Genomic DNA, 144,179 nt, shown 5'->3' on the forward strand with positions numbered 1-144,179 from the left:
TTGTGGGAAAAAAAGGATGTCAAATTTGTTTAGGTACAGCGTCGCACGACCGCGCAATTGTCCGTTAAAGTCACGCAGTGTCGAATCGCAAAATAGACCCTGGTCAGGAAGGGGGTAAAATCTTCCGGGGCTTAAGTCGTTAAAAATGGCTCGCATTTACAATTGTTTTACAATTGTCGGTTATTGAAAATATTAAGAAAAAAAAAAACGGCATAGAAATGGCCAGAAACACTGGCAAAATTCAAGAGACCATGCTATCACCTTTTCAGAGTGGTCCAAGAGCAACAATGAAGGACAGATAGAGGCAGAGACCCTAAACGTTTCCACAACAACAGAGGAACAAGGAGAACCCAGTAATAAACATTTAATTCAGGACATTGGGAGACGGATGAGCTGAACCTTTTGGCCAGCGGGCAATCTTTCTGCTGCCTTTTGTTTTGACAAGGTTCAATTTTTTCAATAAATATCTAAGAGTCGGTTCACACTGAGGCGACACGACTCCTTACTACTTCGGGGGCGACTTGTGCATTCCCATGCACCAAGACTTCGGAGCGACTTGCAGGGACTTCACATAATGGAAGTCTATGCAAGTCACTCCGAGGTCGCCCCGAAGTAGTACAGGACCCTTTTTCTAAGTCGGAGAAACTTGTGCCGTTCCTATTAGAGCGGGTCCTGTAGCGGTCAATGGACCGCGAGGGAGTGCGACTTGTCAGGCTGACAAGTCGCCTGACAAATCGCGCTAGTGTGAACCGACTCTAAAGTTTGAGCAGAGATTCAAACTAGAATAAAACAGAAAAAAGTGTAGCGCTAATCATAAATTAATTAGCCGATCATAAATTATAATTAGCTAATCATAAAAAAACTATTGATAAATACATAAACCAAAAGTGAAAATTTAAATCAAATGTCATAAAAAAACGTGCAAATGACTTGTATAAATATATTGTTGAAGCAAAGGAAAAGTCCCAAAAAGTGATTATAAAGGTTCAAAACCATAGGTGAATGGTGAATAGTCCAAATAAATTCTTCAAATCCAACACCACCAGGGAAGTGCAGGTAAAAGGACACCACAAAGTGCAACTGATGGAAGGCAGCTTACCAGAACACTATGGTCATTCAAATTAATGAAATGACCTCGCCAAGCTTTAGAATCAGTATGATGTACTCCAGCCCAAACAGGGAAAGCAGGCAGTGAAAAGAAAGCTCCGGTCTCCACAGTAGGTATGTTCATTAGTGGTCACATATGCATGGAGATTTATGATAAAAGAACATAGCGTAATACTGTAAGGTGCAATGAAAACATTTATTTCTGAAAACTACTCACAATGACAGGCGAAATACAGGCACATTAAACATGGAAGCTGCAGTCGGTCCAATTGCGGCATCCCGCGTGTTCCAAGCAGCGCAGTAACAACAAAGCCGGCATAGATGGGGGCGTGTGTACGTAGCCTCTGGTGCCGCCGACGCGTTTTGTCATCAAATGACGTCGTCTGGGCCACGCCTTGTGTATGCAGCTTTTCCCGTTAGATTATTTTGTTTAGCGCAAAAATTTCCTATATTTTTTATTCTAGCTAAAATGACATGTCAATAACTCTGATGTGCACAATAACCTCCCCCACTCATTCTCTGTCCATATTTAAGACTACCTCAATATCACTGGGACACTCCTTGTTCCCTGAATCTTACATTAAAATGATTAAAGTGGTTGTAAAAACTCAAGGTTTTTCTTTTAATGCATTCTATGCATGAAGGTACAAAACCTTCTGTGTGCTGCAGCCCCCCAGACTGCCTTAATACTTTCCTGAGCCCCATCTCAATCCAGTGATGTGCACAAGAGCAATGGCTCTCACAGATCTCTTCCTCCTCATTGGCTGAGACAGCTGCTGGAGCCATTGGCTCCTGTTACTGTCAGTTACAGCCAGTGAGCCAATGAGGAGAGAGCGGGGGCCGAGCTGTGGTCCATGTATGAGTAGAAACACAGAGCAGCAACTCAGGAGCAAGCCTGCTGGGGTGTCCCCATAGCAAGCTGCTTGCTATGGGGCACTCGGCAAGAGGGAGGGGCTAAGAGCACCAGCGGGGGACCCGAGAAGAGGAGGATCAGAGCTGCTCTGTCCAAAACCATTGTATAGAGCAGGTATGTATAACATGATTGTTATTTATTTTTTTTAAATCTGCCTTTAATATCACTTTGAGGACCAAACATATGGGGCCACCGATAAAAATAAACAATATCAGAACCTGAGCAGGACTGAAATGTTTACTGATACTTCCATTATAATCAAACCAGGGGGGAAGGGTAGTTCTGATAAATTACAGTGATTATAGAAGGGATACCAAATTCAGATATCCAGCAAGGATGACCAGATCAGTGGGCTGCACCTAAAAAATCAGGAACTATAGGCTGAATAAGGTTAAATGAAGTTTATTGACATAGATATCACTTTTTCAACACCAGTAAACCATAAATAGGAAAAAATGGCCTGGAAGTCAAAGTGGTTATATTATGTTCCACTATATTTGTCATTCTGTGATTTAAGTATGTATGTACTTACGTACGTACGTAGTAGTAGTGAGTACATGATACCACTGGTGGCTGGAGCTCCATCAGTCGGGGGGGGGGGGGGGGTGCGCGTGTGGCAGACTCCGGCCCGCACCACCATATCCCCCTCCCCGTGCCAGTTTCCTTACCTTGTTCCATGGGACTGACAGACAGCAGCGGCTTCCCCCTCAGTCTCCATGTTTCCTCTCAGCGGCCGTCTCCTATCTCCTTCTTAGCCAATAGGATGCCTTCTCCTTTCAGCCAATCAGGAAACAGATCTCAGGACCTGCTTCCTGATTGGCCGGGAGGAGAATCAGTGCAGCAATAGCGAATATTCATTTACTATTGTCACAGAACTGGGTGGGCTCAGGGCGCAGTGCTCTGCGCCCGTGCCCACCCTTTTTTTAAGCCAATTAGAGCCTCTGGCTCTAATCACGTGCTTAAAAAAAAAAAAAATCTCCCATTGCAATCCATGCGTCCGGCTCCCTGCATGTAGATTAGGGGGCCGGACACATGGATAGGGGGGCTGTGCCCCTGCGCCCCCAATGGACGGGCCGCCACTGCATGATACTACAGTATATCTGATCTGATTTGTCGTCCTTTATTTGTCTCTCATTGCCTTCTCCACTCCTTTTACCCTCCCCTCTCTCCGTTTCTTGAATTCACGTTTCCTCCACATGACGATCTTGTTTATTTGTGTGTCCAGTAACTGTGCAATGTTATATTCACATATCACCAAGGACAGAGGCATGTATGTCCATTGTTAGACAACAATGACGCATAGCATAGTTGATGTGAATGTTATGTGCTTGAGTAGACCTCAGTGTGTGCATAAATAAGACTAGCCCATATAATATATATAGCCCATATATAATATAATGAGTAGCTTCCTATTGCCAGGCAACAATGTTGCATGGATCATCACAGTTACCTTATGACTTTACTCTTACACTGCCCTAGGGAACATGTATCAGTGCAAACTATTTTTTATTTTTTTATTCCAATTGGCAGGGAACAGTGATTTTATTTTTGAGGCACTGACATTTACAAAGGAAAACTGGTTTAACCACTTAAGCCCCGGAAGATTTTACCCCCTTCCTGACCAGGGGCGATTCGGCACTGCATAACTTTAACGGACCATTGCGCGGTCGTGCGACGCTGTACCTAAACGAATTTGACGTCCTTTTTTTTCCACAGACAGAGCTTTCTTTTGGTGGTATTTGATCACCTGTGCGATTTTTTGATCATGCGCTATAAACAAAAAAAAGCGACAATTTTGCAAAAATAACAATATTTTTTCACATTTTTTTATATGAAATTCCCCCCCAAAAAAATGTAAAAATCAAAATTTTTTAACATTTTCGGCCAATTTGTTTTATGCTACATATGTTTCATAAAAAAAATTGCAAAGAGCGTATTTTAATTGGTTTGCGCAAAAGTTATCGTGTTTACTAACAAAGGGAAAGATTTTTGTTGTTTTTTTTTAACGCGTAATGGCGGCGATCTGCGATTTTTTTTGCGGTACTGCGACATTGGGGCGGACAGATCGGACCCTTGACTGACATTTTTGACACTTTTGGGGTTACCAGTGACATTACTGCAGTAATCAGTGCTATACATATGCACTGTTACTGCAAAATGACACTGGTAGTGAAGGGGTTAACTTTATTTGAGAGGGAGGGGCTGTGTGTGTCCCTAGGGGCGTGATTCTAACTGTGATTGGCTGTGGCTTGAGGTGTAGGAACAATGATCAACGGTCCTACATAGTAGAACCGTGTGATCATCGTTTCTACACCAGGGAGAATGACAGGCGGCTTGTTTACACCAGCCGCCTGACTTTCTCCCTCTCCCCCGACGATCGCCGAGTGACCGGCGGACATCGGGTCCGCCGGTCACACGCGCGGGGGGTCCGTGACCGAGCGGGAGCGCGCCTCCGCGGCGCACGCTCGCTCCCCAGAGCCTCACAGGCTAGCGACGTAGACCTACGTCGCTCTGCCTGTGAGGGGCTGACTGCCGCAGTAAATATACTGTGAGCAGTCGGCAAGTGGTTAAAATTGCTAGCCAAAGACATTTCCCTTCTGGCTTCTATTAAAATTATTATTATTCTTTGGAGAGGTCTATGTGCCAGCTTTTTTTTTTAAGAAGCCAGCAATGAAATGTCATTAATTCCATTTTAAACTGTATACATTTTTCCCTACTTTTCCTCTATCCTTGTGACCAAACCAGCAGTGATGAAACGCGTCAAGGAAGGTTGGTTCCAGGTGGACACATCAATGTATGCAGTCTTCTTTTTTTTTTTTCTTTTTGACAAAATAAACACAGAAAGAAGAGCTAAACTTTGGAATGTGGCTTATTTTGTTTACTTGTATACTTTTTTCTTTGTTAGGCTTCATGTACACTGCTACTTGTAAACGGACGTTTTTGAGCAGTTGGGCGTTTTTTTCAGAAGCCCCTGAACCCTCCTCAATGTTATCTTATCTGTCCATGTATGATGGGTCGTTTACAGTCATTTAGAGGCAGTTAAGTTCAGTGTCGTTTTTTGGAAAGCAATTATTTGCGTTCAGGATGTTCAGAACGTGTGTTTACCGGCATTTTAAACGCAAAACGTTACCAAACGCGACTGAACGCGATCACCAGCGTTTAGCGCTCGCGTTTTTCCATTTTAAAGGGGAATGATTTTTGGACCTCTAAAAACGGATCTGAGCGCAAACGCCTGCTAAACGCGGCTACAAATGCGACACAATGGACGTTTTTAAACATCCTTTAGATTCCAGCATTCAAAGGACTTTTTTTAACGTCCCGTGTACATGTAGCCTAAATGCCACCTTTGCTGGAGCACGTTCTACAGCAAAATGTAAAACATAATTTTCATAGAGTCCCCCCCTTAAAATGTGTACCAGACCATTTGAGTCGGGTATGGATCTTAAAAGAAAAGTTTGGATTTTTTTGTGGAAGCATACTTACCTAGGTGGATGCAGCATCGGTTAGATGCTTAATCTGTCTCCTGCCAGCTCTAAGACTGAGAACCAAGCGATCAAACACCACAGATTTTTCAGTTCTCAGAGCTTTGTGAGCAAAGAGCTAGTGACTGTCAGTCATCAGCTCTCCGTTCTTCCCCCGCCCTCACTGAGCAGTGGAGGGGTTGGGAACGGCTGGCTCAGGCTCTCAGCGGCTTGTTGAGAGCCTGAGCCAGGTTCCTGTCCAAAGTTGGGGACGGATCCTGACTTTACTGTCACAATCTTGCGACAGCCTGGATCAGGTCTGCGATGTCAGCTGGCAGAGGGCTTCAGCCCACTGTCTGCTGAAAACAGGTCACAGGAGTGCAGAACAAACTGCACTCCTGTGATCCACAGGAGAAGTACAGCCAAACGAGCTTTGGCTGTACTTCTCCTTTAAGGGGTACATTATGCTAAATGAAAATCCAAAAAAGCATGTGGTCCCCCTAAAAATACCTACCAGACCCTTAATCTGAGCATGCCTCATGACTGATGAGGAAAGGGTAGGGGAGCGAGCTTGAACCCCCTCTCCTGAACCATATGAGGCCACATGACCTCAACATGGGGGGTTGCCTTGCCAGATGAACCCCTGGAAAAGCATCTTGTCCCAATGTCGATGAGGACAAAGGCCTCCTCCCTATGAACCTGGCCTGTGGTTGGGGGGGGGGGGGGGGGTCTGCCAGTGAAGGTTTCACTAATAAGGAATCCTTAGATACCACCCCCCCCCCCAAATGTGAATGAACAAGGGGTAAATAGTACCCCTACTCATTCACAAGAAAATGTAGCGAAGAAATAACACTCAAACGTTTGAAAAGTTCTTCATTAAAAAACAAAATATGTAAAATAAAAAAAAAAGCCAATCATTGTACAGTAAATTCATCATCAATCACAATGCTGACTTCCCCTTCACTTGCCTTGGTACTGCTTGCCAAATGACAGATCCCTAAGATACCCTACTACAATTTTTGGGCAGAGATGTAACTGCTATCCCCTTTTCTTACGTCGCTGGAGGTTCCCAGCTATGTAAGCAATTTGCAGGTAGCAACTGGGGTTCTAGGGGTGCCAGCACTTGCTGCTTCCTTAGGAACCATTGACAGTGGGATGCTGCTATATCTAGGATCACTGCTTCCATATATGATGCTCGACTTCCATTGAACAGGCAAAATTTCAGGCATTTGTCCAAATGGCAGAACAACCAATGTTTGGCTAGTCCCCAGCTAACTATCGGGTATAAATGTGTGTTTGGTTTATATTGGAGGCCTTGACATATGATATAAGCTATTATTGATAAATGTGATTTTCCACAAAGAGTGCCGGTGATGTTCTATCCTTCTACCTTGGCTTATATGACACCATCCATTGTCGCAGTCACCACAAGCACCATCCCGTTACACCGTACAGCTCAGACCAACATAGCTCATAATTTACAAAGTTGAAAAAAAAGCCTCAGCCCCATCCAGTTCATTCAGTTCATAGTGTGCATGTCTGCATTATCATTGTTCTCCATTCGCTTTATATTGTGCTTCATGAGGATGACATCTAAAAGTTTTTTGAAGTTGTTGACACTCTCAGCTAGTAGCACTTCTTGAGAGAGGGAGTTCCACATTTTTACTGCACTAACAGTAAAAAAAACCCTTTCATCAATCTAAGGTTGAAACTCCTTTCTTCACACCTCAAATCCTGGCCACATGTCCTCTTCAGGGACCTTAGAGTAAACTGTTTATGGAGTCACTTTTGATATACAGGGGTACAGTATTTGTACATTCTAATCAAATCCCCTCTTTAGCGCTTCTGCTTCAGAGTGAATCATTTTAATCTATGTCATTGATCCTTATAGCATGACTGAGCTCCTCCATCCCCTTTATTTATTTTGTTGCCCTTCAGTAAACTCCTTCTTTTTCAAAAACTTCTTTCCTGAGGATTGGGGACAAAAGCAGAACTGCGTATTCCACATGAGGATGAACCAGGGTTCTCTAAAGGGGTTGAATTATTGATGTATCTCTTGTTCTTTATTATATTTTTATATGCTGTCATGGTGATCTGCATATACATATTTGGTAACAATTTGTATATTCAGCATAACACGTGTAGAGTCATCCAATGCCCTAGAGGGAATTTACACTAAACAAATAATATTGCATGATTGTGGTGAGGAGACCTCCTTCATCTGCAGAGAATGGTGGGTATGGTTCAATCCTTTCTCTAAACTGTTGCAGAATATTTCAGAAGGGTAAATATAAAACACATTTTTTAATTCCATATCTGTTCATTAAATAGAGATTTTAACCACTTGCCGACTGCCTAACGACTATCTACGTTGGCAGTCAGCCCCTCACAGGCAAAGTGACATAGTACTACATCGCTATCCTGTGAGGCCCTAGGGAGCGCGCGCGTGCTGCCGGAGGCACGCTCCCGCTCGCTCACAGACCCCCCCCCCCGCGCGTGTCCGCCGCTCACTCGCGATCGTCGGTTACACTGGGAGAAAGGCAGGCGGCTAATGTAAACAAAGCCGCCTGTCATTCTCCCCTGTGTAACAGCAGAGATCATACGGTCCTGCTATGTAGTTGCTGTTACATGAAAAGCCACATCCAATCACAGTTAGAATCACGCCCCTCTTAACCCCTCCCCTCCCTCTCAAATAAAGTTAACCCCTTCCCTGCCAGTGTCATCTTTACAGTAACAGTGCATATGTATAGCACTGATTACTGTAGTAATGTCACTGGTACCCCCAAAAGTGTCAAAAATGTCAGTCAAGGGTCCGATCTGTCAGCCACAATGACGCAGTCCCGCATACAAAAATCGCAGATCGCCGCCATTACTCGTTAAAAAAACAATAAAAATGACAAAAATCTTTCCCTTAGTTAGTAAGCACAATAAGTTTTGCGCAAACCAATCAAAATACGCTTTTTGCGATTTTTTTTTTTACCAAACATATGTAGCAGAAAACAAATTGGCCAAAAATGTTAAAAAAAATTGATTTTTACATTTTTTTCATATAAAAAAATTTGAAAAATATTGTTATTTTTGCAAAATTGTTGCTTTTTTTTTTGTTTATAGTGCATGATCAAAAAATCGCACAGGTGATCAAATACCACCAAAAGAAAGCTCTGTTTGTGGGAGAAAAAGGACGTCAATTTCATTTGAGTACAGCGTCACACGACCGTGCAATTGTCCGTTAAAGTCACGCAGTGCCGAATCGCAAAATAGGCCCTGGTCAGGAAGGGGGTAAAATCTTCCGGGGCTTAAGTGGTTAATAACTACTGTGCTTAGATCCTAATCATGTTTTCCGAAAGCTACCAATGGCATCACTTTAGAAGACACATTTTATTCAAGGAGTTCTGAAAAATAAATAAAACGACTTTATCTAAGTGAAGATTGCAAAACATTTAGGCAAACTATATGTTCATGGCGAGGAACGCTATAATAATTTTCCCATTGAGTGTGTAATATCCTCAAGTGTCCTTAGTTCAGTCCTGACCCTCAGATTCAGTTAGTGAGAAGCCCCAGTATAAGTGGCTGTCCCATTTTTGCCAAAATGTTCCACTGTGTAATAGCTCTCCATAACACTCCAGGTCTTTCCAGACATTGGTGGCTTATAAGTGACCTCCTTACCTGTAGCCATTATGATGAGTAGAGCAAGTGTTCCCATTCCTGCTGAGTAGAGGATATTCATTTGAGATGTCTCTCTCACTCTCTGATCTGTGAATAATATATTTTTCTGCTCCAGAACTTATATGTCCTCTGTCTTGAAAAAAAGTGTATTTAGGTTGAACAACCTCTAATTTGCATATCATAAAGCACATCGTACTTTCCACCTTGGATCCAATTGTGCATGCCAAGTATTTCCCACAAACACTTTGATACTATAGTATCATAGAGACCACAATAACACACTTGTGCTGAATTAAATGTATCTATCTATAAACAGAAAGTCATACTTGCTACAAATAGATACATTTAATACAGCACAAGTGTGTTATTGTGGTCTCTATGATACTATAGTATTCAAGTGTTTGTGGAAAATAGTTGAACCTTGACACACACAGTAAGATCTGAGGCACGATCTGCTTTTATATGTGTTTTTATTTAATGTGAGTTTGGCTGCACTCTACACACCTGCAGTTGGTAACACAGTGTTGCTCCATACATATTATGAATCTTTGATTTGCAGTCTTACAGTTGCTGTTTACCTTGGGCTAGGAATGGCGTCTACCCAATACATGATAATGCTGGTCAATAAATTGATCACGTACCAATGCATTTTATTGTTGGAGCTGAGAGGCAGTGCACCTATTTGCATAAATGCCAGAACACTGTGATTGTTGGGGAATCCATTCTGCAAGTTCATTGAGGAGGTTAATGTATCATCAATGATCATTAGGCTGGTCATAAAGTGGTCGATGTTCTACCTAACTCAACTTTTAAAATAAATAATTACGTACTAAGGAAACATTTCTTTTTACCAATAATTTTCTGTCTTGTTTGCATATGATCATCTGCAGTAGGCCTAAGGTTTAGGTTCAAAGTAATTGCAGGTTTCACACCGAACACTGCCTGTTCACGTTTCACAGACCGGGTAAACTATTTGGCCCATTAGCCCATCCAAACCTCCTGCTAAAAGCAGCAGGAAGTCATTTTTTTAATAAAGGTATTATTACCACCAATAAATTATAAATTTCTCTTGTGCAGGCCAATAGAGTCATTGGTTTCTAAGACCCTTGAAGCTACACAGAGTCATTGGTTGCTAAGATGCAGGAATCCTAGCAACCATTATCTCGCTGCCTGTTGGCTTGTATACAAGCTGGCAGGAATACGGGATGAGGGCATTAAGCAAATATGGTCATGACTGTATTTGGTGAATACCCTCAGCCAGCTGCGGAGCTGTCAGTTGCAATGAGGAGCCGATCAACAGCAGATCATCTTGACATGTCAGTGTGTATTCTTCCGATGAGTCATCAGGTGTCGTTCATCATGGTTGATGATGGATCTGCATTACTGATGACACAATTTACTGAAACTGTGGGCCTTTTTTTTTTTAAAGTAGAACTACAGGCAAAACTTTTTCCTGGTGTCTCCATTGCAGCATATGTGTGATAGTAGCCCCCCCCCCCCCTACTTCCGCCCACAGGACCAATGCATAGCTATAAAAAGTTAACACCCACACAACAGCCCGATTCCCTTTTTTTGTCCTCATGGAACTCACAGCCAGTGTGAAGAGAAGAAATCCTTACCTGCCACCTTTTGTGGTTTTCCACACAGGTTAAGCCTCTCCTGTAGCGCAGTCCCTGACCTTAGGATGCTAAATGCTCTTATAAAGCAGAGAACTCCTTCTGTGGATCTGGTGTTTTATAGGGTTGAGATCAGGCCATTCAAGTTTCTCCTGAGCCAAACTCGCTCATCCATGTCTTTATGGACCTTGCTTTGTGCACTGGTGTGCAGTCATGTTAGAACAGGAAGGGGCCATCCCCAAACTCCTCCCACAAAGTTGGGAGCATGAAATTGTCCAAAATGTCTTGCTATGCAGACATCCTAAGAGTTCCCTTCACTGGAACTAAGGGGCCAAGCCCAACCCCTGAAAAACAATCCCACAACACAATCCCCCCTCCACCAAATGATTTGGACCAGTACACAAAGCAAGGTTCATAAAGAAATGGATGAGCGAGTTTGGGGGGGAGGAACTTGACTGATTTGCACGGAGTCCTGACCTCAACCCGACAGAACACCTATGGAATGACTGCGAGTCAAGCCTTCTCGTTCACATCAGTGCCTGACCTCACAAATGCGCTTCTAGAAGAATGGTCAAACATTCCCAAAGACACACTCCTAAACCTTGTGGACAGCCTTCCCAGAAGAGTTGAAGCTGTTATAGCTGCAATGGGTAAGTTGGGCTTGGCCCCTAAGTTCCAGTGAAGGGAACTCCTAAGGCATTAGCATACCAAGACATTTTAGACAATTTCATGCTCCCAACTTTGTGGGAACAGTTTGGAGATGGCCCCTTCCTGTTCCAACATGACTGTGCACCAGTGCGCAAACAAGAGCCACAAAGACATGGATGAGTGAGTTTGGGGTGGAGGAACTTAACAGATTTGCACAGAGTCCTGACCTCAACCCGACAGAACACCTATGGAATGAATTAGAGTGGAGACTGCGAGCCAGGCCTTCTTGTCCAGATCAATGCCTGACTTCACAAATACGCTTCTAGAAGAATGGTCAAACATTCCCATAGACACACTCCTAAACCTTGTGGACAGCCTTCCCAGAAGAGTTGAAGCTGTTATAGATTCAAAGGGTGGGCCAACTCAATATTGAACCCTACGGACTAAGACAGGGTAGGCGTCCCAATACTTTTGGTAATATGTTGTTTATTGAACATAATGGGGTAACAATAGGGGTTGCATTTGAAGCCCCCTTTAGCTCACAGGTTGACAAGCACTGTGCTAGACCCTCCGCATTATGGGAACTACCATAGACCTAAGCTAAATGCAAGTTTATGTATATCCTCCTATCCAAGAAAAAAGAACAGGAATAATGAATAATGGATAAATAAATAATGAACAATTGTGCAATTTTATGTACTCTTTAGTCTTTACTAGGCATATATTTATGTCCTACAACCTCTCCATTATAGGAAGTACTATAAAACTAAGCTAAATGCAAATTTAGAGATATACCGCTATCAGAGAGAGAAAACACAAACAACAAAAGACAAAGATGAATGAATAATAAACAAGTGACGAATAAACCACTGTTCAGCTGTGTGTACTCTTTGCTGTTTACTGAGCTTATTAAATCCTCATTTCATTGATCTGTATTTGTTTTTCCACATTTAGATCTCTGTGCGTGTTATTTATTTAACCAGTTAAACTTTTAAGCCATTAATAATCATTGGCAGGGGGAAGCCATCACGTATAAAAGTGGTAGTAATACACCAAACGGGAAATGTTTTTGGGTTTGCACTGAACCTTAAGCTCATCCCCAGTTGTATAGAACTCATTACTCACTTTATCTAGTTCACGATGTCGTGGAAATTAATAGGGCTTGGAGCATAGAAACCCGCTCAGTGAGCTCAAGATTAATACGCACCAAACGCCATTAAACCCTTGTACTGAAAAGTACAATGTACAGCTCTTTTGTATAAGGTTATCCAAGCGCTCGGCAGCAAAGAAATGAACAGACACACTTGCTGTAGTCAATTAGATGCCATCTGGAGGGTTCCCTCTGAGTGACTGAGCCCTCCAAGACAGAGCAGGTTTATTTAACAAAAGGGGGTTACAGGGAGTGGCTCCAAAACCACCAATCACAGAACATGTATACATTCAAAAAGTACAATAGGAACTGTAGAGTAGATGCCCATGAATGGACACGACTGAACAAAGGGAATCCCAACTGTAACATAGCACATGGCTTCTCATCGTTCATTCATGTCAATCCATAAACACGGACTCATACCTGTTAGTGGGTCTCATCAAACATGATTCATATATATAAACCATATTTAATAGTGACCATTCTATTTGTTCCAGTTGATGAGGCTTTATCTGTATAAGATAATAGCAGCAGTGTTTCAGTCACACGGATCGAATATGACTAAAAGATTCCATCCATTAATCTTGGTAAAATGATAAGAATTCCATATCATAAACATATCTCAGCAGTACGGGGCCCCGAATGGCTGGTATAGATTTGTGCGATGGACTCTCTTTGCTACTAGTATTGTGCCATCTCATCTTAATGGAAGGTTTTCACTAACAAGTCTTTTCTGCAATGACAGTTAAAGCAATAATCGCTGTGAATAGTGATTACCGGTAAAACTGACACTGGGAGACATTATGACTATTTAACTAAAGAATCAAATTTCCACAGCAACGACCGCCCCATAGCAAATTCAATGCTAAAGGGCAGTGATGGCAAACCTTGGCACCCCAGATGTTTTGCAACTACATTTCCCATGATGCTCAATTACATTGCAGAGTGTCTGAGCATCATGGGAAATGTAGTTACAAAACATCTGGGGTGCCAAGATTCGCCATCACTGCTATAGGGCGACCGTTGGAGGGCATGTCGATCCCTGCGGATGCCCTGCTGGTGGCTATAGATGTTGAAGCACTATATAGCTCCATCCCCCACCAGCAGGGCATCCGCACAGTCGCACATGCCCTCACACAATCTAATTCAGATTCCCCAGTTACACAAAAATTCATTCTACAATCACTTGAATACATCCTCACCCGTAATGTATTTTCCTTTGATGGTTCCCATTTCCTCCAGGTACAGGGCGTTGCGATGGGGACATGCTGTGCCCCATCGTACGCCAATCTGTACCTGGGGGAATGGGAACGTTCTTTCCTCTCTGAGGAACAACATTTGAAATATACCCAGCACATATTGGCATGGCATGGGTACATTGACGATGTCCTCATTGTCTGGACAGGCAGTGAGGAATTACTCCTGGACTGTGTTCACTCCATGAACAGGAACAACTTCAATCTTTCATTTACCCTAAATTATAATAGTGAGTCCATTGACTTCCTGGACATCACAATTAATAAAAACCAATTAGGCAATATCACGACCACATTATTTAGAAAACCTACCGCTGCCAATACAGTACTTTACGCAACTAGTGCTCATCCAGCCCCATTAATAAGGTCTATCCCTTACGGGCAATATTTGCGACTCAGACGCAATTGTTCTGAAGATCCCATTTTTAAGTTGGAAGCAGATAAACTTAGAACAAGATTGACCACCAGAGGCTACACACAAACTTGTCTTAAAAAGGCCTATCGTAGGGCTAAATCGCAACAAAGACAAGACCTCATCTTCAAAAAATCGATTAAAACTTCACGTGATAGCAATCAGATCCAACACCAGGCACGGATTATAACCTCATACACGAAACAACATGATAGAGTTTACAATGTCCTCAACAAATACTGGCATTTACTTACATGTGATCCACATCTTAATCCCTTTGTTACTGACCAACCGGCGATAACTTATCGCAAGACCCGTTCACTCAAGGATAAATTAGTTAAAAGTGAATACACAGGCGAATTTCGCCAAGATCCTTGTAAACGCTTAGGAACTTTTAAATGTGGAGGGTGCAATATATGTCAATATATTTGCACAGACCCCAATATACTTCTTCCCAATGGGTCCCCATACAGACCCCTACATTTCTCTAATTGTCAAACGATAGGAGTAGTCTATCTCCTCCTCTGCTGCTGTGGGTGCTTCTATGTCGGGAAAACGAAAAATGAATTTCATAAACGAGCTCAACGACATATTACATGTATGCGTCAACGCAACCCTGATCTCCCTCTTGGGAGACACGTTCTAACTACACACAGTGGCATTTTCCCACGTTGCCTTTTTGTCATCCTTGACCGGGTGCACCCCAGTAGCAGAGGAGGAGATTGGGACAAGACTCTTTTACAAAGGGAATCTAGATGGATCCATAATCTCAGGGCTACCATCCCCCTAGGACTCAATGAAAGCATTAGCTTCAAGCCCTTCCTTGAGGGTTTCTCATCAGGAGGATGGGATCCATAATATAAGTCCTTGAGGACATGATTTAATGACGACACTATGGGGTAATGTCCTTAAATGTAATATTTGTTTCACTTTAAAATCACCAAATATATCTATATACCCATAATATATTGGACATGATCTCTTCCTTCCCTTTCTTCCATATATACAGAACAAATTTTTCTATACTGTGTAGATCCATCTCTACATGGATCTTGCCCGACAAATAAAACATAGATCTGTTTCTTTAACGGATGCAGTCAGTCCATACGTTTTCATTCTATTTCAGTCCCAATATCTGTGAACTTCATTGTTTACATACACTTTTGCTTTAGTCCTTTTGGATTAGTTGCCCCTTCCTTCTATCTATTACTACCTTTTATCATATATCACATACTACAGCATATAAGTACCATTGTGTGGCTATCAAATACACTCTGTTTGCTGTGGTCTTTGCTCCCGTTTTAATTGAATGCTACTCCAAAGTATCCAACATCAATTGTATCCTATCTTTTGTATCTGCTCCTTTATGTAAACACAGAGTTTGCCTTGTTTTGATGTCTCTCTTTTTGGTTCCGCCCCCTCAGCCGCAGCTTTATACTATCGACAGTGATGCTCACTGGACAGATCCTCCCCCCGGCGCACACAGGGGCGTCTTTTCGCCCCATCACCGGTCACCTGATCCCGCCATGGGCGGAGATTCAGACCCGGATGTTGTGCGTCGGCGTGCTCGGAACGCACGCCGCGGCCAACCATGTGTGGGCGGCGTCTGTGCGTTCCGGACACGGGGGACCTCCATTGGTCCACACACGTCCCGGGAGGAGTTTAGACGCAGGCTCCGGCGCATGCGCCGGCGTACTTAATGGCGGACCGCGCTCTACTCAGAGCGCGCCGCCATTACTCAAACATACAGGGCTGTACAGGTAAGTTATCCTCTCTCTGGATACCTTGAACTATTTTTGTGACACTTGCACTCGCCATAGAATTTTTGCTAACATCTATTCTGGTGTCTGGGCACCTTTTGGGACTTCCATTAGTACCATCTCTCCCTCACTTGGTGACTTTTATCCTCGGCCATATATTGCTCCTATATTCCTCCCCACCACCCAGCCTTTTTTTTTTTTTTTTTCTTTCTCTTTCCTTTGTAAACTATAGAACTCACGTTGGGAAATGAGGACTTCTCCATCCTTACTTTTACCTCCTACCTGCTAATCCTCTGATACTCCATATATTTTCATGCTTGACATGTTTTATGTCAACAGGGATGTAGTGCTGGATACGTCCCAGCACCATATATCCATCGGGGGACACCTCCATTCTACTACTAATTCACAGGTAGTCACTACCAACAATATCTTTTCCTATTTCTCATTTCAATCTCCATTATGGATATACTCCATTTAATTTTCCCTCTACTTTTCCTTTTCATAACCATCTAGATGACCTGTGTGTTTTTGACCTTACCTTGGAGATCCTCGTGGGAATTTCTGATCGTGGAGCTCTCTTTTCACTGTCATTTGCCAAACCACTGTGTATTTGGCTTATAACCATTTAAATCCCCTTTGGAAGCCCATACAATATTAATAAATTGTTCTGAGCCTTTCTTGCATAGACCCAGCCAAACTGGCGTATACTACTTGCGGCCATAGACAATTGAAGGCCTTTTTCTCATCCACCAAGGCCCATCCCTTTGGTCTTACGTCCTGGATTCCACAGAGGTCTTACATATCTGGTATGTAATCATAGAGGCATTTTTGCCCCTCTTTTCACATCTAAATACGACAAACACTGTGTATAATGAATTATGTGATATATTGTTTCTAACATTGTTTAATACATGTGAAATCTAATTCTATACTTACCATTTACATCATACTCATTGTTACCTTTTATGCTCCTAGTCTGAGCTCTGGTGTTTTCTGGACTATCGAGAAAGGCAATTGGACCGAAACGCGTCTAGTCCGATCCAGACACCTCAGACCCTCTTGGTTCCAAGACGTATCTATGACCTTGTTTTTATCATATATTTTATGTGTGATTATGTATGTTTCATCTTTGTAATACGTGTAATAAAATTTATATTTTCATACTCAAGTCCTGGTTCTTGCCGTTGAAAGTCCCAATCCTCAGGGGTTATTCTTTGTTCCATATTCATTAGGGATGTTGGCAAGATTCCAGGTTTAAAACACAGAATCCGAATTTATCTTTTCCGAACACTTTTTAAGCCGTCGCAGCAACATTTTTGACAAATAAAAGATGACTATTGTTGGTTGGGCCACCTCCTCTAATATTACACGGTCCTACCCAATCTGTTTCTCTTATCCTTCCAACCCCCCCCTTTTTTCCCTGCCCTCACCCACCCTCTATCCCCTCCTTCCCTTTTTTCTTTTCTTTTCTTTTTCCTTCCTCCCATCATTCTCCTCCCCTATCCCCTTTCTTTTCATCTCCCTCTTCTCTTTCACACCCTCATTCCTCCTCACCCTTTGCTCCTCTTTAGGTCCTTTTCTGCACTTACTATGCTGGAGACTCTTCCTCCCCCATGATTTAACCCCCTGCGGAGAGTCTGATGACCTGATTTCCCACCCCCCGTCTTATATGTACTATGCCTAAATGACATCTGCTGCAGTCTATTCCCTTGAATTTTGGAATATCTGGTCCCTACAGCATTGGGACTTCAGCTCATTGCATGGCATCCTAACCCCAGAAAGCTTTACCCATGCACGTAGGCCCTGCTTACTCACTCCTGGTTCTTACTCAGCATATACCTGGTTGCCTTATGTAAGCAACCTGTATGTTTCGCTTATATTACTGATTTTCCGCCCTGTACTGTATAGTATTTTTTTTGAAAACTTACATGCCTTCCCTTTTTTCCTTTTGATGTTGTTCACATCCCACTGGGACTTTGTTTCTATGTTTGCATCTGTATTTCAATAAAGTTTTTTGTGGATAAAAAAGCTGACCACTGTAAGCACCCCTTTCAGTGGTAAATGGTTTGTCCCAAACCTATAATTGCCAACTCTGTTCCGTTAAAGGAAGTTGAAAACAGGCTTACTTGTCAAATCACCAGGTGAAAATAAAGGGAAAAAATTCCCCGTTCCCCCGAACTTTAATAGAAACATAGAATGTGTCGGCAGATAAGAACCATTTGGCCCATCTAGTCTGCCCAATATATCTGAATCCTATGAATAGTCCCTGGCCCTATCTTATATGAAGGATAGCCTTATGCCTATCCCATGCATGCTTAAACTCCTTCACTGTATTTGCAGCTACCACTTCTGCAGGAAGGTTATTCCATGCATCCACTACTCTCTCAGTAAAGTAATACTTCCTCATATTACTTTTAAACCTTTGCCCCTCTAATTTAAAACTGTGTCCTCTTGTGGTAGTTTTTCTTCTTTTAAATATGCTCTCCTCCTTTACCGAGTTGATTCCCTTTATGTATTTAAAAGTTTCTATCATATTCCCTCTGTCTCTTCTTTCTTCCAAGCTATACATGTTAAGGTCCTTTAATCTTTCCTGGTAAGTTTTTTCCTGCAATCCATGTACTAGTTTAGTAGCTCTTCTCTGAACTCTCTCTAGAGTATCTATATCCTTCTGGAGCTATGGCCTCCAGTACTGCGCACAATACTCCAAGTGAGGTCTCACCAGTGTTCTGTACAGCGGCAATACACTAGTTAAACCACTATTAACCACTTGGCTACTGGGCTATAGCAGCCTCAGTGCTGCCTAGCAATGCCGATCAGTGCCACCTATCAGGGCCCATCAGTACTATCCATCAGTGCCCATGGGTGCCGCCTATCAGTGCCCATTAGTGCAGCCTCATCAGTGCCTCCTCATCAGTGCCCACCAGTGCATCCTTATGAGTGCCCATCAGTGCCACCTCATTAGGGCCCATCAGTGCCACCTCATCAGTGCACATCTGTGAAGGAGAAAAACTACCTATTTTCAAAATGTTATAACAAACCATGAAAATATTTTTTTTATAAAAATAAAAAACCCAATAAAAAACAAAAAATAAAAAAACCCAGTAGTCATTAAATACAACCTAAAGAAATCTCTGTGTGCATGAAAAATATGATAAAAATGTAGTTTGGGTACAGTGTTGTATGACTGCACAATTGTTATTTAAAGTGCGACAGTTCTGAAAGCTGAAAATGGGCCTGGGCAGGAAGTGGGGGGGGGGGGGAGTGCCCTTTAGGCAAATGATTACACCTTTAGCAATATTTTCAGGCCTTGGGCCTAAGGTGGGTCTGCCATTGTTACCGGAGACACCTCCAACACATTTAAGTTGTGAACCCAGGTGTGAGAACTGAGACAATTACCATTCCGCCATCTTTGGTTTGTTATGTTTATTGTATTTAGGGGATGGGAGAAGGGAATGAGTGGGATACTCCTCTGGCCCTTTTAGGCTTAACTGGGACTCTGTACAGAAAAATGCCCGTTGGCGTTCTCTTAACGCCAGCTGAATGCCGGCCAACGCTTCCTGGCGCTTAAAGATACTGACTTGCTGAATAGTGCTAGAACTTCGACTTTAACTTGTTTGTTAACTCAAAAGATCCAGGACTGTAGAACACTTGACTCCTGACACAAAATTTAGCTCAAAAGTCACTGAACAGCTCCCTCCAGCCCTTCACTGGCTGAGGTAGCTCATTGTCACTGCTTGTGCTGCTGCAACTCTCAACTCTGTACACTACACACTGTACACTGGTGCCCCTTTTACACTTCAGGGTCTTCTGTCTAGGTACCCCCTTTACAGCTAGCTGACTCCTGGATCCCTGAAACCTTCTCTGGAGTTGTGCTCCCTACACTTGGCAGACCCCTAGGGGCAGTTCACAGTACTCATGACCTTGGCAGGCTTTCCTGGAACTGAACCCCTCTTCCTCCACTCGTCCTCGGCACACCGGATCCCTTCTGCAGCTCAACTCAGCACTCTCTGGATTCCCAGGCAGCCATACGAGACACCCGATCCTTCTGACAGGAGGAGAGACAGCGTACTCTCCCTCCCTCCTGGGACTCTGCTTCCTGCCAAAGACGCTTCGTCATGCGTTCCCTCAAAACTTATACCCACTCCCAGAATCCTCTGCGGCAGAATCTGCCTTCTGGGGTAGATACAGGACTGAGTGTGTCTCTGATTGGGTTTCCTCCATTGTCCAATTAGAATCCTCTCATGGAGCCAGTGGGGAGACTTCCCTCTCAGCAGCCACACCTGGGAGACATGACAGCCCAGCTAAAATCATGTGTTGACTGCATCATTTTTTTTAAGGCTTGTTCCCTTTATTTTTACCTGGTGTTCCTGCCAGTAACACATTTTCATCTGTCACACTTCCTCACTGTGGTAAATTAGACCATGCTTTATTGGGTTTTTTTCTCAATTTTTTTTTTTTTTAGTTATTTTTTTAGGTTTTTCTATTTAGGTGCTGAGAGTAGCGCTGAGAGTGACATTGGGTGCTGAAAGTGACGTTGGGTGCTGAGAGTGACGCTGGGTGCTGAGAGTGACGTTTGGTGCTGAGAGTGACACTGGGTGCTGAGTGGGACCCTGAGAGTGACGCGGGGTGCTGAGAGTGACGTGGGGTGCTGAGAGTGGCACGGGGTGTGGAAAGTGCAGCGGGGTGCTGAGAGTGACTGCGTAATTGGAGTAGCTATAGCACCAGGGGAGCTCGGAGTAGTGTAGATAACAAATAGCAGGTCCTTAACTTAATCCCCATTAGAATATAGGGTAATAATGTCCAACAGGATTGGAGATTCCACTCAGTGCACATCTTACTCAATGTATGCGTTCCTTGATGAGCCAATCGAGGGCGAATACTGCTGTGTGAGATGTGAGCGACTTGTTTCTCTGGAAGCCAGGATCCTGGATCTATAAAACAAGGTGGCAACACTTCAAAGCATCAACAACCTTGAAAGGAGTTTGGACATTACCCAGCAGGTGCTGGTGGGGGCCAGTGTGGAGAAGGGGGAGACATGGAGGCAGAGAAGCCAGAGGTAGGTAGCTAGGTGACAGATAGTTGGAGGGGTAAATGGAAGAGCACTAGGGAGGCCAGTCCTGAGTTGGTACACCCAACAAATATGCCAATTTTCATGATGTTGGGTATATAAGCTCAGGGGTGGCAGTGCTGGAGCAGGTGCCCTCCACTACCAGCCAGGGGAGTGACTGCTCTGGTAAGGAGGGGGGGGAGATGCAGGAAAGGTTAGACAGCTATTGGTAGTAGGGGACTCAATTATTAGGAGGACAGAGAGGACAATCCGCCAAAAAGACCATGGTCGCTGAACAGTATGTTGTTTACCGGGCGCTCGGGTTTGGCACATCGTGGATCGGGTGGACAGATTATTGGGTGGGGGCTGGGGAGGACCCAGCAGTCATGGTGTGCATAGGCACCAATGACCTAGTAAGAGGAAGGTGGATGATCCTAAAAAAAATATTTAAGGGTAATAGGGAATAAATGGAGGAGAAGGACCTTCAATCTGGTGTAGGAAGGAGGGGTTTGGGTTCCTGGAGAACTGAGCTTACTTCTCAGTCAGTTACCGGCTCTTTAGTAAGGACGGGCTGCACCTTAATGGGGATGGTACAGCTCAATTGGGAAAAAAGATGGCGGGGCTTTTAAAATAGGTGTTGGGGGGCAGGGTTCGAAGGTAGTGACATCAGCAATGAGCAAAGAACAGAGGGTAATATGGGAGTCAGTAGTGATAATATAACCATAACGTCAAATCCTGGGGTGAATGAGTGGTCAAACCACAAAGCATGATAATACTTAACCAGTTCTGGACCAGAAGGTTTTATCCCCTTAATGACCAGGCCATTTTTTGTGATTTGGCACTGCGTTATTTTAACGGACAATTGCGCGGTCGTGTGACGCTTTTCCCCCAAAAAAATGGATGTCCTTTTTTTTTCCCACAAACAGAGCTTTCTTTTGGTGGTATTTGATCACCTGTGCGATTTTTACCTTTTGCGCTATAAACAAAAAAATTGTAACAATTCTGGAAAAAAAAAAAAAACACTATTTTTCACATTCTGCTATATAACATTCCCAATAAAAAATGTAAAAATCATTTTTTTTTCATCATTTTAGGCCAATTTGTTTTCTGCTACATTTTTTTGGTAAAAAAAATCCCAATAAGCGTATATTGATTGGTTTGCGCAAAAGTCATTGCATTTACAAACTAGGGGAAAGATTTATGTCATTTTTATTTTTTTTTACTAGTAATGGCAGCAATCTGCGATTTTTAGCAGGACTGTGACATTGCGGCGGACAGATCAGACCCCTAACTGACATTTTTGACACTTTTGGGGGGACCAGTGACATTACTACAGTAATCAATGCTAAAAATGTGCACTGTTACTGTAATAATGACACTGGCAGGGAAGGGGTTAACCCAAGGGCGATCAAAGGTTTAAGTGTGAGCCTAGGGGGTGTTTTATAACTGTATGGGGGAGAGACTTGTGGAATCAACACAGAGATCTGTGATCCTAAATAGGAGGATCACAGGCGCTCTGTGTTCATTCCAGAGAGAACAACGGTCAGCTGTGTTTACAACAGCAGACCGCCATTCTCTCTCAACAGGTAACGATCACGGGTGCCCAGTGGCAGCTTGCAGGTGCCCCCAGGAGCGCTACCGCAAACCGACGTACCCATACGTCGGTTCGCGCAGCCGGGCCAGCCTGCCGCAGTATATCTGCTACAGGTGGTCAGCAAGTGGTTAAAGAGAAACCAATATCCACTCATACAACACTGAGAGGAGTATACACAAATTCCAGGAGCCTAGCTAACAAAATGGAGGAACTGGAATTGCTATTACACGAGGTGGACTTAGACTTTGTGGAAATAACAGAAACTTGGTTTGACAGCTCACACGACTGGCTGGTAAATATACAAGGCTATTCATTGCATACAAAGGACAGGGAAGGTAAAAGAGGGGGAGGGGTATGTCTCTACTTCAAAAATGATGTATGGGTGGTAGAGAGGAGCAACATTGTTAATGGGACAGGGGGGGGGGGGTGGAATCCGTGTGCATAGAACTTCACAGGGAAGGAGTAAGTGGGAAATAAATAGTGGGGTATGTTATAGGCCCCCCAACCTGAAGGAGGAGGAGTAGCTGGACTTTCTATCACAGTTAGAAATGGCGGCGAAGCAGGGAAATGTAATCATAATGGGGGACTTCAATTATCCCCATATTGACTTGGCAAAGGGGACAGCTCACTCATTAAAGGCCCGTCATTTTATGAATGTCTTAAAGGACAACTTCATTTCTTAATTGGTGGATTCTCCTACTAGAAAGAATGCATTTCTAGATTTAATAATTATGAACCATCCAAGTCTGATCTCAGATGTGGCAATACGGGAAAACTTGGGATCTAGCGATTACAGGATGATCACTTTTAGAGTCAATCACAGAAAAGGAGATGGGTGTTGGGCGCTAGTTACCAAAGAAGTGTCCACCAAATGCACAGACAGATGACCAATGGGTGCTTGCAGACTTTCCCATTATAGCCAACATTCAGGGCAGCACTGGCAGGCAAAGAACAGGAAATCCCGCTGGCAGCATATAGAAAAGAACAGGCGCCGCTGAAGTTAGCCAAGGCTACATGGGGGATTACTCTAGTCCATGTTCCGTATGGTGGTAGTTCCTCGGATGTAGTCTCCGGTGTTCCGGCCGTCCTGCAGCCAGGAAGTGATGATCCAGGAAGCTAAACCACGGAGCGGGTTAAGTCGGAAGCCGCGATGGAGCGCAGGCTAACCGGAAGTGACGTAACACGTTTCGGAGCATGCATACTCGGCTCCTTCTTCAGACGGCTCCTTCTTCTGAAGACGCGAAGATTCACGTCTGAAGAAGGAGCCGAGTACGCATGCTCTGAAACGCGTTACGTCACTTCCGGTTAGCCTGCGCTCCATCACGTGGTTTAGCTTCCTGGATCATCACTTCCTGGCTGCAGGACGGCCGGAACACCGGAGACTACATCCGAGGAACTACCACCATACGGAACATGGACTAGAGTAATCCCCCATGTAAGTTACTACATTATGCTTGTTATGCAATAAAGCCTTGGCTAACTTCAGTGGCGCCTGTTCTTTTCTAATCACAGAAAAGGAGGCACGAGGGGAGCACAAGAACCCTGAACTTCAGAATTGCGCTTAATACTAGGGACCTAACCCTAGAGACATTGAACATGGAGGAAAAATGGGAATGCTTTAGAAACATATTAAATAAAGGTATCACACAGTGCATTCCAATGGGAAATAAATACAGAAGAGCCAAGATCCAACCTGGGTGGCTAAACAGTAAAGTGAAAATTCTTATAAGAGAGAAAAAAAAATGTCCTTAAAGAAATATAAAGTGGAGGGGGCGTTGTCAGCTTTTCAACAATGCAAGGAATGTAACAAGAAATGGAAGAACAAAATCAGGGCGGCTAAAAAAGACTACGAGAGACACATAGCAGAGGAGGGTAAAAACAAATTCCAAGGATATCTTTAGATATATAAACAGTAAAAAATGTGAGGTCAGAGCCCGTTGCACAGATAAAAAATGATGAAGGGAGGATGGTTACAGATGACACAGAGAAGGAAACTGTTTTAAATACTTTCTTCTCCTCAATTTTTACACAAGAAAAAGAGGGGTATACTGACCACGACAGTATTGTTAGCAGCACATCACAGGACGTACCGCTGTGGCTAACAGAGGCTGGAATCAAGGAAAGACTAGATAAGCTTAACACAAATAAATCACCAGGACCAGATGGCTTACACCCGAGAGTTCTCAAAGAACTCAGTCGGGTTATAGCTAGGGTTGAGCGAACACCTAGATGTCCGTGTTCGACGGGTTCGGCCGAACTTTAAAAAAAAGTCCGGGTCCGTGTCCCGGACTTTTACCGAACTTTTCCCGGACACCGAACCCCATTGAAGTCAATGGGGACCCGAACTTTAAGGCACTAAAATGGCTCTAAAACACCAAAGGAAAGGGCTAGAGTGCTGCAAATGGCAGCAAAACGTAATTAAGAGCATGGCAAGTGCTCTGCAAACAAATGTGGATAGGGAAATAACTTAAAACAACAAAAAAAAAACAGAAAAATAAAACAATGTTCTTCTTCATCTCTGAAGGACGAGGCCCATATGGAGTAGGAGGGAGGTTGAGGTGGTGGTGGATGTGGCGGTGACATAGGCGTGCGCACAGGGTGTGCTGGGTGTGCCTGGGCACACCCTAATCACCTAGGGCACATAGCATTGCCAGTGAGGAGATGGGAAAGATCTCCCTGGGACCTGCTCTGCTCTATTTCTCCTTGCCTACAGGTACATGGCCCCGATACATTACTCTCCCTGCTGGCAAACACATGCATGTGTATTTCAACTTTGGGGTGCACACCTTAATGCAATAGGCTGCGCACACCTATGGGCGGTGTAGGTGGAAGCGGCGGTGGAGGAGGACCAGGGCCGGATTAACAGCATCATGGGCTTGGTGCTGAGGATTTTGAAGGGCCTTAAGGGCCGTGCCTTGCCATGCACCCAGAGGAGGAAGGGTGCAGCCATGCATGCCTAATTCAACATGGGATGCTGTCTCTGAAGCCCATAAACACATCCATGCATCGCCAACTGTCCCTCCTTGTCCGGCCTTCACGCTGTGTGGGGAGGTTCTGAGGGTGCTGCCTGGGGAAGCGAGCATAGAAGCCAGACTTCTGTGTTTACAAGTGACAGAAGAGCGGTAACAGTGAATATGGCCAACCCGGGGCCTATATAAAAGGTAGGGGCCTGGAGCTGCAGCTCCAATAGCCCCTACATTAATCTGGCCCTGAGGAGGAGGACGAGGTAGCCAACACTGCTTCTTTTCAAAAATTTTAAATGAGGGTACACCCCAAAAGAGTGAGAAAGAGCAAAAATGGAACAATGGGTGGGTAAGGTCGGTATCCATTGCTATTCTGCATAAGGTACGGAAAAGTCCCGTGGGATCCATGCCTGGTTCATTTTAATGAACGTGAGCTTGTCCACATTGTCTCTGGACAGGCGGCTGCGCTTGTCTGTTATAACGCCCCCAGCCGTGCTAAATACCCGTTCAGATAATACACTGGCTGCAGGGCACGCCAGCACCTCCAAGGCGTAAAGGGCAAGCTCAAGCCATGTGCCCAATTTGGAGACCCAGAAGTTGAAGGGGGCAGACCCGTCATTCACTACATGTAGGCGTGTGCACACATACTGCTCCACCATGTTGGTAAAATGCTGCCTCCTGCTAAGACGTTCCATCTGAGCTGCTGGTGCTGCTGTTTGTTGTGGCGTGCTGACAAAGCTTTTCCACATTTCGGCCATGCTAACCCTGCCTTCTGAGGTGCTGGCGGTGCCCTGGTTGCGTTGGCGACCTCCTCCTCCTCCTCCTCTGCCTTGTGCTTCCACTGTGGCCCCGCTGTCAGATGGGAATGCCAGCAGCATGGCGTCTACCAGCGTGCGCTTGTACTCGCGCATCTTGCGATCGCGCTCCAGTGAGTGAATTAAGGACGGTACGTTGTCCTTGTAACGGGGATCCAGCAGCGTGGCCACCCAGTAATCAGCACAAGTTAGAATGTGGGCAACTCGGCGGTCGTTGTGGAGACACTGCAGCATGTAATCGCTCATGTGTGCCAGGCTGCCCAGAGGCAACGAAAGGCTGTCCTCTGTGGGAGGTGTATCGTCCGTGTCCTCTGTATCCCCCCAGCCACGCACCAGTGATGGCCATGAGCTGGCCTGGGTGCCACCCTGCTGTGAACATGGTTCCATCTCCTCCTCCAGCTCCTCCTCCTCCTCATCCTCCTCATCCTCCAGAACTGTGCCCCTGCTGGACAATTGCGTCCCTGGCGTTTGCGTGTGCAGGAACCCACCCTCGGAGCCCCTTGCGAATGACTGCCCTGAAAGCCTTGGAAATGTTACCTCTTCATCCTCCTCCTCCTCCTCATCCTGTGCCACATCCTCTTCCATCATCGCCCGAATTGTTTTTTCAAGGAGGCATAGAAGTGGGATAGTTAAGCTGAGAACGGCGTCATTGCCACTGGCCATGTTGGTGGAGTACTCAAAACAGCGCAACAAGGCACACAGGTCTCGCATGGAGGCCCAGTTAAATTAAATAGCGGAATAGAAAATATGATCCAAAAAAAGTGTATGTATATCACACGTACACAACCACACTGGGCCCCAAATACTATTGTTTGTACCCCTAAAAGGCTAGATGAGGAGTAGGGGGAGTATGGAACAGGCAGCACCCTCAAACCTTCAGAAGTATGAGATGAACCCCAACAACTTGGAAAGGTGGATCTCTCTCACACGTACCGACACAGACTATCCCGCAATTCAATTGATCCTCAAAGGTTTTTATTGAATAGCGGAATAGGAAATATGATCAAAAAAAGTGTATGTATCTCGCACGTACACAACCACACTAGGCCCCAATTACTATTGTTTGTACCCCTAAAAGGCTAGATGAGGAGTAGGGGGGGTATGGAACAGGCAGCACCCTCAAACCTTCAGAAGTATGAGATGAACCCCAACAACTTGGAAAGGTGGATCTCTCTCACACATACCGACACAGACTATCCCCCAATTTAACTGATCCCCAAAGGTTTTTGATTAAATAGCGGAATAGAAAATATGATCCCAAAAAAGTGTATGTATATCACACGTACACAACCACACTGGGCCCCAATTACTATTGTTTGTACCCCTAAAAGGCTAGATGAGGAGTAGGGGGAGTATGGAACAGGCAGCACCCTCAAACCTTCAGAAGTATGAGATGAACCCCAACAACTTGGAAAGGTGGATCTCTCTCACACGTACCAACACAGACTATCCCCCAATTTAACTGATCCCCAAAGGTTTTTGATTAAATAGCGGAATAGAAAATATGATCCCAAAAAAGTGTATGTATATCACACGTACACAACCACACTGGGCCCCAATTACTATTGTTTGTACCCCTAAAAGGCTAGATGAGGAGTAGGGGGGGTATGGAACAGGCAGCACCCTCAAACCTTCAGAAGTATGAGATGAACCCCAACAACTTGGAAAGGTGGATCTCTCTCACACATACCGACACAGACTATCCCCCAATTTAACTGATCCCCAAAGGTTTTTGATTAAATAGCGGAATAGAAAATATGATCCCAAAAAAGTGTATGTATATCACACGTACACAACCACACTGGGCCCCAATTACTATTGTTTGTACCCCTAAAAGGCTAGATGAGGAGTAGGGGGAGTATGGAACAGGCAGCACCCTCAAACCTTCAGAAGTATGAGATGAACCCCAACAACTTGGAAAGGTGGATCTCTCTCACACGTACCAACACAGACTATCCCCCAATTTAACTGATCCCCAAAGGTTTTTGATTAAATAGCGGAATAGAAAATATGATCCAAAAAAAGTGTATGTATATCACACGTACACAACCACACTAGGCCCCAATTACTATTGTTTGTACCCCTAAAAGGCTAGATGAGGAGTAGGGGGAGTATGGAACAGGCAGCACCCTCAAACCTTCAGAAGTATGAGATGAACCCCAACAACTTGGAAAGGTGGATCTCTCTCACACGTACCGACACAGACTATCCCGCAATTCAATTGATCCTCAAAGGTTTTTATTGAATAGCGGAATAGGAAATATGATCAAAAAAAGTGTATGTATCTCGCACGTACACAACCACACTAGGCCCCAATTACTATTGTTTGTACCCCTAAAAGGCTAGATGAGGAGTAGGGGGGGGTATGGAACAGGCAGCACCCTCAAACCTTCAGAAGTATGAGATGAACCCCAACAACTTGGAAAGGTGGATCTCTCTCACACGTACCGACACAGACTATCCCCCAATTTAACTGATCCCCAAAGGTTTTTGATTAAATAGCGGAATAGAAAATATGATCCCAAAAAAGTGTATGTATATCACACGTACACAACCACACTGGGCCCCAATTACTATTGTTTGTACCCCTAAAAGGCTAGATGAGGAGTAGGGGGAGTATGGAACAGGCAGCACCCTCAAACCTTCAGAAGTATGAGATGAACCCCAACAACTTGGAAAGGTGGATCTCTCTCACACGTACCGACACAGACTATCCCGCAATTCAATTGATCCTCAAAGGTTTTTATTGAATAGCGGAATAGGAAATATGATCAAAAAAAGTGTATGTATCTCGCACGTACACAACCACACTAGGCCCCAATTACTATTGTTTGTACCCCTAAAAGGCTAGATGAGGAGTAGGGGGGGTATGGAACAGGCAGCACCCTCAAACCTTCAGAAGTATGAGATGAACCCCAACAACTTGGAAAGGTGGATCTCTCTCACACGTACCGACACAGACTATCCCCCAATTTAACTGATCCCCAAAGGTTTTTGATTAAATAGCGGAATAGAAAATATGATCCAAAAAAAGTGTATGTATATCACACGTACACAACCACACTAGGCCCCAATTACTATTGTTTGTACCCCTAAAAGGCTAGATGAGGAGTAGGGGGGGTATGGAACAGGCAGCACCCTCAAACCTTCAGAAGTATGAGATGAACCCCAACAACTTGGAAAGGTGGATCTCTCTCACACGTACCAACACAGACTATCCCCCAATTTAACTGATCCCCAAAGGTTTTTGATTAAATAGCGGAATAGAAAATATGATCCCAAAAAAGTGTATGTATATCACACGTACACAACCACACTAGGCCCCAATTACTATTGTTTGTACCCCTAAAAGGCTAGATGAGGAGTAGGGGGGGTATGGAACAGGCAGCACCCTCAAACCTTCAGAAGTATGAGATGAACCCCAACAACTTGGAAAGGTGGATCTCTCTCACACATACCGACACAGACTATCCCCCAATTTAACTGATCCCCAAAGGTTTTTGATTAAATAGCGGAATAGAAAATATGATCCCAAAAAAGTGTATGTATATCACACGTACACAACCACACTGGGCCCCAATTACTATTGTTTGTACCCCTAAAAGGCTAGATGAGGAGTAGGGGGAGTATGGAACAGGCAGCACCCTCAAACCTTCAGAAGTATGAGATGAACCCCAACAACTTGGAAAGGTGGATCTCTCTCACACGTACCAACACAGACTATCCCCCAATTTAACTGATCCCCAAAGGTTTTTGATTAAATAGCGGAATAGAAAATATGATCCAAAAAAAGTGTATGTATATCACACGTACACAACCACACTAGGCCCCAATTACTATTGTTTGTACCCCTAAAAGGCTAGATGAGGAGTAGGGGGAGTATGGAACAGGCAGCACCCTCAAACCTTCAGAAGTATGAGATGAACCCCAACAACTTGGAAAGGTGGATCTCTCTCACACGTACCGACACAGACTATCCCGCAATTCAATTGATCCTCAAAGGTTTTTATTGAATAGCGGAATAGGAAATATGATCAAAAAAAGTGTATGTATCTCGCACGTACACAACCACACTAGGCCCCAATTACTATTGTTTGTACCCCTAAAAGGCTAGATGAGGAGTAGGGGGGGTATGGAACAGGCAGCACCCTCAAACCTTCAGAAGTATGAGATGAACCCCAACAACTTGGAAAGGTGGATCTCTCTCACACGTACCGACACAGACTATCCCCCAATTTAACTGATCCCCAAAGGTTTTTGATTAAATAGCGGAATAGAAAATATGATCCCAAAAAAGTGTATGTATATCACACGTACACAACCACACTAGGCCCCAATTACTATTGTTTGTACCCCTAAAAGGCTAGATGAGGAGTAGGGGGAGTATGGAACAGGCAGCACCCTCAAACCTTCAGAAGTATGAGATGAACCCCAACAACTTGGAAAGGTGGATCTCTCTCACACGTACCGACACAGACTATCCCGCAATTCAATTGATCCTCAAAGGTTTTTATTGAATAGCGGAATAGGAAATATGATCAAAAAAAGTGTATGTATCTCGCACGTACACAACCACACTAGGCCCCAATTACTATTGTTTGTACCCCTAAAAGGCTAGATGAGGAGTAGGGGGGGGTATGGAACAGGCAGCACCCTCAAACCTTCAGAAGTATGAGATGAACCCCAACAACTTGGAAAGGTGGATCTCTCTCACACGTACCGACACAGACTATCCCCCAATTTAACTGATCCCCAAAGGTTTTTGATTAAATAGCGGAATAGAAAATATGATCCCAAAAAAGTGTATGTATATCACACGTACACAACCACACTGGGCCCCAATTACTATTGTTTGTACCCCTAAAAGGCTAGATGAGGAGTAGGGGGAGTATGGAACAGGCAGCACCCTCAAACCTTCAGAAGTATGAGATGAACCCCAACAACTTGGAAAGGTGGATCTCTCTCACACGTACCGACACAGACTATCCCGCAATTCAATTGATCCTCAAAGGTTTTTATTGAATAGCGGAATAGGAAATATGATCAAAAAAAGTGTATGTATCTCGCACGTACACAACCACACTAGGCCCCAATTACTATTGTTTGTACCCCTAAAAGGCTAGATGAGGAGTAGGGGGGGTATGGAACAGGCAGCACCCTCAAACCTTCAGAAGTATGAGATGAACCCCAACAACTTGGAAAGGTGGATCTCTCTCACACGTACCGACACAGACTATCCCCCAATTTAACTGATCCCCAAAGGTTTTTGATTAAATAGCGGAATAGAAAATATGATCCAAAAAAAGTGTATGTATATCACACGTACACAACCACACTAGGCCCCAATTACTATTGTTTGTACCCCTAAAAGGCTAGATGAGGAGTAGGGGGGGTATGGAACAGGCAGCACCCTCAAACCTTCAGAAGTATGAGATGAACCCCAACAACTTGGAAAGGTGGATCTCTCTCACACGTACCAACACAGACTATCCCCCAATTTAACTGATCCCCAAAGGTTTTTGATTAAATAGCGGAATAGAAAATATGATCCCAAAAAAGTGTATGTATATCACACGTACACAACCACACTAGGCCCCAATTACTATTGTTTGTACCCCTAAAAGGCTAGATGAGGAGTAGGGGGGGTATGGAACAGGCAGCACCCTCAAACCTTCAGAAGTATGAGATGAACCCCAACAACTTGGAAAGGTGGATCTCTCTCACACATACCGACACAGACTATCCCCCAATTTAACTGATCCCCAAAGGTTTTTGATTAAATAGCGGAATAGAAAATATGATCCCAAAAAAGTGTATGTATATCACACGTACACAACCACACTGGGCCCCAATTACTATTGTTTGTACCCCTAAAAGGCTAGATGAGGAGTAGGGGGAGTATGGAACAGGCAGCACCCTCAAACCTTCAGAAGTATGAGATGAACCCCAACAACTTGGAAAGGTGGATCTCTCTCACACGTACCAACACAGACTATCCCCCAATTTAACTGATCCCCAAAGGTTTTTGATTAAATAGCGGAATAGAAAATATGATCCAAAAAAAGTGTATGTATATCACACGTACACAACCACACTAGGCCCCAATTACTATTGTTTGTACCCCTAAAAGGCTAGATGAGGAGTAGGGGGAGTATGGAACAGGCAGCACCCTCAAACCTTCAGAAGTATGAGATGAACCCCAACAACTTGGAAAGGTGGATCTCTCTCACACGTACCGACACAGACTATCCCGCAATTCAATTGATCCTCAAAGGTTTTTATTGAATAGCGGAATAGGAAATATGATCAAAAAAAGTGTATGTATCTCGCACGTACACAACCACACTAGGCCCCAATTACTATTGTTTGTACCCCTAAAAGGCTAGATGAGGAGTAGGGGGGGTATGGAACAGGCAGCACCCTCAAACCTTCAGAAGTATGAGATGAACCCCAACAACTTGGAAAGGTGGATCTCTCTCACACGTACCGACACAGACTATCCCCCAATTTAACTGATCCCCAAAGGTTTTTGATTAAATAGCGGAATAGAAAATATGATCCCAAAAAAGTGTATGTATATCACACGTACACAACCACACTAGGCCCCAATTACTATTGTTTGTACCCCTAAAAGGCTAGATGAGGAGTAGGGGGAGTATGGAACAGGCAGCACCCTCAAACCTTCAGAAGTATGAGATGAACCCCAACAACTTGGAAAGGTGGATCTCTCTCACACGTACCGACACAGACTATCCCGCAATTCAATTGATCCTCAAAGGTTTTTATTGAATAGCGGAATAGGAAATATGATCAAAAAAAGTGTATGTATCTCGCACGTACACAACCACACTAGGCCCCAATTACTATTGTTTGTACCCCTAAAAGGCTAGATGAGGAGTAGGGGGGGTATGGAACAGGCAGCACCCTCAAACCTTCAGAAGTATGAGATGAACCCCAACAACTTGGAAAGGTGGATCTCTCTCACACGTACCGACACAGACTATCCCCCAATTTAACTGATCCCCAAAGGTTTTTGATTAAATAGCGGAATAGAAAATATGATCCAAAAAAAGTGTATGTATATCACACGTACACAACCACACTAGGCCCCAATTACTATTGTTTGTACCCCTAAAAGGCTAGATGAGGAGTAGGGGGGGTATGGAACAGGCAGCACCCTCAAACCTTCAGAAGTATGAGATGAACCCCAACAACTTGGAAAGGTGGATCTCTCTCACACGTACCAACACAGACTATCCCCCAATTTAACTGATCCCCAAAGGTTTTTGATTAAATAGCGGAATAGAAAATATGATCCCAAAAAAGTGTATGTATATCACACGTACACAACCACACTAGGCCCCAATTACTATTGTTTGTACCCCTAAAAGGCTAGGAGTAGGGGGAGTATGGAACAGGCAGCACCCTCAAACCTTCAGAAGTATGAGATGAACCCCAACAACTTGGAAAGGTGGATCTCTCTCACACGTACCAACACAGACTATCCCCCAATTTAACTGATCCCCAAAGGTTTTTGATTAAATAGCGGAGTAGAAAATATGATCCAAAAAAAGTGTATGTATATCACACGTATACAACCACACTAGGCCCCAATTACTATTGTTTGTACCCCTAAAAGGCTAGGAGTAGGGGGAGTATGGAACAGGCAGCACCCTCAAACCTTCAGAAGTATGAGATGAACCCCAACAACTTGGAAAGGTGGATCTCTCTCACACGTACCAACACAGACTATCCCCCAATTTAACTGATCCCCAAAGGTTTTTGATTAAATAGCGGAATAGAAAATATGATCCCAAAAAAGTGTATGTATATCACACGTACACAACCACACTAGGCCCCAATTACTATTGTTTGTACCCCTAAAAGGCTAGGAGTAGGGGGAGTATGGAACAGGCAGCACCCTCAAACCTTCAGAAGTATGAGATGAACCCCAACAACTTGGAAAGGTGGATCTCTCTCACACGTACCAACACAGACTATCCCCCAATTTAACTGATCCCCAAAGGTTTTTGATTAAATAGCGGAATAGAAAATATGATCCCAAAAAAGTGTATGTATATCACACGTACACAACCACACTAGGCCCCAATTACTATTGTTTGTACCCCTAAAAGGCTAGGAGTAGGGGGAGTATGGAACAGGCAGCACCCTCAAACCTTCAGAAGTATGAGATGAACCCCAACAACTTGGAAAGGTGGATCTCTCTCACACGTACCAACACAGACTATCCCCCAATTTAACTGATCCCCAAAGGTTTTTGATTAAATAGCGGAATAGAAAATATGATCCCAAAAAAGTGTATGTATATCACACGTACACAACCACACTAGGCCCCAATTACTATTGTTTGTACCCCTAAAAGGCTAGGAGTAGGGGGAGTATGGAACAGGCAGCACCCTCAAACCTTCAGAAGTATGAGATGAACCCCAACAACTTGGAAAGGTGGATCTCTCTCACACGTACCAACACAGACTATCCCCCAATTTAACTGATCCCCAAAGGTTTTTGATTAAATAGCGGAATAGAAAATATGATCCCAAAAAAGTGTATGTATATCACACGTACACAACCACACTAGGCCCCAATTACTATTGTTTGTACCCCTAAAAGGCTAGGAGTAGGGGGAGTATGGAACAGGCAGCACCCTCAAACCTTCAGAAGTATGAGATGAACCCCAACAACTTGGAAAGGTGGATCTCTCTCACACGTACCAACACAGACTATCCCCCAATTTAACTGATCCCCAAAGGTTTTTGATTAAATAGCGGAATAGAAAATATGATCCCAAAAAAGTGTATGTATATCACACGTACACAACCACACTAGGCCCCAATTACTATTGTTTGTACCCCTAAAAGGCTAGATGAGGAGTAGGGGGAGTATGGAACAGGCAGCACCCTCAAACCTTCAGAAGTATGAGATTGTGTTCACTGTACCCCACAAAGATTGAGTTCACTGCACCCCACAATGATTGTGTTCACTGCACCCCACAAAGATTGTGTTCACTGCACCTCACAAAGATTGTGTTCACTGTACCCCCCAAAGATTGTGTTCACTGCACCCCACAAAGATTCTGTTCACTGTACCCCACAAAGATTGTGTTCACTGCACCCCAAAAAGATTGTGTTCACTGCACCCCAAAAAGGATGTTGTTCACTGCACCCCAAAAAGGATGTTGTTCACTCCACCCCAAAAAGATTGTGTTCACTGCACCCCACAAAGATTGTGTTCACTGCACCCCAAAAAGATTGTGTTCACTGCACCCCAAAAAGGATTTTGTTCACTGCACCCCAAAAAGGATTTTGTTCACTGCACCCCAAAAAGGATGTTGTTCACTCCACCCCAAAAAGATTGTGTTCACTGCACCCCAAAAAGATTGTGTTCACTGCACCCCACAAAGGATTTTGTTCACTGCACCCCAAAAAGATTGTGTTCACTGCACCCCAAAAAGGATGTTGTTCACTGCACCCCAAAAAGGATTTTGTTCACTGCACCCCAAAAAGATTGTGTTCACTGCACCCCACAAAGGATTTTGTTCACTGCACCCCACAAAGATTGTGTTCACTGCACACCAAAAAGGATTGTGTTCACTGCACCCCAAAAAGATTTTGTTCACTGCACCCCAAAAAGATTGTGTTCACTGCAGCCCAAAAAGATTGTGTTCACTGCAGCCCAAAAAGATTGTGTTCACTGCAGCCCAAAAAGATTGTGTTCACTGCAGCCCAAAAAGATTGTGTTCACTGCAGCCCAAAAAGATTGTGTTCACTGCAGCTCACACACAGAAAAATGGATGTGGATCACTGACACCTGCCTATCTCCAATCCCACACCACACAGCAATATCGATTGTAGTTTGTAGAACACAGTTTCCCTAAAATTCAGCAGACTCTGTCCCTAACAGGATTGAGAAGAGATCGTAGATCAGGATTGAGTGCAGACCCCACCCCCCACACAGCAATATCGATTGTAGTTTGTAGAAGACACTGACCCTATAATTCAGCAGACTCTATCCCTAAAATGCATACAACTCGCCCTGCCTAAACACTCCGACCTGTCCCTCAATTCTATCCGGACACAAATGTTTTTTTCCTGCCTATCTTTCCCTAATCAGCAGCCAGCACGTTGATGTGTGCTCTGTCCCTGAATCTAAGCAGCATAATGACGCCGCTGCGGCTGCCTCGAACTTATAAAGACTTGGTCACATGCTTCAGACGGCCAATCACAGCTACTGAGACATTTGCAGGCATGGCTGGGATGGCTTAAGGCACACCAGTTAAACGATTGTTGATTGGCTGTTGAAAGCCCGCCATGAAAAGAGCGCCAAAGCATGCAAAACCCGGAAATAAAACGACCGAACACGGATTTTTACCCGAACATACAGTAAAGTGTCCGTGTCCGTGTTCGGGTACAAAAAATCCAATTATTCGGTACGAACACGAATAATACAGTCCGTGTTCGCTCAACACTAGTTATAGCTAGACCATTGTTCCTAATCTTTGCGGACAGCATACTGACTGGAACTGTACCAGTTGACTGGAGAAAATCAAATGTGGTACCAATATTCAAAAAAAGGCAGAGACATATTCTATATAGGCCAGTCAGCCTGACATCAATAGTAGGTAAATTATTGGAGGGGGATGATAAAAGACTATATCCAAGAATATGCTGAGGAAAACAGTTTAGTAATCAGCATGGGTTTACAAAGGGACATTCTTGCCAGACCAATCTGTTCACATTCTACGAGCTGCCATCTGGATAGAGGGAGGTCTGTGGATGTGGTGTATCTGGATTTTGCAAAGGCATTCGATACAGTTCCCCATAAACACTTAATCTACAAGTTAAGGTCTTCAGTTATCGACCATGAGGTTTGTTCTTGGATAGAAAACTGGTTACAGGGTCGCGTCCAAATAAATAACGTGTACTCTGACTGGTCTGGAGTGGTAAGACCAATACCCCAATGGACGCCAAGGTTCTGTCTTGGGACCTTTTCTGTTTAATTTATTCATAAATTATATAGAGGATGGGATAACTAGCTCAATCTCAATTTTTGTGGATGACACAGAAAAAGGCAGGGCAATAACTTCACATCAGAATATAGAAATCTTACAGAATGACCTGAACAAAATAATGGAGTGGGCAACTACATGGCAAATTAGGTTTGATGTGGAGAAATGTAGGGTAATGCACTTGGGGGCTAAAAACATAAATGCAGACTACTCACTAGAGGGGAACCACTGGGGGAATCAAGGATGGAAAAAGATCTGGGGGTCCTAGTAGAAGACAGACTGAGCAATAACATTCAATGTCAAGTGGCAGCTGCCAAAGCGGGCAGAATATTGGTGCATAAAAAAGGGGATATACTCTAGAGATGAAACTATAATCCTGCCACTTAACAAAACAATGGTCTGGCCACATCTAGAGTATTCTGTCTAGTTCTGGTCACCAATGTTCCGTAAGAATGTGCTGGACCTAGAAGGGGTCCAAAATAGGGCAACTAAACTAATTAGGGAATTGAAGGACCTTAATTACGAGGAGCGACTACAAGCACTACATTTCTTCTTGCTGGAAAAGAGACACCTTAGAGTAGATATGATTGCAATTTACAAATACCTCAATGGTGATCAAAGGATAGGAAAAAAACTATTCAGTCTCAGGGAGTGTAAGAGGACATGAGATTGGAGGAGAAGCGGTTTAACCTTAAGCTGTGTAGGGGGCTTTTCCCTGTCAGGGCGGTAAGAATGTGGAACTCTCTTCCACAATTGGTGGTATCAGTGGGGAGTATATATTCTTTTAAAAGACTCCTGGACGTGCATCTCAAAGAACACAATATACAGGGATATGGGAAACGAGTATCCTCACTGACACACACACACCTAAACTGGTTGAACTGGATGGACGATTGTCTTTATTCAACCTTAAAGCGGAGTTCCACCCTGTTATTTTTTTTTTAAATACCCCCGGGACAGTCAGGGCTAGTGCATTCCACAATCGCTAGCCTCTGATCTGTCCCGGGTTGCACTTACCTGTTAGGACAAATACTTACCTTGAAAAAGTCTTGTCCAGCGCTGCCATCTCAGATGTGGGCAGCTTGAAGCCAGCGCGATCCTCTTCTGCGTCCTCTTCCGCCTTCTTCGTTCCCACGATGCCCTGCGCCGGCCCCGCCGTCACTTCCGGGGCACGCGTCATCCCTCCACAGCTTCTGGGCATGCCCAGAAGCTGTTTAGAAGGGGATGACGCGCGCGCCCCGGAACTGACGTCGGGGCCGGTGCAGGCGCACTGGGAGCAATGACGTTCAGCTCCCAGGAATCATTGCAGAGCCAGGAAGTGACGACAGGCCGCGGCCGAGTAAGGCGGAAGAAGGAAGTAAGGTAAGTATATTTTCTTCGCTACGAGGTAAGTAAAAAAAAAAAAAATAATGCGATTAGCCATTTGTTTTTCAGGTGACCCGGAGCGAGAAGATGGAGGTAAGTATAAAATGAGGGTGGAACTCCACTTTAACTACTATGCTACTATGTTGCTATTTATTTCATTTATATTTTCCCTTGGTTGAACTAGATTGACTTGTGTCTTTTTCAGCCTAACTATGTAACTATGCAGCTTCCTGTGGATGGAGAAGCCACAGAGACACCTTTGGACAGCAGTATGTCTATGGGAAGGGGAGTGTTAAAGGCAATGGACTTACTGGCCAGGTTACCATGTAAAAATAAAGGGAAAAAAATCTAAAATAGGAAATATAATGCAGCAAATACATCTAATCATTGGTAAGCTGCAATATACTACATTCTGTTGTTTGGGTTATTACCGATTTTAACTCATGGGTCATTTTTACAGATCAGCCATGGTCATATTATTTAGGCAAGAACTTTGTTATTACCTATGGTACAAAAAAATGTAACATATACTGTTTTTTTTTTGTTTTGTTTTTTGGTACAAACAAGGCTTTTTATTAGTAGTATTGTCTTCCAAAAGTTACATACTGTATATGTGAAAAAGTATGAAGCACAAATTGCATTTATCAAAAGTTATGTATACATTTTTTTTTAATTTTTAAGTAAAAAAAAAATGTAAAACCCTTTTTTTATAATTAATTTTGTTATTTTGATCAGGGTTATTTTATATATAAGATACTAATTTTACTCTCAGAATTCTGAGATTTTTCAGCTTAATCAAAACTCCAAAACAAAATATTCCTATTACAAAGCATGTTACAGTTATTTACACAAGTATTTTTAAAATCACAAAAAGTGTACACATTTTTTTAAAGCTTATGTTACAAGATAAAATAAATGAATAAAGTGAGGTAAGATACTGAAAAAAAATGAATTAAATTAATGCAAAAAATCCAGTGATGAGGCCCTAAGGCTAGAAACATTGTTCGAGTTTTATATACTAATTTCATAGAACGGCAATATTAGAGGAAATTTTGACAACATTTTTAAAAACCTGTAATCAAGCTCAATGAAGTCATTTCACTGTTACTGACCAGGAAGAATAAACATTTTTACTGCAGTTTCACTGAGAAAATATGTTCATTGTTTAATTTTACTAGATAGAAGAATAGGCGGGTTCTAGCTTTCGTTTTCCCGGCAGAGCTGTAGCATTTTACCTGAAAGGTCCTGAATTTTACCACTGTGTAGAGGGACCTATGTTAGTTCTTTTATGTAGTTAAATAGTATATAAAAACAATTCCTTTATTTTTAATCCAGGTACTAATGTAGCGTCATCAATTTACACAGCACTTTACACATACATTATATTACCAAAAGTATTGGGACGCCTGCCTTTACACGCACATGAACTTTAATGGCATCCCAGTCTTAGTCCGTAGGGTTCAATATTGAGTTGGCCCACCCTTTGCAGCTATAACAGCTTCAACTCTTCTAAGAAGGCTGTCCACAAGGTTTAGGAGAGTGTCTATAGGAAAGTTTGACCATTTGCATTTGTGCATTTGTGAGGTCAGGTTCTAATTCATCCCAAAGGTGTTCTGGGAAGGCTGTCCACAAGGTTTAGGAGTGTGTCTATGGGAATGTTTGACCATTCTTTCAGAAGCGTATTTGTGAGGTCAGGCACTGGTGTGGATGAGAAGGCCTGGCTATCAGTCTCCACTCAAATTCATCCCAAAGGTGTTCTATCAGGTTGAGAAAGCAAGGTCCATAAAGACATGGATGAGCGAGTTTGAGGTGGAGGAACTTGACCGGCCTGCACAGAGTCCTGACCTCAACCCCATAGAACACCTTTGGGATGAATTAGAGCAGAGACTGAGAGCCAATCTGTAGTGGGAACATTGATTAGGGTAATAGCGTTGATCTCTACTAGCCTCACGTAACATGTTCTATGGAGGTTAAGTTCCTCCACCCCAAACTCACTCATCCATATCTTTATGGACCTTGCTTTCTCAACCTGATAGAACACCTTTGGGATGAATTTGAGTGGAGACTGTGAGCCAGACCTTCTCATCCACACCAGTGCGTGACTTCACAAATTCCCTTTTGGAAGAATGGTCAAACATTCCCATAGACACACTCCTAAACCTTGTGGACAGCCTTCCCAGAAGAGTTGAAGCTGTTATAGCTGCAAAGGGTGGGCCAACTCAATATTGAACCCTACGGACTAAGACTGGGATGCCATTAAAGGTCATGTGCATGTTATGGAAAGTGTCCCTAAACTTTTGGTAACGTAAATTGTGTATTCCCATTAGTCCCTGCCGCCAAGGAGCTTACAAGCTAAGGTCAATAACTCACAACTTATACATACACATACTAGCACCAATTAAACTGCAACCTGTCTTTTTGAAGTGTGGGAAGACCCGGGGGAAACCCATGCATGCACAGGGAGAACATGCAAACTCCAGGCAGGCGGTGCTGTGGTTATCAATGAATCAAAACACTCGCTGATTGGCTGAGGTTAAAATTGTCACATTATCCTCCCACCTCCCCACCTCAGCCTATCAGATGAAGCCTTGTATTATTGATAAAAAGGCTTCTGAATGGTGGAGAAGAATTCAGTTAAGTTCTGGCGGAAGATAGGAAGTCACACGTACTGCTACGGAACACGGCACCACTTACCGTATGTACTGTACCGAATGCTACTACAGAGTATTACAGTGCACATAGTGACTGTATGATTAGTAATGGAAATGGTTAAATATTTAAATGTATATTAAACCTAGAAATCTACTCTTAAAAGGATAATAGAAGGTTAAAAAAACAATGTTCAACTATGTGAATCCAACCTCAATCACTTAGTCCAGCGATAAAAGGGCCAACATCAATGGCCCAATGGTTCATGGACACAATGCGCTGCATCACAATATTGCACCCTATTCATACTCTTGTTGGAAATATCAGCTTCTTGATTGGCTGATGAATGACAGCGAAACGGCTTGCTGACGCCATTGACCATATATGGTCATGACTCCATATGGCCAATGAGGTCCCTTAGATCATTTAGTAATACAGCCACTAAAAAAATGACTTCAGGGGGACACAGCCAGAGGATTTAGTGGGCAAACTAGCTAATTCTATTTAGTTTTCACATTTGCTGAATTATGAACAATCTGGGTTTGGATCTAACTCATGGTTGACCCAAATGCAAAGCTCACCCCTATGGTCCAGACCAGGGATCCTCAAACTACGTCCCCTCCAGCTGTTGCAGAACTACACACCCCATGAGGCATTGTAAAACTCTGACATTCACAGACATGACCAGGCATGATGGGAATTTTAGTTTTAGGGCCATAGTTTGAAGACCATTGGTCCAGACATTGCTTCTAATGTGTAGAACTGACTATTGTGAACACAGTTGTAAAAAATACAAAACCAGCCAAAGTTTAACAAGTTACACTGGTTTTAGAATGTTCTCAGTTCTGTGCTTTCAATTCTGGGACAAAATGCTTCACTTATCCTGCATGCATAGTTAGACATGACAATGAAAAACATGTTTTTCCAGATCAATTACAAACTAAAAAAAAAAAAACACTATATACTCAATAGCCTAAACACACATAGAAACGAAAAACATTTTAGAAAGCCTAACCCAATTTCCTCGAACAGGCAAAGAGCATTTAACCTCCCTGGCAGTCTGATTATTTCTGTGCTAAAAGCGGTACATTGTTTTGCACAGAAATCTGTTGTTTTACATTTTAAAACTCATCTTCCCCTGCGATCCCCCGCCGTCAGTCAAGGGTCCGATCTGTCCGCCGCAATGTCGCAGTACCTCAAAAAAAATCGCAGATCGCCGCCATTACGCGTTAAAAAAAAAACCAAAAATGACAAAAATCTTTCCCTTTGGTAGTAAACGCGATAACTTTTGTGCAAACCAATCAAAGTACGGTTTTTGCGATTTTTTTTACCAAACATAGGTAGCATAAAACAAATTGGCCGAAAATGTTAAAACATTTTGATTTTTACATTTTTTTGGGGGGGAATTTCATATAAAAAAATGTGAAAAATATTATTTTTGCAAAATTGACGCTCTTTTTTTGTTTTATAGCGCATGATCAAAAAATCGCACAGGTGATCAAATACCACCAAAAGAAAGCTCTGTTTGTGGGAAAAAAAGGACGTCAAATTTGTTTAGGTACAGCGTCGCACGACCGCGCAATTGTCCGTTAAAGTCACGCAGTGCCGAATCGCAAAATACCCCCTGGTCAGGAAGGGGGTAAAATCTTCCGGGGCTTAAGTGGTTAAGTGTAACTCCAGCCAAAAAAAGTTTTTTTTTTGGATAGCATAGGGAAGGGTTAACACCTCTGTAATGTTTCTTTTGCTGTCTGTACCCGTTTAGAAAATTTCACCTCCACTTTCTGTCCCTGTGACAATTGGATTTTGAAAATTTTGGGTTGTGGTAGAAACCAGGATTGGTGATAAAGCTTCAGTGGAGACATCTTTTTTCCCATGAGAACTCTTCCAGGAGTGAATTTCCCTTCCTAGGGGGAGATTTCCTCTCACTTTCTGTTGTCTCCCTCCATTTGTAAGTAGGAGTCAGATGTAAGTCGGATGTTTGTAACTCGGGGACCGGCTGTATTATTATTAACGGCCAATTATATTTTGTACATTTACATCCAGCCATCTGTCCAGATGGGATCAAGAAGATTTTGTCACATTTACACAGAAAAAAAAACCCTCCCCACTTTAACTCCAGCAAATGCCCAACAACGTAGCTAGCAAGGAGACAACTGCATTGAAAGCAGGTACTTACGGTATCTCTGGCTCCAAGCACTTGTTGAAGACAAGTGTTGGCAAGGGAAATGCAGGGCAAGAGGGGATGTCTCAGGATCCTGTCTCTCTGCATTCCTCTTGCCACTGCTTGTCTCAGACAAGTGCTTAGAGCTTTGCCATGTGCTAGCTGCTGTGCTGTCAGATGGCCACTGGGAGGGGGTGGGCACCCTGTGTGACCTTGTAGCTAGGCCTACAAAGCACGCAGGGACATGGAACAAAGTACTATTTGTACTTTGCCCTCTGCGGGAAAGAACAATGAAAAAAAAAACTGAAGTAAGAATGCTTTTTAAAGCGGCACTTCACCCTCTTATTCATCCTCCTTTCACTGCAATCCTCCTCCCCTCCACTATTGAAATTGGACTTTTTTTATTTCACCTTCTTTTTTACAAACTGTTTTGGCATGGCCCACTGGTGCACATCTTACCCTTAGGCCACTAGTGTCAAACACAATGCTCGTAGGCCAAATCTGGAACTCCAGGCCATTTCATGTGGCCCCTAGCACCTCTCCTGCAGGTGCAGCATCCCCCTCAGCTCCCCCTCTACCTTGTCTCAACAGTCGGCAGCAGAGAGGAGGACAGAACTCCTCCCACAGACCCTGCACCCCTGTGCAGACGCAGCACCCCCTTGCCTCCGCCTGCCCTGATCTCAGCATTCAGCAGACTCTGGCAGCTGATTCCAGCCCTCATCTGGTTCTCCTCCAGACTCTGCACGTTCTGCTTCCCAGCTCTACCCTCCAGCTTCTTTTCGGTAGCAGCACAAGGTATGCGGATGCACTGTGATGTAAGGGAGGATGGGGGACTCTTGACATCTGATGGAGGAGAGGGGCTCTTGACATCTGATGGAGGAGGGGGGCTCTTGACATCTGATATAGAGGGGGGTAGGTGCTCAGAACATTTAGTCTTACAGATACAGCTGGCCCTTTGAGGACAACTAAATGTGTATGTAGCCCATGAATAAATTAAGTCTGACACCCCTGGCCTAGGCAAATTTGGTGCACTTTACCCGCTGTGCCTCCCAGGATATGCACATCACATATCGCGGGAGGCATTAGCTTGCATTGAGAAAAGAGGAGGGGGGGTGGGTCTAGCAGTGAGTCAATGGGAGAGCGGCCAGCTGAACCTGGAATAGCTGATGGCTTCCCAATGATGTCACAAATAAAGATGGCAGTGCAGGACCAAGCATGGGGCAGAAGGGAGAAGGATCTCAGCAGGACACTGCTGGATCCGGTGAGCGGGTGAGTATGTTATCTGTGCAGGGTCCACAATCAGGTAAGCAGGAATAAGAAAAACAAAATGAGAAGGTGAAGGTGAAGATGAAGGACCGCTTGATCAATCAATAATAGTTATCCATTTTTTTTAAAGAGTTTTTTTATGATTCGGGCTTCACAGATCCCACAACATGACAGTAACATGTCATAGATTACATATGTAGTAATATTTCTTAACCCTTTTTGGAATGTATAGCAATAAGTCAACTTTCCACTGGCAAAAGTTAGCAAAAATCTGACTGTTTGCAATAAGCTATTAAACTTTGAGCATGACCATTCGCCTTTGCTTACTGAATTATCCTTATGGTGGCACATATGAGAACGTTATGAGGCACATATGATGTTGATATGATACGATATCACCCAAGTTATGTGTTTTTTACTAAAGATGGGAAGATACAAGTTCCTCTTCTGTTTCCAAAGACAGTTTGTGGTTATAGATAAGTGAGAAGAAGACCAGCTAGGGCCAGGATAACCCAGTGATGGCATGAAAGGCTGTAGGCCTTGCCTGTGACTGTGCTGGATGGATAGGCAGTGGTTCCTGCATTGCTAGTCTCGTTTTTGCTGATGAAGTCCCCTCCACATGTGTTAGTTGGTGGAGGAATTCCTGTCACATTGATGAATGTCACATTGACGTAACTGCTGATCCAGGCTTGATAGGCTGTCACCAGGGTGTACACTCCAGGGCGGTTGGGAGCTGCGCATTCTTCTCCCCAGCTTACAACTCCAGCCTGGTACCAGATGCCATGAACTTTACACACCAGAGGTCCTCCTGAATCACCCTAGAACACATCAAAAATTGTCAGCTGTACTAGTGTCTATCTGTCTAGGTCAAGCATGGCCAACCCAAATCAAACATTGTATGTAAAGAGGAAATCCCGCGCTGTGGAGTTAAGAGGGGTGAAGGGGCTGCAGCCTCCCTAAAATATAGCAAAGAGCTATATCTAGATAGTAAATATATAGGGGTAGGGGATGGCACTGCCCAATGGGGGATATTAAGGTAAGGTGTACTGTAATGGGTGTCACAGATGAAATTAATATATTTGTGGCTCATCCACAAGGAATAAATAAGCAATCTATATCACAGATGAAATAAATATATGTGGATAATATCATGCTGGATATCTATACTGATATGGACTGGGTATTGTGTTAGGAACAAAAGGATGCCACATGGTTTGATGGAAATGATAAACCTACAGAGGGCTGAATTCAAGGACACCCCAAAAATCAAAGTGAAAAAATGATGCAGCAGGCCAGTCCAATTTGCTAAATTTTTATTACAGCAACTCAGAATGATACTAAGTGGTTTGTATGGCCCCCATGTGCTTGCATGCATGCCTGACATTGTTGGGACATGCTCCTAATGAGATGACGGATGGTGTCCTGGGGTATTTCCTCCCAGATATGGACCAGGACATTACTGAGCTCCTAAACAGACTGAGGTGCAACCTGGCAGCGTCGGATGGACCAAAACATAATGTCCCAGAGGTGTTCTATTGGATTTAGGTCAGATGAGCCTGGGGGCCATTAAATGGTATCCATTCCTTCATCCTCCAGGAACTGGCTGCATACCCTCGCCGGCACCATGAGGCCGGGCATTATCATGCACCAGGAGGAACCCAGGACTCACTGCACCAGTGTAGGGTCTGACAATGGGTCCAAGGATTTCATCCCGATACCTAATGGCAGTCAGGATGTCATTGTCTAGACTGTAGAGGTCTGTACGTCCCTCCATGGATTTGCCTCCCCAGACCATCACTGACCCACCACCAAACAGGTCATGCTGAACGATGTTACAGGTAGCATAATGTTCTCTACGGCTTCTCCAGACCCTTTCACGTCTGTCACATGTGCGCAGGGTGAACCTGCTCTCATCTGTGAAAAGCACAGGGTGCCAGTGGCAGACCTGCCAATTCTGGTGTTCAATGGCAAATGCCAATCAAGCTCCACAGTGCTGGACAGTGAGCACAGCGCCCACTAGAAGACATCAGGCCCTCAGGCCACCCTCATGAAGTCTGTTTCTGATTGTTTGTTCAGAGACATTCACACCAGTGGCCTGCTTTTGTAGGTCTCTGGCAGTGCTCATCCTGTTCCCTCTTGCACAAAGGAGCAGATACCGGTCTTTCTGATGGGTTAAGGACATTCTATGGCCCTGTCCAGCTCTCCTAGAGTAACTGCCTGTCTCCTGGAATCTCCTCCATGCTCTTGAGACTGGGAGACACAGCAATCCTTCTGGCAATGGCACATATTGATGTGACATCCAGGAGTTGGACTGCCTGTGCTACCTATAGGTTCCAGGTATCTCCTCATGCTACCACTAGTGACACTGACCCTAGCCAGATACAAAACGAATGAAAAACAGTCGGAAAAACAAATGTCAGTGGCCTCCACCAGTAAAACCATTCCTGTTTTGGAGGTTGTCTCATTGTTGCCCATCTAGTGCACCTGTTGGTAATTTAATTAACACCAAAGCAGTTGAAACTGATTAACAATCCCCTGTGCTACTTAACTGACCAGATCAATATCCCTGGGGTTTAACTGACTTGATGCAATATTCTATATGATATTATATATACAAGTGTTCCTTTAATTTTTTGAGCAGTGCATATTAATTGTTGCTTTACTGTGTTTTAGATGGTATTGGTATACATGATATTGCAATTGTTTTTGTTGCTAATAGAATACTGTATAACATGCAATTGTATTTTTTAACTATAAAATATGCACAAAAACAAGTTCCTTAACTACTCTCCTGGTGACACCGCCCATTAGGCCTTCTATTCCAGCATACGTTGTTTGTAAGTGCAATGATAGTTTATTTGCTGAAATGTACCTATGAATGTCAATAAACTACTTTATGTATCTACAGTATCTACAGTATTACTACATATGCACTAATATTAGTTTTCTGTGTTTTACTTTATAGGTAGCATTTTTACTTTTAGCACTTGTACTGCTCCTGAAGATGCAGAACGGCATGAAACATGTCAAGCTTTATGTGAATGGGTGGTGGCACCCCCAGCTATTGATGCTTTACAGAATTATGACTGTCTGTCTTTGATAGTGACACTGTGATACCCATTAGGGGCCACCATTCTAATCAACATAACTGTGCAAGATGGTACTTTGTTCTGTATTTTAATCAAGTTTTATGATTTTAACAACTTAAGTCCCAGAGGATTTTCCTGCTCAAAGACCAGGGCCTATTTTGTGATTCGGCCCTGCGTGACTTTAACGTACAATTACGCGGTCGTGCGACGCTGTACCCAAATGAAATTGACGTCCTTTTTTTTCCCACAAACAGAGCTTTCTTTTGGTGGTATTTGATCACCTTTGCGATTTTTATTTTTTGCGCTATAAACAAAAAAAGAGCGACAATTCTGAAAAATAACAATATTTTTCACATTTTTTTTATATGAAATTTCCCCCCCCCCCAAAAAAAATAAAAAAATCAATTTTTTTTACATTTTAGGCCAATTTGTTTTCTGCTACATATTTTTGGTAAAAAAAAAAATCGCAATAAGCGTATTTTGATTGGTTTGCGCAAAAGTTATTGCGTTTACTAACTATGGGAAAGATTTTTATAATTGTTATTGTTTTTTTTTTAACGAGTAATGGCGGCGATCTGCGTTTTTTTTTTTTTGCGGGACTGCGACATTTCGGCGGACAGATCGGACCCCTGACTGACATTTTTGACACTTTTGGGGTTACCAGTGACATCACTGCAGTAATCAGTGCTATACAAATGCACTGCTACTGTAATAATGACACTGGCAGGGAAGGGGTTAACCCAGAGGCAATCAAAGGGTGAGCCTAGGGGGTGTTTTCTAACTGTATAGGGTAAGGGCTTGTGGAATCAACACACAGCCCTGTGATCCTAAATTGGAGGAACACAGGGGCTCTGTGTTCATTCCAGAGAAAACAACGGTCTGCTGTGTTTACAACAGCAGACCGCAGTTCTCTCTCCACGAGGAGCGATCGCGGTTGGCTGGCGAGCGGGTGGCTGTATAGCACTGATTACTGTAGTAATGTCACTGGTCCCCCCAAAAGTGTCAAAAATGTCAGTTAGGGGTCCGATCTGTCCGCCGCAATGTCGCAGTCCCGCTTAAAAATCGCAGATCGCCGCCATTACTAGTAAAAAAAAAATAAATAAATAAATAAAAATGATTGAAATCTTTCCTGCTAGTTTGTAGATGCAATAACTTTTGCGTAAAACAAACAAAATACACTTATTGGGATTTTCTTTACCAAAAATATGTAGCAGAATACAAATTGGCCTAAAAGGATGAAAACATTTGATTTATTTTTTTTGGGGGGGGGGGGGGGGAGAATGTTATATGGCAGAATGGGAAAAATATTGTTTTATTTTTTCAGAATTGTCGCTATTTTTTTGTTTATAGCACAATAAATAAAAATCGCACAGGTGATCAAATATCACCAAAAAAGAGCTCTATTTATGGGAAAAAAAGGACATCAATTTAATTTGGTTACAGCATCGCACGACCGCGCAATTGTCCGTTAAAGTAACGCAGTGCCGAATCGCAAAATATGGCCTGGTCAGAAATGGGGTAAAATCACCCGGTCTTAAAGCGGTTAAAAATACGCTCATTGAGAATTTTTTTTGTCAAAGACATGTAGCTAAATACATTTTGGCCTAAATATATGACAAAAATTGAATATATTGGATATTTTTTAACTGTCAAAGTAGAAAAATATTGTTATTTTTTCAAAATTGACGCTTTTTTTTATTAATATCGCAAAAATAAAAATCGCACAGGTGATCAAATACCACCAAAAAAACCCTCTGTTTGTGGGAAAAAAAGGACGTAAATTTTGTTTGGGTACGGTGTTGCATGACCGCGTAATTGTCAGTTAAAATCACGCAGTGCCGAATCGCAAAAAGTGGCCTGGACGTACAGCAGGAAAATCCTCCGATGGTAAAGCGGTTAATTTATTTGCAATTATTGAGTCACTTTTGGGATGTGCCACTTCTGTATGGTCGGGGTTAACGAGTGCTCACATCGCCACCCAGTGGCCTCTTGTTACCAATTTGACTTCCTTAAAGTTGTAGTAAGCATGCCACTGGAGGGCTTTGTTTTAACCACTTTACCACCGGAGGATTTTGCTGTCTTCCGTCCAGGCCACTTTTTGCGATTCGGCACTGTGCGACTTTAACTGACAATTGCACGGTCGTGCCACGCCGTACCCAAACAAAATTTACATCCTTTTTTTCCCACAAACAGAGCTTTCTTTTGGTGGTATTTAATCACCTGTGAGATTTTAACTTTTTGCGCTATAAACAAAAAAAGAGCGTTTATTTTGAAAAAATAACAATATTTTTAACATTTTTTAATATGAAATTCCCCCCCCCCCCAAAAAAAATGTAAAAAATCAAATTTTTTTAAAATTTTTGGCCAATTTGTTTTCTGCTACCTATGTTTGGTAAAAAAAAATCACAATAAGCGTATTTTGATTGGTTTGCGCAAAAGTTATCGCGTTTACTAACTAAGGAAAAGATTTTTGTCATTTTTGGTGGGTTTTTTTTAAGGAGTAATGGCGGCGATCTGCGATTTTTTTTGCGGGACTGCGACATTGTGGCGGACAGATCGGACCCTTGACTGATATTTTTGACACTTTTGGGGGTACCAGTGACATTACTACAGTAATCAGTGCTATACATATGCACTGTTACTGTAATAATGACACTGGCAGGGAAGGGGTTAATTTTATTGGAGAGGGAGGGGTTAATGTATGCCTGGTGCTTACTGACGTGTGGGGGGGAGGTGACTGAGTGACACAGGGACAGATCCAGGGTTCAGCTATGCTGAACTCTGCAATCCGTCACTGTTTGTCACTTAGGAGATCCGCCCGCTCTGTTTACACAAGCGGGCGGATCTCCAGACTCGAATCCCCGACGATCGGGGAAGAGCGGCGGTGATCGCCGCCGCTCCTCCCCTGGCCCGACTCCCGCTGTGACTGAATACAGCAGGAGCGAGCCTCCGGCGGCGCGCGCGCGCCGCAGATAAAGGGGAATGTCTGGCGACATAGGTCTACGTCGCCAGACGTTATCGAGCCACTTTGCCGCAGTAGTGCTCTAGTGAGCAGTGCGGCAGTGGTTAAGGTAAGTCTTTTATATTGTGCTAGTATACAATGCACACTAGCACATTATGTTATTCTCTTGCAGGAGGAAACTTTTTTATTTCAAAGACTTTACTACCAATTTAAAACATAATTTCAAATCAATAAAGTTATTAGGATCAAGCAAGTCACTGTAAAGTGCCTCTATTAAAAAAAAAATTGAATAATTAAAAAAAAAAAAATAATACATTAAATATTTAAAAAATATATATATATAAATAAATATTTAAAAAAAAAATATTTTTAAATTAATAAAATATTTAATACATTTTTAATAAATATGTATTACATTTGATAAAAATTTTATTTTTATGAAATTAAATATTACAAAATTGGATGGGGAGTCCTGCAAATTCCTACAAGCTGAGTCCCTTTAGGTGTCACCCACCTGACATGCATCCTTCAGCCCATTTCTGTAGCCAGAACATATCTTTTCATCTTGGATAATAACCGTATTTTTGTTTTCATTGCTGTTCAGGTGATACATCAGGTCACAAGTTTTGTGGTCGATGAGTGGAGTCATCACTTTCTGGAGGATCCCATCTATAGGTGAATCTCCTGGGGAAAATGAATGGCCAAATGATGATAAATCTGAAGGACACAAGAACTCTAAACATCTAAACAATGGACAGGCACTTAGGGGCTTGGGATTTTATGGAGAGAATGGTTAAAAATGAAAGAGATAAAGGGGAAAATCTATGGAAATGGACAATTTTGCTGGTCTTTGACTTTCCTATTGTCCATGCTATCTTAGACTCAGATACGTCCTGTAATGTGGAATATCTCATGGGTGGTACTTCTGAAAGACGATTGAAAATCTGTAATGATGATTGTAAATATAGTCAATGGTAAATTCAAGTGACCCTGTTGTAGCACTGCCCTCTAGAGGACTGCTGAGTATTACACTTTCTGGATTCCCCTGGGTTACCCTTAGCAACTGATAGCAGACAAATCGCCTTGAAAATGCTTGGCTCAGTAAATAATCAGTCCAGGGGATGTTGTTTTTTTGTGTTTTTATTTAGAACTGGGATGGGAGAAGGGATGAGTGGGATACTCCAACTATGGACTATGCACAATCTTGAGGACAACTGACTGTAGCGTGTGCGGCAAGGTGGCTGCTTCACCTTGCCACAAAAGTGAAGATAGATAATGTAATCCTGTTTAAGTTCAGGGTTCTTACTTGGAACCCCCTTTCTCACTAGCTGTGTGCACTGACACCTGTCCACTGACTCTCCACTGGAGTGGTCCCCTTTCCTGGGCAGACCCCTGGCAAGCTTCCCGGTACTCACGGACACTGTTTTTTCCCAAGGTTGATCTGCCTCCAACTCCACTTGTCAGCTTCCTGGACCTCCTGACTCAACACCACACTCTTGACTCACTAGGCCGACCACCTGTGACCACCTTCCACAACAGACGGGAGGAGAGACAGCCTTCACCCTCCTCCTGGGACCTGGCTTCCCGCCCAAAGACACCCTGCCACATGTGCCCTTGGCTTTTATAACATATCCCAGGATGCACCACTGTTTGTGCCAACCCACTTGGATAGTCATAAAAGCCTGTGTGTCACTGGCTAGGTTTCCTCCACTGTCCAACAGGCTCCCCTGATAAGCAGATGGAGCAGACTATGATATACCTGCTACTCCCCTGTTCAGCAGGTAGAGCAAACTATTCTCCCTGCCTAGCACCGTATCTAGGAGGGTGCTACACTGTAATGTAGTGACCTGCTATAGAAGAACTACTCACCTCTCCAGCAGTCCGTGTCTCCTACCCCTATCAGGTCCAGTGCTGTAGGCTTCAAAAGACTCTGGCATTTAACACTTCTGGAAGTGTTGGATGCCTGTGTTTGCTATCACTTGCCTTCATATGGCTCCTACAACATTACAAGACACAGAAGTGACCTAATTGTCAAGAGATGAAACCATTTATTGCTTCGTTCTTGGAGGTGCTGAAGGCTAAACAGACTCTGGAATGAAGGGGAAATAGCTATGTCTTCTATTTCCCCTGCATTCCAGAGTCTGTTTAGCCTTCAGCTTTCCAGTGACCCAGGAAACCATACAGGGACTTTGTTCCTCTTGACTTCCCCTCCAACTGCACAAGAGCGCCACCTGCAGTGGAGAATGTAGACTGCTGCTGCCTACAACTAGTATGTCCTTGCAGCACTGAAAAGGTTGGAGTCATCAGTGGTAGAACTGATAAGTAGCAATAATGTATTTTTATCATTTGTTTATTTATTTATGTATTTATTGGGGCAGAGTAGCTTTAAAGTGTATGTAAATCCAAGTTCAAAAATGTAATATATTACAGGTTATATAATAATATACACTCACTGTCCACTTTATTAGGTACACCTGGCTAGTACCTGGTTGGACCCCCCTTTGGCCTTCAGAACTGCCTTTATTCTTCGTGGCAAATATACAGCAAGGTGTTGGAAACGTTCCTTAGAGATTTTGGTCCATAGTGACATGACAGCATCATGCAGTTGCTGCAGATTTGTCGGCTGCACATCCATAATACGAATCTCCCGTTCCACCACATCCCAAAGGTACTCTATTGGATGAGATCTGGTGACAGTGGAGGCCATTGGAGTGCAGTGACCTCATTGTCATGGTGAAGAAAGCAGTGGTGAGATGATTTGAGCTTTGTGACATGGTGCATTATCCTGCTGGAAGGAGCCATCAGAAGATGGGGGCACTGTAGTCATAAAGGGATGGACATGGTCAGCAACAATACTCAGGTAGGCCGTGGCATTTAAATGATGCTCCATTGGTATTAAGAGGCCAAAGTGTGCCAAGAAAATATCCCCCACACCATGACACCACCAGCCTGAATGGTTGATACAAGGCAGGATGAATCCATGCTTTCATGTTGTTTACACCAAATTCTGACCCTACCATCTGAATATCGCAGCTGAAATTGAGACTCATCAGACCAGGCAACGTTTTTCCAATCTTCTATTGCCCCAAATTTGGTGAGCCTGTGCGAATTGTAGCCTCAGTTTCTTGTTTTTAGCTGACAGGAATGGCACCTGGAGTGGTCGCCTGCTGTTGTAGCCTATTTACTTCAAGGTTTGATGTGTTGTGCATTCAGAGATGGTATACTGCATACCTTGGTTGTAATGAGTGGTTATTTGAGTTACTGTTGCCTTTCTATCATCTGCCCATTCTCCTCTGTCATCAACAAGGCATTTTCCTCCACACAACTGCTGCTCACTGGATATTTTCTCTATTTCCCACCATTCTCTGTAAATCCTAGAGATGTTTGCGTGTGAAAATCTACCTTTTTTCTCAAGTTTTACCTTTTTGGGTTTAATAATGTTTCATCTTTTAGGATACCTTCTTCATTTAAATTCTACATCTCATTTTTTTGACATGCCATTGGTTTCACCAGCAGAGGAGGAGCCAAGGCGAAGAAGAAGAGGATACAGTTGTAGCACTGGACCACTGATAAGGCAGTACAGTCAGCCCTCTTGTACTGGGCCCAGGCCTCATCAGTTCAAATGTGGGGTCCAGGCACCTGCTGAGCAATAGGGCTGGCAGTACTGCCTTATTGCTGACACTTGTGACTGGTTTGCATTGCACCTGGATTCTACTTTTCTTTTCTCTCTTCATCTGCGCTGCAGGGGGATCGGTTCTAGAATCTGCGCTCCCTGCTGTCTGGGACCTTTGTGTGCCCCTTTCGCCCCCCAGTGCTGGCGGTTTTCCTCCTCCCTAGCCGGAAGCTGCTGAGGGCACACATCAGGGTTACTTCAGGATGGTAAGCGGGGTGGCGGCTCACCATCCTAAATGAACACAGTGAGAAATCAATACTAATCGGTCACTGTGGGGGTGCAGATATTGCCACTATTCACTTGAATTGGTCTTGTTCGACGAGGGTATAATCTCCTCCATGGCTGCAAAGCATACCAATGCTGGCATTGCATTTCAGCAAAAAAATCATTTGATATTTTCAGAGGAGGGGGGCCCTGTCAGGTAGGCTGTATGGGGCCCCCTGGTTTCTATTGGCAGCTCTGTTTGTAAATAACAAAGATGGGGGAAAGATGTTTCATCAGGGGCTGACTGGCAACTTTCAGCTCAGGGGGCAAGTACAAACCTGAGGCCCATGGTGCAGCGACTTGGCCCCCTTCCCACTTGCCCAGGGGACAATTACAAACCAGAGACCCATGGTGCAGTGACTTGGCCCCCCTCCCACTTTCTCCCTGGCCTCCTCCCGACCCCCATTCCAGGCTGAAGCTCTACTTTAGGTACTCTCTACTCACCATCTGAATCCGGTTTCCCAACCTGGCCAGTCGGGGCGGTTGGGGGGAGCTGGGACAGCTCAGTAGGGGCTGGCCGAAGGAGGAGATTCTCCAGTGGGGCATGGAACCGGCCTCTGCTCAGGAACAGCTTACACCATACATGCTGGGGGGGGGGGGGGGGGGGCTGGGCTCTGTCTTTGTCTTTGTCCCACACTCCACAGTAGGTCAGCAGTGGAGACTTTTTACTTCTTTTCACCAGGAATCCTTTAGGCATGTCTGTGGCAGAAGCGGTGCAGCCTTTTTATGGGGCATCAGAGTGGTCTGGGGGGGGGGGGCATTTTCTAGTGATCGACCAATATCGTTTTTTTAATGCCGATACTGATACCGATGTTTTGGTCATCGCATATCGGTATCGGCCGATATTGGTCGATAATTTCGTACACTAAAAAAATGTTTTTTTTTAATTTCTTTTGTTATTTTACAGGTACTCTTGTGGAGGTATCTGGGGGTCTAAAAGACCCTAAGCCCTTCCTCTGCACTTAAAAGCATTCAAAACGGAAAGTTTGGCTGTTTTGAATGCTGTCATTTTTTTGAATTTGGCGCAGAGTACCCGGAAGTGATGTCATGACATCACTTCCGGGTTTTTACACGGAGACCCAATCAGAGACGAATGCAGCTTTGATCGGGTCTTCTCTTCAGCGGATATGCAGGCTGGTTGCCCAGGTCTCCCAGTGGAACGGGAGACCCGGGCAAGCCGCGGAAGGCGGTGGGGGGATGTCCCGCTCCTTGTAATGACAGCCGAGCGGCTTCTCAGCCGCATCGGTTGTCATTACAAGACAGCTGACCGTCGGCTATGGACGCCGGTACCGGGGTGATGCCTCTAGCTGCAGGCATCACTCCGGTACAAGTACTTTTCCAAAATATCGGCAATTTCGGTAACCTCAGGGGCCGATTCCGATATATCGCGAAAAGTGCAGATCAGCCCACGATATATCGGCTTTGCCGATCATCGGTCGATCTCTAGCATATTCCCCCCTGCCCCCCGACCCAGTCCTCCCCTGTGTTTCACTTACATTGTCCTGGACTTACCTTGATAAAATGTTGTCCCCCAGCCGGTCACCCAGCACTCCATGCCACAGGGGAAGGTGACGGAAGGAGATGGCAGACAGATCGGCATAATGTATTTATCATAAGTGACTGGTTGTGCCAACTTTACCAGGGCGATGTCCCCGATGTCTCCGATCTTTGTATAGTTCTCATTAACAATGAAAGATTCTACGTTGACGGTTGTGTTGGGAATAGACCCAAACAGCTTGTAGGGGCCGAGATACACTTTCAAAAGCTCTACTTCAACAGGCCTAAAAAGAGACAAGGATAGATCATCACTAGGGTGCCACCTACTGTACAAATATCACCACTTGGAATAATGATCCTTCTGAAATCCTTACAAGTACAACTTTCCTCTACACACACCCAAAGATAATTGTAATGTTTAGATCTATTGTCATTTTTTTATTACAATCAGAAAAAAAAGAATCACATTTTTTAAATAAATATCTGCCTTCATGCAAAAATCCGGGTCACGATCTCACGATCCACATTTTTTTAACTATAAAAAAGCATAAAAAAAAAAAAAAATAAATAAAAAAGCATGAAAACGTTTGAAAGACCCCCTGTATATTTAATTTCACTTTTTTACATATTTTTAAAATAAATTAAATAATAAATAAACTAAAAAAAACAATGTGGAGGGAAACCAAATGTACCATTTTTATTTTTGTTATTAGATTCCCTTTAACATGAGGCCTACAAGTAGCTTCCCATCAAACAAATCTAGCCGTCTACTTCTTTCCCCCTTCAGGTGAAACAGTCCGCCTGCGCCTGAAGAGGTGGGCAGATCCCGCGTCTATTGTTCAAAAAACAATTTAATTTATTCCATTCCTCTGCCAAGCACAGATCTTTGGATCACAAGGTAAAGATGCAATCGGCAAATGTTTCTTGAGAACAATGGGAAAAATGATGATGCATTCGGCAGTTTTGTTGGAACCTCCCCGAAATCCCTGAAAGGCATCTTACGCCCAGCTATTGCTCCATGATCAGATGGTTTAATAATGAGCATCATGATGCTATATAACGATGAGAAAAACTTAACGTGGTCATTTAACCAAAGTTTCTGAAAAATGTATCCATTTACCCAAAATTGCACAAATTTAGTGCAATACATTGTAGTCAAGAGGTGGGCAAGAAGGGGAAACTGCCCTGGGCACTGTGTTATCATGTGAGGTTGGGGGGGGCGCCACAAGGAGAGAGGTAGTTTGTGCTGGAAGGGAGAAATTGGAGGGGGGGGGGCAGTAGGGGGTAAGTATTGTTCTAGGAGGGGGAATTTTTTTTTTGGGGGGGGGTGCTAAGAGTGGTGATTTAGGGGGATTTTTGCTGACTCTAAATGATAAAACAGTATGGAGATATCCATGCTAAAATGATATAATAGTACAATAAATTGACATTAGGGCAGTCCACATACATTTTCTTGATTGCAAAAAACAGATAAGCAAAAGTCCTTATGCAGCGCTTAAAACAAGACGCCTAGTAGTCTGTATTCAATGATGGAAGGAAGAGATAAGATCCCAACACCAGCTTCAGTGTAAATGAGTACACACCACACCACACCACAGTGCCAATCAAGCCTCCTTACCAGAACAAAGGAAGAACATAGGCATATATGAGATTATCTGTGGTCAACATCAACAATGAGATGAGCGTCTTCACATGAGACACCTTCAATTGGCAGGAATCCTTAAAATCCTTCCTCAATATAGACCCCACTGGTATGCTGGATATATCGATGTAAACTCTCACATACAGAGGTGATGCCACGAATAAAAGTTAATAAGACAGCACATAGTGAAGGTCCGTATAAAATCGCAAGGAGTTTATTTAGAAATGTACTTACAAAGGTAAATGAAGTGTGAACATCATAAAAATACAGAGTACTGCCGCGGCTCGTAGCGTACTTGTGAACTCCTTGCGATTTTATAAGGACCTTCGCTATGTGCTGTCTTATCAAATTTTCTTACATAGTTTGTGAGGTTGAAAAAAGACACCAGTCCATCCAGTTCAACCTATGATGTGTGTATAAAACTATCCTTAAAGATCAAGAATAATGGTCTGGCAATCACCTGGCTGAGCTCTTTAAGAACCCTCGGGTGCAAGCCATCCGGTCCCGGTGATTTATTTATGTTAAGTTTCTCTAGTTTAGTTATAAGTCTATCTTCTGTTAGCCATGGTGGTATTTCCTGAGGTGTGTTGTTTAGTTCGGCCTTACAAGCTGGGTTAGTGTAGCCCCCCCAATTCTTTTGTGAAGACTGAAGAGAAGAAATTATTTAACACTACCGCCTTTTCTCTGTCCTTTGTGGCCAAAACTCCCTTATCGACTTTTATGGGGCCAATGTGTTCTGGCCTCGCTTTCTTACTGTTTATATACTTAAAGAATTTCTTGGGGTTCTTTTTACTCTCTTCCGCTATATGTCTCTCGTGTTCTATTTTAGCCGCCCTGATTTCGTCTTTACATTTCTTATTACACTCTTTGTAATTCTTGAATGCTGCCAATGACCCCTCAGTCTTGTATTTTTTGAAGGCCTTTCCTTTAGCACTAATATGCATTTTTATGTTGGAGTTTAGAGTTTAGTTTTACTCTTTTAAATTTATTTCCCTTTGGAATGCACTGGTCAATCCCTTTGTTAAGTATGCTTTTGAAGCACTCCCATTTTTCCTCCGTGTTCTTTGTTCCAAGGGTTCTATTCAGGGTGGCATCACCTCTGTATGTGAGAGTCTACATCGATATATCCAGCAAAACAGTGAGGTCTATAATGAGGAAGGATTTTAAGGATTCCTGCCAATTGAAGGTGTCTGATGTGAAGACGCTCATCTGATTGTTGTTGATGTTGACCACACATAATCTCATATATGCCTATGTTCTTCCTTTGCTCTGGTAAGGAGATTTGATTGGCACTGTGGTGTGGTGTGGTGTGCTGCTCATTCACACTGAAGCTGATGTTGGGATCTCATCTCTTGCCTTCATCATTGAATACGGACTATTGTGCAATTTTTTTTTAGTGCTGCATATGGAATTTTACTGGGCTCTAAATGACCTTGTCCTGGCACTGATTGTAGTCAATGGGGGAAGTTAAAAAGAAAGGTTGTTTTTAGGGCAAATAAATAGTGCTATGAGCTTGAATGGTCTCTGAGGAGTAAAGAAGCTCCTTTCAGCCATACTGCACCTGTCAGAAACCTTCACTTTGGTGATAACCTTAATTCTATACTAAAAGCATATGTCAAGCCAAAAATATTTTTTATTTAAGTGTTGTATATAATGACTAAGGATTGGAACCTCTGTCTAGTTTAATTGTAATCTGGAGAGACTCTCCCATACTTGGACTCGGTATCAGCATGAGGTCAGCAATGGCAACCTATGTATTTCTTTGTTGATGGGTGCACATAAATAAAGAGGGGAAGGGAAAGAGAAAGGGAAGGAGACGCACTCACCCTTCGAAGCAATGTGCTGCGCTCAGCACCCATTGTGGTGAGATTAGGGAACCCCCACAGATATGTATATTAGCATACTGCAGACTGACCTGCCAAGGCCATTCCCCATCCAAAGCATCTGTACCTCCAACTATGCGATTGGAAGAGACCAAGGGAGAGCCACACACTGAAGGGTTTCCCACAGAGATAACATGGCGGACTGTATGGACACAAGAAAAGGAGGAGAACTTTAGTAGAATAAAATAATTAATCAGCAATTAGTGCATGAAAGCCACGTGTTGGTGAGGGAACAATAAAACCAGCATTTGTACAGGCTACATGCATATATACTAGTGATCGACCGATATCGGTTTTTCATTGCTGATACCGATATTTTGGCCAATGCATATCGGTATCGGTCAATATTGGCAGATATTTTTGTACATTAACCACTTGCCGTCTGAGTACGGTAGTACTACTGCGGCAAAGTGGTTAGTTATCGTCTGACGACGTAGTATTAACGTCGTCAGACACTCCCCCTTCTGGGCGGCGCTTGCGCGCCGCCGGAGGCTCGCTCCCGCTGTTTTCATTCACAGCGGGAGTCGGGCCAGGGGAGGAGCAGCGGCGATCGCTGCTGCTCTGCCCCGATCGCTGGGGATCTAGTGTGGAGATCCGCCCGCCTGTGTAAACACAAGCGGGCGGATCTCCATAGTGACAGGGAGTGACAGATCGGAGTGTTCAGCATAGCTGGACATCCGATCTGTCCATGACTCACACAGTCACCTCCCCCCCTACACGTCAGTAAGCACCAGGCATACATTAACCCCTCCCTCTCCAATAAAATTAACCCCTTCCCTGCCAGTGTCATTTTTACAGTAACAGTGCATATGTATAGCACTGATTACTGCAGTAATGTCACTGGTACCCCCAAAAGTGTCAAAAATGTCAGTCAAGGGTCCGATCTGTCCGCCACAATGTCGCAGTCCCGCAAAAAAAATCGCAGATCGCCGCCATTACGCGTTAAAAAAAAAAACACCAAAAATGACATAAATCTTTCCCTTTGTTAGTAAACGCAATAACTTTTGCGCAAACCAATCAAAATAAGCTTATTGCGATTTTTTTTTACCAAACATAGGTAGCAGAAAACAAATTGGCCAAAATTTTTTTAAAAAATTGGTTTTTACATCTTTTTTGGGGGGAATTTCATATAAAAAAATGTTAAAAATATTGTTATTTTTTCAAAATAAATGCTCTTTTTTTGTTTATAGCGCAAAAAGTAAAAATCGCACAGGTGATCAAATACCACCAAAAGAAAGCTCTGTTTGTGGGAAAAAAAGGACGTAAATTTCGTTTGGGTACGGTGTTGCATGACCGCGCAATTGTCAGTTGAAGTCGCACAGCGCCGAATCGCAAAAAGTGGCCTGGACGGAAGACAGCAAAATCCTCCGGTGGTAAAGTGGTTAATTTTTTTTTTTTTTATCACTTGACAGGTACTCTTGTGGAGGGATATGGGGGGGGGGGTCTAAAAGACCCCAAACCCCTCCTCCGCACCTAAAAGCATTCAAAATGCCAAGTTTGGCTGTTTTGAATGCTGTAATTTTTTTGAATCTGGCGCCGAGTACCGGGAAGTGATGTCATGACCTCACTTCATTGCTTATATCTTTAGTTTGTACATATGTGAGTGGCATATTCAAAAACATTTGTAAACAGAATTATGCTATGTGACATCATTTTAGCCTTACATGAGCAATATTTGGAATATTGGCCAGTTCCGGGGCCGATAGAGATATATGGGCAAAAGTCAATATCGGCCATCGATATATCGGCCTAGCCGATAATCGGTCGATCACTAATATATAATATATACAGTGAGTATAGAAAATAATCAACCCCCCCCCCCCACCCTTTTAAAATATTCACATTTTTGTGCTTTGCATCCTGAAATGAAGAGAGACACAGATTTCGTTTTTTTCCAGCCGTATTTATTATTGCAATTTATAACATCAAAGTGAAAGATATAACACCAAAATGTCAGAAAAAAATAAAACAAAATTAACCGGTCCCAGACTGCCCGCCGCAGTTTCACTGCGGCCGGCAGCCCCTCCTGTGCGAACTGATGTCGGTCGCACGCGTGGTGCTAGGGGGCAAGCGCGTGCCGCTGGCGGCGCGTTTCCACCCCCACTAGGCAGCGGGGATGCCGATGCACGGGGCTGGTGGCACTGATTGCCGCCGGCCACCTGCGATCGCTCCGGCTGAGAGAACACCAGTCAGATGTTGTAAACACAGCCGACCGTTCTTCTCCCTGAAATGATCACAGAGAGCCTGTGCTCCTGCTATATAGGATCACATGTCTCTATGGTCATTTCACAAGCCCCTCCCCCCATAGTTAGTTAACATGCCCCTAGGCTTACATTTAACCCTTTGATCACCCACTGTGTTAACCTCTTCCCTGCCAACGTATTTAGTACAGTAACAGTGCATATTTTTTGCATTGATTACTGTAGTAATGTAACTGGACCCCCCAAAAGTGTCAAAAAGGTCTGTTAGGGGTTCGATCTGTCCGCCGCAATGTCGCAGTCCTGCTAAACATCGCTGATCGCTGTCATTACTATTAAAAAAGTAAATAAATAAATAAAAATTACATAAATATTTCCCCTAGATTGTAAACACAATAACTTTTGTGCAAACCAATCAAAATGCGCTTATTGCATTTTTTTTTTTAACAAAAATATGTAGCAGAAAACAAATTGGCCTAAAAGGATGAAAACATTAGATTTTTTTTTTTTTGGCATGTTATATAGCAGAATGTGAAAAAAAAAAAAATATATATATATATATATTTTTTTTTTTTTTCAGAATTGTTACTCTTTTCTGTGATTGCAGCGTCCTCCGGATTGAGGTAAAGAGCCAATAAGCGGCTCTTCACCATGTGATCAGCTGTGTCCAATCACAGCTGATCACAGAGGTTAACAGAAGCCGGTTATAGGTACTCCTTTCCTCATGTTGACAGCATGAGCAGGGCTGCTGATGGGGGGACCACCAGTCCTCCTGTAGGGGGCCCGTTCACACAGGGGGGCCCCAACAGCACAGGGAATCTGTACGATCCAGCGGAGGGGCAATTACAATCTGCAGCAGCTGAAAGCCAGTTTCTCCCCCTCCTGCCAGCTTTCAGCTGCTGCAAGGAGAGACGCAGACACAGGGCATCATTCCTGTAATTGCTTCTCCGACACTGATTCCCCTCCCTGTTCTGCCTGCTTCTGATCCCCCCCACCGTGCCCCCCTTTCACTGTGCAGTCCCCCACCCCCCCCCCCCCCCCCCCCCCGCAGCGCTGCAGGCTTCCCCGTCCTGTAAAAAAATAACAAATTGTAAAAAAAAAAAAAGAAGATTAAACCATGTAATTAAAAAATTGTAAAATAAAATAATTGTAAACATTTTTAACTTTTATAAAATGTAAAAAACAATTAAAGAGGCTAATTCACACAGGTTCCCCAATGTTATGTTTGTGTCCGCTAATAATCAATTTAGTGTATTTTTTGTGAAAATATTGTCTTGACATATTCGGGGGAGGGGGGGGGGGTTATATTTAGACACACATCTAAATATCCCTTGCCACTGAAGCCGCATTTAGATTATGCTCCAAAGGCTGAGGGCAGACAAGAAGGCAGCGAGGAGGCGGCGGTGAGGCAGCGATGGGACGCCTCTTCACCACCTGTTTTAACTCTATTTTTGCTGACATGTGCTGCAAATGCATGCATTGCATTGGGTGTTTGAGGAACTTCCCTATTAGTTGAATATGTGGCTTGCCGCCCACCATTCGCTGCATATCAGGTCAACCTAACACTTGACGATCCCGACCCCTTACCATGTGATCAGCTGTCAGCCAATGACAGCCGATCACGTAATTTAAACAGAGACAAAAATGGTGGTGGCAATTTCTTTCTATCTTATTTTGCAATTATCCTCAACATCGAATTATGTTTCCTCTGTAGAGTCGGTAATGGACTTTTTTTTCCCCTCATGCTGACGCAATCACCAGCTTCTGTAAGAGGGACATCAGTCCCGAACACAGAGATAGCCCCTACCGCCTTATATGTGCCCACCAGTGCCACCTACCAGTGCAAATCAGTGCTGCCTATCAGTGCCCACTACCAGTGCTCACTAGTGCCACCCATCATTGCCCACCAGTGCCACCTATCAGTGCCCACCAGTGCCACCTATCAATGCCAACCAGTGCCACCTATCAGTGCCAATCAGTGCTGCCAATCAGTGCCTCATTATCAGTGATGCCTAACAGTGTCACCTATCAGTGCTTATCAGTGCCCATCCGTGCAATCCATCAGTGCTTATCAGTGCCCCCCACAATGCCCATCAGTGTCCATCAGTACCACGTATCAGTGCTTCCTATTAGTGCCCTTCAGTGCCACCTATCAGTGCCCTTCAGTGCCACCCATCAGCGCCAACAATCAGTGCCACCCATCAGTGCTACCTATCAGTGCCACCTATTAATGCCACCTATCAGTGCCCACCAGTGCCGCCTTATCAGTACCTATCAGTGCAGTCTATCAGTGCCCATTAGTGCAGCCTATCAGTGCCTATCAGTGAGCACCAGTGCCACCTTATCAGTACCTATCAGTGCAGCCTATCAGTGCCCATCAGTGCAGCCTATCAGTGTCCATCAGTGCCACCTCATCAGCGCACATCAATGAAGAAGAAAAATTACCTGTTTTCAAAATAGTTTTTTTTTTTTTTCAAAATTTTCAGTCTCCTTTTGTTTGTTTAGCAAAAAAAAACCCAATAATGAATAAATACCACCAAAAGAAACCTCTGTTTGTGTGAAAACATGTCATTTGAGCACAGTGTTGCGTGACCGCACAATTGTCATTCAAAATGCGACAGCGCCGAAAGCTGAAAATTGGCCTGGGCAGGAAGGGGGTTTAAGTGCCCAGTAGGCAAGTGGTTAAGGAGGGCGCACTCAACGTGACCCAACATCGCATTTTGGCCACCCCCCAAGTCTAAATTAAGCCTTAAAGGGTGACATTGTAGCGTTCCATAATTTCACATGCAGCTTTAACCCCTTGCCGACTGCCTAATGACGATTTACTGCGGCAGTCAGCCCCTCACAGGCAAAGTGACGTAGATCTACGTCGCTAGCCTGTGAGGCTCTGGGGAGCGAGCGTGCGCCGCCGGAGGCGCTCCCACTCCTGCGTGGTCACGGACCCCCCCGCGCGTGTGAGTGGCGGACCCGATGTCCGCCGGTCACTCTGCGATCGCCACTGCAGAGGGAGAAAGTCAGGCGGCTAATGTAAATAAGCCGTCTGTCATTCTCCCCTGTGTAGAAACACTGATCATACGGTTCTACTATGTAGGATCGTTGATCACTGTTCCTACAGCCCAAGCCACAGCCAATCACAGTTAGAATCACGCCCCTCGGACACACACAGCCCCTCCCTCTCAAAAAAAGTTAACCCCTTCACTGCCAGTGTAATTTTACAGTAACAGTGCATATATATAGCACTGATTACTGTAGTAATGTCACTGGTAACCCCAAAAGTGTCAAAAATGTCAGTCAAGGGTCCGATCTGTCCTCTGCAATGTCGCAGTCCCGCAAAAAAAATCGCAGATCGCCGCCATTACGCGTTAAAAAAAAAACAACAAAAATGACAAAAATCTTTCCCTTTGTTAGTAAACGCGATAACTTTTGCCCAAACCAATCAAAATACGCTTTTTGCGATTTTTTTTTACCAAACATATGTAGCATAAAACAAATTGGCCAAAAATGTTAAAAAATTTTAAATTTTACATTTTTTTGGGGGGAATTTCATATAAAAAAATGTGAAAAATATTGTTATTTTTGCAAAATTGACGCTCTTTTTTTGTTTATAGCGCATGATCAAAAAATCGCACAGGTGATCAAATACCACCAAAAGAAAGCTCTGTTTGTGGGGAAAAAAGGACGTCAAATTAGTTTAGATACAGCGTCGCACGACCGCGCAATTGTCCGTTAAAGTTACGCAGTGCCGAATCGCAAAATACCCCCTGGTCAGGAAGGGGGTAAAATCTTCCGGGGCTTAAGTGGTTAAGGCATCACACAATTTATTTATTTTTTTTTTTTTTTAATGATTTGTGCATTTTCAGTGTTGCCCGTTAAGCCACATCTAAAGACGCTTTCTTTGCTGAAATGTATTTTTTTTTTTTTTGCATTGGTACATGTCCCCCATGGCAGTGCCCAGCTATCCATGCCCTTTTTAAAGAAAAGTTTGCATTTTAGTCTTTAAAAAGGCCATAAAAATAGTACAGTTCTATTCCCATATAATTGAAAAGGGTTTGGCACTTTGTGCGTAGTTTGTGGACTTTCTCTTAGGTTTATTGAACCTACCAAGAAGTAAAAATTTGCCCAGTTTGCTCATCTGTACTGGGAATTAAGACATAACGAGTCTTGTATAGCAGTTAATATGCAATAAAATGTATTTTATAATTTTATAATGAGCACATAATCAAATTTAAGTGTTTTTAAATCTTCCTGACGTTTAACTGTAAATAGTAAATCAAAGCATTGATTTTTTTTTTTTTTTTTTTTTTTTTATTGCTTGGTCAATGTTCACATATTATTGAGGCTGACATTTCACCACCTGGGATGGATCAGTCACAAGACTGGAAAAAAGGGTTAATAATTAACTTACTCTTTACTGACATGACTTTTCTTTTATTTACACAAGCAAAATTTTTACACCGATGATTCACCAATATAATCCCCCAGAGAAAAAGTCATCTTTTGCAAAGGAAATTATTAAATATAAAACATAGAGACAGGAAAACCGGGACCAAAAGTAGAGCCATTGTCTCCCAAGCAGCCAGTTTCTCTGCTCCTTTTTTTTTTTCTTTTTTTTTTTATTGAGCGGAAGATTTAGCTTTACTAGTTACATTAAGCAAACTCCGCAAACTTTTTCACTTGTTTTTAGAAGACAGCCCTGGAATTCGCCAGGTGAAGCCAAACTGGGCATTCTCAAAAGCAGCCACAAGATGTCACTGTAGGAACCTGTCATCAATTTAAAGGGCCCAAATGTAATGAAGTGTATAATAAAGCAATATATTTGAATGAAAAAATAAATAAATAAATAAATGCAAATAATTTGACATAAAATAAATAAAAATCATTTATAATAGATCCCGGAGGTCTCCATAAAGACTACCTGTCACCTGCCTAAAAACATTTAAATTAAAATAAATGAATAAATGTAAATGATTTGACATAAAATAAATAAAAATAATTTATAATAGACCCATGATGTCTCCATAAAGAGAACCTGTCACCTGCCCAAAAACATTTAAATTAAAATAAGTGAAAAAACGTAAATAAGTTGACATAAAATAATTAAACATCATTTATAATAGACCCCTGATGTCTCCATAAAGAGTACCTGTCACCTGCCCAAAAACTTTTTAATTAAAATAAGTGCATAAATGTAAAAAAGTTAACATAAATAAATAAAAATAATGTATAATATACCCCTGATGTCTCCATAAAGAGAACCGGCCACTTGCCCAAAAATATTTAAATTAAAATAAGTGATTAAACGTAAATAAGTTGACATAAAATAATTAAAAATAATTTATAATAGACCCCTGATGTCTCCATAAAGAGTACCTGTCACCTGCCCAAAAACATTTTAATTAAAATAAGTGCATAAATGTAAATAAGTTAACTTAAAATAAATAAAAATAATTTATAATATACCCCTGATGTCTCCATAAAGAGAACCTGTCACCTGCCCAATAACATTTAAATTAAAATAAGTGAATAAACGTAAATAAGATGACATAAAATAGATAAAAATAATTTATAATAGACCCTCGATGTCTCCATAAAGAGAACCTGTCACCTGCCCAATAACATTTAAATTAAAATAAGTGAATAAACGTAAATAAGATGACATAAAATAAATAAAAATAATTTATAATAGACCCCTGATGTCTCCATAAAGAGAACCTGTCACCTGCCTAAATACATTTAAATGAAAATAAATAAAAATATGTTAAAAAATAAATAAACTTCAACCTGCCCATCCATCTATTCATAATTGGATACAGATGGTGAATCATATACTACCATACAAAAAAAAAAAAATCATTTTTGAACATAGAGGTTGCCCTATGAAGTATAATAAGATCTGGTATATATGAGGATCTTCCTCTCTTACCATTATCAAAGATTAAAAACTGTTTAGCGTTGTGTTTGCTCTGTCACCCAGGGATTCTTAATATATCTCTGCATATCGTGACCCAGGAACTCTTTAGCCGTTTTAAATGCCTATTGATGTACTCAGGGGTTTAGACAATGTTGAGCCCTTTATTACAATTCTAAGCATAAAGTTATCCACAATTTTAATTTATTTCCTTCCATAGTTGCCAACATTTAAAAAAAATTCCAGGGACACTTTGCAGCACAGCTATCAATTACTTACCACACCCACTTCCCTGAAGCTCCGCCCACTCTGCATAATTAATCTCCACCCACATATTATCAGATTATAGGGTCTACTCAATAAAGAGAGGTTTATGCTCCTGTTGTTAATTTTTGCACTAAATTCTCAATAAAAGCTTTTTATTGGAAAAAAAATAAAAATAAAAAAATAAAGAGAGAATTACAGGAAATTAACCACTTTAATACAGGGCACTTCCCTCCCTTCCTGCCCAGGCCAATTTTCCCCTTTTAGCGCTGTTGCATTTTGAATGACAATTGCGCGGTCATGCAACACTGTACCTACACCAAATTTATGTCATTTTCCCCCCACAAATAGAGCTTTCTTTTGGTGGTATTTGATCACCTGTGGGTTTTTTCCTTTTTGCTAAACAAATAAAAAAAGACCGAAAAGTTTGAAAAAAAAAAAAGTTTTTTTGTTTATGTTATACAATTTTGTAAATAAATAAGTTTTTTCCTGCACTGATGAGCACTGATGAGACTGCACTGACAGGCACTGATGAGGAGGCACTGATGGGGTGGCACTGATAGGCGGCACTGATAGGCGGCACTGATATGCGGCACTGATAGACACTGATATGTGGCACTGATAGGTAGCACAGATATTCAGCATTGGTGGGCACTGATAGGCGGCACTGCTGGGCACTGATAGGCGGCATTAATGGACACTGATAGGTGGCACTGATGGGCACTGATAGGAGGCACTGACGAGCACTAATGGGCACTGATAGGCGGCACTGGTGGGCACTGATGGAGCGGCACTGATCGGCACTGACGGGCGGCACTGATGGGCACTGATAGGCGGCACTGGTGGGCAATAATGGGCACTGGTGGGCGACACTAAAGGATGGCAATGATGGGCACTTGTGGGCAGCACTGATAGGGAGGACACTGGTGGGCAGCACTGATGGGGAGGGCAATGGGGGGCTCCCTGAGCCCTGATTGCCATCCCTGGTGGCCGTAGTGGGCATCCCTGGGGTCATGGTGGGTATCCCTGGGGTCATAGTGGGCATCCCTGGTGGATCTAGTGGCATCCCCCCCCTGAGGGTCTGCACTGGTAATCAATGATCCGATCGGCGCTCCTTTACTCGTGCCTGTCAGGCACGAACTAAGGAAAGCCGATCAACGGCTGTTCCTGTTTTACTATGTGACCAGCCGTGATTGGACACGGCTGATCACATGGTAAAGAGCCTCCGTCAGAGGCTCTTTACCGAGATCGGAGATGCAGGGTGTCAGACTGACACCTCGCATCACCGATCGCCGCTCTGCGTGCCCCCGGGGGGCGCCCAGAGCTGTGTTATCCTGCCGCCATCATATGATGTCCGGTCAGGATAACACAACCACATTCCCGCCGTCATTTTGTAATAGGGCGGGCGGGAAGTGGTTAAAAAGGGAATTTCAATCTTATGGCCAAAGTAGCAAAGTTGGAATAATTCTCCCATTCAGCTGCACTACTTCTACGTAACATTTACGGGTAGCCCGATTAACGGGCGCTTCCAGGGACAATGTAAATTACCCGGGACAGGCTCCTATTTGCCGGGACTGTCCTGGGAAAAAAGGGACAGTTGGCAAGTATGTGCTTCATGTCAGCTCTACATTAATGTACCTTTTAATGCTCATGTTGAGCAATGTATTGACTGTACCGATGTCTTACTTCTCTGTTAATAAAAAGAGTTTACAAAAATAAATAAAAAAAATAAAAAATAATTTAAAAAAAAATGTACAGCACCCCAATACCCCCCCACCCCCACACATGTACACAAATGCAAATGTGCACACAGGTTTTCGCACATAGATGTAAACAGTAATTGCATCAAACATGTGAGATATAATAATTCTAGGGCTTTAGTTCACAATTAACTCCACAGTGATTACCTATAAAGGCTTTTAAAGTGTTAGCTATTAACAATGTAAGGTTCCGTAGTTTGTCACCATTTCTTGCCGATATGCAGTTCAAATCCTAACATGTTCGGTATCTATATATTCAATGCAATATTATCTTTCGTATTTCCCAAACAAACAAGGTATTATTTTGTGTTTGTGTGCCCTAAAATTCATTTTAGTATATTTTTTTTCCCCTGAAACTTTGGTTTAAAGAACGTTTGTGCAAATGTTGTGTGACATAAAAAAAAAAAAAAATGAAACAGCCAATATTTTATTTCCCAGGGCCCATGCTTTTAGAAAATATATAATGTTTGAGGGTTCTAAGTAATTTTCTATCAAATGATGATTTTACCATGTGTGTGTGAAAAAATACAAAAATTACCCCAGGCAGCAAGTGGTTAAAACGCATCAGCAGGAATGCTTAACGCACTGTGTGCTGTCCAGTGGGATCAGTCCCCGAGTATTTCCCGTATCTAATTGGTGGAGCCGGGCTCATCTTGGATCGGTTAAATACTATTTTTTTTTTTGCAAGAATCTTTGTGAGTAGAAGATCTTATTAAACTGTAACATTCCATGGTGTTGTCACACGTCCAATTCATTTCATAGTTTTATAATTTCCTACTCTCTCCATAAATAGAGAAAAGTCTTGGCTTTGGATACTTTGCAATAAAAAAGTGGCTGGGTGATTTTTTATCAAAGCTAACGCAGGGGGTGTGTATTAAGACTGCCTGTTTCAATGTACAAATGTTCCGTTCCCATTGGCTGGTCCTTGTCCCCTTCCCCCCCCTGTGGCAAGGCTAAGGGGAGTTTCCCTAACTGTGTGTAAAACTGAATGTCTTGGAATTTAATAAACAGTTTAAGCTCTGCATGGTTAATCCTCAACACCTGTGTGGATTGTCTCGTGATTGAGGGCTTACGGGCTGGGTATGGCTTCTCCGCAGGCTGTGGGTGCGTTTGGAGGACAGGAGACAAAGGTCCGGCGGATGTGCCCACCTGGGGTACAAAGATCCGTTACATTGGTTGGCAGCGGTGTGATGTCTCCTGCAGTCCAGGACATCCAAACCACCACCAGGATTCAAGATCTGGGCAGCTGCCGAGGAGTGATACGGGGACCAGCCAGCATGAGAGCGGAGTTCGGGAGGAGGCTGCAAGGCATGCGGAAGCACCATCGGGAACCAGCGACAGAGCACACCAGGCTCAGCCGGGAGGATGTGATCCGCCGGCAACTCTGGCATGAGGCGCTAAGCCATGAGCGGCACCATCAGGGGAAGATCCTTCCCTCCTCCACAGAGATGTACCGGACGCAGTACCATGTGCGAGAGGTGTTCCTGAGGGAACAACGGCAAGATGAGGGGAAGACGGAGCTCGGAAGATTGGTCCAGGAGGAAATGAGGCTGGACGCCAGCTACAGAGCCCTCCGGTGGTTCGCGGCTCAACTGTGGCCAGGTACAGCAGATGGCAGCCCAACAGAAGGCGTTGGCTATGGAGGCATGGGGCTGCTCCATCAAAAAATGTACGGAGACCCAGACTTTGGGAGCGATGAGGAGTGGCGGCTGGAAAACATCCTGGACTTCCGAGATGAGGTGCTGGACCTCCCCGAAGAGACATGTGACCTGGAGGAATTGGAGTTCCTGGTTGAGCAGGAATGGGAGCTCGAGATTGCCTACAAGTGGCTGTTTGATGGTGATCAGCAGCCTGGCATGGCTCCCGTTGCCTGGGACTGTCCGAGAGAAATAGTCAGGAAGATGAGAATCAAATGGGGCCAGGGGTGACCCTGCATTTTCCCGTACTAACTGCAATGGAAGAAGCAGCGATGATACAGAGGGCACTGCGAGCGCTAGAACGCCGGAACGCACTGGAGGTCCCCCAGGCAGCGAGACAAGCTAATAGCATGAAGGTCGCAGAAGGGGGAGTTGAGACAGGCACTGGAAGGCTGGGAAATGGTGATCAGCAGCAAGTCCAGAGTATCTCATCTGGTGCCCCAGCAGAAGCGCTGGCTACAGGGCAGAGTGCCCCTGGCATCTGCCCAGCATCAGAAAAAGAGTTGGATCCGGAGAGTCTGAGAGAGGATCTGCGTGAGCTGTTTTCCCAACAGCAGATATCCCCACCGGGAGTAGAGGAAGCAATTCTCCCTCCCCAACAGTTGGACACTACCCCAATGTTTATCCCCCCAGCAGAAGCGCTGGCTACGGGGCAGAGTGCCACTGGCCTCTGCCCACCCTCAGAGTTAGATCCAGGGAGTCCGAGGGATGACCTCAGTGAGCCGTTTCCCCAGCACTTGGACACTACCCCAGTGTTTATCCCCCCGGCAGAAGCGCTGGCTACAGTTTTATATATATATTTTTTTTTCAGAATTGTCGCTCTATTTGTGTTTTTAGCGCAAAAAAAAATCGCACAGGTGATCAAATACCATCAAAACAAAGCTCTGTTTGTGGGCAAAAAAGGACATCAATTTTATTTGGGTACAGCGTCGCACGACCGCGCAATTGTCTGTTAAAGTAGTGCAGTGCCGAATTGCAAAAAATGGCCTGGTCAGGAAGGGGGCAAATCCTTCCGGTCCAGAACTGGTCAACAAATATTTATATATTTTTTAACCACTACTATTCCTTTATATTGACTTTTTGAAATTTACCAATGCAGCAATTTAGAAATTGGATGAAAGGTTTAGCACTGGAAAAAACCAAACTTTTTGAAAAAGATAAAAATTAACCCCTTCCCTGCCAATGTCATTAATACAGTAACAGTCCATATTTTTAGCACTGATTAGTGATGTAGTAATGTCAATGGTTCCCCCAAAAGTGTCAAAAATGTCAGTTAGGGGTCCAATCTGTCCGCCGCAATGTCGCAGTCCCGCTAAAAATCTCAGATCGCCGCCATTACTAGTAAAAAAATAAAATAAATGTTATAAATCTCTTCTGTAGTTAGTAGACATGATAACTTTTGCGTAAACCAATCAAAATATGCTTTTTGTGATTTGTTCTTTTTACCAAAAATATGTAGCAGAAAACAAATTGGCCTAAAATGTTAAAAAATTTCGATTTTTACATTTATTTATTTTTTTGGGGGGGGGGGGGGTGTCATATATTAGAATGTGAGAAATATTGTTTTTTTTTTTCAGAATTGTCTCTCTTTTTTTGTTTATAGCGCAAAAAATAAAAATTGCACAGGTGATCAAATACCACCAAAAAAAGCTCTATTTGTGGGAAAAAAAGGACATCAATTTTATTTGGGTACGACCGCGCAATTGTCCATTAAAATAACGTAGTGCCGAATCGCCAAAAATGGCCTGGTCATTAAGGGGACAAATCCTTCCGGTCTAGAAGTGGTTAATGGAGACAAGGGCCTTTTAACCACAACCCTGGCCTGGTGGTAATGGGGGGCCTACAAGTGGGGAACTTATCAGAATCCGAAAGCCCTCCTAAAAACAATCCATATTCCAGCCCCCCGATGAATGAGTGAGGCATGGTCAGGGCTTCCAGCAGGCATGGTATTTAAATTAGTTTTGCATTGTTATTGGTAATTCAGGCATTACTAAAATTGCTGCTTCCCACCAAACCAAATTTGTTTTACATTTTTTTGCTTTGGTACATGTCTCACATGGCAGTGCCCAGCCCTCATGCTATGACCATCCAATCCTATCATTTGAAAATTACCATTATTATCTTTTTTTTTAACCACTTTACCACCGGAGGATTTTGCTGTCTTACGTCCAGGCCACTTTTTGAGATTCGGCACTGTGCAAATTTAACTGACAATTGCACGGTCATGCAACACCATACCCAAACTAAATTTACGTCCTTTTTTTCCCACAAACAGAGCTTTCTTTTGGTGGTATTTGATCACCTGTGCGATTTTTACTTTTTGCGCTATAAACAAAAAAAAGCAACAATTTTGAAAAAATAACAATATTTTTCACATTTTTTTATATGAAATTCCCCCCCCCCCCCCCAAAAAATGTAAAAATCGAAATTGTTTATCATTTTAGGCCAATTTGTTTTCTGCTACATATTTTTGGTAAAAAAAAATTGGAATACGCGTATTTTGATTGGTTTGCGCAAAAGTTATTGCGTATACTAACTAAGGGAAAGATTTCTGTCATTTTTGGTGTTTTTTTTTTTTAACGAGTAATGGCGGCGATCTACGATTTCTTTTTGCGGAACTGCGACATTGCGGCGGACAGATCGGACCCTTGACTGACATCTTTGACACTTTTGGGGGTACCAGTGACATTTCTACAGTAATCAGTGCTATACATATGCACTGTTACTGTGAAAACGACACTGGCAGGGAAGGGGTTCATTTTTATTGGTGATCAAGGGGTTAATGTATGCCTGGTGCTTACTGACATGTGTGGGGGGAGGTTACTGAGTGACACAGGGACAGATCGCAGGTTCAGCTATGCTGAACCCTGCAATCTGACCCTGCCTGTCACTTAGGAGATCCGCCCGCTTTGTTTACACAAGTGGGCGGATCTCCACACTCGATTCCCCGACGATCGGGGAAGAGCGGCGGTGATCACCGCCGCTCCTCCCCTGGCCCGACTCCCGCTGTGACTGAATACAGCGGGAGCGAGCCTCCGGCGGCGCGCACGCGCTGCCGAGAGAGGGGAATGTCTGGCGACGTAGGTCTACGTCGTCAGACGTTATCGAGCCACTTTGCCGCAGTAGCAGCTCAGTGAGCAGCGGTAAAGTGGTTAACATTCTGCTCCCCCTGACTTCAATGGGGTTTGGATTCGGCACTCGATGTTTAGAAATGTTTGGTGAACCGCAAGTTGTTAAAGTGGAACTTTACCAAAAGGGGAAGTTCTGCTTGTCTGCATCCCCCCCCCCCCCCTCCACTGCCACGTGTGGCACATTTTGAGGGGGAACAGGAACCTGGTTTTAACAGATGCCCGCTTCCACTTTCGGTCAAATGGCGATCTGAGCCACGATGTTCACAAGGCGCAGCAGCACTCGCACTGGCTGTGAAGCCACAAGGCTTAACTTCCTGTTTCCTTTACTTGAGATGCCGACATCTGCACCAGAAGCCGATTGAGGCATCGGCTCCGGTGAGGACATCGCTGGATTCCTGGACAGGTAGGTGTCCTTATATTAAAAGTCAGCAGCTACAGTATTTGTAGTTGCAGACTTTTAATTTTTGAGGGGGAGCCTGGAGCTGGATTTTGCACTGCAAAATATCGGTTTTGGTATCGGGAGCATTTTTACAAGTACCAGAACTTGTGAAAATACTCGGTATCGGTTCATCCCTAATAGAAACCAATCATCTTCCAGGTTTTTTTTTTTTGTCAAAGCTTAATTGAAAAAGCTAAAGCTAAAAGCTGATTGGTTTACAATGCAGAACTGCATCAGATTTTGCACTTTCCAGTTTAAGGCCAGGTTCACACTTGCTGCGGCTTGCAGCAGGGGGTGCGGAGCGTCCCTGTTCTCCATTTCCGGTGCTTATCAGGTCCAATTTTTCGCCTGAAATCGGGCCTGAAACTGAACCAAAGACCGCGACCACCCCAGAGCTGTGTGCCTTGGCTCCACTGAGAGCCAGTCACAGTCTCCTGTCATGCGAATTAGATTTGGGGAAACCTGCATCCAATTTGCATAAGTGTGTCCAGCCTTTGTAAATCAACCCCTATGTGTCTACGGCAGGGAGCCCTGCACAGCACCCCATCATCCCCTTCTCCACCCCCCCTTTTTTTCCCCCCCTATACTATTCTTAAATGTCAATTATACCCCTTAGAGCCATAATAACATGAACTTTGTTTGTAATATAGAACAATATAAAGTCAGCAGTAAAACACTCTAAGAGACAGGGGCGTAACTACAGGGGTTACGGGGGTTGCAATTGCAACCAGGCCCCATGCTCCAGGGGGCCTGTGCGGCTCCCCTGTACACCTGGATAGGAGGGGCGGTGGGGGCAGCATGTATACTGTCCTCCTTTTTCCTCCTGTAGCTGCAGGAGATTGGTTCCTCTGTATGCTGCCCCCGCCACTTCTCCTATCCAGTTCACTTGTGTTCTGCTGTCTCGGGGCCCCTGTGTGCTCCCCCCCTCCCCCACTGTGCTCCTTCCCCTCTCCTGCCGGCTGCTGCAGGGGATGTGTCACAATAGAGAACCAGGAAGGGATCAGTAGATATGTAATTTACCAGCTCCTTCCTTTTCTGAATGGACAGAGTCATAGTCAGTGATATTGTAAAAAAATAAAATAAAATGATAAAAAATAATACAATTATAATACCAAAAAATAAAAAATACTGACACCAGTGGGTGAACTTCCAGGATCGCAAAGGTCACACTTGCAACCGGGCCCTGGCATTCCACCACCGTGGGGAGGCCCCAAGATGGCAGGAAGGGGGCCCACTGCAGAACTTGTGAAAGGGTCCCGCTGCGGGACCATAATAAAGGGCCCCGCAACAAGATTAAAGGACCCCAAGATCAGTGGGAAGAGCCCCAGGCTTGAAGGAAAGGGCCCCGGCCAGGGGCCTGGGGGGCCCTTCATGGTTTCTTGCACTGGGGCCCTGAAGGTTCTAGTTACGCCTCTGCTAAGACATGTGCCAATTGCGTCAGAAATCCCATTTTGAATTTCAAACCAGTTACCTCTCCTGAAAAGCATATCAATGATGATTCTTGTATCCGTCTTTTACTGCTGTCTAGACCTCATTTGTATGTAGTCTCTTGATTATGATGCAAATAGAATAGAGGTAGCACACCTTTCCCCTTCAACTTGTGGGCTACATGTTCACAGAGGTGACAGTCTTACCTGTGGCCATTATGGTCAGTACAGCAAGCGCCCCCATTTGGTAGAGCGAAGGGCGATAAGACGAGGTCAGGTTTTCTTTGAGCTTCTGCTGGATGTTCTCATTCTCAAGAAAAATGTCTTTATGATACACCGTCCTCAGGTTTCCTCTCTTGTGTTCCAGATGGAACCTTAACCCTCCATAAATCTATGAGCACACAGGGAAATAATTTTACCCTTCCAGCTGACATCGCTCTCATTAATGTTTTACACGTGTTGAGTTTCTATTTTGTAAGTGACTGAAATGAAAAATAAAGGTTTGTACAAAGTCCTTTTCTCTTTAGATAATGTTGGCCATGGATAGAGAGAGATTCAAACAAAAATTCTGTTAAAAAATCTTAGAAAAATTTGTATGAAAATTGTAAGTACATTCAGGGCCATTTCAGGGACAATTCACACCAGAACTCGATGCTGGAAACCGGCATTCTGTGTGCGTTTCTTGCACCATGTTCGAAACACACTTCGGCTGTGGACTCCTGCCCAGCCTAAAGCAGATTGACGGCCAGACGGGACTCTCCTACTTCCAGGTGGACGTCATATGACATCCTCCCGGTCACGCCGGGAGCAGGGCAATCGGCGCTGAGCCATGTCCCTAGGACACAGCGCCTCACCGATCAGGGTAAAGATGACAATGACATTGGCTCTTTACCATGTGATTAGCTGTGTCCAATCACAGCTGATCCCATGTAAACAAATGCCCATTAGCATTAATCAGTGCCCATCAGCTTCATCAGTGCCCATCAATGAAGCCTATCAGTGCCCATCAGTGCTGCCTCATCAGTGCCCATTAGTGTAGCTTCATCAGTGTCCATCAATGAAGCCTATCAGTGCCCATCAGTGCTGCCTCATCAGTGCCCATTAGTGTAGCTTAATCAGTGTCCATCAATGAAGCCTATCAGTGCCCATCAGTGCAGCCTCTTCAGCGCACATCAGTGAAGAAGAAAAATTACCTATTTGCAAAATTTTATAACAGAAACAACAAAAAATAGCTTTTTTTTTTTTCAAAATGATAAGTCTTTTTTGTTTGTTTAGCAAAAAATAATCTACTGTATCTGCCTGAAAAAAATAGAAATATTTAATTTGGGTAGTGTTGCATAACCATGCAATTGTCATTCAAAGTGCAACAGCACGGAAAGCTGAAAATTGACCTGGGCAGGAAAGGGGTGAAGGTGCCCAGTAGGCAAGTGGTCAAGCCCACACAGTAATTCAGTGAGCCATTCATTATGGTGATTGAGGGCTGTAAGTGAGTGGTCCATGCACAATTATAGGTGAGGTTTGGCTGAGCCACTTCAATAAGTGGTTGAGGTCTGTGTGAGTCAACTTGGACACTGGAGGGCTGAAAAGTTTTAAGTATACAATTGGCACTTACTTTAATCTCATAGTTGTTTAGTAGGGTTGAGGTCAGGGCTCTGTATAGCACACTCCAGTTTCTCCACACCAAACTGGTCCAACCATGTCTTTATGGAAATCTCCTTGTACACAGGGGAACTGTCATGCTGGTGGTGCTGTGGAACTCTAGGGCTGTCTTTGGATTTCTCAGGGTGTTGCGAGCACAGGACCCAGTTTGCTCTAGATCAGTGTCATGAGTTGCCATGGTGTTTGGGCTGGTCGCCAGTATCATGACAACCAATGATGCTTCAGGGCAGTACACACAGCATCATTCTTTGCTATGGTTTAGGTGGCTAGCCTTCCCACACTATGGCAACTCATAGCACTGATAAAATGCAAATGGCATGCAGGGTCCTCCTCAGCATTCAGAAGAGGATGGAAGTCTGGCTCCTCCAGACCTGCTGCACCTCGTAACCTCCACTATGCTGCTGTAGCTAAAAAGGTAGGGTTCTGAGAATCTGACATAAAGGGTAGACTCTGATGTGATTGGTAGACTCTGACCTGATGGGAGACTTTGATGTGATAGAGGGACCTCTGATGAGAATGGGGAATTCTAATGTAACGTGGGGACCTCTGATGTGATGGGAGGACCTCTAAAATGAAGGGAGGACTCTGATATAACGAGGGGACCTTTCATGTCATGGCAGGACCTCTGACATGAACGAGGGACCCTGATATGATGGGGGACCTCTGTTGTGAAGGGGGCGCTTTGATGTGATGATAGGACCTCTGGTGTGATTAGAGGATCTCTGGCATGAAGGGGGGACTCAGACATGAATGGGGGACCTTTGATGTCATTGGAGGACCTCTGATATGAAGGGAGAATTCTGATGTGTGAGGAGACCTTTGATGTGATAGCAGGACCTATAAAGAGAGGGACGGACTCTGATGTGGGGGTATCTGGTGTGGGGGGAGGACCTCTGAAGTGATTAGAGGACCTCTGACATAAGGGGGGTTCTGGTGTGAATAGGGGACCTCTGATGTAATGGGAGCACCTCTCATGGCAATGGGGGACTGTAATGTGATGTGAGGACCTCTGACTTGAAATGGGGGACTTCTAATATGATGGAAATACCTTTTATGTTAAAGGGGCACTCTAATGTAATGATAGGACCTCTGATATAATTAGAGGACCTTTGACATACATGGAGGACCTCTGACATGATGGGAAGAACTCTTTTGTGAAGGGAGGAGTCTAATGAGATGGAAGGACCTCTGATATGAAGGGAATACTCTGATGTGATGAGGGGACCCTTGATGTGATGAGGGGACCCTTGATGTGTCAGGAAGATCTCTGATGTGAAGGGGACAGCTGATGTGATGATAGGACCTCTTTTGTGATTAGAGGACCTCTGATATGAAAGGAGACTTCTACATCAATAGGGGGGCCTCTGATATGATGAGAAGACCTCTGATGTGAAGGGTACATTTGATGTGATGATAGGACCTCTTTTGTGATTAGAGGACCTCTGACATGAAAGGAGACTTCTACATCAATGGGGGGCCTCTGATATGATGAGAAGAGCTCTGATGTGAAGGGAGAACTCTGATATGATGAAGGGACCTCAGACATGATTGGGTGCCTCTGATGTGAAGGGGGGCTGTCATATGATAGGGGGCTCTGATGTGATAGGGGGACCTCTGATGTAAGGAGAGAACCTTTGATTCTGATGGTTTCTGATGTGAAGTTAATTTCGTCAAGGTGGTTGTATGCATTGCCCTAGGCTCAGGTTTCTCATTAAAAACAGTTTACATTTTTTTTTTTACATTGTAGGCTGGGGTGTGACAAGATTTTGCATACTTTAAAAGACGTAACTGAAAAACTATTGAGAAAGGCTGATCTAAAATGTCAGTGTGTTAATGTTTATCATTGAAGATTGCATGGCTTTGGACCATGGTTTTGGAATTGGATGTCCAACAAGCCAATAGAGGTGTGATGGTCAGGTGTCCATTACCATTTGGTTTTATAGTGAATCTTGTATCAGTGTAGCTTCAGTTTCAACCTTTTTGCCTCCTAAGTGTCCTTCTGAAACCCACTTAAAAAAAAAAAACTGACCATAGCAATACATTGGTTTATTGCTGTCAGCCTTGTACTGTTGGTTATAACCTGGAAATGTCTTCATCTCTTTTCTTCCCAGAAGGACAGCATCATCTTCAAGCATCACCCAGGGTCACCATTTACTTCCTGAAATGCGATGCCGGCTCGGAGATGACAATGTTATGTAAATCCTAATAAACACTGTTCTATGCTGTGTTCTCTGATGACTGACACAGATCATCTATCACCTTGCAACTTGATACAATGTTGTAGTTGGGTCAATGGAAGGGGGGATTGAGGACATGCTTCCTCATGGCTTCAGCAGGCTGATAACATATTCTCAGTCTAGGCAAAGTCACTGATAAACGCTGTTCTAGGCAGTGTTCTCTGATGCCTGACACAGGTCACCTCTCACCTTGCAACTTGATACAATGTTGTAGTTGGGTCAATGGAAGGGGGGATTGAGGACATGCTTCCTCATGGCTTCAGCAGGCTGATAACATATTCTCAGTCTAGGCAAAGTCACTGACTGGAGGTCAATGATGCATTTTTAGTGAACAAAGATGGAGCTTTGATGGAAAATGATACTGTTGCTGTATATTGTGTGCCAGAAATTTTAATCAAAAGTGAATTTTTTTATATATCTACGGGGAAGTGGATATATTTGTAAGATGGATATGACATGCATCTTATCTATTTTTGCCCGTCATCAAATTTCCAAGTAGAAACTTTATAGTGTTGTTGTCTCTTTCCGTACCTTTATGACAGATGAGCACCTACTCCGTCATGGGCGAGACTCTCCCCTCTTTTGTCTCCCCAGACAATTACTACTGGTCGGACCGGTTGGGTGTTCTGCATCTTTAGTCTTTCTTACAATACAGAAAGAATTACTTTTTTTTCAGAGAAACTCCCTTAGTTGAAGGTCAGGGCCAGATCGGAGCCTTGTAATAGACAATATTGTATTTGTGAAGGTTTTAATAGATGGCTGCTGGGATCTGAAGTAGGCTTTGATGTGGTTAAAATGTGACTGAATAGTCCTGATATTTTACAATGGGGACAATAAGCACTGAACTCTACCTAAATCCACCCACTGCTCTCTATGTGTTATTATATAGGACTTCTGTTCTATAGTTTATTTGTATTGTCTTAAAGAGGAAGTAAACTCTCTTTACCTAAACCTACAGGTAAGCCCTACTGTATAATAATGTAGGCACTGTGAATACCTCCTGAACTTGCACGGTTTAGGAGATATTCAGAGTGCATGCAGCCAATGACCACGACGGCGCATGCGCTCTGCAGGTCCGGCTCACCGGAGATGGTTTCTGACAGTTTTTGCAGAAATTCTTTGGTTATGCAAACCGATTGTAGCAGCAGCTGTCCGGGTGGTCGGTCTCAGACCATCTTGGAGGTGAAGATGCTGGATGTGGAGGTCCTGGGCTGGTGTGGTTACACGTGGTCTGCGGTTGTGAGGCCGGTTGGATGTACTGCCAAATTCTCTGAAACACGTTTGGAGACAGCTTATGGTAGAGTAATGAACATTCAATTCACGGGCAACAGCAGTCATTCCTGCAGTCAGCATGCCAATTGCACGTTCCCTCAAAACTTGCGACGTCTGTGGCATTGTGCTGTGTGATAAAACTGCACATTGTAGAGTGCAATAATCATGCTGTCTAATCAGCATCTTGATATGCCACACCTGTGAGGTGGATGGATTATCTCGGCAAAGGAGACGTACTATGATTTTTTCCGTATATGTGATTCATATCTTTGCTGGTATTGTGGTACATCCCTGCTGGAGAGGCATGTGATTCCCATCATCTGGTTTGCACACTAGAGTACATTTGCGCTGAGCGTTATACAGACCTCCTATAATTTGGGGTCTTGTACTCTGGTAAAAGGATGATGTTTCTGTGTGGTGGTAGAATTTACAAGAAGTCGAAGAGGGGTTTTTTGAATTATCAGTGGTGGACTTTGATTTTATTTATTTATCATTTCTGCCTGATTTGCACAGTTGCGTTGTTTGCACACTATAAAAGACTTTTATGGCAGATTGAGATTTAAAGGCACAACGCAGCACGTACTGTATATATATTTGGTATATTATATATTATTTTATTATTATTATATTATTATATATTATTTATATGGTATATTATATATATATATATATATATATATATATATATATATATATATATATATATATACACACACATATATATATATATACATATATATATATATATATATATATATATATATATATATATATATATATATATATGTATATATATATATATATATATATATATATATATATATATATATATATATATATATATATATATATAGTATATATGTATATATATATATATATATATATATATATATATATGTATATATATATATATATATATATATATATATATATATATATATATATATATATATATATATATATATATATATATATATATATATGTATATATATATATATATATCTATATATATATATGTATATATATATATATATATATACATACATATATATATATATATATATATATATACATACAATATATACATATAGATTTTATATATATATATATATATATATACATATAGATTTTATATATATATATACATATAGATTTTATATATATATATATATATATATATATATATATATATATATATATATATATATATATATATATATACATATATATATATATATACATATATATATATATATACAATATATACATATAGATTTTATTTCCATCATTGACACTTTCAAAATTACAGAAAACAAAAAAATGGCGTCTGCAAAAGTTTGGGCACCCTGCAGAGTTAATAACTTGTACTGCCCCCTTTGGCAAGTATCACAGCTTGCAAAAAAGCTTCTTGTAGCCAGCCAAGAGTCTTTCAATTCTTGTTTGAGGTATCTTTGCCCATTCTTCCTTACAAAAGTCCTCCAGTTCTTTGAGATTTCTGGGCTGTCTGTCACGCACTGCTCTTTTAACCACTTAAGCCCCGGAAGATTTTACCCCCTTCCTGACCAGGGGGTATTTTGCAATTCGGCACTGCGTGACTTTAACGGACAATTGCGCGGTTGTGCGACGCTGTATCTAAACTAATTTGGCGTCCTTTTTTTCCCACAAACAGAGCTTTCTTTTGGTGGTATTTGATCACCTGTGCGATTTTTTGATCATGCGCTATAAACAAAAAAAGAGCGTAAATTTTGCAAAAATAACAATATTTTTCACATTTTTTTATATGAAATTCACCCCAAAAAAATGTAAAAATCAAAATTTTTTAACATTTTCGGCCAATTTGTTTTATGTTACATATGTTTGGTAAAAAAAAATCGCAAAAAGCGTATTTTGATTGGTTTGCGCAAAAGTTATTGCGTTTACTAACAAAGGGAAAGATTTTTGTCATTTTTGTTGTTTTTTTTTTAACACGTAATGGCGGCGATCTGCGATTTTTTTTGCGGTACTGCGACATTGCGGCGGACAGATCGGACCCTTGACTGACATTTTTGACACTTTTGGGGTTACCAGTGACATTTCTACAGTAATCAGTGCTATACATATGCACTGTTACTGTAAAAATACACTGGCAGGGAAGGGGTTAACTTATTTTGAAAGGGAGGAGCTATGTGTGCTTTCTACTGTGATTGGCTGTGGCTTTAGATGTATGAACAGTAATCAAGGGTTCTACATAGTAGAACCGTATGATCATCCTTCATACACAGGGGAGAATGACAGGCAGCTTGTTTACACAAGCCGCCTGACTTTCTCCCTCTCCCCCGACGATCGCAGAGTGACCGGCGGACATCGGGTCCGCCGGTCACACGCGCGGGTGGGTGCGTGACCGCGTGGGAGCGGGAGCGCACCTCAGGCGGCGCGCGCTTGCTCCCTAGACCCTCACAGGCTAGCGACGTAGACCTACGTTAGGCAGTCGGCAAGTGGTTAAGGTCTATCCATAGATTTTCAATTATGTTGAGGTCAGGAGATTGTGAAGGCCATGGCAAAACCTTCAGTTTACGCCTCTTGATGTAATCCTCTGTGGATTTTGAGGTGTGTTTAGGATCATTATCCATTTGTAGAAGCCATCCTCTCTTTAACTTCAGCTTTTTCACAGATGGCATCAAGTTACCATCCAAAATTTGCTGAAATTTTATTGAATCCATTTTTCCTTCTACTCGTGAGATGTTCCCTGTGCCACTGGCTGCAATACAACCCCAAAGCATGATTGATCCACCCCCATGCTTAACAGTTGGACAGAGGTTCTTTTCATTAAATTCTGTGCCCCTTCTTCTCCAAACGTACCTTTGCTCATTCCAGCCAAAAAGTTCAATTTTAACCTCATCAGTCCACAGAAATTGTTTCCAAAATGCATCAGGCTTGTCTATATGTTCATTTTCAAAGTTCAAACACTGATTTTTGTGGTGAGGACGTAGAAAAGGTTTTCTTCTGATGACTCTTCCATGAAGACCATATTTGTACAAGTATCTCTTTATAGTGGAATAGTGTACCACAACTCCAGTGTCTGCCAGATCTTTCTGGAGGGATCGTGCAGTCAAACGTGGGTTTTGAATTGTTTTTCTCACAATCCTAACTAAAATCTAGTGGAACCAATTGCCTCCAGAAGTCACCTAATTAGTAAATAGAGTCCACCTGTGTGTATTTTAATCTCAGTATAAATGCAGCTGTTCTGTGAAGCCCTCAGAGGTTTGTTAGAGAACCTTAGTGAACAAACAGCATCATGAAGGCCTATGAACACAGCGGACAGGTCAGGGATAAAGTTGCGCAGCAGTTACAAGCAGGGTTAGGTTATAAAAAAGTATCCCACGCTTTGAACATCTCACACAGCGCTGTTCAATCCATCATGGGAAAATGGAAAGAGTATGGCACAACTGCAACCCTACCAAGACATAGCTGTCCACCTAAACTGACCGGCCGGGCAAGGAGAGCATTCATCAGAATAGCAGCCAAGAGGCCCATGTGAACTCTGGAGGAGGTGCAGAGATCCACAGCTCAGGTGGGAGAATCTGTCCACAGGACAGTCCACAAATCTGAACTTTATGGAAGAGTGGCAAGAAGAAAGCCACTAGTGAAAGAAAGCCATAAGAAGTCCTGTTTGCAGTTTGTGAGAAGCCATGTGGGGGACACAGCAAACATGTGGAAGAAGGAGCTCTGGTCAGATGAGACCAAAATTTAACATTTTGGCCCTAAAGCAAAATGCTATGTGTGGCAGAAAACTAACACTGCACATCACCCTGAACACACCATCCCCACTGTGAAACATGGTGGTATCAGCATCATGTTGTGGGGATGGTTTTCTTCAGCAGGGACAGGGAAGCTGGTCAGAGTTGATGGGAAGATGGATGAAGCCAAATACAGGGCAATCTTAGAAGAAAACCTGTTAGACTCTGCAAAAGACTTGATACTGGGACAGAGGTTCACCTTCCAGCAGGACAATGACCCCAAACATACAGCCAGAGCTACAATGGAATGGTCTACATCAAAGCATATTAATCTGTTAGAATAGCCCAGTCACAGTCCAGACCTAAATCCAATTGAGAATCTGTGGCATGACCTGAAAATTGCTGTTCACAGACACTCTCCATCCAATCTGACAGACCTTAAGATTTTTTGCAAGGAAGAATGGGCAAAAAATGGGGGGGGGGGGGGGGTGAATACAAATGCACGCCACACTTTTCACAGATTTATTTGTAATACATTTTGAAAACCATTTATCATTTTCCTTCCACTTCACAATTATGTGCCACTTTGTGTCGGTCTATCACATAAAATCCCAATAAAAAACATTTGTTTTTGGTCGTAACATAACAAAATGTGGAAAATTTCCAAAGGGTATGAATACTTTTTCAAGGCATTTTATATTTCCTATGCTTGCTAAAAAAAATGTTTTTCATTTCATTTTTCACTGAGTTTTTTCATTGAAACAGAAAACAAAACATTTGAACATAGGACAATCAAAGGAGATTGAAAACTCCTTCTACAAGCTTTAACCAGTGCTCGGCCAGACACTGATAAAAATTATAGGACTGCTATATACTGCTGATGAGAAAAGGTATTTAGCAGTTTATATTTACTAAAATATTTGCATTTCCATGTTATGTGTACTGTGGGAAAGCAGATATGGTGACTGCAGAGTCCTGGGGAGACCAGATATAGTGACTGCAGGGTCCTGGGGAGATCAGATATAGTGACTGCATACTCCTGGGCAGACCAGATATAGTGAATGCAGGCTCCTGGGGAGATCAGATATAGTGACTGCAGACTCCTGGGGAGAGCAGATATAGTGACTGTAGGACCTGGGGAGATCAGATATAGTGAATGCAGGCTCCCCGGGAGAGCATATATAGTGACTGCAGGCTCCTGGGCAGAGCAGATATAGTGACTGCAGGCTCCTGGAAGATCAGATATAGTGACTGCAGGCTCCTGGAAGATCAGATATAGTGAATGCAGGCTCCTGTAAGATCAGATATAGTGACTGCGGGCTCCTGGGGAGATCAGATATAGTGACTGCGGGCTCCTGGGGAGATCAGATATAGTGACTGCAGGCTCCTAGGGAGATCAGATATAGTGACTGCAGGCTCCTGGGGGGATCAGATATAGTGACCGCAGGCTCCTGGAAGATCAGATATAGTGACTGCAGGCTCCTGGAAGATCAGATATAGTGACTGCAGGCTCCTGGGGGGGTTCGGATATAGTGACTGCAGGCTCCTGGGGAGATCAGATATAGTGACTGCAGGCTCCAGGGGAGAGCAGATATAGTGAATGCAGGCTCCTGGGGAGACCAGATATAGTGACTGCAGGCTCCTGGGCAGAGCAGATATAGTGACTGCAGGCTCCTGGAAGATCAGATATAGTGACTGCAGGCTCCAGGGGAGAGCAGATATAGTGAATGCAGGCTCCTGGGGAGACCAGATATAGTGACTGCAGGCTCCTGGGGAGAGCAGATATAGTGACTGCAGGCTCCTGGAAGATTAGATATAGTGACTGCAGGCTCCTGGGGAGATCAGATATAATGACTGCAGGCTCCTGGAAGATCAGATATAGTGAATGCAGGCTTCTGGGGAGAGCAGATATGGTGAATGTAGGCTCCTGGGTTTAGTAGCACTTTATGCACCCCTCTCAGCCCAGAGGCTCCTCAATACAGACTAAAGGCATCTTGTGATGTAGAGCAGTACTACATATAAAAAATCTTTGGTTTAAACAGGGGTGCACTGCTTTTTTTTTTGTTCTTGTTTTTTGCTACCAGGCTTGACAGTTCTAAAAAAATAATAAAAAAACTACACAAAAAATAAAACTTTGTGCCAAATTCACAACTATGGGATAGCTATATATTCTTTCAAAAAGTAAAATGAAATACTTAAAAAAAATATAACCTTTTATGGGCTTGACCATCAAAGTTGTCTGTCGACACTTATAAAAAACATGAAAAAGACCACAAAGCAAAAAAAAAAAAAAAAAAAAGGAGAGGATGAAAATTATGTATACCCATAAAGTGAAAAAAAAAAAAATCATATTTACATTTACTGTATGTTTCAAGCAAATCTGGGTGGTATGAATGTCCCTTTCTAAGGTGTGCCTTTACCTTAAAGTTATGGCATATATTTTTTTGTGCATATTTATGGTGATACATTTTTAAAGTGATTATGGTTTGTTGTCATTGACATCTATTTATAAGTTTCTTTGTTAGCCCTAAGTTGAGCCCTAAATCTGTATGAAAAAATAAATAGATCCCAGAGATACCAGCTATCAGCAGATTGATTCCTGCACAAGATGCATCCACAATTTATTGCTTTCAGTTACAATCAGTGGCGACCCGTCCATTAGGGGCACAGGGGAGCCGCCCCCCCCCCCCCCCCCCCCATCCATGCATCCGGCCTCCTAATCTACATGCAGGGCACCAGATGCATGGATTCCAATGGGGTTTTTTTTTTTTTTTTGAAGCACGTGATTAGAGCCAGAGGCTCTAAAAGGCTTCAAAAAAGGATGGGCTTGGGGCTCCGAGCACTGCACCTTGAGCCCACCCAGTTGTATGACAATAGCGAATGAATATTCCTTTTGTCACACTGATTCTCCTCCCAGCCAATCAGGAAGTGGGTCATGAGACCCCTTTCCTGTCTGGCTGAAAAGAGAAGCGATTTTAGTGGCCATTGGCCAGGAAGAGGGAGGAGACACAAGGCCAGAGGAGGTAAGAATGCTGGCTGTCCGTCCCGCTGGGGGGGGGAAGATTTGCCCCCCCCCCCCCAAATTATCATGCACCAGCCGCCACTGGTTACAAGATTTACTATTGCCTTATTAGGCAACCATTCTCAACCAGGGTTCCTTCAGAGGTTGCTAGAGGTTCCCTGAGTTGCGGTCAATTGATCTCACATCTGATGGTGCTTGCATAATTCTGGGACTAACATCACATGCCAGAGCCAGTGGTATTAAACCAATAATCTTTTTACCAATCTGTAAGGGGCATTCTTCCCACTGACCACCAATGGAAGCAGCATTCTCCCACTGACCACCAATGGAAGCCGTATTATTCCCACTGACCACCAATGGAAGCAGCATTCTTCCCTCTGTACTCCCAACGAACAGCCCTGGTACTTGAAGATACTGGCCTCCAGACATTGGAAGAAGGAGGGGATTATATGTATACTCTCCACAGCGCAGCTTCTATACAGTTGATTTTGTGCTACATTATACAAGTGATTGTTGAAAAGGCTGAACTAATGATGAGATATGTTGTTGATTGCAAGCCCCATTATTAGCAAACATGGTGTTATATGGGAGAAGAGGAAGTGACATATCCTATTGGAACCCAGATGTCTGTGGTTTGAAGGACTCCTCCCCATTCATTATTCTTTTGCCCCTCTTTTTTGCTTCACTCCTGTTTGGTGGGATATATTGGTGTGGTTAGATTGTTTTGGTCCCCGCGTCCATCTGAGGAATTTTGGAACAGCCATCCACGGAGACAGTCAACAAAGCTAAGAGGATTTCCTCCCATAAATAGGTCTTGAGGAAGCTACGCTTACAGCGAAACGCGTCAACCTCACCTGTGATCAGTGGAGGTGCTCTGGTACAGGACATGTGTCCCCCGGTATAGGGTAATCGCTGTACTAGGGTCTTTTTCCAATGCCTCGTTGGTTTTCAGATGTTTTTAATTTGTCTTAGTTTTTGTTCTGTCTTTGATGTCACTTTAGGATATATACTCCTTTTACTATGTGAACCAATAACAATTTTTTGATGCTTTTAAAAAAATGAAGTGTCCGGTCTCATGCTAATGCCAATAAAGTCTGCCTTTTTATCTTCATCATTCTTCCAACTGATCACCAATGTAAGGAACATTCTTCCCACTGATTACCAATGTAAGGAGTATTATTCTCACTGACCACTAGGGATGATCGAACGGTTCGGTTCGACCATCGGTTCGACCCGAACATTGACTGTTCGAGGTTCGGCCGAATTCCGAACTCTTCGGCAACCAGAACCGACCAAAATGCAATGGGACAGGAAATGGGCTTTAAAAGCCCGTGATTGGACCAGAACCATCAGTAAAAGCCAATTGAGGGGGCAGGAGAATTCTAGGAATGTGATTGAAGTGACTAGGGGGTCCAGAGGCCAATCATTAGTGAATACGCCCCCCAGTATATAAGATAGCCCCGCCAAATTCCTAGCATTGTAATACAGGGACGTGGAAGAGAGTGGAAGCAGTTCTGTTACTTCTGCTTCAAAGTGTCAATTATTAGTGTGAGGAAAGGGATATCTAGTGTAGTTAGGGTACTATTTTCCACTATAGTTAGATTTAATAATCTAGTTTCTGTAGGGAAAGTGTTAAGTGTAAGGGGACCGTAGTGTAGTGTAGGGTTAACTGACTCTGACTGCTATGGCAGGGTGACAAAACCCTTCCATGTCAGGGTGACCGCTATAGAGAAAAGATTGTTTCTCTTAGAACACTTATAGAACAGGGATATGGCTTCGCCCCTGTCACCCTGCTTTTTTCTGCTGGCGTTTATAGGGCTTTTTTGAGGACATGTTTGGAGTCAGGCATGACATCTGAACTTCTGTGTAGGGGTATATATATACACACACACACATGTATGTATATATACACATACACATATATAGGTGTGAAAGTAGCAGAAACCTATGCTTGCGCTAATGAAATAATTAACACCCATATGGCTTCTCTGCTATAACACCTATATATATGTGTATGTGTATAAATACATATAAGTATGTGTGTATATATACCCCTATACAGAAGTTCAGATGTTTTGCCTGCCTCCAAAGACCCCAAAAAAATGCCCAAAAAAAACGCCTGCTGCAAAAACACACCTGGGCGTTTTTGTAGCTGGCGTTTTTTTGGGCATTTTTTGGGCGTCTTTGGAGGCAGGCATAACATCAGAACTTCTGTGTAGGGGTATATACACACACACACATGTATGTGTATATATACACATACACATACACATATATAGGTGTGAAAGTAGCAGAAACCTATGCTTGCGCTAATGAAATAATTAACACCCACAAAGACTCAAAAAAAATGCACAAAAAAAACACCTGCTGCAAAAACACACCTGGACGTTTTTGTAGCTGGCGTTTTTTTGGGCATTTTTTGGGCTTCTTTGGAGGCAGGCATAACATCAGAACTTCTGTGTAGGGGTATATACACGCACACACGTATGTATATATACATATACACATATATAGGTGTGAAAGTAGCAGAAACCTATGCTTGCGCTAATGAAATAATTAACACCCATATGGCTTCTCTGCTATAACACCTATATGTGTGTATGTGTAGAAATACATATAAGTGTGTGTGTATATATACCCCTATACAGAAGTTCAGATGTTTTGCCTGCCTCCAAATCCCCCCAAAAAATGCCCAAAAAAAACGCCTGCTACAAAAACACACCTGGGCGTTTTTGTAGCTGGCGTTTTTTTTTTGCATTTTTTGGGCGTCTTTGGAGGCAGGCATAACATCAGAACTTCTGTGTAGGGGTATATATACACACACACACATGTATGTATATACACACATACGCATATATAGGTGTGAAAGTAGCAGAAACCTATGCTTGCGCTAATGAAATAATTAACACCCATATGGCTTCTCTGCTATAACACCTATATGTATGTGTATGTGTATAAATACATATAAGTGTGTGTGTATACATACCCTATACAGAAGTTCAGATGTTTTGCCTGCTTCCAAAGACCCCAAAAAAAAAAAAACAAGAAAGAATGAATTAAAGTGTATCTCTACATAACTTTAAGCCAGCAAACATAAACTTAAATAGGTTTTAACCCTTCAATATTCTATCCAAAAATTGTTTGGCTATACATACATTTTTATGTAATTAGGAATGGCAGTGGAGGCGTCCTCCAGGACCATATATGCAGTGAATTATTGATCATTCATTCAATGCAAGCCCCTTCTTTTTGAGGATAAATAGTGCAGTGTGACCTGTTGGTGGTGGGATATCTGGTACGTTGGTAAACGTTACTGACAGGTAGGTGTTGATCCAGGCTCGATAGGCGGTGACAAGGGTGTACACCCCAGGACAGAAGAAGAAGCCGCAGCCTTCTCCCCAGCTTACAATCCCAACCTGGTACCAGACACCTTAGACTTTACACACCATTTGGAATGGTTCTGACAAATGTTGTTTGAAGTGTATTGTTTAAGACGAATGATACAAATAAAAATATGATAGAACAGTTGCAACTCACCAAAATTCAAATTCTACCTTCAGAATGCTGCTGCTCCTTCACTGACCAATCAGCATTAAAGGAGGTAATGTGACTAAGAAAGCATAACCACTGAAGCCAATAGTAGACATATATGAAAAATATATCTGACGCTAGGTCCACCTTAATCTTTATTTGTAATTCCCGATTACAGGTCATTGTGGCACCATAAGAACAAATATATACTTCCAACCCAGACAAAAGTACAAGCATTAAACCAATTACTATAGTTAAAATGAAATGAATAAGATATTTATAGATTTAGTCTATCTACCTAGGTGCACCTCCACCTCACCATTGCTGGTTCTTCAGCCTTAGTGGATAAGCTGTTTGGTGATGGCTGAGAAGAGAATATTTGAGCAAACGTTGATTTCTTTTTTTTTACTTCAGGAGTATCTGTAGTTTCTTTTCAGAAGGGTTAGCATTTATTTTTCTTCTTTTGATGGTAATGATCCTTTCTGGTTATAGGTAAGTGAGCAGAAGACCGCCTAATGCCAGGAGCATCCAGGGTTGGTATGAAAGGTTTGCAGCCCCATCACTGAAAAAGCCCTCTGGGTTGAGGAATTCTCCACATGTCTTTGTTGGTGGTGGGATATCTGGTACATTGGTAAATGTTACCTGCAGGTGGGTGCTGATCCAGTCTTGATAGGCGGTGACAAGGGTGTACACCCCAGGACGGGAGAGCAAGCCACAGCCTTCTCCCCAGCTTACAACCCCAACCTGGTACCAGACACCATGGACTTCACACACCAGAGGTCCACCTGAGTCTCCCTGGAAGAAATCAACAGTCATTAATGGTAATATTTATCTATCTATGTATGTATCTATCTGTGTATGTATCTATGTATGTATGTATCTATGTATGTATGTATCTATGCATGTATCTATCTGTGTATGTATCTATGTATGTATCTATGTATGTATCTATGTATCTATCTGTGTATGTATCTATGTATGTATGTATCTATGTATGTATCTATGTATGTATGTATCTATGTATATATCTATCTATGTATGTATCTATGTATGTATGTATCTATGTATGTATCTATCTGTGTATGTATGTATCTATGTATGTATCTATGCATGTATCTATCTGTGTATGTATGTATGTATGTATGTATGTATGTATGTATCTATGTATGTATCTATCTATGTATCTATCTGTGTATGTATGTATCTATGTATGTATCTATGCATGTATCTATGCATGTATCTATCTGTGTATGTATCTATCTATGTATGTATCTATGTATGTATCTATCTGTGTATGTATCTATCTATGTATGTATCTATGTATGTATGTATCTATGTATGTATCTATGTATGTATCTATCTATGTATCTATCTGTGTATGTATCTATGTATGTATGTATCTATGTATGTATCTATGTATGTATGTATCTATGTATGTATCTATGTATCTATCTGTGTATGTATCTATGTATGTATGTATCTATGTATGTATCTATGTATGTATGTATCTATCTGTGTATGTATCTATGTATGTATGTATCTATCTATCTATGTATCTATCTGTGTATGTATCTATGTATGTATGTATCTATGTATGTATCTATGTATGTATGTATCTATCTATGTATCTATCTGTGTATGTATCTATGTATGTATGTATCTATGTATGTATCTATGCATGTATCTATCTGTGTATGTATCTATCTATGTATGTATCTATCTATGTATGTATCTATCTATGCATGTATCTATCTGTGTATGTATCTATCTATGTATGCATCTATGTATGTATCTATCTATGTATGTATCTATGTATGTATGTATCTATGTATGTATCTATGTATGTATGTATCTATCTATGTATGTATCTATGTATGTATCTATCTATGCATGTATCTATCTGTGTATGTATCTATGTATGTATCTATCTATGTATGTATCTATGTATGTATGTATCTATTTATGTGTGTATCTATGTATGTATCTATGTATGTATGTATCTATGTATGTATGTATCTATGTATGTATCTATGTATGTATGTATCTATATATGTATGTATGTATCTATGTATGTATCTATGCATGTATCTATGTATGTATGTATGTATGTATGTATCAATCTATCTATCTATCTATCTATGTATTTATGTATGTATCTATCTATGTATGTATGTATCTATGTATGTATCTATCTATGTATGTATCTATGTATGTATGTATCTATTTATGTATGTATCTATGTATGTATCTATGTATGTATGTATCTATGTATGTATCTATTTATGTATGTATCTATGTATGTATCTATGTATGTATCTATCTATGTATGAATCTATCTATCTATCTATCTATCTATCTATCTATCTATCTATCTATCTATCTATCTATCTATCTATCTATCTATCTATCTATCTATCTATCTATCTATCTATCTATCTATCTATCTATCTATCTATCTATCTATCTATCTATCTATCTATCTATCTATCTATCTATCTATCTATCTTATTCTATTCATTTCCATAGCCTTTCGGCATTTTAAATGCAAACCAGACCTTACATTTAACATGCTGAAAAGCTTTGAACTTTCAGATTTCCTTTCTCCTTCCTAATACGATGCCAACAACTACAAATATGTTACTTACCTGACAAGAATCCTTCTCTCCATTTTCATAGCCAGCACATATCTTCTCATCCTGGATAATTTCGGTATTATGGTTTTCTAAGGACCCTATGTGGTACATATGGTCACATGTTTTGGAATCAATTAAGGGAACCATGACTTTCTGGAGGATGCCGGTAATAGGTTGTTGCCCTGGTGAAGAAAACCATGGAGGCAAGGTGATTAACGTTTGTTCTGGAACACGATCTTTTAATATTTCCTGTGCATTGGCTCTTTATTTTTAACCCTCGGTACTCAGGTGTGTAAAACAGATACATATACAAATAATTAGGCAAGTATGTGTGTACAATGTGCAGGAATTGGAAAAGATATTTGATAATTTAAACAAGGGTCTCCAAAGTTTATAAACAAAGGGACAATTTACTTTCCTTCAGACTCTTTGGGGGCTTGAATGTGGCCAGTGTGAGTAAAAAAACGGTGTCAATGGAAGTATACAATGCTTCATTATTGGTATTATAGGCAGGCTTACTAATGGGAGTCATCATGAAGGTCTACTAACGGCCAGGTACACTGTAGTACCCCCGTCCCCCTGAGATAGGAGACCCTATCGGCGTGTCGCTACCTGCCTGAAGCCGAAGCCTCACTATATATAGGCTACTACGCTCGGAATCCCTATCTGGTATATATTCTTTAAATTAATTGTCCCCTTAGAATCACGCTAAGGGAGGAGGAAGGTGGAATCTAGTTGCTGCCATTAGTACATTTACCATGGGATCTCCTGGACATTTAGGATAAGGCTGCACACTCCCTCGCCATCTGGCTTCAATGGGCTGTTACCCTGTATAACACGAAAAGTTGCAGCGACCTTCCGATAACGTGTAGGATATTGGATATATATCCCTATATACATATATATGAGCAAACGAGAACCCTGAGTGTCACTACACGATCTCTGAACCACAGATATGCCTTGGATTTAGTGTCCTGCCATGGTCTTCTTATCCTCTAAGTCATTGAAAAGGAAATACAGGTCTGTCATGGTCTCTCTGGCCCTGAGGAAGCCATGAGCGAAACACGTCGGCTTGCTGGGGACCTACATTGACCGCCCTCCATCTGAGACCTACCATCTATCCTATACAGGCTTTGGTTTTCCCTTTATGGGTTGTATTTCTATTTAATGACTCTGATGAAATTGATTTTAACCCCCCTTATATGTATTGTATTCACATTTACATGTGCATGATAGCCCATGTTTTTTTAACTTGAACAAATCAATAAAATGTTTATTTTTTATTATGTTGATTTTGATGTGATCCTTCTCCTCCCACCGGCCCGTAAAGCCCCACTTTTTTCTATTCCTCTATTTTTGTATATTCTTAGTATTCGTATTAGTGAGAGGAATAGTGCCAATTGTTGGTATCAGTGGAAGGAATTGTGCCCTATTATTGGTGGGAATGGGAGGAATGGTACTCCATTGTTGGTGTCAATCTGAGGAATAGTCCCTTACATTAAAAGGAGAAATAGTGCCAATCATTGATATCAGGGGAAGGAGTAGTGTCCCCATCATTGATGTCAGTAGAAGGAATTGTGCCCCATGGTTAATGTCCAAGGGCCGAATAAGTGCAAGCAAAAGGCTGCATCTGGCTCCTGGGCTGCAGTTTGGAGACATAGAAACATAGAAACATAGAATGTGTCGGCAGATAAGAACCATTTGGCCCATCTAGTCTGCCCAATATATCTGAATCCTATGAATAGTCCCTGGCCCTATCTTATATGAAGGATAGCCTTATGCCTATCCCATGCATGCTTAAACTCCTTCACTGTATTTGCAGCTACCACTTCTGCAGGAAGGTTATTCCATGCATCCACTACTCTCTCAGTAAAGTAATACTTCCTCATATTACTTTTAAACCTTTGCCCCTCTAATTTAAAACGGTGTCCTCTTGTGGTAGTTTTTCTTCTTTTAAACATGCTCTCCTCCTTTACCGAGTTGATTCCCTTTATGTATTTAAAAGTTTCTATCATATCCCCTCTGTCTCTTCTTTCTTCCAAGCTATACATGTTAAGGTCCTTTAACCTTTCCTGGTAATTTTTTTCCTGCAATCCATGTACTAGTTTAGTAGCTCTTCTCTGAACTCTCTCTAGAGTATCTATATCCTTCTGGAGATATGGCCTCCAGTACTGCGCACAATACTCCAAGTGAGGTCTCACCAGTGTTCTGTACAGCGGCATAAGCACTTCTCTCTTTCTACTGCTTATACCTCTCCCTATACATCCAAGCATTCTGCTGGCATTTCGTGCTGCTCTATTGAATTGTCTTCCCACCTTTAAGTCTTCTGAAATAATTACTCCTAAATCCCTTTCCTCAGATACTGAGGTCAGGACTGTGTCAAATATTCTATATTCTGCCCTTGGGTTTTTACGTCCCAGGTGCATTATCTTGCACTTATCCACATTAAATTTCAGTTGCCAGAGTTCTGACCATTCTTCTAGTTTTCCTAAATCCTTTTCCATTTGGCGTTTCCCTCCAGGAACATCAACCCTGTTACATATCTTTGTGTCATCAGCAAAAAGACAAACCTTACCATCGAGGCCTTTTGCAATATCACTTATGAAGATATTAAACAAAATTGGTCCCAGTACAGATCCCTGAGGTACCCCACTGGTAACATGACCTTGTTCTGAATGTTCTCCATTGACTACAACCCTCTGTTGTCTGTCACTCAGCCACTGCCTAATCCACTCAACAATATGGGAGTCCATGCTCAATGACTGCAGTTTATTGATAAGTCTTCTATGTGGGACAGTGTCAAAAGCCTTACTAAAATCTAGATATGCAATGTCTACTGCATCTCCACCGTCTATTATTTTAGTCACCCAGTCAAAAAAATCTATAAGATTTGTTTGACATGATCTCCCTGAAGTAAACCCATGTTGTTTTTCATCTTGCAATCCATGGGATTTAAGATGTTCCACAATCCTATCCTTTAATAGGGTTTCCATTAATTTGCCTACTATTGATGTCAGACTCACTGGTCTATAGTTGCTGGATTCCTCCCTACTACCTTTCTTGTGAATGGGCACGACATTTGCCACTAATCTAAAAGGTTAGTCCAATAGTTTGATTCGTTTTATCCTATCCCCCTTTAGTAATATCTCCTACATTATGTATTTGTTTATTATTAATAACAATTATATTAATAATAGTATGTAATAGTAATTTTAATAATAATATAGAGACTTTATTGGGAATGTGAAGGGGAAGCACAAGTTGTACACATTTGAGTTTTATTTATGCAGAAAAAAATGATCAGCAAAACTGGACATATCAATCCTGCAACCCCTGAGTCTAAAAAACATAGATAAAGTCAACATAATCACTTTCAGGATTTATGGATTACCATGAATGCTTGGGCTTCACAAAAGGCACATCAGATGGTTTCTTCATGAAGCCAAAAAAGAAAGAACCCCATGTGGTCTTCACCAAAGAAATACTTTGGAACAGTAGTCATGTAAATTTAATTAAATTCATCATTGCTGCAGATAATACTACACAATTAACCAGAATCCACCCAACAAATAATAAAGCAGGAGAGGCATCACTGACAAGCCTAAACAGAAGTACATAAAATGGGTGTATTGTCTCCAACAAAATACATTGATCTTGATAGGGAGGAAGGTGGGGAAGTTCTGTTTTCTTATTTCAAGACATCTTAAATAAACCCAGGCTTGGGTAAGATCAACAGATAAAGTTCTTGCCCTAACCGTGAATTTTGGACCTTCTTTGGTAATCTGACCACCTTACTGTCATGATCAGGTGTCAGGCTTGGGAAACCAGCAGCTATAGCAGTAGAGAGGTTCCCAGTCACCAGCAGGATAGGTATACAAACAGGTCAACCTTGCAGATGATATGTGCTCACCCGAGGTGTGGGGTCTAAGCACTAACTGGTATTCTAACTGTTATTTCAGGATTGCCCCACCAGGAGGTGAGCAAGCCTGGATCCAGTAGCAGATATAGCAGGTAGGGATCAAGCAGAAGAGTAATCAGTACTCAAGCCAAAGGTGAGTAACAAGTAGTTGCAAGTTGGGATCAAGAAGAAGCATAGTCAAGGTGCAAGCCAAATGTCAGTAATGTACGGTAGAGAAGATACGGACAGCACCAGGAGCTACAAGAGTGAGATATTGGCTGAAGTGAGCACAATAATCTGGCAAACAGGAAGTTCAAAGGCATGGCTTAAAAAATAATTTAATTTGAAGGGTAAAGGGTTCAAGGTTCAAAAGAAACAAAATACAAGGCAAGGTTGTCTAAGGAATCAGTCAAGGAGCTGCCCAGCATCTTAGGTGGCTCAGGAAGAAGAGATACTGCCAGACACAGTAAAGGTTGCAGGTTCAGATCTGGGTCCTGACACTTACCTTGAAAGGATGTTGTACCCCAGCCAGTCACCCAACAATCCATTCCACAGGGGAAGGTATCAAAGTTAGTTGGCAGGCAGATTGGCATGATGTATTTTGTGAAGGAGACAGGATTGCCTAGCTTCACCAGAGCTATGTCCCCGACAGACCCTGTGCTTGTATATTGGTTGTTCAAGATGATAGTTTCTACGCTGGAAACAACCATATGAGATGAATTCACATCCAGCTGGTTCAGACCCAAATAAACTTGGTAATTCTTTGGCAATATTGACCTGGAATAAAGAACATATAAAGAATATACTCCATGACTTTAATTCGCAGAGGTTGCTTTTCGATGAAGCATCATGCAAATATGTGAATGCTTAGAGCCTAGCCCACAGGTTCATTTTAATACCAGCAATCAATATCAGCCTGCAGCTGCAATTCACAAAAAAGATGTTGTCATAGATAAGTATTGGTTGCCATAAATAATTATTGGTCCCTCCGCACATGCAAGGGTTCTAGTTGTAATCCTAGCTAGACTCTACCTTCTCCTTTAGGGCCCACATCCAATCACTGGTTATATCGTGCCGTCTTAACCTCCACAGCATTTCCGCCGGCTAGATGGAGTCCCGATTTAAGCCAGAAGCGGCTTTGATCGGGTCTCCGATGACGTAACCCGGAGGCGGCGTCCATGACGTCCCTTCCGGGTTACTTTGCTGCAAAAGGCGGCAGATTTAAAAAACGGCTGTATGCAAAAATGCAGTTTTCGGCGCTTTGCATACATGAAAGTGTAGTAGAGGGGTCGAGGGTCTTTTAGACCCTCGATCCCTCCATAAAGAGTACCTGTCACTGCATATTGGTGTCACAAGGGATGTTTACATTGCTTGTGACAGCAATAAAAGTGATCAGATTTTTATTTTTTTTTAAAAAATTGTAATAAAGTAAAAAAAATAAAATAAATAGGAAAAAAATTTTTAGCCGCCCCCGTCACCGTTAGCTCACGCACGAAAAAGAACGCATACGGAAGTTGAGCCACGACTGAAATCGCTGTTCAAACCACACATTGTGAGGTATCGCCGCGATCGCTGGAGCGTGAGCAATAATTAAAAAAAAAAGCTACACTCTAACTCTAAACTGGTAACCGTTGAAAAATGTTAAAGCGTCGCCTATTGAGATTTCTATTGACCGTAATTTGTCGTCATTCCACAGGTGTGCGCAATTTTAAACTGTAACATGTTGGGTATCTATTTACTCGGCATGACATCATCTTTCACAATATACAAATAAAAATGGGCTAACTTTACTGTTTAGTATTTTTTAAATGCAGTGAAATGTGATTTTTTGTAATTTTTCCCAAAAAAATGCGTTTTAGAGACCGCTGCGCAAATACCGCATGACAAAAAATATTGCAATGACCGACATTTTATTCTCCAGAGTCTTTGCTAAAAAAAAATATATATAATGTTTGGGGGTTCTAAGTAGTTTTCTAGAAAAAAAAAAATGATTTTAACTTGTGAACAAAAAGTTTCCGAAATAGGGCTGGGGCTTAAGTGGCTGGAGTCCATGCCTCTCCTAATACAAGAAAGGACTTTGCTTGCTTTGGAAACCACAGCTTGGCATTGCATGCTATTATTAAGCTTATGATCTACCAGAACCCCCAGATCCTTCTTCAACATTGATTCTCCCAGGTGTACCCCCCTAGTATGTATGATGCATGCATATTCTTTTTACATTTATCAACATTAACTACTTGCCTACTGGGGACTTATACCCCCTTCCTGCCCAGGCCAATTTTCAGCTTTCAGCGCTCTCACACTTTGAATGACAATTGCGCGGTCATGCTACACTGTACCCATATGAAATTTTTATCATTATTTTCACACAAATAGAGCTTTCTTTTGGTGTTATTTAATTACCTCTGGCTTTTTTATTTCCTACAAAAAAAAAGAAAAAAGATAGAAAATTTTGAAAAAAAAAAAGTTTTTCTTATTTTCTGTGAGTAAATTTTGAAAATAAATACATTTTTCTCCTTCACTGATGTGCGCTGATGAGGCGGCACTGATGGGCATGGATAGGCTGCACTGATGGGCACTGATGAGGTGGCACTTATGGGCACTGATGAGGTGGCACTTATGGGCACTGATGAGGAGGTACTAATATGCCACACTGATGAGCACTGTTAGGTGGCACTGATAGGCAGCACTGATGAGCACTGATAGGCAGCACTGATGAGCACTGATAGGTGGCACTGCTGGGCACTGAGAGGTGGCACTTCTGGGCACTGAGAGGTGGCACTAAGGGCGGCACTGATGGGCACTGAGAGGCGGCACTGATTGGCACTGATGGACACTGATGGATGGCACTGATGGATAATGATGGGTGGCACTGATGGGCAGCACCATCAGTGCCCACACTCAGTGCCCATAGTGCTGCTAGTCAATGCCCATCAGTGCCTAGATGAGCAGGCACTGATGGGCACTGACTGGCAGCACTATGGGCACTGACTGTGGGCACTGATGGGGGGCACTGATGGCGTCACTGTGGGCAGTTGGGGCATTTTTTCCCCTCTTCTGTAATCAGGGCACTGGTGATCAGTAACCTGATTACATTCCTTTGTGTCCCCTTACCGGTGATCTGCTCTCCTCTTCCTCACACTGCAGTCTCCGTGTGAGGAAGAGAGCTGGCGATGAGAGATGATCTCATATGTTTACATATGAGATCATCTCTCATTGCATGGGCCGATCACGTGGTAAATGGCCGCTGTGATTGGCCATTCACCACAATCTGTGATTGACTGTGTCCAAGGGACACGGCCGACACAGATTTTCCCCGATGCGCGCTCACGGGAGCGCGCGGGGAGCCTGTTACTGGGAGGCCGTTTAAAGACGGCCGCCCGGAAATTCGAGTCTGCGCTGTAGCCGTACTTCGGCTATAGCGCGGGTCGGAAAACCTCATTTGCCACATAGTTACCCAATAAAAATGCCAAGTGCATTGAGGTCAGCTTGTAAGTTGCAGACATCCAGGAAGGAAGTTATTCCACTGCAAAGCTTGGTGTCATCTGCAAAGACTGAAATGGCACTTTTATTCCCAGACCCTATATCATTTATAAAGATATTAAAAAGTAAGGGTCCAAACCCTGAACCTTGGGGTACACCACTGATAACCTCAGACCATTCAGAGTAAGAATCAATAACCACTACTCTCTGAATTCTATCTTTTAGCCAATTCTCTATCCAATTACAAACCAATCTTTCCAAGCCTGTAGACTTTACCTTACACATTAGCCGTGTGTGGAGAACTGTGTCAAACGCTTTTGCAAAATCCAAGTATACCACGTCCACAGCCACCCCTCTGTCCAAGGTTTTACTTACCTCCTTATAAAAAGAAATCAGGTTTGTTTCATGAATCCATGCTGTCTGTTGCCTAAAATATTTTTTTCCAGCAAGAACTCATCTATGTGGTCTTTTATTAAACTCTCCAGTATCTTCCCGACTATAGAAGTTAAACTAACAGGTCTATAGTTACTTGGTAAAGACTTTGTATAAAACACTATATACTGTAAATCCTGTAGAATAGTAATTATAATAAAAGAATAGAAAATCAGAATACTCACTCGGCAAAGCAGTGGGTTGCAGTCAGCACCCATTGTGAGGAGATCAGGGAACCTCCACAAATATGCTGACCTTTAAAGTAGAGACTGACCTGCCAAGGCCACTCGCCTTCCACAGAATCTGTGCCACCAACGATTCTGCTGGAGACCGCCGGGGTGCCGCACATTGAATTGTTTGCCGCAGACCCTGGATCAGACAATGCTGTATGAAAACAGAAAACAGGACGGTTTTAGTTTTTCTCTCAAAATCTAGTGAATGTACCTTATGTTGTCTTCAAAAGAGTATAAGCGGGAGGAGACAAAGCAGATTTTAATTCCGAATTTTCAAAATAATTTGCCCTCAGGGCCAATATGTTTTGGGGAATATGTTGGGAAATGCTACCGACTGAGTTCCTGTGCTCACAGTGTTTTATTCAGGCAAAAAAAAACTAAAACTGCCCACAAGTTCTAAGGACTAAGCTGGTCCTGCAAGAATACACATCCTAGTAGTTCCTTCCTATTTTATTTTGCACATTTCCTTATTTTCTGGTCTTATCTTACCTTTAGAATGTTGTGATAAAATGTACAGTATAGAACCCTATTTAACCGCTTCCGGACCGCCCGCCGCAGATATACAGCGGCAGGCAGCCCCTCCTGCGTGAACCGACGTAGCTCTACGTCAGTCATGCGCCTGCAGCTAGGGGGCAGTGGGGACTCTGATGCATGAGGCAGGCAGCTCCGATGTCCGCCGGCCACCCGCAATCGCTCCCCACTGAGAGAGAAGGATGGTCAGCTGTTGTAAACACAGCTGACCATTCTTCTCTCTGGAATGATCACAGAGTGCCTGTGATCCTTCTATATAGGATCACAGGTCTCTGTGATCATTTCACAAGCCACGCCCCCATACAGTTAGAAACACGCCCCTAGGTACACATTTAACCCCTTGATCACCCACTGTGTTAGCCCCTTCCCTGCCAGTGTCATTATTACAGTAACAGTGCATATTTATAGCACTGATTACTTGTTTCTTGAATATATTGTACTTCCCTTTTGATACTGTTCTAAGTTTGACATATTTTCATAATGTATTGATACAATCTTTTCAATAAAATTTATTTAATGGAAAAAAAAAAAAAAAAGAATAGAACGGACCAAAAACAAATGCATCTGAAGCTACATATTATCCAAAGTAATCATATTATCCAAAGTAATGAATGCCCCCTCTAAATGAATGGAACGGAGCAAATACGAATGCATCCGAAGCTACAAATTATTCAAAGTAACGAATGCCGCTTATAAAAGAATGGAATGGAAGGAATACAAATGCATCCAAAGCTACAAATTATCCAAAGCAACGAATGGCACATGTAAGCAAATGGAACGGACTGAAAATAAATGCATCCGAAGCTACGAATTATCTGAAATAACGAATGCTGCATCTAAAATAATGGAACAGACCGAAATTGAATGCATCCGAAGCTACGAATTATCTGAAATAACGAATGCGGAATCTAAAAGAATGGAACAGACGGAAAATGAATGCATCCGAAGCTACAAATTATCCGAAGTAACAAATGGCGCATTTAAACAAATGGAACGGACCGAAAACAAATGCATCCAAAGCTACGAATTATCTGAAATAACGAATGCCACATCTAAAAAAATGGAACCGTCCAAATGTTTTTTTTTTTTTTCTTTATCTTTTGATATGCATGGAGAAGTGCTTTCTTGAATATATTGTACTTCCCTTTTGATACTGTTCTAATTTTGACATATTTTCATAATGTATTGATACAATCTTTTCAATAAAATGTATTTGATGGGGAAAAAAAAGAATAAAACGGACTGAAAACAAATGCATCTGAAGCTACGTATTATCCAAAGTAACGAATGCCGCTTCTAAAAGAATGTAACGGAGCAAATACGATGCATCCGAAGCTATGAATTATCCGAAGTAACGAATGCCGCTTCTAAAAGAATGTAACGGAGCAAATACGATGCATCCGAAGCTATGAATTATCCGAAGTAACGAATGCCGCTTCTAAAAGAATGTAACGGAACGAATACAAATGCATCCGAAGCTATGAATTATCCGAAGTAACGAATGCCGCATCTAAAAGATTGGAACGGAGCAAATACGATGCATCCGAAGCTATGAATTATCCGAAGTAACGAATGCCGCTTCTAAAAGAATGTAACGGAACGAATACAAATGCATCCGAAGCTATGAATTATCCGAAGTAACGAATGCCGCATCTAAAAGATTGGAACGGACCAAAAAGAATGCATCCGAAGCTACAAATTATTCAAAGTAACGAATGCTGCATCTAAAGGAATGGAACAGAACTAATACGAATGCGTCCAAAGTTACAAATGATCCAAAGTAACGAATGCTGCACTTAAATGAGTGGAGCGTAATGAATATGAATGCATCCGAACCTACGAATTATTTGAAGTAACAAATGCCGCATCTAAAAGAATGGAACGTACTGAAAATTAATGCATCCAAAGCTACAAATTATCCAAACTAATGAATACCCCTTTTAAAAAAATGGAGCGGAATGAATATGAATGCATACGAAGCTACAAATTATTCAAAGTAACGAATGTCACATCTAAAAGAATAGAATGGACCGAAAACGAATGCATCCGAAGCTACGAATTATTCAAAGTAACGAATGCTGCTTGTAAAATAATGGAACGGAACAAATACAAATGCATTCGAAGCTACGAATTATCCGTAATAATGAATGCCGCATCTAAAAGAATGGAACGGACTGAAATTGAATGCATCCAAAGCTATGAATTTTCTGAAGTAACAAATGCCGCTTCTAAATGAATGGAACGAAACAAATACAAATGCATTCGAAGCTACAAATTTATTTATTTAGTAGATCACGGGGGTTATATATGCACTTTTATAAGTTTGAATTTAACAGTGTTAGAACTATTGTCTTTATTAATTTCAAGCAAGCGCTATAGGTAATCATATATAATTTGATTACTTCACTTTCATTGATCACATCCAATCAATGCCCAAAGCTTGCTGCCTTAAACTCCGCAACATCTGCAAAATGCGTCCCTTCCTAATTTAATGACACCACATAGCTGCTGATTCACTCCCTGGTCATCTCTCGCCTCGACTACTGCAACTCCCTTCTCATTGGATTACCTTTACATAGATTATCCCCCTTCAATCCATCATGAATGCTGCTGCCAGACTCATCCACCTTACCAACCTTTCAGTGTCCTCCACCCCTCTCTGCTGATCACTCCATGGGCTTCCGCTCACCCAACAAATGAAATTCAAGATTCTAACAACAACTCTGTCCCCAGCAGGGGAGGACTGGGCCAGTTTCCCCCCTGCCCCCTGGGCCTTCCTGATTCCCCATAAAGAGGCTGCACCGCTTCTTTCACAGACAAACCCAAAGGATTTCTGAGTGCGCGTTGAAGACAAGGAAAAAGTGCAGGCCCCCCAGCGTGGATGGTGTAAACTGTATCTGAGCAGAAGCCGGTTCCATGCCCCACTGGAGACTCTCCTGCCCCAGCAAGCCCCAACTGAGCTGTCCCAGCTCCCCCTGCTGGCCAGGACGGAAACCCAGATTCAGCTGGTAAGTAGAGATTATCTGGACCAGGGCTTCAGCTTGGAATGGGGTTTAGGAGGAGGACTGAGAGAGTGGGAGGGGAGGTGAGGGAGAGTGGGAGGGGGGCCGAGTCACTGCACCATGGGCATCTGGTTTGTACTTGCCACTTGGGCTGAAAGTTTCCAGTCTGCCCTTGGTCCCCAGCTACATCACTAACCTTGTCTCAAAATACCAACAAAATGATTCTCTTCGTTCCTCCCAAGACCCCCTTCTCTTACGTTCCCTTGTCACGTCCTCCCATGCTCGCCTTCAGGACTTTTCCTGAGCTTCTCCCATCCTCTGGAACTCTCTACCCCAATCTGTCTAACTATCTCCAACTCTGTCCACTTTTAGGCAATCTCTGAAAACCCAAAGAAGCCTATTCTGCCTCTACCTCACAAATGTACTCTCCATGAGCTCATCCTTGTGTCACTTGACCCTCTCTCTTAGATTGTAAGCTCTAATGAGCGGGGCCCTCTGATTCCCCCTGTATTGAATTGTATTGTAACTATACTGTCTACCTTTACGTTGTAAAGTGTTGTGCAAACTGTTGACTCTTTATAAGTCCTGTATATTACTACTACTACTACTACTAATAATAATAATAATAATTATAACATTTCATCTTTAATAACAAGGTTGCCAAATCAATAGGCCAACAGTAGAAATGTAATAAAAAAAAAAAAAACATTCTGCTCCACAAGGGGTTACAGGGGTCAGTGCTGAAATAATTAGGACTATATATTACTATGAACACTGGAAAAAAAAATGGCAATGAATTACAAAGAGAAAAGCCAACTCTTTGCCTATGTCATCCACTGTATAGGTACCTGCTTATTGTGCATTAAAATGTATCTACAGCCAATTTTTTGTCTTTTAAATTTTGGATAGAGTGTGGAAGGGTAGAAACCCCTAGCAGATTTTCCTGCAGTTCGAGGCTCTATTGGAGCTATTCCTGCACTTTCGGTCTAGATCAGCCTTTCTCAACCCTTTTCAACACAGAGGAATCCTTTAAATAAATTTCTGGTCTCGGGGAGCCCTCTGCTAAAAATTAAAAATCTTCAACTCATGACACATTAGTGTGACAGTCGGTGGTAAGAATGCTCTTACTCTTGTCATCATTGGGAAGAATTACCCCCTTACAGATAGCTAAAAGGAACAATGATGACACTGGAAACTTATCTGAGAGGCAGAAATCGCCCATTGCTCAACGAACCCCTAGCAACCTCAGGAGGAACCCTAGGGATCCACGGAACCCTGGTTGTCCCCAGAAGAGGAACTGAGTGTCTCGGATATCTGTTCTATCCAAAATAATTTAAAAAAATTGAAGATATACATCCACTTTACCCACTTGGGTCCTGGGTGCTGTTCTAAAGTTGTGTTGAGATACCAGCTATTTGTCCCAGCTCCTGTAGGTCCTGGCCAGCATTTGCATTAAAACTGCATTTTCTTTTTTTTTTTTTTTTAAATGGGGTTTAGAAGAAAACTGATAGATATCTGGTTGATTTGTGTCAAAATATTGATCTGCCTACCTGCTGCCATTACGATCAATACGAAGAGTTTCCCCATGTCGGTAGAGCGGAGGAAGATCTTCTGAGGTGTCTTTGCTCATGAAAGGATAGAAGTTTCTGTTCCCAAATCTCCACTTCTATAGAGTTTCCTTATTCTTTAGAATAATGGCTTTATGATACACAGTTCTCAGGTTTCTTCTCTTATATCGTTGGATGGAACCTTAGACTTTTGTGAAGATACTGAACACTTCAATCTATTATATGTGTTAAAAATAAAAAAATCACATCAAGAACAAAGTAACCTTTTCAATCAGTGGAACTCCTACCAGTATACTGTCACTATCCGGAAGAATAAAGACAGAGAAAGAGAGGAATGCCTTGGCTTAAATAATAAGTAAACCCAACATTTCACATTGTACTTGTACATGTACTTGTATGAGAAAGTCTCCTGTTCTCTTTGTATTGCTTCCTTTATGCGAAATCCCTGCTGTTCCTGCTAGTCCCTCTGCTTTCCTATTAACACTGACCACACTAAGCATGAGAGGTCAGTTCTCTAGTTGTGCTGTGAACTCAATCTGCTCTCTTCCAATGATCAGACTTGTCCTGACAGGCCCTGCACTGGGACAACCACTGGGAAGACCACTGTGTCCTGCTGTTTCTCCTCGCTAGCTCTTATGCAGCGGAGAACAGAGGGAATGTGATCACTTATAATAAAGGTATTTAAAAATGATTTCTATATTTATACACAAACCTTTTGTCTTTTGCTTCTATTTTATAATTTTAGGTACTTTTATAACAGGGGCAGACTGGCAACTTTCGGTCCAGGGGGCAAGTACAAACCAAAGTTCAGCAACTCGGCCCCCCTCCCACTCTCCCTCTTTCCGTCCTCCATTCCAAGCTGAAGCCCTGCTCCAAATTTTGAGACTAGGTTAGTGATGTCGCTGGAGACCAAGGGCAGACTGGAAACTTTCAGCAAAGAAAACAAGAAAGGGCGCACCCACCTAGCGCATTATCCTCAATAAAAGGCTTTATTTATGTAACATTAAAAATGGCTACTCACAGATGTAGATAAAGGTATATCGTATCAAGCTAGATTGCTCAACTGTCCGGGTTTAGTCCATGTAATCGTCCATGACCGATGAGATGACTTAGTCATCTCATCAGTCATGGACGATTACATGGATTAAACCCGGACAGTTGAGCAATCTAGCTTGATACGATATACCTTTATCTACGTCTGTGAGTAGCCATTTTAAATGTTACATAAATAAAGCCTTTTATTGAGGATAATGCGCTAGGTCGGTGCGCCCTTTCTTGTTTTCTTTGCTTCTAGTACCGGTGGACTACCCCAGTCCGATATGGGCAGCAAGACCTTAGCCATCTGAGAAGCCAGTTGTCAGTCCCGTGAGGTGTGTGGTCGAGGGGCTTGGATACCAAGCGCAGGAGAAGGGTGGTTACACCTTATTGTTTTTTGGAAACTTTCAGCCCAAGTGGCAAGTACAAACCAGACGCCCATGGTGCAGTGACTCGGCCCCCCTCCCACTCTCCCTCACCTCCCCTCCCACTCTCTCAATCCTCCTCCTAACCCCCATTCCAAGCTGAAGCCCTGGTCCAGATACTCTCTACTTACCTGCTGAATCTGGGTTCCCATCCTGGCCAGTAGGGGGCGTTTGGGTGGAGCTGGAACAGCTCAGTCGGGGCTAGTCTCCAGTGGGGCATAGAACCGGCCTCTGCTCAGACACAGTTTCAACCATCCATGCTGGGGCTGCGCTTTGTCCTTGTCTTCAACCCACACTCAGTAGGTCAGTGGCGTGGACTTTTTACCTCCCTTCAACAGGAATCCTTTGAACATGTCTGTGGCAGAAGCAGTGCAGCCTTTTTACAGCGCAGCACAGCAGCCCAGGGGGCATTTGCCCCCCGGCCCAGTCCTCCCCTGTTATATAACACCATCAATTTATACATATATTGTAAATTCACATCAATCCCTGCCCTCAAGGAGCTTACGATCTAAGGTCCCTAACTCATATTTATTGTATTGTTGGGTTTTCATTACTGTTTTTTTTTTTTTTTATTGATTGAGCCAGATGGACTTGTGTCTTTTTTCAACCTGACTAACTATGTAACTATATACATACTGGGGCCAATTTAGACAGGAGTCAATGAACCTACCAGTATCTCTTGGAGTGTAGGCACAGGGAGGGTGAAAATGCAAACTCCAGGGATTTGAACTGACGACCCCAGTGCTGCTAAGCGGAAGTGCTAATTAATTAGCCACTGTGCTACCCAACATCTGAATGTGACATTTTACAAGGTGAGGGATTACAATCACTTTAATGTTACTGCAATGTGATGTCTCTGTGACCAGTAAGTTTGTACCAATAAAAAAAATATATAGTTGCATTACATATTTTATATAAAAAGTTTGGGGTAAGTAATTTTCCAGCAAAAGATACTGATTTTACATTGTAAACAAAAAGTGTCAGAAAAGATCCTGATCTTCAGGTAGATACAGTATGTATACTATCTATATAATGTTTGACATTCTTTTTTTATATTAACTTTTATTTTGGAGCCCTGATGAAGGGGGGGACGTGTGAATCCAAAATGTGTTGGCTGTTTTATGTGATTATATTATAAATCAATATATGCTACTGGAGTCTGTTTTTTATAATTTATGGATTGTTAAGTAATATTACAGTATTCTCAGGTTATATATTCATACTATTTGTATATGTGTTTACTTTTTTTCATATCTATTTTTTTGTTTGATGAGGAGGGGGGTTGTGTTAGAACTTGAAAGAAGAAAAATGGAGGAAGCGCCACCTAAATACAGTATTAACCGCTTGCCGATCGCCCACCGCAGCTAGGGCGGCTCGGCTGTGAAAAATCACGTAGATCTAAGTGATTTTGTGCATGCGGTCTCAGCAGCACGCACGCGTGCCGCTGGGGCCGCGCTCCTGCTGTGTTTAGAAAAAGCGGGAGGCGGCGATTGCCTCCGGCCTCCTGCGATCGTCAGAGAAACTGACAGAAGACCCGCCTGCTTATGTAAACAAAGCAGGTGGGTCTTCTGTCAGACATGCAGGGAGAGATCAGGAGTTTCAGCTAAGCTCACGGATCTCTCTGTGCTTGTCCCCCCCCCCCCCCACAGTCAGTAAGCACAGTTAGGCATACACTAACCCCTTTGATCACCCCCAGTGTTAACCCCTTCCCTGCCAGTGTCATTTATACAGTAACAGTGCATATTATTTAGCACTGATTACTGTAATAATGTCACTGGTCCCCAAAAAGTGTCAAAAATGTCAGTTAGGGGTCCGATCTGTCCGCAGTCCCGCTAAAAATCGCAGATCGCCGCCATTACAAATAAAAACAAAAAAAAAATTAAAAAGTCCAAAAAGTTATCCCGCAGTTTGTAAACGCTATAGCTTTTGTGCAAACCAATTAAAATACGCTTTTTGGGATTTTGTTTTTTTTACCAAAAATATGTAGCAGAATACAAATTGGCCTAAACTGATAAAAAAAAAAAAAATGCTGAAAGCGGTACAATTATTTTGCATGTAATTCTTAAGGACGAGCAGCCCAAACCAACTATTTACATATGATTTTTTTTTACTGTGCGTTCTTCTTTATAACATCTCGGGTATGATAAAGTTTGAAACACAAAATCATAAATTATAATATAATAAAAAACTGTAAATAAGTTAAAGTATGTATGTATACATATATATATATATACATATATATATATATATATATATATATTCATTTTTATATATATATATATATATACATACAGTATATATGTGTGTGTGTGTATATATATATATATATATATATATATATATATATTTATATATATATATAAAGTACAGTAAAACTGCAGGAAAGGGCACTGGGGGGCAAACTAATGTGAATTTATTTTATTTTGAATTGTTTCAGTGTATTTGGTTTGTTTTACATTTGAATTTGCTGCCGGTTCCACCCCCTGCGAACGTAACCCCTCTACCAGGATCCAGCGATCTTCCTGGCGGTACTCTGAGTGTGGCTCAGGGTTACCGCTTTTGGCACTGAAATTTAACCCCAAGCCACATTCGGGAATACTGCTAGGAAGGTTAAGGGGGTAAAATCGTCTGGAGCTGAAGTGGTTAAACAATAGGATGTATTGTCAAAGGTTAAAAACACTCACAAGAATGGAAGTATAAACACGCTTATCGTATACAGGCGGTCCCCGGGTTACAAACATCTGACTTACAAACGACTCCAACTTACAAATGGAGGGAGACAACAGGAAGTGAGGAGAAATCTCCCCCTAGGAAGGGAAATTCACTCCTGTATAAGTTCTCATGGGAAATAGGTGTCTCCACTGAAGTTTTACCGCCTAATGAAGGAGCACGGATGCTCCGAAAGCTAGCAACGCCCATCTTTCCCTCCGCCTCAACGGAAGTGACGTCAGGCTGAACTGGAAGTAGGAAGTGGAGCCCCACTGAGAGTCCTCCACCACCACAGCACCATCAGACAGGCTGCCAGACAATGGCCTCAACGCACTACCGGCACCCCGCACCCCTCCTTTCCACAACGGTATCCAGGAGAAGAAGATGGATGATCCCATTCACCTACCGAACCGACCTTTACTTACCTGAGAGTAAGTCACTACGTGTTTTTTGTATTAATAAACCTTATGCTTCACTAAGTTGGCGCTGCTTTCTTTCTGTTTATACTCCTCAGAGCCTCTCTTTGCTCCAGCTGGCAGCAGCTTTTGGTGATCCCCCTCCCCCCTTCCACCTCATCCTTTTATATATTTTTCTACCCATTTTTACTCTCTATATTTTTACCTTTTTCCACTCATGGTGTGCCACCCACCAACATCAGAGAGCGCCATGTAATCATTGACTTTATGCTTGTACTGAAGCTTTACCCCCAGTCCTTGTTTCCACAACAACCCAAACTTTTCAAAATCCAATTGTCATAGGGACAGAAAGTGTCTATAATATATAATTAACCACTTGCCGACCGGTCACGTTGACCGTACTGCGGCAAAGTGGCACGATTCCGTCCAGCGACGTAGACCTACGTCGCTGGACTCCTCCCCCTGTAGGCGGCGCTCTCGCGCCGCCGGAGGCGCGCTCCCACTGTTTTCATTCACAGCGGGAGTCGGGCCAGGGGAGGAGCGGCGGCGATCGCCGCTGCTCTTCCCTGATCGTCGGGGAATCTAGTTTGGAGATCCACCCGCTTGTGTAAACAGATCTCCTAAGTGACAGGGAGTGACAGATTGCAGGATTCAGCATAGCTGAACATGCGATCTGTCCCTGTGTCACTCAGTCACCTCCCCCCACATACGTCAGTAAGCACCAGGCATACATTAACCCCTCCCTCTCCAATAAAATTAACCCCTTCACTGCCAGTGTCATTTTTACAGTAACAGTGCATGTGTATAGCACTGATTACTGTAGTAATGTCACTGGTACCCCCAAAAGTGTCAAAAATGTCAGTCAAGGGTCTGATCTTTCTGCCGCAATGTCGCAGTCCCGCAAAAAAATCGCAGATCGCCGCCATTACTCGTTAAAAAAAAAAAAACACCAAAAATGACAGAAATCTTTCCCTTTGTTAGTAAACGCAATAACTTTTGTGCAAACCAATCAAAATACGCTTATTGTGATTTTTTTTACCAAACATAGGTAGCAGAAAACAAATTGGCCAAAAATTTAAAACAATTTTGATTTTTACATTTTTTTGGGGGGGAATTTCATATAAAAAAATGTTAAAGATATTGTTATTTTTTTCAAAATAGACGCTCTTTTTTTGTTTATAGCGCAAAAAGTAAAAATCGCACAGGTGATCAAATACCACCAAAAGAAAGCTCTATTTGTGGGGAAAAAAGGACGTAAATTTAGTTTGGGTACGGCGTCTCACGACCGCGCAATTGTCAGTTAAAGTCGCACAGTGCCGAATTGCAAAAAGTGCCCTGGACGTAAGACAGCAAAATCCTCCGGTGGTAAAGTGGTTAAACTATATACACAAATATTTTATGATTTCAGAAATATGGAAGATCTGATTGGCTTGGTGATCCTTCAACCAGGACATGAAGAAGGTTATTGAGTTTCTAAGTACAAACTTCAAAAGCTTTCTTTGCTATACATTTCAGTAAATATATAACCCACATCTACTTTTGTGATGTCATCCGTCAGATTGTGGGTAAGCTCATTGTGACTGATCAGACGGGCTGAGATCTTTAGGACTATTGTAAAACAAAAAATATTTTTTTTGTTGTTATAAGTACATTGCATGAGAGTCCAGGTGTGGTTGGATGTGGTTTTTAGCTGTCACACCCATGCCCCCCTTATGAAGTGAACCAGAGAAATGTTTCTATTTCCACTAAGCTTCTCTTTATTTGGTTATACCTTTGTCAATACTTAACTCGTTGAGCATGCGCAAATATGCAGCCCCACTGGAATGGGCTTTTTTTTATTCTGTGGGGCCGCTTACTTGCTTATCTCCCTTTGTGCTAGCACAGCGCTTCCAGCACAGAGACCGGGGTCCCACCGAGAGCCCCCCCCCCCCCCATACTAACGATTGGGACCCCAAACTTTCATGTCACCTAATCGCTGTGATAGCTTCTGATTGGCTAGCACAGTGATCAGTGACTGTGAAGCACATCCCTGTGTTTTCTCCCTCTCCGAATGGAAGAAAGTGATACATTGTATCTGTCTCTGTCTTTGCACACAGAGGAAAAAAAAAAAGTGCGCAGAGGGAGGAAGTGGAAGGAGGGTGAGTATATTTTCTTCTATAATAAGGTAAGTGACCAAAAAAAAAAAGGTTGCACTCAGCAACCGGATGGCCCAAATTTGATTTTTTCGATTTCGAGGCCGGAACTCGGCTTTAAATATATGTTTGCTGTTCTTGTGTTATCTGTACCTGCCTCAATTGGCAGAACGACTTGTAAACCGTTCTTTATATATACAATAAAACATTTTTGATGGGAAAAAAAATGAAACAAAAATATTAATAATAATAAAAAATTAAAAAATCTAGATTAACCACTTCCCGCCCGCCCTATTACAAATTGACGGCGGGAATGTGGTTGAGTTATCCTGACCGGACGTCATATGACGGCGAGAGGATAACACCGCTCTGGGCGCCCCCCGGGGGCGCGCAGAGCGGCGATCGGTGATGCGGGGTGTCAGTCTGACACCCGGCATCTCCGATCTCGGTAAAGAGCCTCTGACGGAGGCTCTTTACCATGTGATCAGCCGTGTCCAATCACGGCTGGTCACATAGTAAAACAGGAACAGCCGTTGATCGGCTTTCCTTAGTTCGTGCCTGACAGGCACGAGTAAAGGAGCGCCGATCGGCGGCTCCCCTGACAGGGGGGGGGTCGGCACTGGTAATCAGATCATTGATTACCAGTGCAGACCCTCGGGGGGGGGATGCCACTAGATCCACCAGGGATGCCCACTATGACCCCAGGGATGCCCACTATGACCCCAGGGATGCCCACTATGGCCACCAGGGATGGCGATCAGGGCTCAGGGAGCCCCCCATTGCCCTCCCCATCAGTGATGCCCACTAGTGTCCTCCCTATCAGTGCTGCCCACAAGTGCCCATCATTGCCATCCTTTAGTGTCGCCCACCAGTGCCCATTATTGCCCACCAGTGCCGCCTATCAGTGCCCATTAGTGCCCATCAGTGCCGCCCGTCAGTGCCGATCAGTGCCGCCCATCAGTGCCCACCAGTGCTGCCTATCAGTGCCCATTAGTGCCTGTCAGTGCCACCTATCAGTGCCCGTCAGTGCCACCTATCAGTGCCCATCAATGCCGCCTATCAGTGCCCAGCAGTGTCGCCTATCAGTGCCCACCAATGCTGCATATCAGTGCTACCTATCAGTGCCACATATCAGTGCCTATCAGTGCCGCCTATCAGTGCCGCCTATCAGTGCCGCCTATCAGTGCCACCCCATCAGTGCCACCCCATCAGTGCCACCCCATCATTGCCTCCTCATCAGTGCCTGTCAGTGCAGTCTCATCAGTGCTCATCAGTGCAGGAAAAAACTTATTTATTTACAAAATTGTATAACATAAACAAAAAAACTTTTTTTTTTTTCAAACTTTTCTGTCTTTTTTTATTTGTTTAGCAAAAAGTAAAAATCGCACAGGTGATCAAATACCACCAAAAGAAAGCTCTATTTGTGGGGGGAAAATGATATAAATTTGGTGTAAGTACAGTGTTGCATGACCGCGCAATTGTCATTCAAAATGCAACAGCGCTAAAAGGGGAAAATTGGCCTGGTCGTGAAGGGAGGAAAGTGCCCTGTATTAAAGTGGTTAAAGAGGAGTTCCGGCCTCAGGGGTCAAATTTAGCTAAAAATACCCCCGGGACAGTCAGGGCTAGTACATTCCATAATGGATAGCCTCTGATCTGTCCCGGGTCGCACTTACCTGTAAGAAGAAATACTTACCTTGAAAATTTATTCTCCAGTGCTGCCATCTCAGGTGTGGGCAGCTGAAGCCGCGGCGTCCCTCTTCATGTCCTCTTCTGTGACGTCGGAGTCCCACAATGCACTGCACCAGCCCCGCTCGTCAGTTCCAGTGCAGGCGCGGCATCCCTGCACAGCTTCTGCACCGGAAGTGACGAGCGGGGCCGGTGCAGGCGCATTGACTCCTGGGAGCGATGACGTTCAGCTCCCAGGAGTCATTGCAAGCCAGGAAGTGACGGCGCGGGCCGCGGCCGCAGAGGGAGGAAGTAGACGGAAGGTGAGCATATTTTCTTCTATAATAAGGTAAGTGACCAAAAAAAAAAAATCGTCAGTATCCATTTCTTTTTCAGGTTGCACTCAGCAAGCAGTTGGCCCAAAATCGATTTTTTTGATTTTGAGGCCGGAACTCCGCTTTAAGGCTTGATCTAGGTCACGGTGTTTGGGTCAAGGTCAGGGTCAAAGATCAGTGTCAGTGTTTTTATGGACAGGACTTTTTGTTTGTTTTTTAATTAGTATCAGTGTTGGTTAGTGTCAGAATGTTTTAGGTTGAATAAAAAAAATCAAAATTGGAGGCGCATGCGTGGCACCTCTCTGTCCCGCTCCGGCACACTTCGGCCCCTACCAGCTCCCCAACGGTATCGAACAGCTCACTGAGAAGGACACCTGCTTTCCGGAATCCCTCGGGCACTCATCCATGCCGGGAGGTTCAGCCAGAAGGGACTTATCCCACATACTGGACACGGAGCCGCCAAGACCCAGGAACACTAAGATGGTGGCGCAGGCAACATGCACGGGAGACCCGGACAGGGGGGAGGAGACACAGAATATATTGGGACCCGCTGATTGTTCACAGGAGAGGCCGGATGGCAGTCTGTCAGAGAGTAAGATGAAGGATCTTGTGTCTCTGCTAAGCAGGAACATGGATCTCTGTCTTCCTCTAGTTAAGCCACCCCACACAGTTAGAAAGCACCCCCTAGGAGCACACTTAACCCTTTGATCGCCCCTGATGTTAACCCCTTCCCTGCCAGTGTCATTAGTAGAGTGAGAGTGCATTTTTTTTTTTAGCGATGATCACTGTATTGGTGTCACTGGTCCCCAAAAAAGTGTCAAAAGTGTCAGTTAGTTGTCCGATCTGTCTGCCGCAATGTTGCAGTCCTGCTTAAAAACGCTGATCGCCGCCATTACTAGTAAAATAATAAAAATTGCATAAAAATATTCCATAGTTTGTAGACGCTATAACTTTTGTGCAAACCAATCATTATACGCTTATTGGGATTTTTATTTTACCAAAAATATGTAGCAGAATACATATTGGCCTAAACTGATGAATGAATTTGTTTTTTTACATTTTTATTGGGCATGTTTTATAGCAGAAAGTAAAAATTTATTTGTTTATTTTTTTTCAAAATTGTCGGTCTTTCTTTGTTTATAGCGCAAAAAATACCAAAAAAAAAAACAAAACGCAGAGGTGATCAAATACCACCAAAAGAAAGCTCTGTTTGTGGGAAAAAAAGGACATCAATTTTATTTGGGCACAGCATCGCACGACTGCGCAATTGTCAGTTAAATGAACACAGTGCCGAATCACAAAAAATGGCCTGGTCATTAAGGGGGGGGGGGGGTAGACCTTCCGAGGCTTAAGTGGTTAACCACTTGCCGACCGCCGCATGACTATTTACTGCGGCAGTCAGCCCCTACTGGGCAAAGTGACGTAGGGGTATGTCACTCGCCCACGAGCCTCTAGGGGGTGAGAGTGCGCAGCCGGAGGCGCGCTCCCACCCCCGCTTGTTCACTAACATCCCCGCGCGAGTGACCGACGGCTCCGATGTCCTCCGGTCACTCGCGATCTCCTGCTGGAGAGGGAGAAAGGCAGGCGGCTGATGTAAACAAAGCCGCCTGTCACTCTCTCTGGTGTAACTGCAGAGATCATACGATCCTGCTATGTAGGATCATATGTCTCTGTGGTTACATTACAAGTCACGCCCCCCACATTTAGAATCACGCCCATAGGGATACATTTAACCCACTGATCACCAATAAAGTTAACCCCTTCCCTGCCAGTGTAATTTTTACAGTAACAGTGCATATTTATAGCACTGATTACTGTAGAAATGTCACTGGTACCCCCAAAAGTGTCAAAAATGTTAGTCAGGGGTCCTATCTGTCCGCCGCAATGTCGCAGTACCGCAAAAAAAAAAAAACGCAGATCGCCGCCATTACTAGTTAAAAAAAAAACAATAAAAATCTTTCCCGTAGTTAGTAAACGCAATAACTTTTGCGCAAACCAATCAAAATACGCTTATTGTGATTTTTTTCACCAAAAATATGTAGCAGAAAACAAATTGGCCTAAAATGTTTAAAAAAATTAGATTTTTACATTTTTTGGGGGGTAATTCCATATAAAAAAATTTTGAAAAATATTATTTTTTTTAAATTGTCGCTATTTTTTTGTTTATAGCACAAAAAGTAAAAATCGCACAGGTGATCAAATACCACCAAAAGAAAGCTCTGTTTTTGGGAAAAAAAGGGCGTCGCACTACCGCGCAATTGTCTGTTAAAGTCACGCAGTGCCGAATCGCAAAATAGGCCCTGGTCTTTGAGCAGCCAAATCCTCCGGGGCTTAAGTGGTTAAAGTGATAACAAACATGTTATAATTACCTCCTCTGGGCAGTTGGTTTTGCACAGAGCAGCCTGGATCCTCCTCTTCTCGGGTCCCTCTTCGCTATTCCTGGCCCCTCCCTCCTGTTGAATGCATAAAGATAAAGAAAACCTTCTGCCTTTACAATCCCTTTAAAATCATCTAAAAAAAAAAAACCTATGCTTCCGCCACTTGCATTTTGGAAACAATTGATAAATAATAGTCTGTTATTTTATAGGGACACCTATGCCAATAGGGAATGCCCTCGTAAGTTTAATAAGATTTGGTCTAAATGGTTGGCGGAGCCCCTCCACGGCATGGAGCACCCCCGCACATCCAAACTCATAGGAATTTTATTTTTTGGAGGACGCTACCTAAGAGTGGATGATGTTTTGATTTCATTGAATTGAAATATATTTGGTATAGTGTAGCTAGTATTTGACTATATGTATGGTTCTGTACTATTGTAACTCTGTGTGTCTTCTTATTGATATGATATGATCAGCGTGTGTTATTATATATAATAAAGAGATTTATAAAAAAAAAAAAATAATAATAATAATCTTAAAAGAAAACAAAAAAAGACCCCGCCCCTAGATGAATGATAGGAACCATAGGTCATAATTTTATTATGCAGAATTTGAAAGATAATTAATTTTATAGACATGATAGTTTGCCATGAATGGCTGGATAGAAGTAGACCAGCTAAGGGATTATGTGAGTCTGCTACTAATCCACATCTGCAGTGTTATGTCCACCAGTTCATCCATCCTACCATCCATATCTATATATTTATAGGTGATCATATCCCTCTTCTCACAATTAAGTTTAGTTTTATGTCTACCCATCCATATCTATCTATCTATCTATCTATCTATCTATCTATCTATCTATCTATCTATCTATCTATCTATCTATCTATCTATCTATCTATCTATCTATCTATCTATCTATCTATCTATCTATCTATCTATCTATCTATCTATCTGTCTATCTGTCTATCTGTCTATCTGTCTATCTGTCTATCTGTCTATCTGTCTGTCTGTCTGTCTGTCTGTCTGTCTGTCTGTCTGTCTGTCTATTGCTTTTTTTCAGCTGGAACTTGGTGGAACTCAGTTCCACCACCTCTGGCTCCGGCCCTCTGCTTTCTGCTCACCACTACCAGTTGTAAACGCAGAAGTCCAGCTTCTGTGCTTACAAATTGACAGCTCGTCTCCCAATGGCTTCCAAAGATCTGATCTCCTGCGCGGCTCCCACTGTGTGCAGGATGGGGTCAAGGGGGATGCAGGTGCCCAGGTTGCAGTGCGGATGCCTACAACCCTACTGGATGATCTCCCTGCAAGTGAGAGAGGCAGAGCCACCTACAGTGTGTGGGGAGGCACTAAAGCTGACTGGGTGCTTCAGATTAATAAGGCAACAAAAGTAAGGCATATGGAAGATGGTGGAGCTTTTAAAGGGGGGGGGGGGGATGTGGGCAGTGGAGGGGGAGTTGCATGCAGATGTCAAAGCTAAAGAAGGGTGAAAGTGAGATGTAGATGGGGGATGTAGGGGGTAAGTAGCTGTGGAAGTAGGCTGAACTCTGCACTCTGTATGCAGCGCACCCCTGAACTCTACACTATGTACATAACGCACCCCTAAACTCTGCAAGTACTGCATCCCTGAACTCTGCACTCTGTGTGTAATCCCCCACCTCCAAACTCTACACTTGGTACCTAATGCACTCCTGGTATTTAGTGCTCCTTTAAGATCCTCCCACTGTTAGTGAAATCTGACCACATCCATTCATTTGATGCGGTTTGAGGGTGTGTGTGTCGGGAAGGGGTTTTGGGGGGTCGTGGCTGAGTTCCTGTACCTATTTTCTGAGAAAAAAAGCCCTCTATCTATCTATCTATCTATCTATCTATCTATCTATCTATCTATCTATCTATCTATCTATCTATCTATCTATCTATCTATCTATCTATCTATCTATCTATCGTGGTGGCACTATCCCCGCAGGGTCCACTGATTTTAGCTGGCTCTCCCCCAAATCGTACCACCATCCACCCAAGCAACAGTCCATTCACTCTGACTCCAATAAACTATGAAGAGGTTGTCTTTTTGTGATTTATTGCTGGTAAACTTGTAACAGGATAAGGGTTAAGGGTATGGGATACTCCAAACATTATTTGCAATTAGCAGTAAAGGGGACAATCTTCTCCTTGAACAACTGTGAATATTGGACAGTCTAAGGTCTCACAGCTGGGGTCCATGAGTCAAGTCTCTTTGACATCTAGTTATCCTGCTCAACTGCACAGTTATTGGTATCCAGTGGAATCCCAGGAACGCTGCACAATACAGGAGGGCACTCTTCTCTAAGCTCACAGTCCAGGACACTGCTGAGGATGGGGAATGGCCAATATTTGAGACCCTATGAGAGCTGTCCCAGACCAAGCTACCTCTGGCACATTTATCCCAAAAGCACACAGTGACCGGGAATCAATTCAAGGTCATTATGCACAAGACGCCAGGACAGCTGTGCACCTTCCAGCCTCCCCCGGACACAACCCGTGAGTGAGACAGTCCTTCTCTAGAACTGATGCCCTTTGGTGGAAACCTGCAGTCAGTTCTGGATCACTTCCAGATCCAGTGCCACCACACCACACCTCACAGAACAGCAACACTGTCCACAGGCTGCCTCAGGGGCAATAACCTCCTGAGTCTTGGAACTCTCCTTGCTGAGGAAAAACAATCTCACCAGGGCTCCAGACTGTTTATCAGCTTTCCAACTACCATCTTTGCACCCCTCCCCATAGATTGGCTTGGCACTGATCAGTAATCAGGCTGGTTATTCGTTTTCCCCCTCACTAAGCTCTAGAAACTTCTTGTAGAAGCGGAAAGTAATTAATCTACCAGCCTGTGAAACCCTAAACAGACTCGACTCAACAATCACTGTTCCCCTGAAGGAGCCAAAAACTAAATTTACATAGCATCCTGCTCTAGGAAGGTGCTACATATCTATCTATGAAGATCATGCCCCCCTCTCCCCTTCCTTCTCATAGTTAAGTTCAGTTGTTTTCTTTCAATAGTTTTTATTGAATAATTTTACAATGAGGAACAAACATACAAAGACAGTATTGTCGAAAATACCATGGAAAAGTAATGGAGTATAACAACAAATGCCATAACATAACATATGTCGGAACCAAGAGCATAAAACAATATTAGAGATTTCAACAGGATGGAACAAAGTAATGACTTCGTGACCACGTTGACCAGTCTTTGTGGAATTTTGGACCACGAAGAAGTGAAAAAGCGTAAGCCTTTTCCAGGGAGTATTGAGAGTTAACTTGTTTAACGACCTCCAGATAGGAGGGAGCAATAGATTGTTTCCAATAACGAGCAATAACGGTTCTAGCCGTTATCAGTATATGGACCATGACTGTTCTCATATGGGGCGGAATTAGATCGAGTCCCAGGTTGAGGTTAAGTTCAGTTTTATGTACATCCATCCGTATCTATTTATCTATCTATTAGTGATCGTGTCCCAGTTCTTGCAATTGAGTTACATTTTTTGTCTGTTTATTTATCTCACCCCCTTTTTGTAATATGTATAGTAATATGTCCTAATAACGTACAGTAAAACTAACTAGTAATGAATCAGCTTTTCACTAGAATAAGTAAGCAAAGATCTGACTGGCCCCAATTGGCTACTAAACTTTAAAAACTCAATGAATTGACCAGTACTCTCTCTTTGAATTATGGTGGCTGAGAGATTATGAATGGTAACCAGTATGATGGTGTTTGACTATCACCCATGGCGTGTGTGTTTTTTTTTTTTTAAAAGCTTAAAAAAATTGTAATTTCTCTTTTAAAGCTGATAAAAGTTGTTGGTTACAGATAAGTGAGCAGAAGAGCAGCTAGGGCCAGGATCATCCAGTGATGACGGGAAAGGCTGGGAGTCACTCCGTTGTCTGGATTAACTATGACGATGAGTCCTCCAGTTGTTTTTGATGATAAAGTGAGACTTGCCGTGCTGTTGAGTGGGGTGACAGAAGTTCCTCTACTGGATGGAAAGGTGGTGGTTCCTGAAGTGCTTGTGTTAGTAGTGTTGATGAGGTCTCCTCCACATGTGTTTGTTGGCGAAGGAATTCCTGTCACATTGAGGAATGGTACTTGGAGGTAACTGCTGATCCACTCTTGATAGGATGTCACAAGTGTGTACACCCCGGGGCGGTTTTCGAATGCACAACCAGCACCCCAACTTACAACTCCAACTTGGTACCAGCTACCCTGGACTTTACATACCAGAGGTCCTCCCGAGTCACCCTGAAAGACATCAGTGTCCATAAGTTAGATAAATGTCTATTATCTTTTTATTGGTGATCATGTTCCCCTTCTCACAATTAAATTTAGTTTCACATCCATCCAGCCGACCATCTATCTGTCCATTTAACCATCCATGTCTCTAACCATCCATATCTATCTATCTATCTATCTATCTATCTATCTATCTATCTATCTATCTATCTATCTATCTATCTATCTATCTATCTATCTATCTATCTATCTATCTATCTATCTATCTATCTATCTATCTATCAATTAGGGATCAACCGATTATTGGCAAAGCCGAAATATATCAGGGGGGCCGATATGCACTTTCCCCGATATATCAGAATCGGCCCCTGAGGTTATCGATATTGCTGATATTCCAGGAAAGTGCTTGTACCAGAGTGATGCCTGCAGCTAGAGGCATCAACCCGGTATCGGCGTCCATAGTCGATGGTCAGCTGTCTTGTAATGACAATCGATGCGGCTGAGAAGCCGCTCGGCTGTCATTACAAGGAGCGGGAGGGGACATCCCCCTCCAGCCGCCTTTCCTCGGCTTGCCCGGGTCTCTCGTCCCACCGTCCTACCTCCACAGCCACCGAAGAGAAGACCCAATCAAAGCCGCATTCAGCTCTGATTGGGTCTCCATGTAAAAACCCGGAAGTGATGTCATGACATCACTTCCAGGTATTCCGCGCCAGATTCAAAAAAATTACAGCATTCAAAACAGCCAAACTTGGCGTTTTGAATGCTTTTAATTGCAGAGGAGGGGTTTGGGGTCTTTTAGACCCCCAGATCCCTCCACAAGAGTACCTGTGACAAATAAAAAATAAAAAAAATAACAATTTTTAAATGTCCGAAAATATCGGCCAATATCGGCCGATACCAAAATCAGATGACCAAAATATCGGTATCGGCATTAAAAAAACAATATCGGTTGATCACTATCTATCTATCTATAATATCTATCCAGTATATAGATATGCTTGCTGACACATTTTCTGACTGTATTTATAGTTTCCTTGCTGGCCTTTGCCTTGACATTAACGTTTGCTGGTATAGCTATCTATATGAAGAGTTTGTCTGTATGTTTTTATTGAACTTTTCTACGTATTACCATTCTTGGGAACACATCACTCACCTGACAGGAGTCCTTCTGACCATTTCTATAGCCGGCACATATCTTCTCATCTTGGATAATGACAGTACTGGCATCGGTGGAGGAGTCTACATGATACAGCTGGTCACATGTCTGGTGGTCAATTAGGGGCACCGTGACTTCCTGGAGGATCCCATTAACAGGTCCTGACCCTGAAGATAAACACATGGAAGCCAAAAGTTAGAAAAAGTCTCAAATCCTATTAATTTAATTAATTATTACTGTTGTCATCTGTCATAAAAGACAATGTGTTCATGTGCTAATAAAGGACCTGTGCTGATAGGAGGAGAGAGCAGATAAACAAAGGGGGGTTATTTACTAATACTGGAGAGTGCAAAATCTGGTGCAGCTGTGCAAAGTAACCAATCATCTTTCCAGGTTTTAGGGCTCTTTCACACGGGAGGTCCGATCAGATCCGCCTGTCAGTTTTTTAGGCGGATCTGATCGGATCCTCCATGCAGCTCTATGGGGCAGCGGATGTCAGAGGAGACACCTCCGCTGACACCCGCTGCCATCCGTATCCGATCCTGTCCGTGAAATCTGGACGGATGGAAACCCTATTTTTCCATCCGTTCAGTAATCGGATCGGATCGGGTGAGAGCGGACAGGTGGTCCGCTCTCATCCGATCCCCCATAGAGGGCAGCGGGGGCTGAGACACCTCCCTCTCCGCTCTGCAAGCGGAGACGGAGCTGTCATCCGCCGGCTCAGCGGGGATCGCGGATCGATCCCCGCTGAGCAACACGGATCCGCCTACGGAGGCGGACCGTGTGAAAGAGCCCTTATAATAAAAGCTTAATTGAACAAGCTGAAGTTAGAAGCTGGTTGGCTACCATGCACAGCTGCTCCAGATTCTGAGTGCTCCAATTTTAGTAAATATCCCCAGAGAGTCTAAAGCCCCTTTCACACACGGTAGTCCATCGGCGGACTCCGTTTATCTCAGCGGGGTATCGATCCGCTGATCCCCCACTGAGCAGGCAGATGGCAGCTCTATCTCCGCACTATGAGCCTAGGGGTGTGATTTTAACTGGGGGGAGGGGGGAATATGGCTTCTGAAATGACCATAGAGACATGTGATCCAATATACAGTAGAAGGATTGAATGGGCTCTGTGATCATTCCAGGGAGAACGGTCGGCTGTGTTTACAACAACTGCCTGTCCTTCTCTCTCTGCGGGGAATGATTGTGGGTGTAGGCAGCAATCGGAGCCACCTGCCCGCTGCATTGGCAGCTTCCCCGCTGGCATGCGGGGGCGCACCACCGGCAGCATGCGCTCGCCCTCTAGCCTTCCCGGGAGCGAGCATCGTACTTGTACGGCGATTTGCCTGGGAGCGTCTGCCTGCCGCAGTACATCTGCGGCGGGCGGTCGTAAAGTGGTTAAGAAAAGTGCTTGTGCCTAAGAAGTTCCTTCACCCGTTAGTGTGAGGGTAACTCACCAAAAATCAAAGTACCTCCAGGACCCAGCTTGCTCTATATTTTTAGGAAGTTTCTGATGACGCGCTTTCGCCAAATCCATTGAGATTAGTTTGGTGATCACTTCCGGTTCGTCATTTCTGCCCGCTGTTGGAACGCATTGTGGAACGCACGCTGGTACCGAGCGGCATTCATACATTACCCTGCTCTTTGGATGTGCCGAAACGTTTATTTTTCTTGGAAAACGGCAACAATATCCTGATTGAGGGGATAAGTGTACAGAAATCCATAGTGAACACAGGGAGACCATCCATTATACATCTAAGGAGCCTGCTAAAAAAATATAGAGCAAGTTAGGTCCTGGAGGCCCTTTGATTTCTGGTGAGTTACCCTCACACTAACGGGTGAAGGAACTTCTACAGCACAAGCACTTTTCTTAAATAAGAAGACTTATTCAGTACCTTATGTCACTTTTCTGTGCTGGAATTTTTTGCACAAAATATTTTTTTGCATGGAAAAAAAAAAAGTCCCAGTGAAGTCTGATTTACCATTAAAGGTTGTGGTGCCCCAGCCAGTCACCCAGCAGTCCAAACCACACGGGAAGGTGACAGAGGAAGTCGGTAGACAGATCGGCGTGATGTATTGGGTGAAATTGATGGGATTGGCCAACTTTAACAGAGCGATGTCCCCAACAGATCCTGTACCATTGTAATTGCTGTTTCTGATGATTAATTCTACCTCGGAAGCCACTGTATGATTAGAGCCCGCATCCAGCTTGTTCAGGCCCAGATAAACTTTAAAATCCTGTACCTGTATTGGACTGAAACAAGGGAAATACGATATTTAACTGAGGTGCCATTTTCTGTTTTCTGAAAATCAAGACTGCATACAGCCTGTAGCCCCACACGATATATGGTTGGCCTGCCCTGTAAATCATTTTCTTCATGCAAGTGTTCATCAAGAATGTTGACTGCATTATCTGACTTTTTTTACAAATACACCTTCAATATACTATATACACTATATTACCAAAAGTATTGGGACAACTGCCTTTACACCCACATAAACTTTAGTCCATAGGATTCAATATTGATTTTGCCCACCCTTTGCAGCTATAATAGCTTCAACTCTTCTGGGAAGGCTGTCCACAAGGTTTAGGAGTGTGTCTATGGGAATGTTTGACCATTCTTCCAGAAGCGTATTTGTGAGGTCAGGCACTGATGTTGGACAGGAAGGCCTGGCTCGCAGTCTCTGCTCTAATTTATCCCAAAGGTCTTCTATTGATTGAGGTCAGCCCTCTGTCCAGGCCAGTCAAGTTCCTCCACCCCAAACTCACTTATTGTGCACTGGTCTAAATCATTTGGTGGAGGTGGAGGTGGGGGGGGGGTATGGTGTGGGGTTGTTTTTCAGGGGTTGGGCTTTGCCCCTTCGTTCCACTGAAGGTAACTCTTAAGGCGTCAACATACCAAGACATTTTGGACACTTTCATGCTTCCAACTTTGGGGATGGCCCCTTCCTGGTCCATACAGACATGGAGCTGCTTCCCTTAAACTTCCAGTTTTCACAGGAAAGAGCTAACAGTGGATAGTACAGCTTGGAGAAGGAAGAAGAAGGAAGGAGGAAGGAGGAGGGGAGCGCCTTGCTATTCTAGGCTTTGGGTTGTGTGGCTCAGGGCCGATCCTGGGGTCACAGGCGCATGGGTGCAGAAATATTTTTGGCGCCCCCATGTGGGCATGGTCATCTTACTAACCCCTCCCCTTTAAACTGTTTTATGGCAACAACTCCACCTCTCCATCTTTAAGCCCTACCACTGTTTGTAATCTTAATGCTTGGACAATAATTTAGTCAACAGCTTTGACAAGTCAAAATAAATGTTTAATTTACTGACAATTCTGTAAAGTGCATGTAAATCAAATAGTTGTAGCACAAAAATCTTGGAATATAAATATGAACTTCACAATATTAAACTTTTGAACAGAAAAGAGAACCTGTGGGGTATTGTCAAGAAAGAGAGAGAAAAAAAAAAAGAGAGAGAAAAAAGACAGAGAAAAAAAAAAGAGAGAGAGAGAGAGAGATTCAAAAGAGAGAGAGGGGGTTTGACAGAGAGAGAAAAGGGGGGGGGGGTTGACAGAGAAAGGGGGTGACAGAGAGAGAGAGGGAAAGGGGGTGACAGAAAGAGGGAAAGGGGGTGACAGAAAGGGGGAGAGAGAGGGAGAGAGAGAGAGGGGGGGGGGGTGACACGGAAGAGTGAGAGAGGGGGGGACACAGAAGAGTGAGAGAGGGGGGGGACACAGAAGAGTGAGAGAGGGGTGACACGGAAGAGTGAGAGAGGGGGGGACACAGAAGAGTGAGAGAGGGGGGGGACACAGAAGAGTGAGAGAGGGGTGACACGGAAGAGTGAGAGGGGGGGGTGACACAGAAGAGTGAGAGAGGGGGGGACACAGAAGAGTGAGAGAGGGGGGTGACACGGAAGAGTGAGAGAGGGGGTGACACGGAAGAGTGAGAGAGGGGGGGGACAGAGTGGTGGGGTGACAACAGGGACAGAGGGGGGGTGATGAGAGGGACAGAAGGGGAGGGGTGACGACAGGGACAGAGGGGGAGGGGTGACGACAGGGACAGAGGGGGAGGGGTGACCACAGGGACAGAGGGGGAGGGGTGATGACAGGGACAGAGGGGTGACCACAGGGACGGAGGGGTGATGACAGGGAGAGTGAGGGGGGTGACAGGGAGAGACAGGAGGTGACAGGGACAGAGGGGGAGGTAGACAGGGACAGAGGAGGTGGGGGAGACAGGGACAGAGGAGGGGGCAGGGACAGAGGAGGGGGGGACAGGGACAGAGGGGTGGGGACAGGCACAGAGGAGGGGGGGAGACAGGGACAGGGGGGGAGACAGTGACAGAGGGGGGGAAAGACAGAGACAGAGGGGGGGACAGAGGAGGGGGGGAGACAGGGACAGAGGAGGGGGGGAGACGGGGACAGAGGAGGGGGGTGACGGGGACAGAGGAGGGGGGAGGGGGGGACAGAGGAGGGGGGAGACAGGGATAGAGGAGGGGGGAGACGGGGACAGAGGGGGGGGAGACAGGGACAGAGGAGGGGGGAGACAGGGACAGGGTAGGGAGGAGTATGTCCGGTCACAGTTACTCATTCAGGTCACCATGTAGCTGCCGGCTGCCTGAGTTAAACTTTCCCGCCCACACATCTCTTTCACTTACAGCAGCATGGGCTGCACTGAGTGTGTGGGCGGGCACAGGGAGAGAGAGAGGGGGGCGGGAGAAGGCAGTGCAGATGCAGCCTCTCCCATTCCTGTAGGGGGGGGGAACTGCTCACTGGAGAATGGGGCACACACACACAGCCACAGGTTGAACGAAGGAGCCACACTGCCTGCTGCCAATCACTATGGAGGCAGCTTAGCCCGGTGCCCCCCTTTTCAGCATTTTGGAGGCGCCTGGGTGCGGTGCACCCCTTGCACCAGCCCAGGATCGGCCCTGGTGTGGCTCTATCAGTGCACATAGTGTAGGGAGACACAAGGGTGGCTCCATAGAATGCTGCAAAGAAGGAAGGCACACTGACACAGGAAACCTGGAGCAGTGGTCATGGAACCTAAAATGGAACATACAGTTGTCAACGTTTAAAAGATGAAAAAGCTGCATTTTTAGTAAGCTGCATATTTCGTTTTGGTTACATTACAAGGATCTGCTGGATGGTGGAATATCTATTTTATTTGAATATATATGGACTACGAGTTAAGAGAGACTTCACGCTTGGCACATCAAACACTGTTTATTTAAGTATTTTGGTACGTTTTTATTATAGTCACTGGTGCTGCATTATTTCATGATAGTATAAGTGTTTAGGTTTGGGTATATCAAACTTCGTTTGCCAGTGGCCACACTTGTTATCACAGGGCAGATTCATTACAGCACGTTTATGTTAAATATATTGAAATGTTTCATGTTCACCATATTACTTAATAAATATGTGGCCTTTCATTTCCATCACTAATAAGAGTTGTGTGCAATTATTTAGTTGCCTTCAAAAGCAGGAAAGGTAAAGGCAGATAGTAAGATAATAGTAGTAACATTCAGTTGGACTTGTTCTGTAAAGATGTTATGTTACCCATCCAAGTGGCTTCCTAATTTTAATGAGCATTAGGAACTTAACTGCAGGGCTACCCCCCCCCCCCCCCCCCGAAGAGGCCACTGTAGATTACCACAAGTTCTTTTCCAAGTCAATGCAAGGCAGCCAGGCATATAGCAACAGTCCATCCACTCTGGCTCAATAAACAGTCTAGGGGTGTTTTATTTTTAAAAAAAAGTTTAGTTGCTAGTAGAACTTGGGAAGGGGGTCTAAGATGATGTAGGATTCTCCAAATGAGATATTTTGCCGGAAGGGGACAACTTCCTCTAAGAAGCAATAGCACTAACATATGTAGACAGTGGTGGGATTCAAAAATTTTAGTAACCAGTTCCGACTTTCCCAGCAGAATGACCAGCGTGCCCCCTTTCAATGCACAGTGACCAGCGTTCCCCCTTTCAATGCACAGTGACCAGCGTTCCCCCTTTCAATGCAGAGAGACCAGTGTTCCCCCTTTTAATGCACAGAGACCAGCGTGCCCCCTTTCAATGCACAGTGACCAGCGTGCCCCCTTTCAATGCACAGTGACCAGTGTACATGCCCCCTTCAATGCACAGTGACCAGCGTGCCCCCTTTCAATGCACAGTGACCAGCGTGCCCCCTTTCAATGCAGTGACCAGTGTACATGCCCCCTTTAATGCACAGTGACCAGCGTGCCCCCCTTTCAATGCACAGTGACCAGCGTGCCCCCCTTTCAATGCAGAGAGACCAGCGTGCCCCCCTTTCAATGCACAGTGACCAGCGTGCCCCCCTTTCAATGAACAGTGACCAGTGTACATGCCCCCTTTAATGCACAGTGACCAGCGTGCCCCCCTTTCAATGCAGAGAGACCAGTGTGCCCCCCTTTCAATGCACAGTGACCACAGCATTGCCCCCAATCATTGCAGAGTGCCAGCCACAGCATTGCCCCCAATCATTGCAGAGTGCCAGCCACAGCATTGCCCCCAATGATTGCAGAGTGCCAGCCACAGCATTGCCCCCAATTGCAGAGCGCCAGCCACAGCATTGCCCCCAATGATTGCAGAGCGCCAGCCACAACATTGCCCCCAATTGCAGAGCGCCAGCCACAGCATTGCCCCCAATTGCAGAGCGCCAGCCACATTGCCCCCAATTGCAGAGCGCCAGCCACAGCATTGCCCCCAATTGCAGAGCGCCAGCCACAGCATTGCCCCCAATTGCAGAGCGCCAGCTACAGCTTTGCCCCCAATGATTGCAGAGCGCCAGCCACAAAATTGCCCCCAATTGCAGAGCGCCAGCCACAACATTGCCCCCAATTGCAGAGCGCCAGCCACAGCTTTGCCCCCAATGATTGCAGAGCGCCAGCCACAGCATTGCCCCCAATTGCAGAGTGCCAGCTACAGCATTGCCCCCAATTGCAGAGTGCCAGCTACAGCATTGCCCCCAATGATTGCAGAGCGCCAGCCACAACATTGTCCCCAATTGCAGAGCGCCAGCCACAACATTGCCCCCAATTGCAGAGTGCCAGCGATCCCCGCGAGACCCATGCACTTACCTCACAGGCGGTCTCGCATTCGGCTCCCCGCGTCTCCGAGTCCTCCCGCGGCGCCTCCTCCTCGTCCAATGGCACGGTGTTTGCCTTTCGGCCAATCAGGAAGCGGGAGGACCCGCTCCCTGATTGGCCAGGAGGAGGATCATGTGACAATAGCGAATTCTCATTCGCTATTGTCACAGAATGGGCGGGTCGGGCGCACTGCTCCGCCCCCCGGCCGCCACGTCTGCCCGAGCGCGGGACATTCAATTGTCTTGCACGTCCTCAGACGCGCAGAGGGATTCAGCCGGTTCTGCGAACTTGCAGAAAGTTAGCCACCGGTTCTATGGAACCGGTGCGAACCGGCTGAATCCCACCACTGTATGTAGACCTAAAGAGTCTATTGTTCATGGCTTGGGACCATACAGAAGAATAAATGTGAATGTGGGCTAGGACAGAGTATGATTCATGTCTAGGGACTATGAATCAGCTCTAGCATGGATAAAGAGGCTCTACTCACATGCTCTTGGTAATAGTCAGTCTGTGGATAGGGTCTACTGCGCCCATGCACGTGGGGTAACACCTCACCCAAAGGCGTGCTCACCAATGCCTGGGACCAGGCGGTCATGTGGAGAATCAAACTTTAAGGCATGGGTGTCCAACCTTTAGGCTTCTCTGGGCCAGTGTATTGAGTGTAGTGAAATCTTCTCGGGCCGCATATAAAATATATACTATAGTTGAGGTATATACTGTAAGTAATAAAACGCCGCCACGTCCTTCCCGCGCCGCCCCCCCATCTATCATAGTAGCTGGTCCAGGAAACAGGGCTTCGTATGACAGCGACCCCTGAGTAAGCAGGAGATCCCTGATCTGCTTTTAATACGGCAGCGCTCCCCCTTCCCTCCCCTCTGAGGCAGCCTCTGCCTACAGTTAGTTGGAAGCCACTGTGACTGTGCCCCCAACTCGACTTCCTTCCTCCCCAGCAAAAAAGTAATAATTGTCAGGGGACAGTTGGCCGCATTGCCTGCTGTTCCGGGCCGCATGCGGCCCTCGAGCCGCAGGTTGGACATGCCTGCTTTAAGGCATCCCCCGACTCATAGATGAGCCACTTGTGTGCAGCAGAAATACAGTCCCTCTGTGGATGTTTCGTTCCAACTAGCAACTATACACTTGTAAGTGATGTGGGGTTTGCAACCTTCACCCACTCCACCAGTCCAGCTTACCTCTGTTGCCTCTCTCCCAGTAATAGAATGAAGTCCCACTGAGCACATAGCGGGCCCCCATGTGTGCTTATTACTTCTTCCTTCTCTGTACCTAGTGATCAGGCCTTAATTTTCCATAACACTAGTCAGTTTTCAATGACTGGAGGAGACAGACAGCTAGGGAGGGAGTCAGAACACCGCCCCCTCACTACCGGAGAACCTGTCACCTAACCAGGTACCACGCCAATGTTTGGTTGCTGTAGCTGTTCTTTTTGGTTCCACATGGCAACTACCTCCAAGAGTTAAACTTTTTTAGTAGTGTTGCACATACACCATATTACTATTACAGACCCAGGTCCTTTAAGAATATGCCAGAACCCACCATGCTCCCCTTGAATAACTTTAGACCAGGCTTAGAGCAGTTGAAACAAATTTTACTGGAAACTTGGTACAACATGTATAACATGTAATATCGTCTTCCTCCTAACGACACCTAACTGTGGATGCCCAGGTTACCTGTACAGGTGAAATCTTTGTGGGTGTCCTAACAGATCGGCGATCCAAGGTAGACCATTTCCCCCCGCAGCCTGTACACGTGCCCCTACCTTTCTTATGTTCTAAGAAGCAGCATCCCCGGGACCTGAAATTCTTCCATTTTTTAAAACAGGGGAGGAAGGATGGAACCCCCGAAAACACCCATGAATGTATTCAGGAAAGGTGGCAAAACTTTAACCCCTTCCCCCTGACCTGGGCAGCCGAATGCTAACTAAACATACAGTAGGCCACATCTGGAAAAGAGGGGTCCAAGGATAAGCAGTCCCCCTTCCACACCGCCCCAAGCATTGGCCAGGCTCTAGTAAATATTCAGGCTGGGCACTTGAATCCTTCCTCCTATGCTCTAGAAGCTTCTTCTAGAGGCAAGGGGTATTAATCAAATGCCCAGCCTGTGTAGCCCCAAACAGACCAAGCTAAACAATCCCAGATTTTGTGATTACAGTAGAAGCTCAAAAGATAAATTTACCTAACAGTCTAGTTGGGAGGGCGTTACATAACATAGCAATTATAGCCTCACAGGTAAACGGGTAACTTGGTTGTTTTAATTAAATCACCATCGAATTTTTCAAAGCAGAACTTGTTCTGTACAACTCCCATCACGTTCTTGGACAATCAACATTTTTCCTATCATTTTAAGTGCTGCACTATGTTCCTGACACTCGTTAGAACTCAAGGTGCTACTTGGATAAGTGGAAAAAACATCTTTAAATTTACAGAAGAAGTACAGTTGAATGTGATTAAATATTACCAGCTATACCATGATCTAAGAACCTGCGAACATAGATCCAGAGACTGATGAATAGCTGGGACAAGATAGGGAGAGAGGGAAAGAAGAGAACTAGAAGAAAAAAGAGGAAGAGAGAGGAGACAAGGTATGAAGTTAATGTGGTACTTCAGACATGCAAACATGCCACATGCCTCCCCCTGAAGTGTTCTTCCCCCTTTTTTTATTGAGGTCCTCCGACCAGTGAGGTGATGTCACAGGAGATTTGTTTTAATTTGGCAATACAATGGGGCTGGTATTCTTCCAGGAATTAATGGCACTCACGTAATGATGTGTGAGTGTTAATCAGTTCTGCAGTATTGGGAGCCCATGATGCACCCCCGAAGGGTAATGTAAATGTCAGACTGAGCTCACAGATAATGGACAGAAGGAAATAGAGGCTGATTTACTAAAACTGGAGACCTGACTTTCTCCTGGGTCCATCACTGGTAGTCATCTTAAGAGTAGAGAAATACTATGGGTTTGAATATCTAAAACTGGAGATTGCAAAATTTGGTACAGCTCTGCATAGAAACCAATCAGCTTTCAGGTTTTATTGTCAAAGCTTAAAACGGAGTTCCACCCAAAAGTAAGGACTCCTGACCACCTGACATGCCAAATTTGGCATGTCGTTTTTTTGGGGGGGAGCAGGTACTAAGTTTTGACAGCTACCCGCTCCCACTTCCGTTAGGGCCGCCTAGGCGGCTCAAGCGGAAGTTTTCCTCTCCCCCTCCCTCCCTACAATCTTCGAGGACACGTCACAGGTCCCAGAAGATTGCCCGGCCATTCAGGACACGCAGTGCGATTCACGCATGTGCAGTGCACACCCGGCTGTGAAGATGAAAGCGGTCACAGCTGGGTGCCCCCACTAGTAAAGCCGGCGCCGGGGAGAGGAGAGGGAGAGGACCGAGGCTCCTGCCAGCCACATCCCTGGATCTTGGGACAGGTGAGTGTGTATTTATTAAAAGTCAGCAGCTACACTTTTTTTTCCTCAGAGCTCTGAGGAAGGGAGCGTGTCTCCCGAAACGCGTCAGCGGACCAACGATAGGGACATCAACCTCCACATGTGGTGGGCTCATTCAATGCGATACATGTTCTTCTTGTCTGTGAGTATGTTTTTGGCTTTTTAATAAAAGTTTTAAGGTGTCCAAGGGTAATGTCTAGGTGTTTGTTTTTTCTTTCTTTTGCTTACCTGCTCTGTGCAGTGGTTTTGCACAGAGCAGCCCGTGCCTCCTTTTCTTGGGTCCCCCAATAGCACTCTTGGCCCCTCCCACCTGCCGATTGCCCCCATAGCAAGCAGCTTGCAATGGGGGCAACCAAACAGGCTTGCTCTTAAGCCACTGCTCTGCATGTCTATATACACACAGAACAGCGACTCGGCCCCGCCCCCGCCCCCTCTCTCTTCTCATTGGCTCACTGGCTATCATTGCCAATGGCTCCCACTGCTGTCACAGCCAGTGAAGAGGGAGATTCCCCAGAGAGCTGAGGCTCTCGTGCACATCGCTGGATTGAGGGGGGGGGCTCAGGTAAGTATTAGGAGGGGCTGAGGGGTAGCTACACCCAGAATGTTTTTCACCTTCATGCATAGAATGCATTTAGGTATAAAATCTTGAGCTTTTAGAACCACTTTTTTTGAAGAAGCTGAAGTTAGAAGCTGATTGGCTACCATGCAGAGCTGCACCACATTTTGCCATCTCCAGTTTTAGTAAATCAACCATATAGTGTTGTGCTACTCTTAAGATGACCACCAGTGATAGACCAAGGAGAAAGCTAGGGGAAGGGCTGGAGCACACAATGGTAAGTGAGGACTGGCAAGTTTGTAGTTTGTTTTTTTTTGCAGGGAGGGGAATCTTAAACGTAACAAAAAAAAAAAGGAGAGACAAACTGAGAGTCGAGGAAGCAGATAAAGGGATACATCTTACAGTCATGGAAAACACTTGTTCTTTTCCTTTTATACATGATAGGAACTTAGAAAAATGCGGTGTACTTACTCATCAAAGCAATGGGCTGCACTTAGTACCCACTGGTTAGAGATAACGGAACCTCCACAGCTGTGTTGGCCTTGAGAGTAAATACTGACCTGCCAGGGCCACTGACCATCCACGGCATCTGTGCCACCAACAATTCTGCTGGAGATTGCCGGGGAGCCGCATACCCAGTTATCTGCTGCAGACGGGTCACAAAATGCTGAATCAAAGCAAAAAATACATAATGTTCAGGTTGTTATTATCCTAAAGTCCATCTACTGTAAGTAAATGTCTTATATGAATTTTCTGAACCTATACTCTGCAGCTTACTGAATACCCTACATACTGTTCTGTAGCATTAGAGAAGAAAAATACACAAATACAGGAAAAATTACATCTTCCTCTGAATTTTCCCAATAATATATTTTAAGTATCTTTCCATAAAAAAGTGAATGCACACTTCTCTTCTCAGGAGGTTATAGAACTTGGGTTCAGTAGTTTCAAGGAACTTAAATCTCGGTTTTATTTTGGAAAAGTGTGCTTGTAGCCCTTACTTCGGGGTTATTGCTTTATAACTCACTGTTACCCTATGTAATATTTATCAAAAAAAAAAAAAAGAAAAGCAATGAATATTATTGTGGCTTGCACTTATTATGTAGCTTAGATATTGCTGCTTGAAAAATAAGAATGATAAAAAAGGAGATACCTTTCAGGGGTTTTCAGTAACTCCTTTTTTATATGCCAATTGTTATTTAGATAATAAAACTAAGGGTTTTATTTTTCATTATTTTCACAGATCTCATCTGGAGTATTCTGTCCAGTTCTGGTCGCCAGTCCTCAGGAGGGATGTGTTGGAGCTGGAGAGAGTCCAGAGAAGGGCAACTAAACTGATTAGGGGGTTGGAGGACCTTAACTATGAAGAGTGGCTGCAATCGCTCGATTTATTCTCCCTGGAGAAGAGACGTCTGAGGGGGGACATGATAGCAATTCATAAATATCTTAATGGGGATCTCAGCTTAGAAAAAAAGCTGTTCGTTCTAAGGAATTGCATGAGGACTCGGGGGCACACAATGCGATTAGAGGAGAAGCGTTTTAACCTCAGGCAACGAGGAGGATTCTTTACTGTTAAGGCTACAAGATTGTGGAATTCTCTACCACAAGAGGTGGTTTCTGCGGGAAGTATGGTGGCTTTCAAAAGACTCTTAGACGTACATCTCAAGGATCAGAACATTCAGGGGTATGGGAGATGATTACAGCCACACACACCTACACAGGTTGAACTGGATGGACTATTGTCTTTATTCAACCTCACCTACTATGTAACTATGTAACTATGTAACTTATAACTGTTAAAGAAATATTATGTAGCTTTCCAATTGTCTCAAGCTGCAATATACAAAATATGTTTCCAGTCTCTTAATGTCCTGGAAAGTAAAATTACAGACCCCAAAGTCTCTATGAAAACAGTAATGTTAGCCCATTGGGGTTCAATGACCTTCTCATTTGGTTCACTGAAGAATATTATGTCAGAACCTAGGGGCAAATTTAAAATATTTTGGCTTAGTAGGTAGTTTATTCCCAGTCCTTGATTGTTTCAGTGTCTCAGTCAATGGTGGTGTTATAGGCAGTACATTTTGAGTTGCCCATGGCTTTGTAGGCAGTATACAGGTGAAATTCGAAAAAATAGAATATCGTGCAAAAGTTAATTTATTTCAGTAATGCAACTTAAAAGGGGAAACTAATATATGAGATAGACTCATTACATGCAAAGCAAGATAGTTCAAGCCGTGATTTGTCATAATTGTGATTATTATGGCTTACAGCTCATGAAAACCCAAAATCCACAATCTCAGTAACTTAGAATAGTACATGCAATTAATAAAACATGGAGTATACATAGAACAATATCGGACCTCTGAAAAGTATAAGCATGCATATGCACTCAGTACTTGGCATGGAGGCGATCCGCCTGTGGCACTGCTGAGGTGTTATGGAAGACCAGGATGCTTCAATAGCAGCCTTCTGCTCTTCTGAATTGTTCAGTCTCATGTCTCTTATCTGTCTCTTGGCAATGCCCCACAGATTCTCTATGGGGTTCAGGTCAGGCGAGTTTGCTGGCCAATCAAGCACAGTAATCGCATGATCATGTGACCAGGTATTGGTAGTTTTGGCAGTGTGGGCGGTGCCAAGTCCTGCTGAAAAATGAAATCAGCATCTCCATAAAGCTGGTCAGCAGAGGGAAGCATGAAGTGCTCTAGAATTTCCTGGTAGAGGGCTGCGCTGACTTTGGACTTGATAAAACACAGTTGACCAACACCAGCAAATGACATGGCTCCCCAAATCATCACCAACTATAGAAACTTCCCACTGGACCTTACGCAACTTGGATTATTTACCTCTCCACTCTTCCTCCAGACTCTGGGACCTTGATTTTCAAATAAAATGCAACATTTTCCACAGTCAGGGATGATTTGGGGAGCCATGTCATCTGCTGGTATTGGTCCACTGTGTTTTATCAAGTTCAAAGTCAACGCAACCCTCTAGCAGGAAATTCTAGAGCACTTCATGCTTCCCTCTGCTGACCAGCTTTATGGAGATGCTGATTTCATTTTCAAGCAGGACTTGGCACCGCCCACACTGCCGAAACTACCAATACCTGGTCACATGATCATGGTAACCGTATCACTGTGCTTGATTGGCCAGCAAACTCGCCTGACCTAAACCCCACAGAGAATCTGTGGGGTATTGTCAAGAGGAAGATGAGATATACCAGACCCATCAATGCAGATGAGCTGAAGGCCACTATCACAGCAACCTGGGCTTCCATAACACCTCAGCAGTGCCACAGGCTGATCGCCTCTATGCCACACCGCATTGAGGCAGTAATTGCTGCAAAAGGGGCCCAAACCAAGTACTGAGTGCATATGCATGTTTATACTTTTCAGAGGCCCAATATTGTTCCATGTACACTCCTTGTTTTATTGATTGCATGTACTATTCTAATATACTGAGATTGTGGATTTTGGGTTTTCATGAGCTGTAAGCCATAATCATCACAATTATGACAAATCACGGCTTGAACTATCTAGCTTTGCATGTAATGAGTCTATCTCTTATATTAGTTTCCCCTTTTAAGTTGCATTACTGAAAAAAATGAACTCTTGCAAGATATTCTAATTTTTCGAGTTTCACCTGTATTCCAAGTCACTGATGACTTTGCAGGCAGTATATTCCCATTCCCTGGTGGCTTTGTAGGCAGTAAATTCCCAGTCACCCAGTGGCTTTGTAGGCAGTATATTTCCAGTCCCTGGTGGCTTTGCAGGCAATATATTCCCAGTCCTTGGTGGCTTTGTAGGCAGTATATTCCCAGACCCTGGTGACTTAGTAGATATTTTATTTTTAGCCCTTGGCTGCTTAAAAGCAAGTATACGTTCAGTCTACACTGGCTTAGTAGGAACTATATTTCCAGTGCCTGGTGGCTTGAAGGAAACAAATATCCCTAGTCCTTGGTGGCTTAAAGGAAGCAAATATTCCCAGTCTCTGGTGCCCCTGCAAAGTATATGTCTATCATCTATGGCCATCCCTGTTCAAGAGCAGTGGATCTACCAGATGACTTTTCATGAACAGTCCTCTAGGAAAATTTCCTTTTAAGCAGAGTTTTCCGCCAATCAGCTGCCACACTGATCAGTGTATTCTGACGAGTCCTGCTGTCAGAATACAAGGAAACAGCAGGGAGGATCTCACACCACATCGATTGTGTAGATGGGGAAATTTGGTCTGTTTTTTTATTTAACCCACTGACGGATTGAAATAAACTGACCCATGTATGGCCAGCTGTTGCCACAGAGCTATCAAGTTGAGAGAAGCAGCTGTATCTGTGCTGTCTCCCAATTGACATGAATGGGATTGCCTGTACCGGTTGGCATAAAACACCTATGCATCCCCATGCGGGTAAACACGGCCCTAGCATGGACATAGGCTCTAGTACATTTGTGTGAACGAGACCTAAGAGTTGGATATTCATTTCAGGTTAAGTGTTAAGGAGTACCTCAAAATGTATTTTTTGGGTATTGGATTATTCGTCCAGGATTGTGTAGGTGTTGAGGGGGGGTAAGTGGTCTTAAAAGTAAAGCCGGCCAATGAATGATGAGATTTTCTTTCCTTTACGGGTTGCAGGAAAGGAAAATCACTTAATTCCCCTATCGTCACAGTCAGTGTTGATGGGGGAATCCCTGCCACAGAGCTATTGTGTTCTCCCAGCAGGGGGGGCTGGGAGAACAGTGATTATTCCTAGTGGCTATAGCTCCCGGCAATAATCACATAAAAAAATTCAACAGGCTGGTTGTACCCATGTTGATCAATCGATCAACTTGGGTACAATCAGCCTGTCCATACATGGTTTGAATCTCAGCTGATCCCTGGTGAACCGGCTGAGATTCGAACTGTTTATGGATGGATTTAGAGATAATTCAGTGGTTAGGGCTAATTAATGAAAGTGTTATATTATTATTATTGTAAATAAAGCTCCACAGGGAATGCCGACCCAACCACAAAAAAAATCTCATCAAAGAAAACATCAAAGAACAAGGGACTACTCTGACTCCAAATAAACAATGGACGTAAAAATATATCAAGAGCTTCCGGTCTTCCACAATACCTACTAACCACAAACAAATCTAAAATTATATAATGTACAATAAATATATATTTTTTTATACATTTTAAACTAATAGAATAAAGTGAATTATACTGCATAAAAAGTGTTCATTATTGATCTAGAATGTCTCCCGGGATAATCAAGTGATTGTATTTTTTCCTTGGATTTTAGTAGACCACAAAGTCACATTATTAAAAGAAATGTTGATCCTGTCAACTAAAGCTATGTAACCCCTGTATACCTTGCAGCAAAATATCTACTAGAAATAAAACATGGTTAGAACGATTTATTCTAAAGGATTGAGAGTCTCACCTGCAGCCATAATGACCAGCATGTGGATTGCTGCCATTTCTTTAAACCAAAGGAAGATCGACCGAGGTCCCTCTCTGTGGTCTGCGAAGGATTGAGGTTTTTTCTTCTGAATATCAGCTTTTCTTGAAGAATGGTATTCTTGTGATTGGCAGTCTTCATGGGAAGGTAACAGAGGGCTTGAAATATTCTTTTGTGAGTAAAACAAACATTCAGCACAAAAAAATGTAACCTTTACAACAAAGGATTTCGATGCTTTGTTAGTTAATACCAAGAATTCTAAATCCGGGGACATAGATGAATTAATTAAACATGACTTACCTTCGTGTTACCACAGTATAAATCAATCTTTACATGCCACCAGCCTAAACCCTGGAGCATTTCCCAACCACCACTGTGTTGACTATTGTCAGACTTTAAACAACACTCTATTGGTTCATAGACAGTTACCTGAGCACCAATCATAATAATTTAGATGTGAAATAATCATGGTTTGTGTTCTCAAGCTACCTTTTAAATTATATGGCTAAACGTTCATGGACACCTGACCACCACACCTTGTTGGACATCCCATTCCAAAACCATGGCCTACAAAAATGAGAAAAGAGGTGTTGCGCTAATCTCAGTATAAACAGGATCAAACTGACAACATGAATCCCACGTGAGATATAAGGTCCAAATCAATCCAAAAGGAGTGCAGGGAAAGAAGGATCCACCATTAAACAGAGTCACTAAACACTCTTACCAGCTGCTTGGACCCAAAAGGGTCACACAATGCCCTGAAGACGTCATTGTATGACGAAATGCGTCGGGATTTGGCTGACGCATGCGCAGACGAGGGACGCGGCAGTCATCTTGTTGGTGGGGAAACCAACGATCGCTTTTTGTTATTCAACTGAATGCTGACAATTGACTTCCACCATGTAAGCTGCTTTCTTTTTACGCTAATAAAACTATTGTGAATTACTGCACTATGAGGGGCTCTCCTGTTTATGTTTTCTGAGAGCGGCAAGTTTATTGGAGTTGTTACCAGTCCGCAGCAGCAGGAGGCTCATAGAGGTTATTGGATCTCACCTGCCGTTTATACACCTGCACTTTGGGCGTTGTGTGACCCTTTTGGGTCCAAGCAGCTGGTAAGAGTGTTTAGTGACTCTGTTTGGTGGTGGATCCTTCTTTCCCTGCACTCCTTTTGGATTGATTTGGACATTATATCTCACGTGGGATTCATGTTGTCAGTTCGATCCTGTTTATACTGAGATTAGCGCGACACCTCTTTTCTCATTGCATTTTGAAGATATTGTATTCATATCTTTTTGTGTCAGCTGCTTTTTATTTATGTTTTTACTGTATGATTTATGTTCTGATGTTATGATATCAGCGCAGCAATTTTACCTACTACAAAAACAAATATTGTTAATTGAAACTTTAAGCCCCCGTTCACATGCAAGCGACGCTACTTCGCACCGCGACCTCGGAGGTCGCGGTGCGAGCAGCGCGTCGCGAGCTCGGAGTGGCCGCCAAGGACTTCATAACATTGAAGTCTATGGCGGTCGCCTCCTGGTCGCCCCAAAGAAGCTCCGGACCCTTTTTCTAAGTCGGAGCGACCTGTGTCGCTCCTATTAGAACGGGTCCGCAGCTTCCCTATGGGAGACGACCTACGGCGACCTGTGAGGCGACCAGGTCGCCTCACAGGTCGCCTTAGTGTGAACGGGGGCTTAGGCCTCATGATCACTGCAACTCAAAGAAGCTGCTTCTTTGAGCGTTTAAGTTTTTTTTTTTTTACTGTAAATTCCCCTTTATGTTATCCTATGTGTTCATGCACATATGTACAGGAGTTTGCAGACAGAAAAAAAACCCTTAAAACTAGTGTTTTTGAGATCAGCTTTTGAGCAAAAAAATAAATAAATAAATAAATAAGAACCCTTAAACACTCAAAAGTGCTTGTAACAGTGCAATTTTATTGACTATTTTTAATAGTTCTTTGGCCAAGTTTTTGGGACCAATTGTTAATAATGACGTTGGCCAATTGTTGTGTCCACTAAGAAAAAAGGGTTTGCACTCTACAACTAATGCATGTTTTTATTTCATTACTAATTTTCTTTTTACAACTTTTTGTAAAAATGTTTGAACTGCAATGCAGTACCGCAGTTTAACAAAATTGTTGTGGCCTGTTGTTGTTTTTTACTTTTTGCCACAATAAGAAGTGGCCAGAAAAATTGGCCAAGGTAAAAAAAACAACAATTGGCCACAGAAATTGCTGTGTATTACTTTAGCCAATTTTTCTACCCAGTTGTTGAGGCCAAATGTTGTTTCATACTGTGGCCTATTTTTCTGGCCAAAGTGTGAGGTCAATTGCTTTGGCCAAATGTTGTTTCTGACTTTGGCCACAAGAATTGGCTAAAGTAAAAAAAAAAAAAACATAAAAATTGGCCAAGGTAACAATTTCTGTGGTCAGTTGTTGTTTTTTATTTTTACCTTGGCCAATTTTTCTGGCCACTCCTTATTGTGGCAAAAAGTAAAAAACAACAATTGGCCACAACAATTTTGTTAAACTGCGGTACTGTATAGCAGCTAAAACAGGAATTGCTGTGTATTACTTTAGCCAATTGTTCTAGCCAGTTGTTGAGGCCAAATGTTGTTTCATACTTTGGCCAATTTTTCTGGCCAAAGTGTGAGGTCAATTGCTTCGGCCAAATGTTGTTTCCGACTTTGGCCACAAGAATTGGCCAAAGTAAAAAAAAAAAAAAAAAACATAAAAATAGGCCAAGGTAACAATTTCTGTGGTCAGTTGTTGCTGCAAGAGTAAAGGTCCGTACACACGAGTGGAAATTCGGCCGGGAATTTTCATCCAAAGACCGATCTGCGTAGGCTTGTTAGTATGATGCTCTCGACAACCGACTCCGACTTTTCGGCCGATAAAATCCTGGTGTGCAGGCTATAAAATTTTTGTCCTCCGTCAAAACACGTCCGATTTTCGTGCAGTCAGTACAGATTTCGATGGGGAAAAATCTTATGAGCAAGACTGGGCATGCTCAGAGATGAAAGAACACAAAGAAAGCAATCCAACACATGATATCACTTCTGAAGTAGAATTCTGTCGTGCGGGAAAATTCATGTGCAGTCTAGAGCACATTCCAACCAACAGACACCACTCTGGACAAAAGACGGACGACCGGTCGGTGGAAATTCGTTGCGTGTATACGAGGCTTTAGGCACAACATTTGGCCT

General features: G+C 43.2%; 3 protein-coding genes across 3 annotated transcripts in view; all 3 read right to left on the minus strand.

The window, feature by feature from the left end:
• Positions 1-16,383, minus strand: part of LOC309558476 (serine protease 33-like) — a gene marked incomplete at both ends in the record, with an annotated part of 31,053 nt that extends 14,670 nt beyond the window's left edge. Inside the window, one exon of the mRNA XM_082261547.1 lies at positions 16,272-16,383. Coding sequence (XP_082117673.1) covers positions 16,272-16,383 — 112 coding nt within the window. The remainder of the gene's footprint in view (positions 1-16,271) is intronic.
• A 28,965-nt stretch (positions 16,384-45,348) lies between these two features.
• LOC309558477 (serine protease 27-like) lies at positions 45,349-69,910 on the minus strand (the record flags this gene model as incomplete). The annotated part of the gene is made up of 4 exons (XM_082261548.1): positions 45,349-45,696; positions 51,444-51,613; positions 56,379-56,647; positions 69,897-69,910. The coding sequence occupies 4 exons, from the start codon at positions 69,908-69,910 to the stop codon at positions 45,349-45,351; spliced, it is 801 nt and encodes a 266-aa protein (XP_082117674.1).
• A 30-nt stretch (positions 69,911-69,940) lies between these two features.
• Positions 69,941-107,949, minus strand: LOC309558478 (serine protease 33-like; the record flags this gene model as incomplete). Its single annotated transcript, XM_082261549.1, has 7 exons — positions 69,941-69,948; positions 76,920-77,103; positions 92,793-92,945; positions 94,796-94,965; positions 99,187-99,458; positions 102,782-102,980; positions 107,913-107,949. 7 exons carry the CDS (start codon positions 107,947-107,949, stop codon positions 69,941-69,943), a joined length of 1,023 nt encoding a protein of 340 aa, XP_082117675.1.
• Between the last annotated feature and the right edge of the window lie 36,230 nt (positions 107,950-144,179).

The sequence above is a fragment of the Pelophylax lessonae genome, assembly GCF_965119305.1.
Source record: "Pelophylax lessonae genome assembly, chromosome: 6".
NCBI classification, from domain to species: Eukaryota; Metazoa; Chordata; class Amphibia; order Anura; family Ranidae; genus Pelophylax; species Pelophylax lessonae.